General features: G+C 39.4%; 1 protein-coding gene, 1 long non-coding RNA gene and 1 pseudogene across 4 annotated transcripts; 1 reads left to right on the top strand and 2 right to left on the bottom strand.

Moving 5' to 3' along the window:
* Positions 1-8,493: 8,493 nt before the first annotated feature.
* LOC146306786 (uncharacterized) lies at positions 8,494-30,376 on the bottom strand. 2 transcript variants are annotated; one of them, XM_084711230.1, is made up of 23 exons: positions 29,772-30,376; positions 27,073-27,275; positions 26,728-26,832; positions 25,617-25,712; positions 24,181-24,291; positions 22,185-22,308; positions 18,287-18,758; positions 17,059-17,126; positions 16,723-16,969; positions 16,399-16,577; positions 15,859-16,081; positions 15,621-15,769; positions 14,707-14,798; positions 14,144-14,301; positions 13,910-14,055; positions 13,396-13,648; positions 12,961-13,308; positions 11,850-11,986; positions 11,487-11,736; positions 11,196-11,326; positions 9,820-10,069; positions 9,550-9,656; positions 8,494-9,323 (listed from the first exon to the last, which is right to left on the bottom strand). In XM_084711230.1, exons 1-23 carry the CDS (start codon positions 29,809-29,811, stop codon positions 9,316-9,318), a joined length of 3,897 nt encoding a protein of 1,298 aa, XP_084567356.1. In that variant the 5' UTR covers positions 29,812-30,376; the 3' UTR covers positions 8,494-9,315. The 2 variants fall into 2 exon arrangements, with proteins under 2 accessions (XP_084567356.1, XP_084567357.1); XM_084711231.1 differs by lacking the exons at positions 22,185-22,308; positions 24,181-24,291; positions 25,617-25,712; ... (1 more) ...; positions 27,073-27,275; positions 29,772-30,376 and adding an exon at positions 18,863-18,879.
* LOC146306785 (uncharacterized) lies at positions 29,987-34,284 on the top strand (annotated as a pseudogene). Its single transcript, XR_014769018.1, has 7 exons — positions 29,987-30,085; positions 31,825-31,905; positions 32,036-32,131; positions 32,227-32,337; positions 32,455-32,572; positions 32,838-33,059; positions 33,314-34,284. The product of XR_014769018.1 is annotated as an uncharacterized LOC146306785 (transcript).
* A 17,129-nt stretch (positions 34,285-51,413) lies between these two features.
* On the bottom strand, positions 51,414-117,402 carry LOC146306784 (uncharacterized). The gene is made up of 4 exons (XR_014769003.1): positions 117,211-117,402; positions 105,074-105,131; positions 76,352-76,419; positions 51,414-52,181 (listed from the first exon to the last, which is right to left on the bottom strand). It is a non-coding gene; the product is annotated as an uncharacterized LOC146306784 (long non-coding RNA).
* Positions 117,403-118,032: the final 630 nt, after the last annotated feature.

Raw genomic sequence — 118,032 nt, 5'->3', positions numbered from 1 at the left:
TCCTCATCTGTTTTGAGTTAAAACCTTTTAAATTAAACAAGAGTCTCTGGATTTGGCCCTCGAGCCGCCAATTGAATAGGTCTGCTGTAATGTGCATTGATTCCCTTTTAAATGTGGCCTATATTAGTGATGGCTGTTTCAAGCATTATGTTTTGCATGAGATTATAAAACTGCATTGTTCATTCATAATCGACTCATCTGTCATATGCTTTCTGTAAGCACAATGAACAAAAAACTGCAGTTGGCGACTGCAGATTGTGGTGTCTGGAATAAAATGCTGGTTGAGTTCTCAACCACTCAGAAATGTTCAGCACTGTAAGCGCTCCTACGTTCCTGTACTTCTGGAAAGTACTACCCCTAAGCTGGGACATTTGGCGGACTGAAATAATGTTCCCCCAGAACTTGATTTAGATCCTGATCTCTGCAGTGGAAACACACTCCTTCAAAAGTTCCTAGTACCTGAGGAAAGTTCTTGTGGTGGAAACATGGCTTATCTTCTATCTTCCTATCTAACCTTGATTTGTCAAAATATTTCCTTATGATGTAAGTCATCTGTGCATGCACAGTAACTATTACAGTCTAATAGCTTACATTACAATATATCTGGCAGCCATTAAAGCTTTATATTTGAATACAATTTCTATATGGTGCGTGGGAGTTTGCACATCAAGCTTTCATCAACCCATTTTCTCATAATTAACCTCTGATCCAAACCCTTTCCTGACTACATCTTACTTTTGTGTATAACTTCACAAAAATACTCTATTGTTGCTTATATTTAAACATTTAATATTTTTTTTTAACTTACAGCAGATAATGGTGGTCCCTTTCAGTTAAATCAGTGATGCATTTCTGTAATGTCACAACATTTCTGTTATGTAAGAGGTCCAGGTGGCATTCGGTCTAATTCCTCCAACTGTTTTCAGTGGCAGTGGGAGTCACGTATACAATCACATATGGAATCCACTGACCTCCTGCACTGTCTACCAACATGCATGTCCACTGTGTGCTCCTATCAGGACATCAGGAGGGACGAGAGAGAACAGGTTCAAGTAATCTTCTCCATGGTTTTCATCTAGATAGATAGATAGATAGATAGATAGATAGATAGATAGATAGATAGATAGATAGATAGATAGATAGATAGATAGATGAGGGGCAGATTATGTGAAACCCAGATTGAAGAAGCAGCTAACAGCCAACAGATTAATGGGTCAGATACATAATCTGGATTAAGATACAACCAGAAATAGACACAAACAAATTTATCATGAAACATCTCCACTAATGGCCACACGTATACATAACTCAATCAGCCGTGCCATACGGTCACAGATTATATGTGTTACATAACTTTGGTATCCAGTTAATCTAAATTTAATGCAACTGACAATCTGGTGAGAAGAGATGGAGAGAAGAAGAGAGGAGAACAAATGGTAAATTGGTATTCTGGAGAGTTTTCAGGGGACTCAATAGACACTTATGCATGATTAACTGTCTTCCAATAAGCACACACAGGGAAAGAAGGGGAATCGAGTGACTTTGTTTTCCTTTCGTTCTACCAGAGACAACAAACAAACCCATCTATTCAGTGTGAGGCAGAGTGAGAAGGAGCAGCGACGCTGTCACTGAGCCAACAGTCTTTCACACACAAACTGCTTTTTGTTGCTCTTCTCTTTAAACTTATTTGCTTGTTATCCTCAGTAAATATTTAATGTTTTCTTTGCTTTCTTCCTTCCCCGTCCCCTTTCTGTTTTTCTGTCCTCTTCTTCATTTTGCAGACACGAGAGACACAGTTGACTTTCATGTGCGATAACAGAGCCATGCCTTTGTAATTGTTTATCTCCTCTCCTCTCCTCTCCTCTCCTCTCCTCTCCTCTCCTCTCCTCTCCTCTCCAAAATAAAGTACAAGATGCAGTCTGGGTAACACATTATTTAAAGGGGTGTGCATAAAACTCTCATTACTGGGCCATAACCATGTCCTGACATGTTTTAGTCTTTAATTAATGTTCATGACTGACATTTAAAAAAACAAACAAAAACAAAATAAGCAACAAACAAAGAAACAAAAAATGACTGTATCCAGCATCATTACATTTAATGACATCTTTATGACAAGTCCAAAATGTAACACTTTACTTTAAGTTCAGGAAATTATTCATGACACGCTTATAATGGTCTTGCGATGGCCAGTGTCAAAACCAACCACAAATCACAGTTTAATGTGATATTAAAACATAAAACTAAGTAGTTTCTTTAAGTTTGGTCATGTCAAGTTGTTATAACAAAGACATCTCAAACAATGTCAGCTTTGCATTAATAGTGACATAGCCAACAGAATGACGATGACAACAGTAATAAGTAAGCGATAATGTACAGTGAGCAGCAAATAAACCCTGACATGGTGATGCAGGATCATGAATCATCCTGAAGCAGTTTATTTACAATAATGACCTGCTTACTGTCCATTATCCAATAAGAGAACACTTCCAGTTCAGTGTGTATATTCATATTTTGGATATTTGTCAACATAAGGAATAAAGAAAACAAATTCATACTGTACATAAGTATTTCCAATTATCATTAATCAGTTTATCTCTTTGAATTAGTCTATATTTACATATTTATTTACTTTCCTCACAGCGAAAATCTTTTTTGTTGTTGTTCTTGATGTTGTAAGTGTTTCAACACATCTTTCAGCGAGGTTAAGTGGGCTGGTGAGTTTTCTGTTTTCAATTTGCCAAACTAAGTCTTCGGCTAACATTAACACAAAGGGCATCATATTATATTGGTTCATAATAGAAGAGGGAAGTGCTGCGCGGCCCTGATGGCTGATCCGACAGGTGCTCTTTACTGAGGCAGGTGACAGAGCAAAAAATACAACAAGGTCCAGGAAGTCCTGTTTTATATGAGGTTGTGCAGACAGCAGTGGAAAAAAAAAAAAAACGAAGGCACTCCATCCTCTGGTGAAATAATCTTCACGCAGTGGCAAATATTATGTTGGTTGTTTAACAGCTCTGCTTTCACTCCAAACACTGCCAGAATTGGGTCTGGATTGAGTTGTTTCTGTAAAACATCAGCTGAGCCAAGAGTGTGAAATATTTTGGGCAGTTGCAAAACATGTGCGTCAACTAACTTATCAATCATTTGGTCTGTAAAATGTTCTAAAATTGTAAAAAAAAAAACAAAAAAAACCCAGAGGTGACTCATTCAGATGTCGTGTTTTGTCCAGTCAACTCTCCAAAACTCAAAGACAATTAGGGATTCAAGATCATTTATTACCATAATACAACAAAATCAGGGTTCTAGATTCTTAATAATCCACATAAAACACAACATATATACAGATAATTAATTCAATTCAAAATGGAAAAGGGTAAAAATACACACGTATACACCCAGGAAACACATATAAGAAGCTAAAACCGGGGAGTTTTGCTTCATATTTGCCTGAAAACATTGTTTAGTAATGTTATTTCCGTGCAAACAGAACAAGGACCTGGCATTTTTTATGTTATATTTTTGTGTTGTTATTTTCAGGTCTAACTAGCTGTCTTTATCATATGTGCGTTTATCTGCTGTGTCTGTGGCTGAATCATTATGCGTGTCTGTGTCTGAGATGAGATTTGTTTCTTTCTTGCACAGTTCAGTGGAAACAGGTCAAGCAGACAGAAGGGATGAACACACACCAAAGAGGACTCCACTTTACCCTCTCCTCTGTGAGTGTGTGTGTGTGTGTGTTATGGTTGCGTGGGGAATAATATTTTAAGTAAGTCCGTCCTCCCCCTTCTCTCTGTCACTTCCTTTTCTCAGCACTGGTTCTGGTTTCTCTGTACTGTATCTGACCCTGACCTCTGACCTCTCTGTGGAGAAGAAACACGACAGGGATCAATTACATCTCATGTTAATATTCCCCGTTTTTCTTCTCTCCCTCCGTGTCCATCCTCCTTTTCTGCCCCCCCCCCCCCACTTTCTCTTTCTCTCCTCTCCTCTTTTCTCTCACTCCATTCTTTCATCTCCCTCATTTTCTTTTTCTATCTCTCTGTTTCTGGAATGTGCCGCTCAGAAGCAGCTGAGTGGAGGAATGTTGCTGTAACAAGCCCATACACAACCCCCAGGGAGGGAGGCTCCCTGCACAGACACATACACATGCATACGCACTGTCCTTCCCTTCGTGACGTTCGTTGGTTGACTTTATTCCTCGCCGTTAAATGATAAACTCCATCCGTCCGCTCCCTCGTTTCAAGCGCGTGTGGTGTTCGTGCAGCAGAGGGCAGAGCATGAAGCTGCATGTTTGAGAACATAGCAGGATGAGTTTATCTGCTCAGGACACACACACACACACACACACACACACACACACACACACACACACACACAGGGATAGAACGTGAGCCTGCCTGTTGCAGTAATGAAGTAGGGTGAAAATGTCTGCCCTCAGGGTAGAGGAATGACTCAGTGGTATGTTACACAACCCCACCATGCCTCCCTCTGTTAAAGGCTCCAGAATTCAGTCATTTACTCAGAGAAATCGGAGAATAAAGGAGTGGGGAAGCAGAAGTAATGCAGATGTGTCCATACATGTGACATTAACGTCCCATCATGCTTTGTGACATGTGACAACCTCCATCCACAGGCCACTAAAAGGTTTGATAAGTATGAAATTTATGCAAACCATACACTGTGGCCTTTGCAATCAACAGATATCAACCTAATTGAGCACATAATGAGGGAATATATGAGGGAATTTTAATACCATCCCTTGGAAAACTAATGTTGTGCTTTATCAAGACAAGACAGCCCAGAAAAAAAAAATTTCTCACAATTTTCTTTGTCTTATGAAGGCTCAGCTGTTGCTCCTAACCCCTCAACCCCCCCAGACCCACCTCTTTAGGAGAAAAAATTAGCAAAAGAAAAGAAAAGCAGGATTTTTTGCTGAGCTAATGGGTGTCTCAGACGTTTCTCCTTGACGACCATATGAAACAACAAGACTTTAATTTGACCGCTGATTCAAATTTAAGATCTCATCTCAATTTTTCTTATAGATCTCACTGTTATTTCAAGAGCTGATTATTTAAGACGGAGTTAAGATCAGTGCAGTCAGACAAAAAAAAAATTTTAAAACAACATTGTCTTATGACACATAATAGATGCATTATATATATATATATATATATATATATATATATATATATATATATATATATATATATATATATATATATATATATAAAATCTGTAGAAATAAAAATCTTAAGAGTTTGATGTCACTTCCTGTCTCCTCCAAGTGGCACTACTGATGTGTGTGTGTTGGCAAGTTTCAAGCAGATTTGACCATGTACACCGAAACATCAAAGTTTCGCTGTGCCACCAGTGCAACACCACAATCTTAAACAATACAGCATTTTCAAGATCTTAAGGCTTTTCAGATCATTTGAGTCATTTCATTTGAGTTGTATGCGGTCAACCTGCTAGGAGGAGCATGTCAAAGTCTAAAAGATGTTATTTTCTGTTGCCAGTAGGTGGCGCTGCGACTGTGACTAAATATTGTCAAGTAGATGCGTTCAGGGTGGGACTCGTATGAAACCTGTGAAGTTTAGTGCAGTTTGGATCATTTACAATAAAGGTCTAACAATTATCTGATTCATGGCTAGACATCAAAACTCAGTGCCAGTTTGCCACACCCATGGACAAATGCCAAATCATATGTTCAGGCCTGTACTGTTATCGAAGATGTGAAGTTCCATGCAGAAACGTATGTACACTGAAGTTAGAGCAACTTCCTGTGCAATGGCGAAACATCAAAGGCTGATTGGCTGAAAGCTGAAATCAGAGGTTTTTTTTATTTAAAAATGACTAAATGATTAATTGATTATTAAAATAGATGCAGATTAATTCAACAGCCCACGAATAATAGATTAATCATTGCAGCTCTAAGTATTTTATGTTTGTTAAGTTTATTAGTTTGTCGAGCTGTAAATATTTTTACCTTGGCGACCCTGCATTTCATAAAGTTAGTGAAACAAAGAAACCAAAAAAAGTCAGTATAACTGGAGTTACACATCATTGTATCACACATAATCTATGAATCTGGACCTTTTTGTCTGTGCGATATGATTCATGTGAGGGTGAGAATGTGTGTTAAGTGGACTGAGTGGTGAGGTGGGTGATGTGGCACTGCTGCTCGGCCTTCTTCTGAGTGTGTTCTTGAGTGCAGCAACACCCTCAGTATAACCCTGCCCTCAACAGATTCCAGCCAGCCTGTCTCTGTCTTCACCAATGTCACACACACTCACACACACACACACACACACACACACACACACACACACACACACACACACACACACACACACACACACACACTGGCAGGCAGCCAGACATTGGCGGTTGGACGCTCTGTCAGATTTAGACATGTAATTACTGTCCTAGCTTTTCGGAGTTGTGTATGTGTGTTTGTCTCTGTGTCTGTGTCTATTTCAGTGTGTTTTACACAGTATGTGTTTATGTCAGTGACAGTGCTGCACAGTCTGTCTGCTTGCATATTGACTATTGATTATTGCAAATAGACAACAGCACCTGATATACAGTCCAAAGAGACCGTGGACAACAGCTTCCCATGAGACAAGGCTGCACATCACACAGGAACTTTGAAAAAAGACAGAGAGAGAGAGAATTATTTTGGTGTGAGTATCTTTTTCCTAAAATTAGACCATCATTGCTTCAAATCACTGCTTTACAGTGAGTCCATTCACTGTGAAGAAAAATTGTTATTCACTGGCGCCACCAAGTGGGCAACAATTGCAAGTTGCACTGCAAGCAACACTTGTTTCAATTAAGGAAATGTGAGGATGCAGAAAGGAAATCAGTTCAGAGACATAAAAGCATAACTGCCTTGTATTATAATGGTTGAACATTTTTCCTTGAATGAACCACAGTTACAGGATCTGACCCAACGTGATAAAATCGTCACACCATGGTTGATAAGATGTGTTTTCTTACCTCTGTTCTCTCAGATTTTTCTTTTTCTTTTAATTTTCTTTTCATCACTGCCTTTGCTCTCAGCAGTTACATTAACGCCTGGAGCATCAAAAAAATGGGCAGCTATTTTGTGGATGCCAGTGGGGATCAATTTTGAGAATAATAAATTGTAGATTATTGTTTCATAGATGATTTATCTACAGTTGTGAGGAAGCACTAACTCACTACTTGCTGAACCCCTTTTGTTAAGAACAGTCTCTCACACAATTTCTTTGTTTTAGTCAGTTTATAGTTTAATTGATTACAACACTGTAACCCCCTCTATATTTAATTTACTCTCTGGAACACACTTAAAATACCTTTCTATCAATGTACCTTTTATTTTGTTTTGTTTCTTTATCATTATTCTGTTTCATCATTGCTTTTTGTTTCAAGTTAAAATTAGGTTTCCAAGAATGTTTTTGCCAGAAATGCCTCATTTAAGACCAATCTGACATGCTTCTTTCCAAATAGTATCTTACATTAACTTTCCTTGTATTAGTCATTAATCCAGTATATTAATGACTTTATCTCACAGCAGTGATACTTGTCTTAATACTCCTAGATTAACTCAGCAACAATCAATTCAAAGATTCAGCCCTCTAGTGGTGAAAGTAATTATGACTCATGTAGAAGCAAAGACACACACAGCAGTGTGATGTTGTTACAGAACCACAAAAGACACCCAAAGTGGCTAAAAAAAAAAATCAGTTATTGTTGTTAAATAGCAAACCACAATGTAAGTCAAATTTAAAGTTTCTTTCACTCAAGTGAAGGCACCTAGAAGTTAGACTAGTAACATCTTCTGCAATAAAATGAATGAAAAGTTTAATTCACAAGCATTAGAACTAACCTTTGCTTAGCTCAGGTTTTGCTGCTACAGCCTCACTTAGTTTGGTATGATTGGCCATTGTTAGTTTGACAGTCTGCAGAATGTTGTTGTATGTATATTATTGATGTATTGTCGACACATTTATGTGTAAACAGCATTTTAACTTTATATGTAGTGCAGATGGAGATAATTTTGAGTATTTTATGCATGTTGGTGTTTCATCGTATGACAGTGTAGCACTTTTTTTTCTGTCAAAGCACCATGATTGCACTGCTATCACACTTGTATTGCTTTGGTTTTATCTCACTTCTTAGATCACTGTTAAGATTCAATATACTTTTAGATCATTTTAAGGATTTTTGTGCAGATTTGTACGACTCACCTGTTCTGCAGGAATTATCATATGCTACATTGGTCTGCTTCTGTGATCTTATCAAGCCCTGAAGATGCTGTCACTTTGCACTGAACTGTTATATGGTTATTATACTTTTATTTCACAATGTGTTGTTATCTTGTTCAATTACTAGTATGATTGTAAATTTGTTTCCATTATGGCTTGAGTGTGAAGTCCACAATCTTTAATATTCTTATGCATTAACTAAATAAACACACAAATAACAACAACAACAACAAAAAAAATCCTCAAACATTTCAATTTCCTTTAATTAGGTGTGACAAACCTTCTACATCTCTGGAAAAATGAGCCTCAGTGAAGTTTGAAATGTAACTTATTTAAAGTAAATTGTAAACAATAATTTAAATAAATAAAATTCTGGACAAGATCAACTTATATTGTGTAAAAATAAGACTTACCCTTATGAAATAGACTTTGAACACTCAGATTTTTAACATTATAAACAAGTGCAAAGACAAGATTCAACAAGTGAGACCTGATGTAAGACCAAAAAAAGCAAACGTACGCTGTGGTTACAGAACTAGAGGCCTTGCGTGTATTTCTTTTTGCCTGTGCTTTGAATCACTCTTGTTTTTTTTTTTAGTTCAAGTAGAAAATAATTAAATATTAAGTATAAACATGTTTTCTGGAGGAGAACAGCAGTTTGTGACTCCCACCAGGCGGAGATCAGAGAGCCCTGAGCTTCCTGGTTTTATTGTCATGGCTCTATTGTACACAGTCATCACAAAGACACTCTGGTGGAGGGATGAAAACACACGCGCACGCACACACATACACTCTCTCACACACACTCACAGCACTACAGCCTGCAGCAGGTCTGTGCGTCTGAAGAATGTAAAAGTATCTGAAGTATATACAGAGGCAAACGTTGATCTGAGTGAGCCTGGACAGGCCGCTTCCTTCTGGTTTTCTGTAATTGGCTGCAAACTACAGCCTTTAATCAAACAGTTTCTATGTGAATGTCCTGTTTTTTTCTCCTCTGGATGCTGCTCTGTCGGTCTGCAGCTGTTGTGTCCTCTTGATTTCACTCTATGATGATGGGACAGTTTCAGGTCTCTGGATCAGACAAAGTAAACATTAAATAAGGTAAAACAGAAAAGCTAACAAAGCAATAGTAATTTCAATGACGAGTTGTGAAGGAAGGAATCATATATTAACTACATTAACCAGCGCACTTGCAGAAAAAAGAAAGGAAATCTGTCATCAGTGAAGCAATATCAAGTTAATATCCACTGCATAAGGTTAACAGGATGGAGACCAGTGAGGCAATGTGAGTTCTTACCTACACCGTCAGCTGTTTCATCGGCCAGGGGGTCTGAGTTTATTACGTACTTGCTGCCAAATATCTGCACCAACTGGTCGAAGAACTTGCATTCCTGTTTCTCTCCTCTGGAAACATGAAACAGAATTTCAGAGCTTGTTATAAAGGAAAACAAAGTTTTGCCACAAAGCAATGTGTATAACAGCAGTGGATCAAATGTTATGAGGTTTGAAAAATGTTTAAAAAAAAAAACCTACAGTGTGATCATCCCCCAGTAACAGTGGTACTTACTTTCTACCCTCCAGGAAGTGTCTGAAGTTGGCCCTGAGCCTCTTGATCCTGGTCTGACACTGTTCAGGGGTGCGCAGGTAGCCCTGGCTGGCCATGACCTCAGAGATCTGGATGAAGATGTGTTTGTTCTTGGTGCAGCTCTTCAAGTTCTCCTGGATCTCCTCGCTCCCCCAAATGTCGAGGAGGGCTTCGGTCTCACCGTCGCCCCAGGCTAGCTTAGAGCTGTCGGCCACCCACTGGGTAACCGAGGCTACAAACAGAGTGCAGTGTTACAACACTGAGAAAAGCTATACAGACAGTTGTATATCCTTATAGTTCCATCTGATTGACAGAATCACACAATTATCTAATATGGTATAATCTTTAAAGAAAAGCAAAAACAGTAGATAGCATTAAAGAGGGATTTGTTTACGTGAATTTATGATATGACTGTTCGTGAACTCATTTTATAGGAAACAGGATGACAAGCATGTGGATTCCTCACAAAGATTCAAAGATCCGAGAGCGATTTTAGTGGAGATTTTCACTCCTTCAAGACGGTTGTCAGAGATGCCTATCAAACTGTAGAGAGGATTTCTTTCTAGCGAAGCTCTTATCTGTCTCTTATTGTAAAGTTCTTACCTTCTTCTATGGTTTGTAAACCTGCATCAGTGACGTGTTTTAATTTTGATCTAGAAATTTCTTTTTTTTTTTTTGGTAATATTTTCTGTTTCGATTCAACTTTTTATACTAAAAATGAAGTAAATTGAAGGGATACTTCAGATTTTCCACTGTGGGGTTGCATGAGGTACTCAATATCCGTTTGAATGTACACTATGTTCAGCAGTATTCACAGCTTTATCTTGCCGCCAGACAGCATTTTCTGACGGGAAACTGCTGTTATACAAGTCAGAAATCACTCTCTCCAAACTAAGCAGACTTCATGCAGTAATTTTGTCTTGACAGAGCACAAGAGTTGCTGGTCTACAGCTGCCTTGATCAGTCTGTGTTACTGTGTGAGGGATAGTTCGGATTCACCGAAGTCACATAAAAATAAACTAACAGATTGAGGCAGCTGCAGACCAGCAACTCCCATGTTTTGCAAGGTAAAATCTTAGTTTTTGCCTGAGGAGTGTGATTGGTTTATAGAGGGTGCTATTTGACTCGCATTACAGCAGTTTCCAGTTAAAAAAGGCTGACTGACGCCAAGGTAAAGCAGTGAAAATAGTCAAAATATCGCGTAAACTGATACTGAAAGCTGGACAATCCAGCCACATACACATACAGTATATATGAAATGGAGTGCAGTAAAAGCGTATGTAAAAGTATCCGATGGTGTCAATTTCACATTTTGAAAATACATCGCAACCTTGATATAAATCATCTTTATTTTTCACCTTTCTTTGGAGCAGGCACTGGTGTGTAGTCATCCGGCTCGTCTCTGACCGACAGGTCTGGGACTGAGTCGTCCACCTTCAGCTCCTTCCTGAAAATCTCATCCATCTCGCTGAAAAACTTAAAATCCTCCCTGAATTCAAAGGAGAAAAAAACTGTCACGTTATCACCAGACACATTTCCTCATTTAAAAATGTAGCCTCTTATTAGCCACATGCTGGCAGTTAACAACAATAACAATAATATAAATCAGAAGTGAGTTTAGAAGGAAAAAGAATCAGCGTTTCACTGACTTTTCATGGAGGAAGCCATATTTAAGGCGCTTAATGCGAGAGTAGCACTGCTCTGTGGTCCTTAGGAATCCTCGGTCACTCATCTTGTCAGAGATGTAGTCGAACACGTGGCGGTTCTTCAAGCAGCCCCTCAGGGTGAGCTGGACGCTGTCCTCGCCCCAGATCTCCAGCAGGGTGCGAGTTTCCTGGTCCGACCAGGGCATCTTTCTGCTCAGGTCGGTCAGCAGGTGGCTGCCTGAAGGCTGCTCGTCTGAGAACAGATTATTACAGGGTTGTAGTCTTTGAAATGTACATAGCATCTGCACAGTTACACTGTGTGCAATTGTGCAAAGGCGTGATGACTTGTTACAGATTTAAACCTACAAATTTCAGGATCTTTATCCATAAGAGGTTGGAAGGTTGCATCAGCAGCAGTACTGTCCACATCGGCGTAAACAAAGTCACCGAGCACCGGAGCCAGGAGGTGGAAGTATCGAAACACTGTGGGTCGTCCTCCACTTCTGGAAAACACAAATCAAAGGCAAGCTGGGAAACATGTCTGCTGTGATGGAAGTGGTGGTTTTACTTTGAATGAAAAACGTTTCGGATGATGTTTTTGCATCGAGGCCCTGAGAGAGGAGTTAGACAAAACAAATTCTTGTGGTGCATTTTCCAAATCTGGTCTAAATTGTTTTCTCTCCTGTGTTTATGACTGAGAGGTAGAATGAGGCCAAAATGAGTATTATAACAATGAACACCTAAAACTTAACCTGATCAAAACAAAATAAATTAAAACAAAACAACAACACACACACACACACAAAACATCTGTGAAAAGGTTTGAAAGGGGATTTTTCTGTCAGAAGTTTTTTTTTTTTTTTAAAGGTTATTTTTTTGGCATTTTTGCCTTTATTGACAGTGACAGCTGAAGGTATGACAGGAAAGGGGGGTGAAGAGACAGGGGATGACATGCAGCAAATGAGCCGCAGGCGGGATTCGAACCAGCGGCCGCTGCAGAGGACTAACAGCCTCAATACATGGTGCGCACGCCCTACCGACTGAGCTATAGGGGCGCCCCCAGAAGTTTTTTTTAAGGGTTTATTAACACTACCACTACTAATACTATTTATACTATAAGCAGATTAATATAAAAAGTATAAAAAAGCAGGAAAAAGTTAAGTTAAAAATGTGGGTAAAACACACAAAAACATAAAGAGAGATAAATAATTGTAATACTCATTGAATGAATGCTTTAGTCCTTTTTAGAACATGCAGTACTGGTGCAAAAAAAAGTTACTTATCCTGGCAAAACCTTTTTGTTCACCAGTTCTTAAGTCAGGGACAAAGGACAGAAAATAATTCAGGTCAGACTTCATCATCATTTTCTCACTTGCGTCTCTCGGCTTCTGTATTTTTTGACAACCAATTCGGGAAATTTTTACTAATATATGAAATAATAATGTCGATATAACAATCACTTGTCCGTTTTATTTACCTCCGGGTGTTGCAGTAACGCCTGTAAGTCTTCTTCAGCCTCTTGATGCGGGACTGGCACTGCTCCGCCGTCCTCAGGTATCCCATGGAGGCCATTTTCTCAGAAATGTCTGCGAATATGTGCCCGTTGCGAACGCAGGTTTTCAGACTGTGCTGCACGTCGTCCGCAGCCCACAGCTCAACGAGAGCGGCCGTCTCCTGCTCCGTCCATGCTGTGTTCACCCCGTCAGCACCTGGATCCTGGTCTGCTTTCTCATCCCTTTCATCATACTCATCAAGAGAAACCGCCTCCTGTCCGAGTATTTGTTCCAGCGGCTTGTAGAATCTATAATCGACTTTTCTTCCAGATCTAGAAGGCGTGAAAAGACATAAGATATGAACCATTATCGTCATACAACAGATAAAACGGAAAAAGTAACAGAAAAATTGATCTTACTTCTTCTTGTCGTAGCACTGTCGAAAGTTGTTCCTCAGTGACTTGACCTTCCAGCGGCACTGCTCTGAGGTTTTTGAGAAGCCGAGGTCTTGCATTCTTTCTGAAATTTCGGCGTAAACGTGTCCGTTGTGGACAAAACCCCTCAGTGCCCTCTGAACGTCCTCGTCGCCCCAGACCTCGATAAGAGCCAGGGTCTCCTCGTCCGACCACGAGCTGGGTGCTGATTTTTCTGCTGACATGCTGATTTCTCCGTCTGACAGAACAGACACAGCACTCATCACTGTCTGCGCTAGTTTTGGTTTTAATGCACAATTTTACAAGTTACTGCAGTTTCAGCCAAGAAATTGATTCATCTATACAATTACATGTCCAATGATGCAGAACATTTCAATTCCAATACAGTATTTCGGGTCTCACGTGCATTTAGTCATTAATATACTGCACAAGTTTCATTTAATCATTAATTGTAACTGTACTGAATATAGCATGTGACATAATTAATGCATATTCTTACCCGTTTCCGTCACTGATTCACTGTTGGAGTCTTCTGATATCTCGATGGAGTCTGTTACCACCGTGGATGATGTTGACGGCTGCTTGTCCAGGATTTGTTCCAGCAGATCGTAGAATTTAAAGTCGACTCTGTCGGTCCCTGATGAGCTACACACAGCGAATGCAGTTGTTTTAAGACACACACGTCCTGCCAGCAGTACAGTACACAAGCTGAATATTCGTGTGCGGCTCGTACCTCATGTTCTCCTGACACTGCCGATAGTTGGCTTTCAGTCGTTTGATCCTGGTGTGGCACTGCTCGGGGCTGCGCAAGTAGCCGTTGGCGCTGAGTTTCTCTGATATTTCAGTGAAAATGTGGCCGTTGTGTGGGTAACGTCTCATATTGTGCTGGACCTAAATGTAGGTGAAATTATTGGTAAAGGTGGCAATATAAAAAACATTTAAAATAATTTTTTTACAGGATATCGTGCACCTGCATCCTCCATTTTGGACACACATGACAACTTCTTTCTTTCTTTTTTAATTTTTTTTTTAATTATTTGTTGCCTCAGGCTAGAAATCTATCACTACAAAGACGATTAACTGGTTCTTGTGCTCCTGAGCTTTCTGTTTCTGCAGAAAGTCAAAACTTCAAGTCATATCTAAAGGACATGCACAGTTGAGATTAGCAGGACAGCTCTCTGACTTGCTCATTACGTGAAGTAAGGTGGTTGTTAAACCTGATTATCAGGATATTTAAAGGTGTAACCAAGTCGTAGTTAAAATACTGATTTCCCATTGCAATTTGTGATCCTCTACCTGTGGGTCTCCCCAGATCTCCAGGAGGATGATGGTCTCTTTGTCTGACCAGGGGACTTTCTTCCTGTCCTCCTGAATGCCCACAGCAGACTCTAAAGAGACACAAACAGAAACACTTCATTTGAAAAGTTTACTGAGCTGATCTTTAGCTGTTATTGATTTGGCTGTTTTTGTTCTGAATATTTTCTGATGTTGAACCAAAAAGTTTTGGTACAAAAAAAGATTAATTTAATTATACTATATATTCCATTAAAGTTACACTGAATCATTAAAACTTTTTTTTATTTTTATGACAATCCATTTGATATTAAAAAGTTGTGGTTCACTGGTCTGACAATCTAGCATTTATCATCTAAAGTAACTTGTAATTGATGTACACATTTTTGGTGGCTATAGCACCTCCCAGAGGGAAAAAGCTCAAAGGGCAAATCCACAGGATTGCATGCTGTGTTTCTTTTTTGTGTAACGTTTCAAGTGTGACATGTCAAAAAAATTAAATACACTACATCGCCATTTAGGTAAAAAAAAAAAATTAAACTTTTGAAAAATGAGGGGAGGGAGATGATATTCTGAGAAAAAAACTTTAAGTCTTAAATTTGCAAGAAAAGACTGACAGCTTTACAAGAAAAAAAAGAACTTGAATATTCTCAGACAATATAAAGTCCTAAACTTGCGAGAAAAAAAAAGGTTAACTTTTTTTCATTAAAGGCTCGATTTACAATTTTAGACCGTGTCAGGAAACCTTTTCTTTTCTATGCATTTCCACATATTTGAGTTTCAACAGAATATTTCTGAATGAATTTCTTGCCACCAGATGTCAGGGGCACACAGTGTCAGGGTGTCATAATGTGATTACAAACACCTCGGCTGGTTATCTGAACTCCCCGCGGTCAGTAGAGAACATCTGAGTTTACCGATATTCTGATGGGTGAAGGACGGAAAGTCGCTGTCTTCAGCCTCTCCTGAGAGTTCATCCAGCTGCGGCACTGAGGGGAAGTCCTTCACTAAAATTCGTCCTAGTTCATTGTAGAACTTGCACACAACTGGCTCCTGTCCCTTCATGCTACATCGAGGGGTAAGAAGAGAGCAGACGGAAACTGTAAAACAACAACATCCTGAACTTTGTCTTGCTGAAAGCATTATAACACTTACTTGTTTTGGTAGCACTGCCTGAAACTTGATCTCAGCCTCTTCAGCCTTGTTTGGCATTGCTCTGGTGTTCGGGAGAAGCCCTGGGTGGCCATCTTGTTGGATATGATGGAGAAAATGTGTCCGGTTCGGTGCATTCCTCTCAGCTCCTGCTGTATCTTGTCTTCACCCCACGTGTTGATGAGGGCCAGCGTCTCCAGGTCTGTCCATGGAACACTTCGAGTTCCTTAAAAAGAAATTTAAAGCACGTTTGTAACAAATAATAGTTTATTTAATTATCATATGGTCTCTCCCATATTAAGGCAATAAAGAAAAGATGTGATGAATCATATGTGTCATAGGATGTAGTTTATTGCACTTTTAAGTATTTTAAATACAGTAATTCAGATAATTTTTCATTAAAAACAGGATAAAATTTTCTGAAACACATTTAAAAAAATCTAATGTCTCTGATTTAAAATTGCAATTTAATTTAAGTTATCAAACATCTAACATCCCTGTTGCAGCAGCGATGTACAAAAGTATAAAAATGTGACATTGTACCGATTTCCAGTCGGCTTGTCTGGCCAAGAAACTGCAAGTCCTCGTCTCCGTCTTGGGACTCGTCTTCATCCATGACTTCCTCAACGTCATAGGTGACTTCAGGAACAGCTGAGGGAGCCGAGGAGCCGAGTATCCTCTCCAGCTGCTCGTAAAATTTACACTCCAGCCTGGAGTTCCCTCTGGTGGAAGATCAGGGAGAAGGCAATTTTGCATCAGTTACTTTTTTCTCTGCTGTTTCACAAATCACAGGGATGACATCTAAGGTATGAGGGAAATGCTATTTATCTGACAGTCAGACAAGCAGAGAGGACGGATAAAACCCACTTGTTATTCTGGCGGAAGCATTTCTTCAGTCGTTTGATCCTGGTTTGGCACTGTTCCACTGTTCTCATGTAGCCTCTCTCTGCCATCTTCTGAGCGATCTGTGTGAATATGTGGCGGTTTTTCAGGCAGCCCTTCAAAGCCCGCTGCACCGAGTCCTTCCCCCAGATGTCGAGCAGATTGAGGGTCTCCTCGTCCGACCACGGGACCTTTGTGTCTGTCACAACTGGGAAAGAACCTTCCTGAGAGTCTGAAATGAAACCAGAAGAGTCAGTCAAAGCTTTAAGTTTGGGCTGATACACGCAAGTATCTGCTGATCCACTCATAAACTGTACAAACCTGTGTATTCTCCCCATATTGAAATTAGAGGAGATTCAACTGAATTCTCATCATCCACAGACGAATCCCTGCGAAGATGGAAAAACACGCACAGTAATGCATGCATCTGTCTGACACAACATGCATTTTCTGTTGTTAATTGTTCTCATCATGTGGTAGGATGTCCTGTGGTAAGACGTTTGCTGTTTGCTAGTTTGTTTGTTGTCTTTATGGGAATAGTTATAATGATCGCAGGTGGTGTGATACGTAGGCGTGGTGTGATTATTGATTTAGGACAGGTGAACAGCTGATCAGGGGGAGAGAAAGGGCAAACAATTTTCAATAGTACAGCTATGAACCCACCGAATATGAGTCGGTTGTTTCAAGTTTATTACTTTAATTATTGTCTGATGTCCTGCAAAGTGCGTTCATTTACTGACGGCTCCTGAAGAAATCGAAAAATTGTCCATCTCAGTGCCAAGAACAGAGCGCAAGCCACGTCAAAAGGAATTTATCATTTTGAAATGAACTTGATCACATGAGAAACATTTTGGATTTTCAAAAAAAATTATATAAAAAGTGTATAGTCACAGTACAGAACATATCGTATACTGTATGTACTGCAAGCAATACAGACGAGGGATTCATTCTGCCTCAGGATCGTGTCTTTTTGCTTCATTTAGGCCAGAGGACTTTGTCCACATCACAGAAAATATCCTACCTTGCTCCACGCCTCATAACACATCTCTTACTTTGCTCTACTATTGCAGTGATGGTGTTAATTTCTATTAGACAGACTCGGTCTCAATGGGGTTCTGGGTGGGTAACTGCTCTAATGGATATGCAGAGAGGCGTGTAGGACTGCAGCTCTGCCTCCTGCTCTTCACTCTGGGTTGTCACGGTTTTGATTCACTAATAAACTCAGTCGGATCTTTAGATATGAGAGCCGTCTCTCCTAATCAGACCAGGTCTTCCCAGAAGGTCCACAAATTATCTACAAAGCCCACAGCACTTGCTGGACACCACCTCGACAGCCAGAGGTTGAATGATGACATGCGTCTGTACATGTCATCGCTGGTCAGATTTGGCGCAGTCCCAGAGAAAGCTACGGCTTTCGACACTGTTTTTGCAAATGTACACACCGTATCAATTTTTGCAGCAATCCATTCAGTAATTGTTAAGATAATGGTGTAAGAATGTTGTGTGTTTGTGTTTAACAGAGGAGTAAAAACATTTCTGGTGATCTTACAAGAAAGCCGTCGCCTCTGCAGGCTGTTTCGCAGGGACGTCCACACCTCCGCTCAGCTTCCTCTTCCTGAGAACACGCCCTCCCCTCAAGCTTTGGCTGTCGTCATCAGCTGTTAAATCTGTGTCTGCGGTCTCGTGAGATGTGGTGAGGTCTATGGTTTCATCACACGGCCGTGCACTAATTGTGTTTTGCGCGTTGCTCTCCTGAGAAATGCTCCTGCCCCCAACCTGGAGCTGCCAACTGCCCGAGTCTCTTGTGTCCTTCGGTCTTTGTCTCGCCGTCTCTGAGCTCCTCCTGCTCAGCCTCTCCAGGCTGCTTGTGTTGAAGGGAGCGTCAAGACGTCCTTTGTGCTCTGCAGTGTTTGAATCTGAGAGAGCGGGTGAGCAGGACGTGGTGTTCATGACAGGTTTGGACCCAGGAGGCAGAGACAGGGAGGAGAGGATGCAGTCATCCATCGGTAATAATCTAGGATCTACAAATGAGAAAAAAAACATGATAAATTAGACCCCAGTTTGGTTCAAACACAAGAAAAACTGTCAAACTCAAATTTAGCAAGACGAACATGACTGTGGTCACCTTCTCTTCAAAAGCTTCCACTTTATTAGTCGTCTCTGCTGTGAGATGAAACAACCTGTTGTAAATCTTTGCTTGGGGAATCTTCACTTAGGAAATATGGGAAATTAAGGATAAAAAACATGAAAAGAAAACAATAAACACAAAATGGAGATGTAGAGAATAAGCAGCAGCAAAAGAATCTTTTTATTTTCTCCCCCACATGTCAAAAACAGAGCTAAGGCAACTACGGCAACTCTAAGGGAACACAATATCTCAAACACAGAAGACTTTTAAATCACAATGTTACGATGGCAGAGGGCTTGTGGTCCATCATTGTAAGCCATCACGATGGAAGATGACATCATCCATCAGCCCAACCCAAAATTAGTCAATAATTAAAAACATATCAATGCTATGCTAATTAATTTTCCTAATTAAAATAGAAGAAGAGCTGGTCTGTTGACTCGAGCGTTACTTCTGTGATTCCGTCACTCTCAAATGTGAAACTTTAATGCAAGGAAGAGTTTAGAAATGCTTGTTTCACCAGCACCATTTGAAAAGCAGAGGATAGAGCTCAGTGTGTTTTATGTGGGGATGTGCTCTGTAAATTGGACAGACATGTCCAAACAATGGATTCTCAGCCTCGGGGCAAATCGAAAGAATTTTTCCTGTACAAAGAAGAGACTTTCAAGAAACTTTAGAAATGTAACTCAGTTGTGTGTTTGTTTATGTAGCATTTGAGTTGCTTGCTTTTTCTATCTATTAGTTGTTGACTGTGTTTCTATCTAACTAACACTACTTGTCAGTAGACAGTTTTCAGAGTAGACATCATAAGTTTGTAGTTTTTTAGTTTGGTAGACATCGCACAACCCTAATGCAAGTGTTGATGTGATTGTCTCCAGCCTCATCTGCTGATTCCGGTCTGTCAGGAAGTTTGTGAGGCAAGCTCCGTGAGCTGGGTGATTTTTAGAGCGGAGAACTTCCAGGATGATGCCGTTAAACATCGGGCTGAAGAAACAGAATCCTTGCACGTGTCCCTGGGGAACTGAAGTGTTGCAGGATGAGCACAGTACCATGTTGATTGCATCATCCACTGACCTGTTTAGGCAAAGAGCAGGGGGCCCAGCAGGGGGCTCAAAACCAGACTTTCAAAGGATTTCATGACCACAGACGTGGATGACAGGCCTGTGGTCGTTTAATCTGGCGATAGAGGGTTTTTATGGGGATGATTGTGGAGTGTTTGAAGCGGGAGGGAACTTCACACAGCTCCAGTGATCTGTTGAAGATCTGTGTGATCGGTGGTTTCCTGGTCTTCTGTCTCTGAAAGAGCTGGCACACATCCTCTTCACAGAACCTGAGTGCAGGTGGGGGATCTGTGGAGAGTGGGAGGGGGTGGCAGGGGATGCAGATGGTTGTTTGATGTCTGAGTCGGAGTGGGTGAGGGGTGCGAGTGTTGGCTTATCAAACCTGAAATAAAATACATTCAGGTTGTTGGCTGGTTGATGAGTCACAACAGTGTTGGGGGAAGGTTCTCTGTAGCTGGTGATGTCCTGCAGGCCTCTCTACAATGACACAGGGTCCTTGGTTGTTTTTCAACTTTTCAGTGAAGCTCCTCTCTGCTACTCTGATCTCTTTTGTTTGCGTGTTTCTGGCCGAGGTGTGCAGGTCTCCTCCTTGGCCTGACAACCCTGAATTTTTCTATAAACCAGGGTTTATTGATGTTGCGTGTGCAGAAGGTTTTAGTCGGCACACACATGACCTAAGAAAAACTGATGGGTGAGTCCAGGTCTGTAGCAAAATCCTCAAAAACGCTCCAATCAGTGCATTCAAAGCAGGCCTGTAATTCCAGCTTCACCTCACTGGTCCATCTCCTCACAGTTTTGACCGCAGTCTTAGCAGAATTTAGTTTCTGCTAGTAGGTCAGGAGAAGATGAACTAGACGGTGAACAGAGAGCCCCAAAGCTGCAGGAGGAACAGAGCAATAGGTGTTTGCTTTATTATGGTGTGCAGCAATGGTCCAAGATTGTTTGCTCTGCTAAAATCCTCAAGAAGACTGAGCAAAGAGTCAAGGTGTTTACTCTCCAAGTTTTTTATTTTGTTGAGAGCTGCTGATTAATTGAATAATTGCCAACTGACACATTAAATGCCAAATTGTTCTTCAAAATGATTAGTCGTTTTTTTTAAGAAAAAATGTCCAAATTCTCTGATTTTAGCTTCTCAAACGTGAATATTTTCTTGTGTCTTTAGTCCTCTATGACAGTAAACTGAATATCTTTAAGATGTGGACAAAACACGATATTTACCATACAACTAATTGATTAATTGAGAAAATGATCAACAGATTAATAGCTATTGAAAAGAATTGCATGGAGCAGCATGGAGGCCAGTGACCCTGTTACAGTGGTTGCTTGTTTATATCTTTAACTTCAGCCTTTCCAACTGAAGGCCGACTAATTTGGACCAATTTTGGATCACTGCATAAATGGAGATGAATGGTATCTGTAGCCGAGATGACAAACAGCTGCAGTCGCACCGGAAAAGGGGCGGAAATCAGCGTGTCCAGCTGGGTGTCATGTTTCCATCACTGCCGATTGGAGCTGGAGCCAATAAATACTTGTGACTACTGCCGAGACTGCACACTTTGCCACTGAAGATAAAAGCCAGATGTTAGTGGATTTTTTCTTTCAGTGCAAAAGGGGCTTAAGTAAGAGCTTCATTAATTTAGAAGCAGATTCTGCCTCCCCTTGTTTTCCCTGATATCTTATTACACGATCCACTCGGAGGAGTTGGAATCCCAGCAGGTGTAGTGTACCAGCTGGGATGTGCTCACAAAGCCAGGCTTCGACAAAGCACAGAGTGGCAGATCTGCAAGAGCCCATGTTTGCTCTGTAGAGGAGCAGCAGTTCATCCATCCTGTTGGTCAGAGAGCGGACATTCACCATATGGAATTGACGGGAGGGCCGCAAGAAATCCTCGCCGTCTCAGTTTAACGAGCACTCCGGCTCACTTCCCCCGTCTGCGTGTCCTGCAAATCCCATCGAGAGCTGCTGCCTCCTCCAACTAGAAGCTGGGTAAATCTTTCTGGTTCAGTGAAGAATTGAGAAAAAAATTGACCTGTGGATTTTCTGATGTTGAAAAATCCTCCCCCCTCGGTGTATGTGATCAAAGAGGGAGAGCTGAAAACAGTACAAACAAAACAAAAACAGAAGGAGCACCAGAGAACGGAGAACTTCGGCTGCCATCCAAAGCGCCATCTTTCCTTTCTGTTTCAGTTTAGACCGGTTGACCATTTTTATGACTCGCTGTTATAATTTAACGGTACATAACCATGGGTCTACGGTACCTTTCTCTTTAAAATGGCCGAGGTCTCTGTGGTGTTCAATCACAGCCTTCATGTCCTCTGGCGGGAAAAAGGATTGTAAACAGTCGTCTAGGAATGACGGCGCGTCTCCCAGCAAAGCTGCCAACTGAGAAGAGAGATCAAATTACTGGCTTTAGTAAATGACCTAAAGTGAGTTCAAATGAAAAATAAGTTAATTTAATGAGGGGTCAGGGATTTTCCTTGACATGCAGACATAACTTTATGTCAATGCCAGAAATATGAGGAATGTCACATTAAAAGAGGGTTTCTGCAGGGTTCAACAAGTCAAATTTAAGACTCTGTAAGGTGGTCCGCAATTCAGACCTCATGCAATCTTACTGACTCACATAAGAAATAACTGTAATAATTACAACACAATAAAGAAGCAAAGTGAAACTATAGCTGTGCGAGGAAATGAAAGCTTTCTGGCTTGATAAGGATGTTTTTTTATAATATGTGAGAATCTGACTTTGTTATTTTGCTGCTGCTGCTTTGTACAGAACAGCGAGTGACAGTCCACTGGGACACTGAGTTGCACCTGTGCCCAGTTAACCCTCCTCCATATCTGTCTCTGGGTCAGTGGTGCAGACAGATGAGCCCCCTCCACGAGCCTATGGGCCACACTCAGCATGAAAACAGCAATTCATTCTGAAAGAACGCCAGAGCTATTTCCTGGCGACTCACTTGTCTGTGTTGAATTTGATTTATTGTGATGGTGAGGTAAAAGACAGAGGCAAAACAAGTAGTGCAGACCTCCCACAGGGCCTGATAACCTCCCCAGGTAGCAGTTCATTTCACATCAACACCGCAGTGGGCAGGTAACAAAATAGGGACGGAGCAGGAGCCAAAATATGACTGTTATATAAGCAGCAATGTGGCATGGAAAGGACATCTGCTCATTTGAAATGGTCTTGACAGTAGCAGTAGGGAAAGCTCAAAGGGTATGCAACATGTTTCATTCCATTTAGCTTGCGTTTCACTTTCTATCTTATTTAACATTAAAAGGACAGGTTGGGTTACTCGCAGTATGGTTGTATGAGATACTTATGCATAGTCAGTGTATTACCTACAGGGTCAGCAACAAAAGGTATATTAGCAACTTAAGTTGTGCGCAGTATTTAGAATATTTTCAGAGCTTTAAATTGTCATTAAACAGCCTTTTCAGAGAAAAACGCTGTTATTAAAGCCAAATATCATTCACTCAGACCAAACTCCATGGGTAAAATCAATAATTTTACCATGCAGAAAACTGGAGCTGGTGGTCTACTGCTGCCTTGATCTGTTATTTTATTTGTGTTACTGTGTTTTAAAAGGACAGCTGTCGATTCACCGAAGTGTTCTGTGAGGTAACATTACTGATTTTGCCTATGGTCAATGGTTGGTTTGGAAAGAGTGGAATTTGGCTTCATAATGGCCTTTTCTGTTGGAAAAGGTGTCTCACGACAAGCCGAGATGGTGAAAATGTTGTAAATATAGCATACACTTAAACTGATACTGACTTGTTTTTTAGGCTGCCCTTTTTTCAGTGGCTAAAATACCTTTTGTTGCTGACCCTTTCCACAGTAGGACATTGCTTAACTGCCACACTAGTACTCCTTTCTGCCTCTCCAAACTCGGGGAATGCCAGCTGACTATCCCTTTAATTATGGCATTCTATCCCTGTTTTCATGTTTATTCAATCTCTATTTTCATGTGAAGTATTTGTTGCATCTAACTTTTTTGTGAATCACCCTGAGCTGCATTTCTTGTATGAAAGGTGCTGTTCAAATAAAGTTTATTATTATTAGCTTATCAGATATGTTGGTGATATTCAAACAAATAACTTGATACAGTTAAGAGCAAATAGGATATCTGAGTGAACACAAGTTGATTTAAGAAACTGCTACACAAATTAAAACAGGGAGGTATATTATTGTTATTATAATTATGCAATTGGCTGATAATGCATGCCAAGCTAGAGCTCAAAGAAAAGTAACACCTGTGTGAAGTCTGGAACTGGCAGCAGCTCCTCCAGTCTTGATATGAACTCCCACACCAGCATCTCAAGTGCTGCATCGTACTTTGAGCCAAAATATACGGGGAAGATTTCCTGCAGACGAGAAATACAGACAGACAGATTCAGAAAGGGAGAGAGACATTTAGGATGGTTTGTTGTTGGGAAACTGTGTCCTGACCCAGTTGCAGCTGCAGTGTATGTTTCTGGAGGAGTTGTTTGATTTTCACTGATGTACAGCACAACTCTCCTCACTGTACTTATATTGTGTTTGGCACAAAACTCGTCTTCCAGACACTGAACTTCTGAAAAGATACAACAGCCTGAGGATGTTTTTTTTTTTTTTACTGTGGTTGTTATTCTGTCACGCCTGTTTTAGTGATTCGATTATCCCACCATCTCTTGTGAATGATATGATGGTTAAGAGTGACAGGTCTGTTCAGTAGCCATTATTTTTTATTTATAGAATTATAACTAGTATAAAACAAAGACAAAGACACCTGTGGCAATATTAAACAGTTGAATTACAGTGCAGTCCAGTCCATAATTTACAAAACACTTTAAGTACCATCACTTCCATGACTCCTTGTTGTTCTTTATGCTGAAGATAGTTCAAAATGACATTGGCTGTATGTTTGGAGTCGTTGTCCTGCTGCAGAATAAATTTGGGGTCAATCAGACGCCTCCCTGACGGCACTGCATGATGGATATGTATCTGCCTGTATTTCTTAGCATTGAGGACACCATTAATCCTGACCAAATCCACAATTCCATCAGAAATCCAGCCCAAAACTTGCAAGGAACCTCCACCATGCTTCACTGTTGCCTGCAGACACTCATTATTGTACCGCTCTCCAGCCCTTCGGCGAACAAACTGCCTTCTTCTACAGCCAAATAATTCAAATTTTGACTCATCGGTCCGGTGCACCTGCTGCCATTTTTCTGCACCACAGTTCCCACGTTTTCATGCATAGTTGAGTCACTTGGCCTTGTTTCCATGTTGGAGGTATGGCTGCCACAATTCCTCCATGAAGACCACTTCTGGCCAGACTTCTCTGGACAGTAGATGAGTGTACCTGGGTCCCACTGGTTTCTGCTGGTTCTGAGCTCATGGCACTGCTGGACATCTTCAAATTTCAACCTACATATGAAAGACCCCTGATGTATAATGAGCCTTTTATATCTACAGAGGGCACGGGCTCTCTTCCACAGAAGCTGCCATATTGCACCACCAACTTTCTACAGTAGCCCAGAACAGACAAACCAAAAACTGGCACTAGATATGGCCTTTCATGTTTTTTTTGCAAGTTTCACAGCCACCATAGGTTCTTCTACATCCTTGGAAGGGAAGGGTCAGGAAAGGTGCAAGGTCATCCCTAGAAGCCACTAAATCCTACACAGTGGAGTGACTGTCATCTTACCTGGAAGAAGTATTTTCTCTCAGAAGGATCCTCCAGTAACGAATGCACCAACTCCACAAAATTCACCTCAGATTCCTCCACCTGGTCGATGGTTACCTGGTGAGTGAGATGCCTTTCTTCAGTGTCAGTAATCACTTTGTTGTCACAAATGATACATTTCTAAGAATCAAAAGCTCTTCGTTGGTTAAAACTTGCAGTATGTCACATCACCGCATATGATCTCATAGAGGACAAAAGTGAACGGACGACACATCACCTGTTTAGCATGCAGACACACACTGCCTATTTTTGTGTCTGATGGAAAATACACCTCCACTTTCAACTAACAGTTAGGAACGGCCGGCAGAGGAAGTGAAACCACAAACTCTTATCAGTACAAAATTAACACCGTCAACATTTTGACAGTATGCAAATTTCAGAAGTCTCTGATGGTGCACTTGGATTTTATGAGCAGGTTTTACTTTATTTGGAAATCTGATGTTTATCTGGTGCCGGTGGTTGCCACTGTGCTCGACTATCTGGTGCATTATCCTAAATGCACACATCCATGTAAAGAAGATGTAGTGACATTATAATATCAAAAATATTAACCATAACATTTTCCAAATGTTTAAATTTTTCATGTTTAATTGATTTGTTCAATCATATTTTTTTAAGTATGTAAGTCGCTGCAATAATGTGCAAGGCATTTATGACATTCATTTTTTAAAAAAAGTGCACACTTTTAACTTGTTAACTCTGTGTTTTGATTCCGTGTGAAGTCACAGTGATTGATGATTGCATTCACTTGGCAACTTACCTGAGACCCTTAAGTAATGATTCTATACTATAACAGAAGAGTAGAAGGAAAACTGGCAAGCTGAAAAGAGTATAAAGCAGTGGCACACTGTGCAACTTCATCAACATGCCCGTTCGCTCTGGACACTGAGCTGCTCTATTTACACATGTGGCTCACATGCACTTTGGACTAGGGGATCTCCCGGGGTTAAATTTGTTTTACTGTCCGGTGTAACAAATTTGTACATTGGCATTCTCACATACAACTCCTGCCGGAGATGTCTGAATAAGTATGGTGCATGTGTGAAAGAAACATGGTGCCATGGTTACTTACATGATGATCCTTGGCAGTGCTGACAGGAGCTTTAATTCTGTCCAGATGTGGTTGAATGGTCTGCAGGTCCACTGGATGCTCACCTCGACACATCTCCAGAACCAGCTGAAAGTGCGTAAACACAAAATCAAATACATCACATTCAAACAGTCATTTAGGTGTAACACTGGACTACAGCTCCTGACAAACTTTGTTTTAATCTCTGCTCTCTTTTGTTACTTGAATTGTGTTTTACATTAATTATTTAGTAATTTGAAAGTTGCCTCTTTAACTTAGTTTTTATTAAAACAGAGAAACAGCTTAAAATAAGCACAAGTGTCACCTCAAACAGAGATTATTACTGACCCTGGCCCTGAGTCCCAGGATGAGCTGAGCCCTCTGACTGTAGCTCATCAGCTCTGGGACCAGCTCGGTCACCATGGTAACAAACTCTTCCAGCATCCCATAGTGGTCCACAAGTCCCTGCTGCACTACTTGCCACACTGCAGCTGAGAGAAGCTGCAAGGGCGGGGCCAGGAGGCGCAGATAGTGGACTGGAAGATCATTACCTGAAAACAAACAGCAAAAATGTATTTAAATATTTTAATGTAACTGACAAGTAAATTTATTTTATACAGCTTTTTTTTCTAAAGAGAATTACTGAGCATCAACAGGCAATATTGACTATTTTAAATGACAGACAACCTGATAGAAAACAAGAGCAGGAATAAAAAACCCAAAGGCTGTCAACCTTATAATCAGGTTACAAGACACACCTGCACACATCTCTAATGGTTTGACTGCATTTTAGTTTTATTAGTTAAGTTTTTTCCTTACCAGTTGAGAGAAGATATAAATGTCTACTGATTTTGCAGTATAATTTATAGCTTTTCTGTTATAAATCTGGTTGCATTAGACATTTGGGGGAAATCTGCACATCAATGAGCAGGACTGCTTTATGGAAAACTGGTAATATTGTATTTTAATATAACTTTCGCAACTGTGTGAAACAGAACTTTTGGTACGCATAGGCAAGCAAGCACAAAACAGACATGAGCATCTGGTTATTTTATATAGTAACAATTTTTATTCATAAAACTCCATCCCTGTGGCTCAGTCGGCAAAGCATGTGCCCTATGTACCGAAGCTCCTGTGGCCCTTTTCTGTGTCATCCCCTCACTCTCTCTTCCAAGTTTCCTCTCTTTTCTACAGCTGCTCTATCATAATAAAAGCCCAAAGAAAATACATTTAAAAAAAACTAAAAGACTGTGTGATAAGATCGAAAGCCCTGGAAAAGCTACTACATGCACTTTGTAGGGAGGCACTGATTTATGCACCCAACATTGGTCTCAGTCAGCAGCCTACCAGCAAATGAAATCACATTCACTGATGGCAGCGGCTGATGTTTATCTATTCTCTCCCAACAATTTTGTGCTCACCAAATGTAGTTTTGGTTACTTGCGTTCAGACTTGGACAACAGTAGCTAGCAAACCGAGCTGTAAGAGGGCAACAGGTGCCATGCTTTTTATAAAGAAGATTTCTTTGTTTCCTTGGCACAAAAAGGGAAAAATAACAACATATCATTATTTCCAATATCATTATTTACAGTCTAATTATATCAATATACAGTAATGAAGGATTTGATCTAGATTGCCCACTCTCACTGTGAAAGACAAATATTTCAATGTCAAAAAATTAAATACATCCACAAAAATATTAACTCCAATGGTTCTCACATAAAGGGTGATAAATAAATAATAAAACCTCTCTTATTTGTAATACAGAGTTGTCAGATTTTTTTTAACAAGAATGGACCTGCTTTGAAAATTGTCTTGTTTATTGTTTTGGTACAGTAATTAGCTCAGATTATTGTTATTCCTTATGTGTTTGTTGGCTCAGTTTAAAATGATTCTTCACCACGCTCTGTGTGGGAAGAGACTGGCTGGTGTAGTTTTTACAACCACTAAGCTGAATTTTGTTGTTTGGACAAGGAAAAATTAGGGATGGCTTGATTCCACTTTTTCATGATTCCAGTAATGCAAAACTTTTGATCTGACACCAGCTTTTTCACTTTTTTAAACCAATGGTTCTCGGCTTTCTTGAGTCACAACCCCTAAGAATAATCATGTTGGTGTTCGCCCCCCAGAGTACTTGTCCCTTATGTCGAATGTCCTTTAGGACCTGATGTTGCAGAGAGAAGCTTCCTGGCTCTCATTCTGTTTGCCACAATATTTTATTTTATTTTATTTCCTACAACCATCTGGGGCCCCCTAGGAATTATCTGACCCCCTTGAAGGTACTGACACCCAGGTTATGAGCCACTGTCTCAGACAACTCATCTGTTAATAATACATTTGTATGGAGGCACTTTGCTCAAACTGAAACAAATATTCAGTATTATTATAAAATCTCTCTTTATGGCATGTCACTCAACGTTTGTTTACACATTGAGGTGACAGATTAGGCAAATGAATTGTATCAGATTATAGTTTTTTTTCCCCCCACAGTTTTCAGTATTGGACCAATATTGATGCTGAGTATCGGATCAGCACATCCCTAGGCAAAATGCGATCCAAAGCTGACTTCAGTGGAGGTTTACTTAATAAATTGTTCAATCTGAACAAAATCCAGCTGCCACTTTACATGCTGCCAACAGGACCTTGTGCATTAGTGAGCTTGATTTATGGAAGCAAAGTGCCGGCTGTAATGATGGCATGATGACAGTGCTGCTCTCAAGTGCTCTGACAAAAGCATCCATCAAACTCAGAACAAACTCACATCTACATCCCAGCAGCCTATTGATCGCCTGACAGTCTGAAGGTATAGGAAGCTATAATAATGTGCTCATCAATACTAAAAGGAAACTATTCCACCACATCAACTAGTCCTTGATGGAGTGATGGGAAAAAGGGAGCACTTGAGATGCTGAGAAGCTCATTGTGGTCAAGTTAGTCCTAACAGAAACACTGTAGGAATATAATGCAGAATATAAGCAGTTAATTTCCAGCATCTGTGTAAAACTAATTTATCAATATAAACTCATTTATCATTGGAGTTCACGCACCTCGACTGCTTCCACTTTCAGCGCCGCGATTTATTTCCATTTAGTAGCTGACAGGGAAAAAAAAACGTCCAGATGTCTTTCTCGGGTTGAAGCGATCAGGGGGAAAAAAAGATGAAGCCTAATGATGAATAAATTCCGCTAATTTCTGATTAATAAAGCATCCATCGGCGGTCGCCAACCCACGCAGTGCGGACGCGGTTTTGCAGGACGCATTGATGGTCTCTGTTTTTTATTCTCGCATCGGGAGAAGAGACAGAACAAAGGTTTCTGGTCTCATCCGCCTCAGTCCAGATCACGGCAAGCCCTCTTTCCTGGTTGGCTGACGAAGACCGGATCAGCCAGCAGGCAATTCAGAGCTCACAACACGAGGTGGCGCCGTCAGCTTTATGTTCAGTAAAGGTCCGACCAGTTCAAGGACAGGTCTCTGTGTATATACTAAGATACATACTGTATACTGTGGTAAAACGAGTATTCAGATATTTTACCGTAGTAACAGTAGAAATAGTACAATTTAAAAATGCTCCATAATAAGTATATGACCTGCATTCAAAATTTAACTTTTACAGGTACAGGTGGCTTCAAACCTTACTACTACAACAACTACTACTACTACTTAATACTACTACTTAAGTTAATCGGAAAAGGGAAAGAAAAATGGATGGGCGGGAAAAAGTAAAAGAAGAAAATTGTCCTTGGGACATTACATTAATGACAGAGAGTAATTCTAATCTAATCTCTCCTTTTTAAGGTTCAGTTGGAGGCATTCTTAAATTGTTAAAATATGAGATTAGAGGCTGCCATCTCGTGTTGATTCTCTCGGTTGAGTCTCTGAATGTGAACTTGAATCTTTTTGTTTGAGAAAGGGCATCAGGTTCTCCAACCAGGAGGATGCTGATTGTGGGTTAGATTCGAAACGTAACTTAAGTAAAATTACTTAAACAATAATAATAAAAAAAAACTATTAAGTGTAACTACTTGCCAGGCAAATCCCTTGCTCTCCATTCTCCTCAAGACAGGACAACAAGATGTGAACTTGTGTGTGATTAACTCACTTGAGTCGGCCTCTTATTTTGAAAACAGGGAACCGGAAGTGCTAGCTGAATACTTTATTTTTTTTTTTATCTCCATTCTTTGCCAAAAACGTGAACTATGATTCACTATACTCACAGCAATTTTGGTGTGATGTCTAGGTAGTTTCATTAGATAAAACGTGCTATTTCACTGACAGTCGCTCAACTCCGCTACTAGTTAAATACCTGGCTGCAACAGCTAGCAAAGCTAAGCTAGCTAACGCGCTCTTGGAAGTGGCAAAAAGTCCAGCAGCAGCAGGTATGTATCGGATGTGCTTTTAACTAGTTACGCCTTTGAGAGATGTAATATTTTACATTTAGTGACGTTAAATTGGTGTTATAAATTCAGCCTTGCCGCAGTAGTGCTCCATGTAATCAAAATGTACCGCTAAATTCAGTTCAGGAGTTGCGGCTGCTGTCCCAAAGCGGCGTCTCTTCAGCACACAGCACCCCCTGCTGGGCGGGAAGATACAGGGTTTGTAACCAGCGTGTTCGGCTCATTGACGCCACCTGCTGTTCCGGAGTACAACTACGCTACAGGAAGCTGCAGTTTCAGGACCGCAGTTGTAGGACCGCGTTTCATTTTACTATCACGGTGGATGAAGAGGGACGACAAGCAAGTGTGAGTACTTACGGTGAACAAGCAAACGCACCTACAGCCAGACTGACGCTTCTGGCAAGACGCCCTTTCTTAGCGTGTATTATGGCGATTTCACAATGAATACAAGTTAATTATACAGGTGGTTAGTCACCTATAATTAACCCCAACTGTGTATATTAATAGTGTATAATAGTTCATAAGACGTCCATGTGACAAATTATATTAAAAAGTCTAATTGGACAATCATCCAAGTCTTTATTTGTTTTTTTTTTTTTGTTTTTTTTAATCTTATAACATCATTAAGGATCCAGAGCCATATTTCAAGGTCTAATTGTGATTTGAGCACGTTTCTTTTAAAAAAAATGTTTAACGTTAATGAAAGGTGGAGTCCATTGATTGTAATGCTGTGGAGGAACACCTCAACATTTTCCAAAAGAGTACAATAAAGTGTAAGGAGGAAGAGGTAGGAAATATTAAATAAAATATGTTTTTATTGTTAAACATATATACACAATATTAATATCCCACATGTTTAGTAAGGGGGACACTTGAATGGAAAACTAATGATGCTGCTCTCCTGGGCTTCATGGCAGGATCAATATGGAGAAGTGGAGATATCAAAGTCAGCATTTGTGATGCTGGTTCAGACATTACTCACTGACAAATATGAAAAGGATACATTTCTCAAGGTGAGTTCTGCTCCAACATTTGACATTTTTCAGTTTGTGTCCATCTATATTTGTTTAATAAGGATGTAACACCATGCATTTACTCTACATCCAAGAACGTGTTCCCTGCGCTGTATGGAGCCCGTTATGATACAGCGTTGCAGATCCTAGTGTGGGAGTTCTTCTACCGATTGGAAGAGTTTCTGCCTGTACCAAGTTTCTCAAAGGTTAGCGGCATCGAGTCGTGCAAAGTGTTTGATGTTGATGTTGATTGCCACAGGTTTATGTTATAGACCCACACTGTCAAGAATGATCTTTGAAGTTGAATCTGAATATTTTTCCAGGTGTCCTCCTTGTTTGACCTGTCCTCCTTTGACTTCCAATTTGAGCAGTTTGTGTCTGATCACAACGATCTGAGGAAGATTCTGCAGGATCAAAAGCACCGACAAAAGCTGACTAAAAGTAAAGTCTGTTTGCATTTGTCCTTTTGCAATGGGCTGTGGTGATAATGTGAAGATCACCCTTTTCATATTGATGGGTGTGTTGAAATTGTGTTCATTTTTAAAGTTCAGTGTGGAGTATTTGACCTCTAGTAAGCACAATGGAGCTTTTTATAGAGACTTAGTCACTGCACACACGTTTGATTTGTTTCTATCTGTTCTGTATTTGGAAATCAGCACCACTATACATGATTTTTTAGCCCTAACATGAATTTTTTATGTTTTAGGTGAGTTCTCCTTCATGTCGGACACCATCCTGTGCACACTTGCATCTAAACAGACATCAGTGGGAGATCACATTGTAGATGGAAAAGGTGGAGATAGCAGTGATGAAGCGACTGACGACAGTTCCATTGAACTTGATCCGTCTCACTTGCAGTTGATGGAGAGAAAGCTGCTGAACCTCACCTCCTCTCCATGTTCTGAAGAAGCTGGTGTGGCAGATGAGAGTGGTGAGCATCCTTCATATATGAGATGTCTCACACATACTGTGAGAAAGTAATTGCTACTGCCTTTAATAAAGTTTAATGTTAGTGCTTTCATTGAAAACTATAAACACATGCATGTACAACTGTGTCCAGTTACACTGTCCAAGAATTCTCAGTGGCCATAGTACAGGTTCTTAGTGCCTTATAGAGACATTTTTCAATAATATCAACTGTTACTCAACCTTAACCACTTTTGTTGTGCTTTTTTCCTTCAGATCATGCCGGCTGCTTAGTCTCTCAGAGCACGTATTGTCCCTTACCAGGTGTTTATGAGACACAAGTGACGCTTTGTGAGCAAACCTCAGAGGAGCCTGCAGTAAACAGTAGTAGAGTCCAGGAGAATTGTAGCACAGACTTGACTTTCAGTGCAAAGGAAACTGAAAAGCTCACCTGTCCTGCGTGTCCAAAGAGCTTTTGGAAACCATCAGCATTAAAACGTCATCTAAGAGCCGAACACCCAACATTCAGGCAGCTGCACCGCTGTGATGAATGCGACAAGACTTTCCAGACGAAGCGCCGTCTGGAGCAGCACATGCAAGCTCATGCTGACGTGAAGCCGTATGTTTGTTCCTATTGCGGCAAAGGGCTTCCATGCCTGCAAATACTGTGATAAGAAGTTTGACCAGCCAACTGGACTGACACAGCACATCAGATTGCACAAAGGGGAGAGACCATTCCTCTGTAGTGAGTGTGGGAAAGGCTTCTGCAGTTCAGGTGCTTTTCTGATTCATTCACGGCAGCACACAGGTGAAAGACCATATCACTGCAAGGACTGTGGGAAAAGTTTCATCACGCTGCAAAGACTTAAAGCCCATCAACGAATTCACACAGGCGAGCGTCCGTTTTCCTGCCCTGAGTGTGGCAAGTGTTTCCGTCTGCACTCGGGGCTGGCTAAACACAAGCGAGTTCACACTGGAGAAAGACCTTATAAATGTGTTGTGTGTGACAAAAGATTTCACACCTCATGCAACCAGAAAATTCATATGCGAAGTCACAAGACGACAAGACCAGACCAGGCATCCACAGAGTGATCTTTTCGGTGTGGGCTCTGGACTTTATCTGCTCTCTACAGTCCCATCATCTTTAAGTCTACAGGATCTGCACATTGAAGTCCCTGCAACCCTTTACCCCATCTACTGCACACAGATTGCACATTAAGGTTTCACATCTGGATATTTATACGACTTCATACTTAGTATGATTTTATTTGAAAGCAGTACAGTACACATGCATGTGCTGACAACAGAGTCCAATAATAATTTCTCTTTTTTTTTTTTTGTCTTGTCCATATGAATATTTCTTGTATACCTTGTGAAATTTTGCTCTCTAGACTTTGCAAGTGAACTTTGAACAGTGCTGAATAAATAATAAGTGTATAATTGAGTAATTGTAATAAGACTCATGTTAAGGCCTATTTAAGTGTAATTTCTGTCTCACTTATTTTCCTCTCAGCTTTCATTGAACGAACTAATATGTACTCAGTGCTCTTTATTCTTAAGGTCCAAGCTGTACATACATTTAAGATAGAATCATATAACTACAAGCTGGATTTTGGATCAACATCAGCACCCGTTTTCATGCACAAATCACCTAAGAAACAATGTTTAAATATATTTAATAGCCCCAAAATAAGACATCTTCCTTTCACTTTCTTCCTTTCAGCAAGTTTATAGATGTGTGGAAACTATGAATGTTTGTATGGTGTGTCAGCTAAAATACTGTTAAATGTAAAAGAGAAGGAAAAAATGTCAGCAGGTTATTGAATTCCCCCAGTTTAAGCCATTAAAGCAGATTATTCTGTTCTGTGTTTTTACTTCTTCTGCCTCCAAATATGTGCATTTATACTCTGTCAGAGACATAAAATGATCTATCCCACCAAGACCAAACTCACTGCTGTACTATAATCATTATTAGACTCAACTGTTGAGTTACCTTGTGATTATATACCAACTGTATCATTTTGAGCATAAACGTATCAGCATCCATTTGAGGGTTAACATCCTTGTGCGTACAGTATGAGATTAATGTAAGAAAATATGTTTTGTTTAATTCTAACACTTGCACACACTTACACGTGAAGATCAAATCATTGTATATAGATATATGATACATGAGAACAAATACAGGACTGAGAAATCACTGCAGAGAAATAAAGAGCAGGAGACCAAAGTGTGGAAACAACTGTACTGTAGACGACAGCTGTGAGGATGATGATGGAGGGACTGGTGCCAGCTCCAATGAAACTGCACCATCACTTTCTCTGCTACAGGAGAGCGTGCTGTCACCTCTTATTTCGGGTGATGGTGGGGCGAATCTCTTCCATTCCACATGGTTTTCTGGAAAACAACATAATATTAATCACACTGACAATATTAATCACAAACATTAATACTCACTAACTTCTTTTTTAATGCAGCGTGCTGCTGTTTCATTTCCTCTCTCTAATTGAAAGCAGAATACATTGGTTATGTGACAAACTGACTGAAAACATAACTTTTGATGATAATAATAAATTAATTCATGAACAGTAACAATATTATTGTACTTCATATAACGCAAAAAGTTTTGACTAACTTGGTCAACTGCAACAAGCCTCGACAGTATGTCCCCATACACACATGCATGAAGGTGGAAAGACAGAAGTACATACAAGACCAAACAGACAAAAAGTAATTATATTGTACTGTTGCAACAGGTTTCTGGATATATAGATTTGATAGCCAAAGATATTCTCTCAGCAGAATACATTAGATTTATTTCATATCAAAGTTGTACTAAGTGACTGGATGTGTTCGCATAACTAAGGGATTTTTTATGTATTCTAATGTCCAATGTATTTAAAAACCAGCCCAACTCACATTAAACCGGCTCAGATCTGTCCACCTGCCCAGGCCCATTTTAATCTGCACAATGCCACCCAAAACAGCCCAGTTGGGTGGAAAACTGCCCAATCTGGCAATCCAGCAAAGCCCCCATTTTGAAAATCATGAGCTTATCAAACGTGGCCAGCTGTATGTTCTCGTCTCTGAGGATACTAGAGCAGGATGCTGTTAACACTGTTCACCAAGGCCTCTAATGCTGCATTCACATCATATAGGAGTGATAGTAACAGATGTGAAAAAAAATCATGTTTACAATTCGCAAGGGTTCACATGTAATCAGATAATGTAAGACAGTTGTATGGCTGCAGGGTTGAACATTCCCCTGCCTTTTGATTACCTTTTGATGAACCAACCGGTCAGTTTTTTTTGTCTAAGGTTATTTCTAATGTCTTCGAATTATTGGTTTTGTCAAATAATTTTCAAAACCTGCCAGAGAAAGGCAGAAAATCCTCATATTTGAGAAGTTGAAAATGAAGAACCCGTTAAGTGTCCATTTCAAAGCAGGAACTTTGCCTCTCAGTCAGGAGAGAAACCACACCAATGTCTCTATTGTCACATTTTTTTCCCTCCAAAATTCAACATGAAAATACAGAAAAGCTGTCTGACAGAAAAGTAAAGCGGTGAAAATATTCTAAATGTAGCACACACTGAAATTGACATTGATTTTTTTTAGGTGCACTTTGTTTATTGGCTAAAATACCTTTCTACTGTAAGTGATACACTTATTATTGATAAAGACCTCACACAACCCAGCTTCAAATCATTTGAACTATCCCCATAAAAATCACAACAAACTATGAAAATGGCTTCTTGTGTTTATTATCAGTGTTTCACTATTGTCACAGCTGGTCAGGTGTCATTTTTTAATTGCGCGTTCAATCTGTCCTCTTCACCACCAGAGGGAGACACATACCGTGTCATATTCCAACAGAACGTGGACAAACTCGCCGATGAGGGGACCTGCAAGAAATTCACTTGCTTAAACTTCCCTAATGGCATCCCTCCCAGGAAACAGAGCTCAATAATTCATAACAGGCACTCATAAATTTCAATGAGTTTCTAATTAGGAGGAGCCCGGAGTAATTGTCTCTGAGGCGGTTCTAACAGGAGGAGGATCACACTGACAGATTGACAGAGTCCTTGTGGCAGATTGCTGCAAATCACCTAATTATAAGTAAAAGTCAAACTTTGGGCTTTTAATGATGATTATTTTGGCTTTATTGGATAATTTCACGATCGACAGAGAAAGGCAGGGCGAGAGAGGATGATGCGTGACAAATGGACAAGACATGAAGATGACGTTTTTATCTTTACTTGAATTTTTAATACTTTGTAGTTGTTGAAGGTGATGTTGATATTCGGGCCTTTTGTGAGGTCTTTAATGAAAAACATCTATAACTTATAAATGTTTGGTTTAAAGTTCAAATGTTACAGTAAGATAGTGATACATTAGGTCTTACTGATTGCTTGCATATTCTTAAATATATATTAAAGAAGCACTTTGTGAAATTAAGGTTTGTATTTTCTTCTGTGCAACACATTATATAGACCCAAAACAAACCAGTGCAATTCAAGTTAGCCTGTAGCTGGAAACTGCAAACAGGGCCATATACTATGTAGTTACCATTGAAGACATTGAGGTAATGTTCTTGGCATTTCTTCTGGGATTTTTTTTTTTTTTTTTTTTTTTTTTTTAACAGCATTTCAGAGTCAGGATATTGAAATTAGATTGCTTTTAGGCCACAAAAATAAATAAATAAAGGATTCAGTACTTCCCCAACAGAATTTTAAGTATGTTTGGGAATAAGACACTTTATCTTATACAGACCCGTTAATTTCCTATGAATTTATCTGGCAAAAAGTTTAAAATTAGAACTATGTACTAATTACTGGACAAATTTATTTTAACAGTTATCTTAATAGTGTGGTTAGTTGAATTAGATGAGCAGCTGTTGATTTCCTGTTGGGACTTAAATATAATATTTATAAATCCTGGCTCTGGAAACACTTTTACATTTGGGTGTGGACTTCACTTTAAAAGATGGAGAGGATATGCATTCCTATGCCTCTATCCTGATTGGATCTGAGAACTGGTAATGACTTGTCAATCAAATGGTATCCACACCTTAAAGGATTTCCTACTCTATTGTCCATTTTATTTTAAATAAGACCATGATTTACTAAATGTGATCGGGCTAGTTATTGAGGGCATAAACTCATTAAGGAACTGTTTACTGAGGTCACAAATCAAGTGAGAAGTAGGGTCATTTTCTCTTAAGACTTCATACAGCTGGACTTCTTGGAGTCGCCCCCTGCTGGCTTTTAGAAAGACTACAAGTTTAAGCACTTCTACTTCACTTTTCAAACCTGGAAGCTACTTATTTGCAGCATTACACAGTCTATGGATCAATATGAGGCTGGAGCCAGGTGAGAGTTAGCTTATCTCAGCACTAAAACTGGAAACTGTGGAGTAAGAGTTAGCCTGGCTCTGTCCAAAGCTAAGTACAAATAGAATGAACAAATATGAATAGATGTTTTTTGTTGTTGTTGTTGTTGTTGTTGTTGTTTGTTTGTTTGTAAAGGCAACAACAATATTCAGAATACCACTGATTTAAAGTATAACAGAAATGGAATACAGTTACTCATTTTTTGTATTTTAAATATGTATTCTAAAAACTTGTATTCAGAATACCTCCCAGCTTTAGTTAGATACTTTAGCTTCACCAACCACAAAAACATGAACTTCCATGGCCTACACAGTTTCTGAAAATGTCAGCAAACACGTCACAACTCGTGAACTCAGAGCTTTCAGAAAATTTCCTCACTGGGGGTCATGAATGTGAAACACAACTCTATGTGAGGGCAGAATATTTTCCCATCTAATTCCCCGCAAGAAAGTGAATAAATGTATTTCCCAGACGGCCGAACTGTTCCGTCAAAAACTGGTGGGAATAAGTTGCCCTGTGATGATGTAAAGACGTGTTATTTTCATACAGACATCCCGGAATATTGACATTAGCTGGCCAAGTACATTTGCTTGACTGAATTACAGCTAATACTTGAGGGAGATGAATAACATCCAAGTGCAGTAAAGCGGACGGTGTAATAACAGCAATCACTTAGTGGAGTTCATTTACAGCAGTAAAATAAAGGTCGCTGACACCCCCGCTCGGGACATCTCATGGATATTAGGCCCTATTTACTGATGGAGGATAATTTAGTGAGCTAACCCTTAAGGACGGTGGCTGGTGGCTGTGGAGGGACGTCCAGAGGTATTTTGTATGTGTGTGAGCACATGAGCTTTGGCTTGGCAGGAGACACCGGACAGGTGGATGCTCAGCCAGCCAAAGTCCCATTACTTGCTCAGGGGGCAAGCAAGTGTATGTGTGTCTGTGAGTGTGTGTGCGCGTGCATGCATGTGGTAATTACTTTTTCTGTGTGTGTGTGTGTGTGTGTGTGCAGACGGGGGTGATTAGAGATGGGTGGCGGGTGGAGGGCTTGTCAGAAGTTATCTTCCCATCTCATCTCATCATAGGCAGTCTGGCGGATTCCCTCGATGGCTCAACAGCCCGACGCCGCGGTGCTGCTGTCAATCGGGCCGTCAACGCCTGCAGAAATCGATGCCAATCTCCCTCGGTTTCTATTTTTAACCGAGGCTCAGCACCCAGGCCTTTGATAAGGATGCTGCCTCCTTTTGGCTCTCTTCTTCGCCTCGGATGAGCAGCCTCCACCCCCCCACCCACCACCCTCCAACCTCTTTCTCCTCCCCTGCTGATGAGAGGTGATAACAGACAGACGAGATGGAGCTAAAAGCACAGACCTGCCTGACACTCTGAAAGAGGCTTTCATGCTGGAGAAAATGATGATTGTTAGCACTATTACAAGTAGTAAGAGCCATACGGGTTGTAATATTATTAGTCAAAGACATGATTAGATTTAAATTGTCACTTTTATCAGTGCAAGGACTATTACCTCTGTTACTTTTGCTGCTACAACTACCAATATTATACCACTACTACCTTTACTTAAGTCTTTCATTGACAAAAAATACAGCAACACGACTACCAGATTTTTCATGTTTATGCATTAACTGGTGTTCAAGAAATTTTCACATTTTCAAGACATCAACCTGTGCAAACTCCTTCTGCTGAAGAAGATCATGTGATATTATGTAAAGAAAGAACAGCTACTACATGGACACTGAGGTGAATTTTTTTCTGTCAACAATTTTGATATTGCAGGCGATTCAACTGTAATTTCCCATCATTAAAGCTAACGAATCATATTTTAATTTGAATTAGTTACTTCCACCCCTGCATTTGAGTACGAACAGGTGAGACCAGTTGGTAATTACATTGTGGCATTTTGAAAGCCAGTGTTTTGTAAGATGATAAAGTGTGTTAAATGATGGGGTTTGTGTTTAGCCATCTGTAAAAATGTGATCTGGAATTCCTATTTTAAAAGTGAGTTTAGCTGTCTGTAGTCTTGCTGATAGATACGCTTCAAGTTTTCAGAGTTTTGTGTGTACGTAGAGGAGAAAGACAGGAACTGGGCCAAGCTGGCAACTGCCCCAAAAGTCCCTGGCTCATTGTGTGGCAGTTAATTTTTGGCAATTTGATTACGTGCACATTTGTTTAGGAATTTTGCACCACCAAAGTACAATATGACCTCTGGGTCTCGGCTCATTAATTCTCAAAATCTGTAGTCATATTATTTTGTTATTATTACATGGTGTCTTCTCCAGAATAAAAGTGTGTTTCAACAAATTACCTCAAGCTAACTGACATACAGAAAAGCTGGGGCCAGGTAGTGCTTCAGACCAGTGGACCTATAGTGATATAATGAAGCTTCCATCTATAGTGCGCTGCGTTTACTGTATATGGGAACTTTGTTGTTTTACAACACTGAGTCACAGGCAAAGTATCATCAATCAGGGGAACAGGAAAATAGTCAGGCAGACAGAAAACAAAGGCTGGAAAGCTGGAGCGGACGCAAACTAGACAGTCTAGGGGAGTGAGAGTGGAGATGGACTGGTTAATATACTGTTAGGCTCTCATTACAGAAAAATTTCTTAAGTGGTTGTCCTATCTTAACTTAAGTTTCCAAGGAAAAAGCATATCATGGAAAAACACTGATAAGACACTTAAAATGATGATAACACATCTGTCACCTGTGCGTAATGCTTCATGTATCTTGTAAACAGTCAGACCAAAGTACCTGATATCATCTTCAGAATATGTAACTGATCCTCATAATATTTCTAACAAAATATTAGAATAATCCTTCTGACATGACACGTGGTCATGATCCTACCATTCCCTTCTGGTAGAATCTGGAATGACAGGGAGAGCTGGCTGGATTTGGGACAAGGTCCAGTGTTAGGTGAGACACCATGAAGACAAAGAACCAAAGAAACTCTGCAGATCAGCAGTGTAATCCAGCCCTGTGTGAATCATGGCCTTTGCAGATGCCAGATCTCAACCGCAGGAACACCTACGGGAGATTTTGTACCGACACCAGCGTCATCAAAACAGCATATGAGGGAATAATATCCTGCAGGAGAATCCTGTTTTATTCCTCCAGCAAAGTTTGAAGCTGTTGTGGAGCCACTTTATGTTGGGTTTTCCTTTAATTTATCACCCATCTGTATATAGTGGAGCATAAAATACCCAAGTAGTATACCCAAGAGTCACCAACTCAGAACTGTGATTAAGCTCAGTACAAGACAAAATGTACTTATCTCCACCTGACAATTGTCTCTCCTCCTCCTCCTCCTCCTCCTCCTCCTCCTCCTCCTCCTCCTCCTCCTCCTCCTCCTCCTCCTCCTCCTTCACTGCTTGTTCTTCAGTTCCCTGTGTGTTCTCTAGACAGGATGGGATCTCCTCTCCTCCATGGATTCGACAGCGTTCACTCAGTGCGTGTTGCAAAAGGAGCTCCTGGAAAATAAATTCCCCCCTCATGAGCTTGACTTCAGATGTTGCACATTAATAATCACTATTGCCCTGTGAGTTGCTGCGTCGACAGCAATCATGTGCTGACGAGAGTGATGTTGTGCTGGGAGTTGTTGGAAATGTGTCACAGATTAATCGTATTTGACACAACGGTAATGGCATGGAGTGAAAAATGTTTTTTTTTAAAGTGTTTTTCAAAACGACTGCTATGAAATTCAGGTCATTAGTTTGTAGAAAGTGTAGAGGACATCGCTGCTTTGATCAGAGCTTTCCTCTGTCAAGAGTCATCTTGGTAATTTGACTATTGTGTTGAGAGCCTTTTCACAGTTTTAGGGAGAACAAAAAAATGATGTGGGCTTAATTAGCGTAGGTTAGATGTTTTAACAGCGTCTCTGTCTCTGACTTTGATGCAGACGGAGCAGCAGTGAGTAGGAAGGGCAGCCTGCTGCTCAGACAGAGCGTTATGTAACAGAGAGGTCACAGGTTTGGCCCTCATGACACCCAGTGTTCATCAACAGCTGTGCATTCTGGCACTGTGCCCTTGAGCAAAGTAACCCTAACTTATCTGAAGTCATGCTGCAGTAAAGCACCATTACATCTGAATAAAATATAAAATTTAGTCAGAAATACAACAGTAAGACACGAATTTGTCATTTTAGATTCTGAACTCAGGTTTACAGGCTATTTAAATTAACTGATCAAAACTGACTCTTATCATTTGCACATTATAGTAAAGGTTAGACCTGTAGGCCCACTGTAAAGCTTGTTCATGCTTTTGTTCTGTATAATGACCTACCAAAAGCAGTCAATGCAAAACTACAGCCATTCAGGTGAAAAGAGGCTGGACTTAGGATGGGTCAATTGCATTTAATGCCAAAAAAGGCACGGATGACTAAGGAGTTGCCGTAACCATTTTGCAAAGTTTATTAAGTTTCCCCTCAATCAACAACTTTCAAAATTGTGTTATTTTCTGAAGAGAGTCAAGGATATTGCAGGTTACTAGTTCATTGGTGAAATCAGTTGAAACAGACAGCGTGCTCACAAACATCTGCTGCTTATCTTGGCAGGTAAGAGAACCTAAACATGTAATTTGCATTACAGTGAAACAAATGGAAATCAGACAGCTGTTTCATGTGCAGGACGCCAGTTGGGCACACTGCTGAAGGAATATGGTCACATGCCGCCCAAACTACTGGATCACCTCGGACACTCAAGAAAGTTTAAACAGCTTCTAAGTTTTTCAGGCATTACATGTTCTCTACCCTTTCATTATCACAGACTCCCTATTGTTTTATTATCCACCAGGAACTCTGAGATCTACTCTTTTAACTATTCCCAGGGTCACCACAAAAACTTGAGGGATGTCATACTTTTAGCCAAAATGCCCTTAAAACATTGGACACTGCTGCCTTTAAATATGACTACAACTCAAAACTTAAGTCTTTTAAGTTGAGCTGATAACTAGCAGCTGTCTGTTTTAATCTTTAACTGTTTTCAATGCTATTTTCTAAATAGTAACACTCATTTCTTGCTCTTCCTCTTTGTGTATATGGTTTTAAACTTTTGTTTGTGGTGTCTGTGCTGCTGAATTGTAAAGCACTTTGAGCTGTATGATATGAATGGGATATGAAAGGTGCTATATTTACATACAGTTCTGTTTTCAGTGTAAAACAGAAATAAATTAAAGCAAAAGCTTCAGCTATCATCTCCATTTACTGTACTTTGTAGAAAATATCTTCTGGCGTCTCTTTTATTGCATGTCCATTTTGCTCTTAAGTTGTTGACAGAACTCGATTCAAACATTTTCCCTCTAATTGGGTGTTTTTGTGGACGCCGGATTAATCAGCCGCAGGGTATTTAATGTTGTTTGGGCAGCTGAGAGGTAATACAGCCAAGCCATTAACATATCATTAAAGAGTCCTAAGCACTGTAATTGCAGCCAGAACGCTGACGCTACACTCTCATTAAGTGGACTCTGTGAGAGGAGACGTCTCGTTGTGATGGGTTTTAGTGAGATGTGGAGGAAAAATCTGTGTAACTCAGCACTCTGTTGTCACAGTGGGACGTCCACAGGTCACACTGTGAGATCGCACAGATCGTTTCCAAAATGCCTTGTAGGCTTCTGTCGAGGCATCTGAACTTTCACCAATCAGAGGCTGCAAAAACAAAAAACTCGGGTTAACAGGTTTTTTTTTTTAGCCATGTTAGCAGCATGGTTCTTTGGATGGTAATGTTCTGTCCATCACTTTTGGCCAGAATGAAATATCTCAACAGCTACTGGGGAGGAATGAAATTTTACAGACATTGTGGACCTCAGAGGATGATCCTACTGCCAATCTGCTGACTTTCCCTCTATCAACATCAGTCTGGTAACATTTGTTTTTTTGTGACATGCAAACACTCAGGTGTCTCCCAGATTTAAAGGTTATCTCCCAGACAGTGAACAATCCTCATACACAGATCTATATGTTTATCTGATGTCACTCAAGTTGCCAGTTTGTCTATGAAATACAATCTACACGCAAGTCACACACTGTAAGCTGGCAACCCACAACCAAATATGACCAAATACCTGCAAGGCCTTGGCCATATTTTGGTTTTAGTGCTTATTAGCAAATGTTAGTATGCCAGTATGCTAAAAGAAAATGGTGAACAAGTGCTAAATGTCGGCTTTGGCATAAACACCACTGTGTCTAAGTAGCTACAGCCCATTGACATAAATGAAAAACCGAAGCTAAATTTCCCAGATATTCTGCCATCTTGTGCTGGTGCTGTCATTTAGAGCCAGACTCTACACTTTCAAGTTTCTACCCACACAGCTGGTCAACTTAATTGTGAACAGTTGCTCGGCCGTCAATCATGAAACCTGATTTTTATAGTATCAAATAACTAATTAAAACTAAGATGCTCTCGTGATCGCTCTCATGTGTGATATACCAACACTACAGCCTCACAGAGCAGGTAGGATCACTGTAAATTCTTAAGGCTCATTTATGCTAAACCTCAGATACAGATACAGATGGCGCCTTCTACTCTGCATTCAATGGTCATTAATAGTCTCAGAGACCACTGTTGTTTACAACGCTGCCTCTGATTCTTCATTTTTTTCATGAGGTTCTTTATTACAACCTCCTCCAGTGTTGCCATGTTGGTTTTTTTCAGAGACTCACTCTTCTTCTTGAGGGTAACGTTTGACTCTGAGCACTGCCCTCTATAGGATGTACTGCTTCATATCCATGCTAATGTAAAGTATGCATGGACATATGTGGGCAGGTTCCATTGGTTTCTATAAGGACGCATCTTTTTTCATACGTTAAGGGGGGCATAAATGAGCTTTAGTCTTATTAGATCCGTTTCTATTGTGGTTATATTGCTTTTCTAGGAGCAGCTGTCACTTTTGTCCATTGTGGAAATGTCATAATGGAATAACATCTGTCATCTGCAGATGCAGACTGTGACACACCTTGAAACACCTGCTTTTTCCTGAAACACATAAACACATCGGCCTGGCGAGTCTGTCTGAAAGCTAAGCCTCCCTCACTGAGTTCGCTTAGTAAATCCACTGTGCTCATAAAAGCAGACCTCAATGAACATGAGGAGTCAAGTTAAAGGTGGATTTAAAGCTAATTAAACAAAGGGATTACTGTATGCAAAAGGATGTTCGTATTCCTATTAGGATGGATGTGGTTTTTCATCTATTTTAAAGCTAAGCTAAACTTTTTGACAAAAATGTCATGATTTCCCCTTGTGCATAAAACTTTGTAATATTTTAAAAACCTTGTTTTGTTGACTCATCCTCTATATCTATACTTTGCAGGACTCATCTGTGTCAATATTTGACAGACTTTCTGGTTTAATTACAGATTCCCTTTTGTGCACTCGCCCAAATTTCAGGGATTATCCAATTACCGCTTGCGTGCCGACAAACAAGGGGGCCTCTTTGCCTTTCACTAATTGGAGTGAGGAGTGGTGCCAGTGCTCAAAGGAGAAGCCTATCACTGAGAATTATTGAATAGAGAAGGAGTAAAAAAAAAAAAAAAAGAAGGATATGTGGTCTGCCTTGGGCTGCTTGTGGATTTCCTCTGATTTCATCAGAAAAAAGATGGCTGAGGCGATTCCCCCAGACAACAGCCAGCTGGTGTGTGTAGGCGAGCTTTGCTGCCCAAAATCTCTGAGAAAAGAAAGTGAAAGACTCACGCTGTGCCTCTGCAATTCATCATCTGCATCAGAGTTAGCCCTAAACAATCCGTCAGCTCACCCGCTGTTAGGCAATTTTGTGGGATAACATGGTGCAGCAAGTATGACATCTTTATTCTTTAATGAATCACTGTGCAATTGTGCTGTTATGTATGGCAATTTCATGGTTTATAGATGATTTAACATGAGCTATTACATCAGTGATAGACAGTTTGAATTGCATATATTGGGTTTTTCAGTACCTTATGTATTACTGATTTACTTATAAACCAATTACTTTAGTAATGATAGTGAAAATAAATCAGGCATTTAGTGGAATCGACCAATCCTTTTTATTTATCTGAGCATAAATATTAGAGCTGTAATGATTAATTGATTAATTGCTAGCAATTAAATTAATCACTATCTATCACTAACTACTTTAGTAATCGATTTTCAAAAGTGCTGGAAACCCCCAACAGGAGCAGCTGCAGCTGGAAGTTCTTTCTGTGAAATGAAGAACTGGCTTTTCAAACTGAGGGGGAAAAAAACTGTAGTTTTGAATATGACTGAGGAGTTGTTGGTTTTACTAAATATTTCAAGCTTGTTGAACACCCTTTCTCCAGTACTTAGTTAAAGAAACAAAGAAACAAAAAACAATCCAGTACACTGTAAAAATAAACAATTTGTTTTACTTAAAAAAGTTGGTATCCACACTGCTTCAAAATTTTAAGTTGACTGAATTTAAAAATACAAGTTGTAATGATTCAAAACAAATACACTTTTCTAGTCAATTAAACATTAAATATGAATTTAGTTGCACTTGTTGAACCATATTCAATAAGCTTAGGATATTAAGTTTAAGGAAAAACTCTGCAAACTTCATTTCAAATGAAAAGACTTTGTTTGAAAACAAATACTGAAATTTTAAATTGAATTAACTTGAGTAAAGGCTTGTATATTTATGTTATGTTGATGGGAAAAGATTAGTTGATTCCACCAGATTCGTGTATGATTTTTTACAGAGTGAGAGATTTGAGTAAAACAGCTTGGCTTACAAACTGGAAACCAGAGCTGTCGTTCATGTATCTGTGTGTACAGTTTGAGTGTGCTCGTGTGTGGTATTTGACAAACAAACAAACAAAAAATTTGACAGACAAATGAAACAAGAGATATGCGGCAGGTTGAACAGGCGTGATCCATAATTTATTGAGCAGCACTGACGTTACAACAGGGAACAAATGAAGCAGGGAACACAAAAGAGCATTATTTATTACAGGAAAAAAGTGTTGCCTGAGGGGGGTGGATACAGTAGCACAACACTCATACATTAAACCTACTGTACACAAACACATTATTGCTGCTGTCAGATGAAAATCCCATTACTCCAATTCTGATGATTTTCATGTTTTTACCTGAACTTGAGGATTACGTGACCTTGTACAAGTTTACCCGAGGCCCTGTGAAAAGCCATTGCATAATTTAAAGAAATGCACGGCTGTCAAAGTGGAAATGAGGCTGTGCTCTGTTATTTCAGCGAATATTTTGACATTTTGGAAATGTGAGGTTTACGGCACAGTCAGATCATAACTGAGGAACGCAGGAAAACGGGCGAAGCAAAGGATGGCGGCAATCCATTCAAACACATACACCAGTGCTGTTTTAAATAATGCAAGCACTTTCTCATAGATGCCACGATGGTTGATTCACACCTTTAGATTCCCATGGACCCCCGCTGGTCCGGGATCGAATCCTCTCTCAGCCTCCTCTAATGTTTTCTCCTCTGCTCTACTATTCTCTCAGACCTCCTCATGTCTCTATAAAGAAGAAAAAACTCTACGTAGGAGTGGGAACCTGAAAAATAAATTAAACCGATAATGCAAGCAAAAGAAACTTCCCATCCCACCCACTGAATATTAGATCATAACAACTTACAGCCTTGAATAAATCATTAAACCTCAGTAGACCATATCTATTGCAATTTCATCTTGAATAATTATCCAGCTCATATCGGCACAGAAGTAATGTCACACAATTGCAAGCATGTGTCAAATTCTTGTAATATCCAGGGATTAATAATTCACTTTTTGGTTTTACGACAACAACCCGTTTAGGCTTTTTCCTCCAGTTGTGATTGGGAGGAGAAAGTGAGCCGCTTATTTCACAGAAAATACAAACAGAAGGTTGACATTTAAAACCAAACCCCCTGGCGCCCAACTGGACCCTACAGGAGCAGGATAATTTGAATTTTTTGCTTAATTGGTTGACACTGAGTTCAGTTCAGGCAGAAAGTTACCATTATTAGCTATTTTGAGCTGGCCAAAATGTCCTGGACCCAATTTGTGAGTGGACAGGAGCTTAAGGGCTTTGCACTGAGTTGAATTATAGTTTTCAGACGGGTGCTAAAAGCTTTAAAGTAACAGTGTTTTGTCTGATCTGAAGAAAAAAAAGCATTTGAAAACCACACATACCCAAATTTCTTGATTTTGAATTCTTGAGACAAACAGATAACAGATCAAATGACAATATGGACGTGAAAGAAGTTGCTCAAAGCAACTAACCCAAAAAATAATTATCATCTGTTACTCTCAGCTCTATGGAGAATTTTAACATCTTTCAGCTCATTGTTTTGGTTTTCTGGCGCACAGCCTTACTGATTTTATACATGTCATTTCCAGCTGTTGCAGATGTGTTCAGCCAAAAAAAACTGACAGCAAACTACCTGTACCTGCCCAGCACCAAACCATATTTAATATACTGGAGCATTTAGCAGCTAAAGAACTAAATATTTCTCTCAGGAGTTCATGGAGACCAAAATCAGAGCTAAAAGGTGAGTAAATATTGAATTTACATTGTCAGTGTGGATAAAAACAAACTTAAAACGAATTCTTATGTTGGTCTCTAACTGCTGGATGTGTTTGCAAACAAGTTCACCAAATCAGCTGTATAAGGTTATATTATGTCAGCGTTTTCTACCAGCTTTTTTCTGCTGTTCCCAGCTGGGTGAAAATCAGTTAATAAATGTTAAAGCCAATTAAACCAACGATATGACAGCTCCCCAAAAGAGAAGCCAAACCATCTTTATTGCCAGCTGGAGGCTGGCTGCAGTGTAGGTCGACACCCATTCCTTATAGTCACCAAGCTGAAAACGGGCAGTTTTTCTTTGCTGATGAAAAGCTGTCATATTGGAGACGCATGGTTTTCACAGGACAGCAACAGGATGTGAAATCTTTCACACATGAATCGTTCACACTCTCATAGTATTTTTTTCAACAGATTCTGTACATTATTAAACAACATTGATGACCTACCTCTGCACGTTGTTTCATTTCATTTCCTCCTGATCTCTATTTTGGGAATTTTCCAGCTCCAGTTTTGTGCGACGACCCCGGGGCAGAGCAGCGCTGGAATGGGTTTGAAATTCAGGGCACGTGCAGCCAGCATGCAGGTGAAAAGTAGGCCTGTTCACAAGTTTGCTCAGATTGATTTGTCTGCCCAAACTCACAGCACATTCTGCTTTATTTTCCTGAAAGCCTCGATAACTATTTAATTAACCCATTTTGAAAGATTTTTCACATTACAGATCTGTGTAAAAAGATTACCCACTCTCTGCAGTGATTCTATTTTTACTGCCTGCACATTCTTGATAATGGGCAGGACACTGATGTGAACATGGCAGCTGTCATATCCACAGGAAGCTCGCTGTGTGTGTTGGCCAGCGCGTTGAGCACTCACCGCGTGTTTAGTGGCTTCTACTCCTACATGAACCCATCTACCATCACGTAGGAATAAAAAGCCATAAGACACAACAGCAATCTCACAGGAGGGAGGAAAGAGGAGGAAGGAGGAAGGAATATTAACAGAGGACTCCACGCCGCCAACATAAAGGAGGAGGTTGTGCTCTCATCAGGGAAGAAAAGAGGGAAAGTGTAGAAAAAGTGATCTCCGAAAAGGGCAGGGAGCTGGGGATAGCATGGTGGAGGAGAAAAAGTGGATTTGAGGAGGAAGGGAACAAGGGAAGGAGCTGATTTCACAGTCATTCAGAGGTAACCCACAGGTGATACGAGTATTTACAAGACCATGCTCTCTGTTTGTCTTCCCCTCTGTTTGATTATGTGCCTCTGTGTGCAGCAGATGAATATGTATTGCAGGCATTGCTCGACTCTGAAATTCCTCTGTGTAAACTATATTTGATATGCTCGAAGCAAACTGCTCTGATGAACCTAACCAAACTCCATCTGCTCCGTCTCCAAATACACCCTTTTTTTAGTTTTACAGGCACATGTTGTAATTCAAGCTTCAGATGCTGCACAAATAAATATCCACCCCGTCCTCTAGTAATATCCACTTCATATTCTCCTGCAGTCGAAGGCCAGGCAGTCATGCCGGTGTGCGTAAAGGGTTTACAGTACGAGTGTGCACGCACAAGTCAGGCACGTCCAGATAAATATGTATGACTCCACCGCGGTAGGTTTCCTGCTTTGTATGCTAATGATCTTATACAAGTTTAATAATGCAACTGTGGTGCACTAAGGGTAGGGAGGTACAGGAGGAGGTGGAGGTGGAGGAGGCGGTGGTGGTAGTGGTGGGGGGGGGGGGCTGACACACCGAAGAACGGACCTGCAGATCCTCACAAATCCTCCGTTAGGCCTCAAGAGACGAGGCGTGAGTGGTGAGGTAACAGATTACATTTAATCTCACTAATTAGGCTGAAAAAGGGGGTTGGATTCAATGCACTTGGTGTAAATTACTGTTGATAAAATAAACCATTTTGTTATGTATGATATGGTGGTGGTGTTGCATGAACCTATAACCAAGAATTCAATGCAATTAATAACAATAATAATATATATTCTGTGTATGTTTATTAGATTTTAGTGGGAAAATGAAACTTCAGTTAACTAAAGAAACAGATTATGATGCCAAAATAGTGTAATCCATCAGTGATGGAGAGTAACTAAGTAGATTCATTTAAGTAATGTACTTCAACATAGAAAAATATAATCATCTTATAAAATATGTTTCTCTCTTCTACACTAATTTAATAGTAGAAGCTCACTTTAATGCTGCATAAATGATGCATTATTGTACATTAAACTACCTACCAGTATATATAATGTGGTTAAAGTCAGCTCCACCTCAACCAACATTAAAATATAAATATGTTAAATCATCAGTTGCAAAAATCTAATCATATGTCTCATAACAATAACACAAGTAAATGGGTAAAGAATACTTTTACTGGTGATACTTAAGAACATTTTGCTGATGTACTTCATATTTTTCTTGTAATGGAGTACTTGAATTGCTACTATTTCTTGAATAATGGATGTGAATACTTCTCCCACCACTTAATTGCTTTACATATAATATTTACATGTGTATTTTGTGATCTAACCTGCAAATAACTGCAACTGCAGTAGACTTAGAAGTTCTTTAGTCTACATGGTTCAGGGTTGGGCAGTAACTGATTTCATGTAAGAAGGATTATATAATGAAGTCACAAACATAAGTAACTAGCCCAGATTACATTTGAAAACACGTCTCCACTTTGTGGACCTCTATGCAAAAATGCATTTTACTTCCATTGAAATGTTGAGACGAGAAGTTTAAAGAGAGAAAAAGAACATCTGTAGAACTTTTCTGTGTCCATTTTTCTGGTATAAAGTGTAATATTTTCAATGTTTGTTTTTGAAGTAATCCAAAAGTATTCAGATTAGATTACATTTTTTTGTAATGAATGATGAATGATAATGAATTATGCAACAGATTACAAAAATTGCCATACTTTGAATTCAGTAACTGAACATTTCAAAGTGATATGACCCCACCCTGCTGGTGATACTATGACTAAGCACTCATCAGAGGGTTGTCAAAAATAACCGCGATGGAATTTTCATTAGTTTGCTTAAACAGAAGGAAGCATGATGAGGGAGTGTTTGTGTTAGTGCGTGTGTGGGATCGTGTGGGATGTTTTGTCTGCACAGTGTTATCTGAAACACATCCTCGTGTCAGGTGAGGCGGGTGTTCAGGCTCCTGGCGTCGCAGATCTCTGCATCAACTCCTGAAGGACCCTGCGACAAACACAGAAGAGATGACAGAGGAGACGTGAGGTGCGTTAACAGAAGAATAATAATTCAAACCTGAAGACTCAAAACTTTATTACTCTACTGCGGCTGTTTGGTTATTTAACAAGTAAATCTTATGGCTTCACTATTGAATTAAGGGTCATTATCAGCTGTTTGCTGAGTACTTTGTATAACAAGCACAACCTGGAAGAAAATTTCTGACGGTAGCTGTGTTAAAGTTTGAGCTGTCAATCTTTAATAAACTTTTTTCCTTCTTCCTGCGAAAGTATGAAGTCTTAAAGAGCTCATACTGTGGTTTTACAGACACACCCACAACTTACAGTGTCAAACAGCCATTAACCACAAACCAATTATGTCCCTTATTGAGCAGCAACTACTTCTTGATGACTGGTGTGGTTTACAATGCCTAATGAAAAGTTAATAGTGAGCACATTCCTGCACCTGCGAACGTCTCTGCTGAGGTGAAAATTGTTGACAGTAGGTGGATTTAGGATTAAACCATGAAGCATATGGGTAAAATTCTCCATACGGTGTGCAGGTTTGAGTCTTGCCCTCACTCCCCGCCGCCTTTCCTGTCTTTGTCTACCAGCTCCATCAAAATAAAGCAGATATACCAAAACGTACTGTAAAAAAACGAATTTAGTGGAATTAACTAATCTTTTCTCATTAACTAAATGATGAGTTGAGTGAACATACTGTAAAGAGTTCAATCAACTCAATCAATTAGGTTTGCACAGTTGTTAGTTCAACTTAATATCTTTTGTGAACATGTTTTCTCAAGTACAGATGATTTTATATCAAGCAAATTACTAGAAAAGTTTATTTGTTTGGAATCATTACAAAAATACCACAACTTGTCTTTTAAAATTCAGTCAACTTTAAGTTTTAAAGCAGCCTGGACATTGCACAGGAATTTAGTGGAATCAACTCATCTTTTCACATTAGCTTAATATAAACATACATTTTATTTATCTTAACTAAATTAAAACGAAAATTTTCTAGTATTTGTTTTCAGAACACTTGAGAACTTATAAACACAAGTTCTTGAATCATTACACAATATAAAATACATTATGACCTCAACTTGCATTTTCAAATTAAAATTTTAAGGCAGCCTGGACACTAACTTTTTTTTAAGTTAAAACAAATATCTTTACGTACACTGTCTGTAAGAATACTGTACCTATTTTGCTCCTATTTTGAACTGATTGTCCTCATAAACAACAAAAAAAAAGTTCAGCTTTTAATTTATCATCTAAAAGGCAGTGGAAATTGTTTGGGATAACACTCCACACAATGAGCTGTGACATCTTCATTGAAAAATGATTGATTGGGCTGCCAGGGAGAGAGGCTGTTTGAGAGACAGATCACTCAAACAGTCAAGCTGTAAAAGCCCAATAATATGATGAATGGTCTATTTACCCAACAGATGAGGAGAGACTTGCATAGAGATTAAACGTGTGGTTTTTGGACGTGTCCTGGTCACGGAATAGATTGGAAATTTGAATAATATGTCTGTGTTCTCTGTCAGGGAGCAAGTTGGAAATGAATTTAAGTTGTGAGTGATTTTTAGGCTGCGAATAATGCCGCTTTGGCTCATTTATTACCTCGGATTGTCTTGCAGCCAAGGGGGGAAAAAAATGGGTTTATTGATTAAGAGGCTTCACACCTGTGTGGATATCCACACAACACAAGCCACTGAGGGTCCTCAAAGATCTTGAATAAGTGTAGATATTTGTGATTAATTCCCTCTACTTTGATATCATTTCTGTGCGCACAAAGAAAAAGTTTGAGCCACATTATCATTATGGCAAAACCATTATTAGTTACCCATTATTCTCCTTGGCTGGGGGCCCTTGTTTCTATATACTCATGTATCATAAATGGACCATTTAACACTTATAACAGGCACAAACTGTATCTAAAGTTAAGCCACTAATCACTTAACTAAACAATGTCTCTGAGGAGTGTGAGCGCGTGTTGATATAGTGACCCAATTTTTTACACATAGCATCTATAATTGATGTGCAATAGATGTAGCAGCCTCAGATCTGATAAGGGCCCGGCTCTGATGAATCTCCAGATAGGCTTTCGTGGGGGGAACAGATGTAGAGTCGTGCATCAGAGAGGGATGGGGTTGCCTGTGATCGTTTCCACCCTGCAGCGAACAAAATAGCCCTCATATATCCCTGTAATCTGCATTAGCGCCGGAGCACAAGCCAGGAGACAGCACAGAGGGGGATGAGTAATGGGGCTACCGCTGATTTGGCAGGCCTATATTACACCTCAAAACTGAGGCATGCCCAACTGGCGCAAATATGAAATGAGGATGTCACAAATGAACATCGTCCCCCCGGAACGCACAAGTATTTATCAGCCAATATCACGCCCAAAAAACGTTTTTGAGCAGGTCGTGTTTGCCCCTTTTGTTCTTCCATTGGCTGAAGTAACTGAAATAGTTTGCAATTTTAATTATACTTCAGTTCAGTTTTGAGGTACTTAAGTTCAGAGGGAAATTATGTATTTTTTACTTAATTACATTTATCTGATAGGTGTAACTATTATTTTACGTAAAGCAAACTGCGGTCAGAGAGCGCAGACGTCCAGTGAGGAAAAAAACAGTATGTAAAAAACAGTAACGATAATTTAGATGTTGCATTGTTTACAGTCCAACCAGCAATTTAAGGTGCAAGAATAATGGGGCTGGACACTAATCTCTATAAACAGTTGTGATGCACATATTTAAACACTAGCTGATTGGTTCTGAGATTGCATTTCGGCCTCTTTGCTTTCCACCTGCATGCAACCAAAATCCCATCATTGGTCAGCGCTGCTTGAAACACAAACGGACTACAGAGGGAAACCAAAGCACTTCTGATACGCTTATATTTCCTATTTGTATTTTATATTTATATTCATTCTTTCTACATGACTTTCGCACACTGAATCTCAACATGTAAAATCACAGTAAAGGTATTTGTATTTATAAATAATAATATAGGGGCAGTAACAGTCACACTTTTCCATTTTTTTTTTTTAAACTTTGAGTACATTAGCTGGTAACACTTGTGTGCTGATTTAGCTGAATGTTTCCATATTTTGGTATCATTAATAGAGTGTGAGTACTTCTTCCACCTCTGGCTTCTCTTTACTGGCACATTTCAGCTCGCTCTCTTTTCTCAGCAGGCTGTGGGATGAGTAACGACCTCACATCGGTTTGGCATCTCCTGTCTGTATTACAACCAAAAAACCCGAGCCACGAGCAAGTCTCTGACTGGCTCCGAGAGCATGAACACGAGCCCGGTGCCAGCAGGGCAAGAAACAAATGTTTCTGTCCAGCAGCAGCAGCCACAGTGTATAGCACTCCAGACCCTGAAGGAAAAAGCAATTAGTTACATCTTCTTTATTTTTACTTCTGAATCAGCCTAATAACAGAGGAGAAGCTATTTTTAACACAATATTTTTTAATTATGTGAGTGAATTTTGCAACACAAGAAACTCTAGCTGTAACCCACATAGCAGAAATCTCTTCATCTCATCTCAAACAGAGTTAAATCCTAAGAAGTGAGGATATAAAATGAGAGCATAACAAACACAGCGCCTGGCATTAAACTCTTGTAATGGCTTGTAACAGGATATGCTTACTTGCTATCTGAAATTAAAGCGTAGATATTACATCCCTTGAGGCCAATCAAGTAGTTATGTGTATATTCTGCTGGGACATTAATGTACTCCTACGAAGCAGCGGCGTGTTTGTGTGCTCAGTCAGTGTGTTTGTGTAGAAGTAGTTTAATTTCCTCTCATAATTCATGCTTTCCCACATTAATAGATGGATTCTGGTGCCCTCGTGTTTCTATTTACAATTAAAATATCTCATAAAGAAAACACACAGCTCAGGGAAAGAAGAATACAGTATCCGCACTCCTGCTAACGTTGTTATTTTTGCTCCACTTTGAATAGAAATGTGATTATCAGGAGGAGACGAGATAGCACGCCGCCGCGACATAACAAATGGTGCAAAACTTTTCACTTCTTCATCAGATACCACCAAATCATTTAATCAACACTGGTGCCTGAAAACATCAGCATATGGTGGCATTAAATTTACATTATGGAGTGACATGCAGCAGGAGCGTCTGTACTTCAAACCATCAGTTTTCTCCTCAGCCTTTATACAGGATGTGTATGCTGCTGCTGTTGCGTGGCTTTTTCATTATCTGAGCGACAAATCAGCAAAATGGAAATGTGTTGAAAAAGCTGAGAATAAGACTGGAAATGAGTCCAAACAATAACAGCAGACGTGCTGTACCTCGCATATTAAGTCCAGGAGGATGAATAGATGTAAGATCGTGTCCATTTATAATCCATTATTGTGCCTTTGATGTTTCCGTTACAAGGACTTTCATTAGACAACCTGCTTCCACAGGCTTTATTCAGATTCATATGCACAACATACAGCAATTACAGGTTCCAGTGCCATTAATAGTCCACAGGACTTTCAAAAGGTTATTGTTTAGTAGTTTCTAAAGTCTCAGCTGCAGCTGTCTTTCCACTACACGGATATGAGAAGATTGCTTTTTCCATTTCACGCGTCTCTACAATAAAAAGTGCTGGTGGAAGCATTTTGCGACCGAGTCGAAGATTAACTCCAGACTCGCCGTTCAAGTGCAACATCTGACTGACCTGAGAAGGTGAGAAGGTGTCGTTAACAACACCAGTATGGAAACCTAATGCGTTCATTTTAGAAAGAGTGTTTGACCTGTTTTTCGATTTTGTATCTCAGAATTTTATTTACTTTAGTTGATTTGTTTATTTAATAGGGACCAAGCCAGTTAAAGAGCATCAGTATAAACATAAAAGATGTAAAAACAAGACCACTAATTTACATCTGTAGTCTCTAGGCAGGTAACAAAAACAGAAATATTAGAAGTTACAATATACAAATACAAATATACAATATATAAGTTAAACAGTGGCGATACACGGTGGGATATGTAGGAAACTCCCAAGAACACTTCTGAGAAAAGTCTGCATGAATAAAGAAAAGGCTGCTCATTTTTCTGACAGGATTATTACCTCAGAATTCCGAGAAAAGTTTCCACAATAAAAAATCCAGCTCTTGTTTTTCTGAATTATTATGCCAGAATCCTGAGAAAAGTTTCCACAATAAAAAAATCTGCTCTGTTTCACTGAATTAATGAGATTATTACCTCAAAATTCTGAGAATGTTTTCACAAAAAAAAAAAAAACAAACTGTGCTGTTTTTTTTAATTAAAGACTATTATATCTATATATATCAGGAATCTGATTAAAGTTTTCATGAATAAAAAAAAGTTTTCTGATTTATTGATATTATCATTTTAGAATTCTTAGAAAGGTTTCCATGCAAAAAAGAATCCACTCTTGCTTTTTGAATTAATGAAGAAAAAAAAATCCCAAGAGAAGCTCTTGCATTGACCCTACGTGAAAATACATACTTAGTTGCACAGTTGGCATTTCAGGCTGATTATCAGCAGCAACTGTACCTCATTAATTCAGAAAACATAATTTTTCCCCCAATGAAAACATTTCTCTTCTGAGATAATAATCTCGTTAATTTAGAAACAGGTCAGAATTTTTTTTCCAGCCGTTGCCCACCAGAAAAACGTGCATACAGGTCATCTGTACAAGCAACTTGTTTCAACTCATATTTACGTATATTGTGAGGTGGCAGCATCTAGTGGCGGTAGTAATTATGACTGGAGAAGTATTAACAGTGTGGCAGTGTCTTTTTGGTTAAAGCTGTCTTTTTGTTTTTTAACCTTTTAACCCAAACCGCGATCTTTACCTGAACTTAACCAAGTAGCTTTGGTGCCTTAATCTGACCAAACTGCTCCTGTTTCACAACATGAACTATGTGTGTAAGGCCCGGCACGCCTGTCGCTGGTACCCAGCAGTCATTGGGATACATTAACAATAGACCTACTCTGTTGTTTAGGTAAGGACATGTTGCTTTTGTGAATGTATTAAGTTTCTGTACATATATTTTGGTAATAGGTTGCACTACTTCCCATGCCCTTTTTTGAGAATGATGGTGTTCGACTGAGCTGCTCAAATCAAGCCTTTTGGCATCGTCTGTGTCCAAAATAAATGAAATACATTCATCGAGTGTGAATGAAAAACATGTTTTTCTGTAGCAGCTGAGGGATACAGGCTGTTTTTAAAGCTAATTGTAACTTAAACTTTAGCTTCTGATGTTATGGAATTCATGAGATAACATGTTCATTGCTGCGTGTTCTTTGCACTTGACTCGTTGAACTTACGTTCTGCAGCTGACGTCTTTCTAAATGCTGCATTACACAGACTACATGATATAGACTATAAGGCATCCTTGAGCTCATGCTCTTGTCTCCCAGCAAGATAAAGTCTCACTTGTTCCTCGCCAGTGTTTGTGCTTTGCTGTAAAGAAAAGATGTTTATGTAGGGCAGCTAAAGAAAGAAATTATTAATTGTCTAAATATTGAAACCGTCCCTCCCAAGTATGCAACAAATCACCCTTATCTCCTCTGTCCTTTTTCCTCTTCCTCTCCCCCCTCTCCCTCCCTGCTTTCATTACTCATTGAAGGTTTTCTCTCTCCCGTTGACTCCAAAGTGAGAACATTTTCATGAAGGCAATAAAATGCTCATCAGCAAAGGCCTGAAATTATTTTTTAATATGACGACATTTTAATGAGGACTGAAGGAGATGGCTGGTTTGGCTGATGGCAGCGCCTCTTTATCAATGAGTGGCAGGGAGGAACTAATGGCACTAAAACAGACAGCCTGCTATAGTCTCGCTCTCTCTCTCACACACACATACTTTATATTCTTTATTTGAGGGAACTAAATTAAGTTTTGCCAGGATTCAAGTATTAGAAAGATATAAAACCATTGTTTCCTGTGACAGCAGGGCTGTAGCTTCTACTGAGGACACTGAGGTCATGTCCTCCGTGTCTTTTTCTGGGAATATCTGGGATTATAACAATATATATAGTTATTTATGTTACACATTTACACAAATTATCAAACACTGTGGTCAGTATATTTCAATCTGACACTCTTTCACTGCAAAAGTCCTGTTTTCTTAAAACAGCTAGTTTAACTGAGCCTCGGTTAAGCCCCACCCTCCTTAGTTACTGTTGCTAAGCCTGCCAAACTTTCCGTTCTCACACAGCATTTATGCAGTTTACAGTGATAACAGTGGCAGATTTAACATTGAAACTGGGAGTAACTGTTGAAACACGAGGTCTTCGAATCCTTGGAGATGTAAACAAAAGCAGCTTCTCGTTTCTAGCTGACGACGGTGGATTTTGTCGGTTAAAATAATGACTCAGATTTCATAAGTGTAGCTGGCTGATGTAAATTACTCTGAGTTGGCCACGAAGACCGTCTCCAGCTGACGTTTTAAAACAAGAACCATGTGAAAGTGTAAATGTAAAGTTACTTGACAGCTGCATGCATGATATAATGTTAATGCTAAAAGACCAAGGCTAAAGTTAACTTACATCTCAGCACACATTGGTCGGATGGTGAAATATTGGCAGGTATGTCTACGTGACTTTGAGACAAGTCACCCGGCTGAATCAGCTGGACCGGCTGTGAAAGGACAGGGTTAGGTAATTTTATAATGATTCAAAACAAACAATGTGTTCAATGAGCTTAAAATATACAAAATTTGGTTCAACTTAAAAAAATTAAGTTGAATTATAAGCAACAAGCTGATGTACTTTGAAATGATTCAAAACAAATTGTTCAGTATTCTTAAAATATACAAAAAAAGTATTTGTTTTTAACTTTTCTAATCAAATTAACTTCATTTCACACAAAGAACTTACAGCTGATCCTGCTGTAGCTACTTTGTTCCTGCATCAGTCCCCTTTACAAATGCAAAAAGGGGTTAAACAAAGCATGCTGGGAAGTCTGCTTGTATGATGATCGTTTTTCTTTTGAAACTTAATTTCATGAGTTGACTGAACTATGCACAGTACATTCATACTTCCAGTTAGAAGAACTTACAAGTTCTGATAGTTCTGAAGATTAATACTGGAATTTTTAAGTTTAATTAGCTTGAATAAATTGAATTTGTATATTTACACTGAGTTAATGAGAAAAGATTCCACTGAACTCCTGTATGATTTTTTTTCTCAGTGTATTTGACCTTTTTTGGACACAAACGCACACTCCAGACTCCTCTCCGTCCGTCCGTCCTTTCTCTACGTCCAAGTGTTTACGTGTTCTTCCATTGATTGGAATTTAATCTGAGGACTTTTCAGTTTAGCTGCTTGAGAAAAACCTGTCAGATGTGAACGCTAAGATGGAGTGCGCTGCCAAAAGGTCGTGTTATTGGACTGGAGAGGTTATGATGAAATTACAGATAGAGCCAGCCAGAGTTCAGCATTTGAAATACACAAGTCATGAGGACTGCACATCTACTAACCGAGTCTTCTGTATCATGTGCATTGATATTCAGGGTTTATATTGTAGCTTTTCATGTTCAGTGAAAATTACATGCCCTTTCTAAGGATGACCCGAGCCTCAAACCATAACACAGCTGAGACATGTTGTAAATTAATGTCACAGGAGGTGAAAGTATATATATTACTGCCAAGATGTGCTAAATTACTGTCAGAATGAGTTTTGAATGTGACTTAAGTTTGAAGCCTTGAACCTAATGAGTTGTCGAGCAAAAGAACAATGTTTGATATTGTAGTAAAGTTATGATAAGCAGCAAATTAATGTCAGAATAATGTCACTCACTAAGATGCCTTGCTCATTACATGCTGTTATATAACAGAGTGATAAGTGAAGTGCTTACTACGTGCATGTATATCACACACTGCGTTGATTTATTTTTTTTTTAATGAGACTTTATGATCTTACTACAGTGAGTGGTCAGACTTGGCTGACTTTGCTGCCCCAAGGTTAGGACAAAAGTGGTTTGTGGAGGAGAGCCCCCTGCCCGCCAGACACTAGACAAAACCACTTCTGCTGCCTCCTTCCTCTTTTACCATACAAGGTCGTCTCATGCTGGCTACGCCTCCGCAATTAGCATGCAGCCTGTGGTGTGGCCTGTCTGGCGGCGAACACACGAGCGCGGCGCCCTGCTCTCCTAATGAGATGCCAGTCAGTGAGGGTGCCTGCGGGACTGTGAAAGTGAAAAAAATAAAATAAAAAAAAAAAAGAGCCTCCTGGGGTGTTCATGCACCACCTCATGGGTGGTAGAGGAGACTATTGAAGTGCACACAGCCGGTCTGGGCAGGGCAGGCTACTAATTTTACATAACACACACACGGTGGACGCTTTCATCCAAATCGTGGCACTCTACCATGAATGCATGCATTTTTAGCATGGGCAGCCCCAGAGGGTATTGTAGCCGCAGCACTTTAGCTTTAGCTACACAAGACCTCACTGGAGGGGGGACTCACATATTCAGTGAATGGTCAGAATAGAAGTGGATGCAGCAGCTGTAATCACAGAAAAACAGCCTATAGAACTGCAGCTTGTGAAGAGCTGCAGGTTTTTCCCAACACCGACGTTTTCTTTAAAAAATATCTTCAATGTAATTCAAAACTCAAACACAGGAGGCTCCCAGAAAATATAATAATCATGTAGGTTTCTGCTGTGGCCATCTGTTTTCATTATTTCAGTGCTGTTACAGAGAAATCATGGTGTTTGCATCAGTTTGGCACGATGACGGCTCTTAATACTACAACACCCATGAGCCTCGGTTGATGTTATTACAGAAAAGAAGCTAGAGTCTGAGCAGAAGTGAATTCAAAGGGCTTTTTTTGTTGGATTTGTCAACAAAATCCAAAAGTAAATTGATTTTAGCCATCGATTGTAAAATATGTTTTCTTGACTGTGTCATCTCATCTTTTCACCCGCTGTTTGCATCATTTTGGCACAACAGACAGCTGCCACAATACCCATGAGCCTCGGCTGCTGTTGTTTCGGAGAAGCTGGCAGAGTCAGAATCTGATCAGAAGTGAGTTCAGTAAGTTTTGTTGCTGGATTTGTGAACAGAATCCAAAAGTGAATTGATTTTAGCCATGGATTGCAAAAAGCTGTCTCAACAGTGTTGTCTTTAGTTTTCGCCCAGCGTTAGATGCATGGCACCAGAATTTTGAGCTCTGTGATTGCTGTTTCTTTCCAAAATGCGCTGTAGGAGTCAGTGTTAACTTTTGTCTGCTTTAAGTGCCGTATATTTGTTAATGAAATAAATCTTTTATACTGATAATTCAGCTGGAAGAATGTCATGCCAAATGCTTCAACTGTGAGTTATGTAATGTTGTCTATGGGAAAACTTTACATCTGGAATTAGCTAGCATTTGATAACTTAAGATGTGAGTATATGTCACTTGTCCATGTCCTTCAGCAACATCTTTTAACCATCTTCAAAATTTGCTTTTCTTTTCAACGTAGACAAGCCTAGTACATAGCATAGCCTATCTCAGCACAGGGAACAAAAGGAGAAATTCTGCAGAAGTTCTGCTCAGTATCATGCTCGCTCAACATGAGGGGGGGGGGTGTTGGGAAGGGTCGATTCCTCCTCTTAACCCAGGTGATTTGTGGGGCTACACCACCCAATTTGTGACTTTTAATATGGACTATATGTCCATGTAGTTCATAGCGTTCTGTAGTATTTATATAATATCATAGAAGAGGAGCATCAGTGTGGACCTGCTATGACAACGTTAAAATGTGATAATGGTGTGGTTAAGATCTGTTTAGGTTTAGGTACAAAAAAAACTTTTCTGGGTTTAGGGAAAGATCACGGTTTGGGTTAAAATAATAAATTCTTTAAAGATCTTTTGTGGGTCTGAGATTATCTAGACACAACCACCTGTGGTGGCAAGAAGCTCTGAGGGAATTTCACAGATTCATGTTCACCTGCTTCCTCAAGGTATGAACTCAGCATGTAAAATACAGCGTGTCAGATGTGTGCAGATGCAAACCGAGGCTGAGAAGGATTTTTCCCCATTCATTCTGGTGATGCAGTGAAGCACAAACCAGAGCTGAATTCACAATCAGATCCTATTTATACTGCAAAATGTTTTCAACATAAAATCCCACCAGTATTCCAGGAAGGTGCTTCTACTTTAGCAGTTTGCTAATTGTCTAATTAGTGATTTCATTCACAGCCAAGCTATCTGTGAATAGATGCTGGTAATTATTTCAGTTATCAAGCACAATATTGTTTTTATAATTAAATACAACTACAGTAGAGGTGATTAGTAAATCTGTGAGAATAAGAAATGATTATCCGCTGCAGTCGACAGTATCAACAGGCTTCTCTGACCACTTAGTAAAAATCTGTTGACCACAGGGCTTTTTGTGCACTGGTTTCAGTGTAAAAACATCTAGATGGCATTTGACAGCCTTTTCACCCACCAATAAAAAGAGATATGGAGGAAACATCAATGCACCCTGCGCTGATAAAATATTCATCCCACCAGTGGTTAAGTTAGCTTTTTACTGCATATTAATAGCGTTTCTGTGCAGACCTAGCTACTTACATACAGTGTGTACCATTTCTCAACACTGCATGAGGCATAGAAATCACAAAGCACATTTTCCAAGTCATTATAATGCAGCTCTGGTCTCTGGTGCTGCCTACAGCAAAACGAAGCTTTTAGGATGTGTGTGTATCTCTTTAAAATCTTAATCGCATGGCAAAAAAAATGGTCTAAATAGCTGCTATTAGCTGCTATTAAACCATAATATGAACAACATGACCTCTGTATGTGAAATTGAAAGAGCAGGCTGAAATTCTTCGTTCATAAAGGCAAACAGAGAGGTTTTGTTTCTGCATCAGATCTGGGTCTGATCCTCTGAGGCGTCGTGTATACACAGTGTGCCATGTTTTGACCCAAATTGCTTCTTTTTTGCAAAGGGGATTGATGTAACTAGGCCTTTGGAGGCATCTGTACTAGATGTTTTACCCCTGTTTCATGAAAATCTTTCTTTAAGTGCTAGAATTTGTTGCAGTTGGATGAAAAAGTCATGTTTCTTAAATACCAACACTCCATGACATCTGTCTATATCTGTCTATTCTTCTCTCTCTCTCTCTCTCTCTCTCTCTCTCTCTCTCTCTCTCTCTCTCTCTCTCTCTCTCTCTCTATCTATCTATCTATCTATCTATGTTAAGAGGTTTACTTTAAGAATGTATTACAATACAAATACTGATTACCTGTTAAAAATGCAGTTGGTAACTTAATCCAAGTATCACAATATTAAAGTATATTATTATAAAAAAGTAATGTACTTTTGGATTTATCAATTGTTTGTCCAGCTAGTTCTTCCCTTGTTGCGCAAAAATACATGTTTAGATTAGTAACTGTAATTATATGCCTTTAAATATGTTTTTATTGTGTTTTTACTCACACAACACAGTGGTCACCATCAACATATAGAGTCCTGAAATACTTTTTAGTAGTAGTAGTAGTAGTAGTAGTAGTAGTAGTACAGGTTAGCTAACTGTATTTCTGTGCAGCTAATGTTAGCGGTTGGTCCTACTTGTAATTTTAACATTAAATGTTTCTTTAGGATCAAATCATGTTTGGGGTTACCATTACTATGTTATGTTTGGTACATCAAGTGACGTCACTGAAGCAAATCAGCATGAAAGTCACTGTCACGTTACTCAAGCAAAACCAAAAGTCATGTGACAAAGTCATGTGACACATGTAACATTATGTGGCTTTCAAGTTGAACACAAACTTGATCAGTGATGGCTGTTTAAAAGTGAAGAAAACAACTCCCATGATATTTCATGACTTCAGCAAACTACATCTTCGAATCAAACCAGCGACTGCTGCAGAGGACCAACAGCCTCAGCACATGGGACCAATGCTCTACCAACTGAGCTATGAGAGCACCCTGTCATATATTGTTTTAATGTGAGAGACAACCATAGCATGAGAATGCCAAGTCCTTGTATGATGACAGCATATTCACAACTGGAAGGTATAACTCGCACTGTACTGTGATGTCGCTCCTTTTTTCAGATTTAAATACAAAATAACAATGAAATTTCCACCCAGTGAAAGTAAATTTTCACAACAGGACATGATCATGATTTGACAACTGTAAGATTTTGGTATCTGTCTGAATGAAAAGCTCATGTTTATCTATCTATCTGAACACACAGGATGAGCAGTATACAGCTGATCATACATATCTTAAAACAGCCCTGGGGGTTAAAGACATGAAGCAGCGACATGCCTCACAAAGCCTCAGTGCCTGCTAATGGCCCCCTGTTTGTAATGGCATCCGTATAGCACCGCTTGACGAGCTGCCAAAGGGGGTGTTCTGTTATTGCGGAGCCAATCACCCACTAAGTATTTGCTGGCTCCTATTTCCTTTCTGCTAATGTGCGAGCCTCCCCAATGCCGCAGCTAAATCGACTCTTTACGCCTGACTTGTCACCCTGCAGCGACGCGCAGAGAATCCCAAAGATGCATCGGCGGAGGGCAGCCCAACGTCCCCTGTTGCCATGGATACGTTTATGGGCAGGGATGTGGTTGGGCGGGTTATGATGCTTTTACTGCAACCCTAAATCATGGAAAGTGATGGTGTTCGATGATTAGGGTGATGAAGCTGACGTGACCTTTGCAAGGGTGTTGTTAGGCGGTGATTGCTCACTTTAATGTGTCTTTGGATCCTTGGTGTCAGATGGTGTGTAGGACGTGGGTGTGTGTTTGTACACTGCTCCAGTAAAAGCTAGAATCAGACGATCTGAAAGAAAGAGGTGGAAAGGGGACCAACATTTTTATCTCAAGTGGTAAACAGGCATTGTGGCAACCAGTGTAAATTCTGCACAAATGTGCCTGTGGATGTACAGATTACATGTTGTCTCACTCTCTCTGCTGCAGCTGAGTCCCTTTTCCCCCATGTAGCCTGCTTTTTAGTTGTTTTTGGTCAGTTTAAAGTGAAGAAATATTCTATTTCATGTTATTTTCTGTACCATTATTTTGCTATGGCTTAGTCTTGTAAAATTTTAGCTGAGAGGATACCATCAGGATACCAAATACTTATCATGTTTATCATTCAAATTTATGTTTCCCATACTAGAGCAACACTACAGCATGTGAATGTATGAACACCAAGAGATGTTTTTTAAAGGTAAAATACTGTATAGTGAATATTTTGGGTTTGGATCCTTGGTTGGACAAAAACAAGCAATCTGGAGATGTCACTTTTACAATTAATGTTCATTTTCACTGTTTTCTGAAATGTTGTAACAGCAACTACAAAATAAAACTGCAGATTCATCGATAATGAGAGAAATCACTAGTTGCAACCCTACTTTAATTACATTGTATTTGCCTGAAATTAGCTGGCCTACTTGTGTAAAACTTGGCTTTAATACAAGCTAAGTAAAATATTATTACAGCTAGCTAACATATGAAGAAATAAGCTGTAAATAAAAATTATTGCTGCTGTTAGAAGGTTGTTAAAAGACTTTCCAAATACTGTTTCCTCCCTGCATTTTAAGTGCAGGGAAATCTGTTTACCATTGTTTTTGAAAAAGAAAAATTTGGCAAAGGCAAACAAAGGCTAACACTGAACAGCTAAAAACAAACACAAAAAACATTAGCCTATTAGTATAGATGCAAAGATGGCAAAGTAAAAATTGGTTTAAAAACTATTACTTACAAACTAACTCTCCACCTCTGTAAAAAGCCATTATATTTCATGCAGCTTGAATATCAAAACCTTGACAAAAGCTTAACAGAACAGTATAATGACAATATTTTTTACTGACCCACACAGTCTCTGATAGATCCAGCAGATATCCAATAAGACAAAAGCACTGATGAGGATAACAAAGAAATGAAACCCAATTAAATAAAATTACATTCTACACTGTCACCTTGTCAAAAGTTATTGGCCAGTTCTGGATAACTTTGTGAGAAAGTTTTACTATAAGTAAAGAGTAGCCTAAAGTAGCCCAAAGCCCTCATGATAGCTACAGTTATTATAACTCTGTGATGATTAACTATTGTGCCAGCAATCATTTTTCAAATGGGAAATATCATATAATACTGGAGGGAAGGTTTCTATAGATTTTTCTAGGTAGCAATGTCAAACTTAAAGGTGCACCTGCACGGTAAACAGAAAGGTGTCCTGCTGATAAGAGCAGCAAAAAGCAAAGCTATGAAAGTGAGAGGCAAATAAACTCAGAAAGATGCGAGTCCTCAAGAGGTCTGTGAGGGAATGAGTAATATGTGAAAGCGAGTCGACGGCTAGAAAGCCCAGACATACTTTGCCCCCCGTTATCGGCCCGCGCAGATGTGCCTCAGCCTTCTCTGCAGCGCTCCCATTCGCCACATCCATCACAGAAGTGCACCTTGGGAGATTGAGAGGATGGTGCAAGCGCCAAGCCCACCATCTGCCGTCGTTTAGAAATAAATGACAGGCCCAAACCTAGTGGGAGCCCGTCTCATTCCACTGCCAGCGTCGGTGTGGTGACGGGTCCGCCCAACCTTCCCTTTTTCCCTGAAATCTATGTGTGAGACCCCTGCCAGTCATGCTGGAGTGTGCCTCAGAGAGAGACTTGGAGTGGATTTGGTCGGTGAAGCACAGCCCTTTACTCAGGGGAGCGGGCAGGTGGAACAGCGTGGTGAAACCAGCTGTCTCCCCACTGATTACAGCAGCCAACATGGAGAGCTGGAGAGCTCGTAGACTCGAGGTGGATCCGGCTGGAAAGCAGCTCAGGCTCCACTTTATTTGATTAGAGGTTTATTGATGATCTACAGATAAAGAAACTATCACTTGTAACAAGCTGGGAGTTTTATGGACTGCCTGCAGGTAGAGCTCTTACACTGTAAAAATCATACAGGAATTTAGTGGAATCAACTTGTCTTTTGTCATGAACTAACTTTTATTAATTCAAGTTAATTAAACTTAAAATTTCTAGTATTCATTTTCAGAAAGATGATCAGCATGTTAGATTTTTTTTCAACATGCATTATTTGAGTGGTAAAACTCCCCTGAGACCCTTCTTTTTTATAGCCTGAAGACAGCTGCCTTGATTTTTTTTTACAGTGAAGCACAACTGAATTAGTATCAAGTCTAATTGAATAAAAGAAAAAAAAAAGTTTGTTTTGAATCATCAGAAACTTAAAATTTTAAGGCAGTCTAGACATACATTTTTAAAAGTTAAAACAAATGGTTTATTTTTACAGTGTGGTCCAACATATTCCTGCTAATTTATATTTCACACACATGCAAAGTAATGTGCATCAAGTCCACTGCAGCTGGAAACAAAACTGTGCAATTTAGCTGTTCTCCCAAGGTGGAGATTAAGAAAAATTAAGTAGTTAACTGCACCGATCCAGCCACTGTGCGAATGATAAACGACGCCAGAGGAATCATAAAACTAACACACAGACATAACCCTCATCAGGGTAAGAACCGCAGCCCAAATAATTTGCCTAAAACACAAAAAAAAAAACCCTTCCCCTCCTTGTCTTCAATCTCCTAGAGGCTGATTTCCGGAGCTTTTCTTTGCCAACTGTAAGAACAGGCAAAGTATTACTTCACTGAGTTCTCGTACGTGACAGCTAATATAAGTTTGGCCCCAGAACTGAGACGGGAGGTAGACTTTATTAATTTCATGGATTTGGAAATGAGCCGTGGTGATAAGGCTATCACTCTCTTATCTGGGGATGGCGGGGGCGTAATTAAGCCGATAGCCAGCGATGATGAGGAAGTGGTGTGAAAAAAAAAAAGCCTTGGGGATACGAGGGCGGAATCTTCAGGGCTCGTTTACCAGAGGGATGATTAGATTGGCACTTAATTGCCACCTTTTCTATTTTTAGGGGTGGGAGGTTTTCTTATGAGCCTCCCTCCCCCCGCTTCTTCGATTTTTTTTTTTTTTTTGTGGTCAAGGTCAGTTTAAAGATTGTTCGATTGTCAGATGGGCTGAGCCAAAGGGGTATGTGGCGGCAGGTTAGATCGAGGAGGGGACTGTGTGGATATTTGGGAGATTGGGGTCAAGAGTAGGTGGACTGCAGTGTAATAGCACAAGACAGAATGTTTGCTGGAAATGGCTAAGTTTCATCTCTTGAACTTTACCAAGAGTCGCAAACTCTGATAATTGTTTTTCAGGGATGAAACAGGCTTACCAATCAGTTTTTATTGATTCCTCGCCTCACTGTCTCGCTGTGCCAAACTCTCAAAGCCTGGACATCCTCTGAATCCTCTGAATCCTATTTCACGTCTGATAATAACCAGGCAGGAGCGTCTGCTACTGAGAACAGTTTCAATATTCTCTCTGCGGTGGCTGAGGTCTAACATATCAAACACACTTCATTCCAATCACAATCCGCAGCACACAGAGTGAGTATTTAAACTGCTCCACTCTTCACTAACAATTACTGTCAGGGTAATCAAGACAGAGGCAGAGGAGCTGCCCACAGGCCAGAGAAGCTGGACAGATCTCAGATGTGAAAATGTTGAACTATTTCAAAGTGAGAAACCACAACTGAGAGGCTGAAGAGTCCTAACTGGACTGGATGTTAATCTGAGCCAGGAGTGAATTCCTGCTGCAACTCCAAATTCCAGTGAAGTCCAGTCACCTTTTAACATTTACAGTTAGATTTTAATCATGTTTCTAATTGAAATGGAGGCTTGGCTGGTCCAGATTGGCTTGATTAGGCCTTTCATTCAAAATCTTATGTATAAAATGTACCCATTTAGACACAAAGTTCACACTGAACAGCACTGCAACTGTATTTACTAGGGATCTAACAATATACTGAAAATGTCTTGATACTGTACTGGTCCGTGGCTCCGAACATGGCTCTGAAATATCTGCAGCCTCTCTGCAGTGTGCATTGATAAATCCATGGCGCTGTCTGTGGTGCTGAAGTAGCAGACAGGCTTGTATTTGCAACTTTTTCCTGGCCGTCTGTCATCAACTGAAGCAGGTTGATCTCCGCTGATAAAAATAAACAAATTGCATACTGTTTGCTTACATCTCCACTATAGGTGTTCACTCCTAAACAAAGACAACATTTCTATTTAAATGCAGCATGGTTTTACCTGCTCAGTGCCATTGCAGAAAGTAGTATTTGCACCAAGGCAGAAGGTTTAGGGTGTGGAGATCTGGGTGATGAATGAGCCTTTTTATTAATGACCTTTCCTTAACATCAGCAAAAGTATTTAAGTTTCCTAACCCTAATCATACTTTAGTAATGGTTTATTTGCCATTATAATGACCCTTACTTAACCTTTCTCATAATGTAGTTGCAGATATTCGAGACAGCAAAAATTTAAATGTGTATGTAATAAACATTTTTGCTAAATTTTTGCCGACTGGTCCAATGTAAGCATTTTTGTCAGGCAATAACGTTGTGATTTTTTTGTGAGCCGACTGCTGATACTGTGAAAGATGTTTAAATGATACAGCTGGTAATGTTCTATATATACTGTATTATTAGCAACAAACCCCCATAAAAAGTCCAAAACCAGCAATTCATTAGTCCCTCTCTTTGAAAACTTTCAGACTCCCTACTGTGTCTGTGGCACTCAGGCCCAAAGCCCATTAGTTTCTACTGAAGATGTAAATCTCTATGAGAATGAATCACAAATTTATACTTTCCTTTAAGTGGCATCTAGCAGTGAGCTTGCAGATAGTTTGCAAATAACTTAACTCAACCTTCCCTTCTAACCGTGTAGGGGACGAAAAAACTTGCCAGTGGGCTGTAGGAAACATTCCCATATTCCCGTGGCAATAACACAGTTACTTCAACGAGACGCAGTAGACAAGGCCAGTCTTGGGAAATGCATGGACTCTGGGAATGTGAAATACATGAATACATCGGGGATGTGCAGTATACTCAGTATTTTAGTTAGTAAACAGTAATTTAAATGCACTGTAAAGCCTGTTTGGACTGTGATGATATTCATGATGGCTGCTACAGATGATCTTGTCATATTGTTGTTTCAGTCTGATGTGTTTTTAATGTGTCTATATGTTAAACATGTCCATATGCTCTGTGCTGTACAACAAATTGCCTTCTCAGAGGACATTAATTCTTTTTTTTATATATATATTGGCATCGCAGCATGTAGGAATCAGTGGAAGAGACCCTATGTAGGTAACAAAAATATGATTCTTATTTTCAGATGATTATCCGAATGATGACATACTTATAACTTTTATATCCAATTTCTGCCATATTCTGCCATAGATTCCCGTGATAGCTTTAATTAAAGGCTAAATAATTTCCCATAACAAACATATTCCCATACTCAAACATGAGTAAATAGTGACTTTTTGGGGACTATTTTCAGCTGCGGATTGATACATATTTGGCATTATAGTGAGTATTTACAGTGTGAATCAAGAACACTGTGGCTCCAATAGTTTTTGGACAACCATGAATCTCTGTGGCACAGAACAATAAGCTATATTGGACAATACTAGTTGGATAAATGCATTGTTGGTCGTTTTGTTTCATGGGATTTGTTGACACCACGAAAAATATAGAATTTCCACCAGTCTTATCCTTTAAATGTCACAGCACTAACAGCACTGAAGCAAATTCCAATAGAGGTATTGGATTTGAAGATTATAGTGTTTCTAAAGTTGCGCACCATCTTTGAGTCAATGGACAAAACAAATTATGACTACAGCCTTAAATCCAGTGACGTTACTTTAGCAATTTAAGTGAACTTTGATAGGGTGACTTTAAATTACCTGTCCACTAAGATATGAGGCAATGCTCAAAGACAGAGACAGATGTGAGAATATTCCTCCGGTGCCCCTTGACACCCCTGATACCTTCCAGTGTAAACATCCCAGCCTGCAGAAGGGGGCTGCAAATCGGCAAAGCCTGTCTGTAAAACCATAATCCCTGCTCCTCCGACAGATGCACACGAGAATAGAGTGTTATCACCCTGCTTGACACACTCCTGTGTTTTCTCCCAGCATCCTCAGGGGTTTATCATTCCAGCATTCATTCCATTATCCCGAGCACACCGGGGCTGTCCTCGGAGCAGGGGAACGAGACGACTTGTCAGGGTCGCAGAACAAAGAGGGAGCATGTTGAGGAGCGGATTAGACTGGGAGAGGAAGTGCGGGGCTCCGGGGGAGGGAAATCAAGGAAAAAAAAATGGGATGCAGGAGAAGAGGGAACGTCAGGGATGTAAGGAGGGAGACAGAGGGACAACTTGTTCCCTTTTTCACAGCAATAATGCTCATTTCTCCTTTGTTCTTGTTTCCTCTAAACCTTTACATGTTACATACCAAACCCCATGAGGAAAAGTGGTATTTTTCTTCTAATTCTGTGTCTACAGTGGACACCGTTTGTTTTGATTTGTGCACCACAAGAGGACGGCTGACACTTTGCACAGGAAGAGGATGTACTGAAATATAAAAGGAGGACTTACAGAATAACAAGAGACAGTTTTATGTAGTTAGATGGGAAACGTTTAGCCTTCTATTGTGCATAATTTAAATGGTTTCTCTCCTCTTTGTGATCTACCTCATGTCTCATCTAAAATGTCTGCTGGGTTTTTATTTTGGTGTTTATTAAACTTAAATAATCCACAGAAACAAAAACTCTTTCATTATAGTTGTCTAAAGGTGTCACAATTCTCCAGATCAATTCAATTCAATTCGATTAAAGATATATGGTATCAAGTGTGATATAACGGCTGCAAATGGCTACGCTGTCGTCACTGATGTGCTGGTTACTTTGGACACATGCCGGATGCTGCAAATAGATGGGGGAGGAGTAAAAAACAAAAAAAACATATGGGAGAATCAACAAAGTCGTGACTCCCTCATTACCAACTAATCATTTGATCTAAAAAATGTTAGAAAATAGCAAAAATGTCCAACGCAGTTTTCCAAAATCAAACGTGACATTGTCCCAAAGATATTCAGTTTATCACCGTGGAAAATTAAGATAAATAGCAAATATTTACATCTTAAACCAGGACAGAAGGTGTAGCCAGTTAATTATTTTAGCATTTTAACTTAAAAAAATGACTTGAATCATTTCATGTTAATTGATTTTCAGTTGCAGTAATATTTACTACCTGTAACACTATACTATAATGCTGCCAACTCATAACCGTGATCTTATTCAACTCTTTCTCTGACTATAATTGGCCAAAATGGCTACAATCTGATGTAATTCAGTTGTGGGCAAATAGATACTGATTACATATTCAGAAATTCCTTTTAATGTTGAACCTGACAAAAAAAAAAAAAAAAAAAGATTTGCTGCCTGATACTGATTAAATGTTCGATCTGGGGGGGGTTTACTTTTTAATGTGCATCAGATTTTAAAATGTTCTTTGAAGCTTAGATACACGAGCAGGTTACAAAACTGTTATGAATATGAACATAATTATAAGGTTATAGTGGGTTTAAATACTGTAATGCAGCTGTAGGTTGGTTTTGTAATTTCAGATTTTCTTTCACTAATATTTCTTGTATGTTTCTTTTAGTCACATTCAAGTAAAGCATCCTGGAGACAAAGACCTAGTTTTGTGCACCAGATTACACCTTGCTATATGCATGTAGCACACACACACACACACACACACAGATATACACACACACACACACACACACACACACACACACACAGGTGACACATCATCCCACAATACATCCAAAAAGCTATAAGGCGCAGACAAGCGCACGCGGACACCCCCAGATCCCACACTTCATTACGCGTCCAGCCATCCCTGACTGGAGTAAATCGATGCAGGATAATAGCCAGCGCCCTCACCCCTCCATCACTCCATCTCCCCCTCCTCCATCCCACCATCCCTCCATCCATTGCCACACCATCCCTCCATTCGTCTTGCTGTTTATACATCCACTCATTTCCCTCTTTTTCTTCCACCTTTCCTTTTCTTTGTCCTGCCTTTCTACTATCCTCACATCACCCCTCTGTCCTCCAACCCCTGGCATCCTCTACCCCTCTTTTCTCTTCCATCCATCCCCTGTTTTCTCTCCATCTCACCTGTCTGTTTTAATCACTGCTGTGGATCATCCCTCTTATCAGACGCGGCCCCTGTAATACCGCCGTCGTATATAACATGTCTGTTGTGATCACTGACAGCTTGGCCATGCTGCATTGACAGTAACAGGGATAATAAGCTCATTTTGCATGCGCTTGTGTGTCACTTCTGTCTGTCTCCGCTGCTTCCTATAATTTAGGTCTGCTGCATCTCTGGGGAAGGAGGCGTTATTAGTCCGCCGAGGATTGGCCAAGGTGTTTAAAAATTCCATTTCGTTAAAGGTGTCGGTTTACATGCAAGCTGCTGCTGTTACACTTTGTAATGGCTACATTACTTTCATTTACCAAACCAAATTGATAATGGCTGCCAGCGGAGGGATATAAAAGCCGCTGGAACGGTCAAAGTTTTCGCAGTTCTTCCAACTAGCTTTGGAAATAATTTATTGTGGTTAATGGCCCACTGCAGGCTTGTTGCATACAATTAAAGGCGTGATCCATTATCGCTAAGAAACAACAAAATGGCCTGTCATGCTTCCTTTATTCGCATTCATGAGGTGAAGAAACATTTGAACTGAGCAACCTTATCACTACACTTTTTGTTTTTTTTGTCATTTTTTTGTATTTTTAAGCAACTTTGCAACATGTTTCAACGGCCCAAGTGCAATGCTTTTACATTAAAATGCATGTAAACTCACATTTCAGGTGTTAAAACCACAAAATGTGGTGTTTTCAATGTGACAGCAGTATTATATATGCTCTATAAACTATTACAAAATATGAAAGCGCCCACTTCATGTCTACATCATTTACAGCAGGCAAGCAACAACTTCACTTTTCTCTGCCAGTCAAACCGAGTGCTCAAAAATACTGAATAATTAATAATTAAGCTTTAAACAAGGGCTTGATTTGTGATTTGCAAGATTTTCTGGTGCCTAAACAATAAAAGTGGTTTGAAAGAGGGGGTGAAAGAAAAGACAGGATGCATGAAATATTCAAGGGAGCTGTGATAAAGTGAAGCTCGAGCAATAGGAGGAAGACAGCTCTCTGAGAAAAATCTGAGATCAAAGAGCCTCGAACCTCCCCTGCAATATTTCACACATTCAGGCTGCAACACACACACAACAGGGAAAGGATAGATCACCCAATTGAAAAATTTGATACGTTAGCAAATATCTGAAAACCTGAAAGTAAATGTCAGTCTTCAGTTATTAATGACCTTTCCTCAGTGATAATTATGTGGTTAGAATCTATATTATGAACTAATGAGAGAAGATATACTTGTGGTGGTGGAGAGGCGAAGAGGTTTTTCTTCTTCTATTTCCACTAGAGCTGCAACAATTAGCCGATTAATCGATCAAAAGAAAATTGGTCGCTTACTATTGTGATAATTGATAAATGGTTTCAGTCATAGCTTCTTAAATTTGAGGATTTGCTTCTTTTCTGTCATTCACGACAGTATATGAAGAGTCTCTGGGTTTTACACTGTTGGTTGGGCAAAGCAAACAAACTGAAGACATCACTTTGGTCTCTGGATTAATTGTGATGAGCATTTTTCAGAATTTGTTGGCATTTTATAAACGATTAATTTATTAATCATGAAATAATTTGAGGGGAAGCCTTGACAATAGCTATTTAGTAGTAAAAAGTTGAGGCTTGTGACATTTAATTCCTTTCTTTTGCTATTTAATTCACAGTTGGCCTATTTTACAGCAGATTGTCATAGTAGAAAAAACACAGGTGTGTTACTAATAAGATTAACAATGTCTCCATTGTATTCAAGTGTCCCAGATAGTCATGACAGTGTGACAGTGAACCAGCATGCAAAATATCAGCACCCTGAAACTAAAGCAAATCATATTCAATTCTCTTTTTGCTCCGTTTTTGGTCTCTACCAACTCTTAAAGGAGGTATCGGACTGTTTTGCTGCTAAATGCTCCACTCTGCTCTGTAGCTACTCGCTAACTTTGTTTGTTCGGTGTTGTGCTGGTTGTATGCAGTCAATCCTGTCCCCTAGAAATTATGTTTGTATATGACTATTTCTTTTTTTCATGATTCCGTTGTGGTGACCATGTAATTCCTGCCTAGATTATGTTCACAAACAACCTTTCTTTGAGTGAATAGATTAAAATAATGTGCAGGACTCACGGGGATGGAGGGCGGGTGTACGAAGTGCAGCACTATGACACCGGAGGTCAGGGTTCGTGTCCAGGCTCCTGCAACAAAAGCACAGTGATTTTGGTTAGGTTTAGTTAAAAAAAAATATTAAAAAATATTATTGCTGCTTTTGAAATCACAAACACCCAAAATTTGTCCTGTTGTTCAACATTTTCTCTTCAGACAAACTCTTCAGCTCGTATCACATCACTTCCTGAGAGCCTCCTCAGTGTTTGGAGATGCATACCATAGTTAACCATGGCAACAAGGAACTAATTTACAAATATATTACGTCTAACAAAGTGAAAACCTACTTGTATTTAAATTGAAGCGTTACTGATGAAACACAGAGCTGCCTTGGTCGCTGTCTGCCTTTGTATGTTTATGTTGCTGGTGTTGCAGTCACTACTGCAATGCATTGTGGGATATTTATGCCTGTCTAGTGTCTAGTGCTGGTTTCAGAAATACTAAATAATCTCACATTCTGTTTTTCTGAATATCATGTTAGTATGGAATTTGGTTTGCAGCCCATGTTTCTCAAGTCACTGTTGACTTTATGGGTTATGGGTCAGATGTGATGTTTGATGTGTTAAATGTAACTGGAAAAGAATATTTTGTATTTTAAATACTATTTCAAGTACTTGTATTCTGAATACTCCCCAGCTTTGCACATAAATGTAATTTCTAGGAGACAGTTGTGAATGAGTGATGAACCAAAACAGTAAAATTGCTAAACGAGATTAAAACTCAGCAGAAAGCCCCATAAACGCAAGGGGGGCTCCCAGTGAACCATATGGTAATGACTGATTGGCTGATTAAGGTTATATTAGAAATAATATAACACTTAGTTAAACAGTATTACATCCACATACAGATTTGCCAGAGCTGAGTCTAAACGAGTACAAATTTTCATCCCAAGTACCAACAGTCAAATATTTACTTACTTACTCCCTGGGGCTGTGTACGCCTGAACTTAAACCATCTGTTCACACAGCACACAGCTCATGCTATCACACACTGGGTCTCTGTGTGCTGTTGATACTATCAGAAACTAAGTGTTGCTGTACCAGCCACTGCAGGCAGCATCAGCAAGGTTTTCTATCTGAAAAGTTGATTTCCTGCAGCCTGGACTACATCATGGATTTTACAAGTGTTATCACAAGTAGAAATCATCGTTGGAGAGGAAAAGTTGTCTGCAGCTGAACTTATTGAGCAACATTTCCCATCAGTCCATCATGTAATGAGCCGCACACATGTATTACCTCATTTACCGCCTGGAGTCTGCAGCAACACTGACTTCTACAGCTGGCAGCTATCAGCTACCTCAAATCAGCCAGAGTGTTATATAACAATGTGAACACCGAGGCTGTCTGCAGGAGAGGAAACATTCGAGCTTACAGTGGAAGTCTGTAAAGAATAAAGTGATGAGAACGCTTCTGTAGGCAGATATGGATGCACAAATCAAATGTGGATTAAATGCACACACTCAGCGCTCAACAGCATATATTTTATGATTTATTTGAATCTCGTCTCGTCTTGTCTCTTGTCTTGAAGCGCATTTTCCAAAGCAAACAGACTGCGTGATGTCCACTTTTTCAAAATCTGTGTCTGAATAATGAATAATGTCTTCTTGTAAAGACTCAGTGTTGAGTCTTCAGTTCAGGACTTCATCTGACCAAATGAGAAAGTGGGAAATGCCTTGTAGTGTTACTGAGAAGTGATAGATAACGTACAGTTCATGCCACTGTCTTGCAACACTCTGTCGGGTTTAATGTAAAGAATAATATACAATGGCCGAGTCATTACTGCAAAGTAAACCAGACGAGGTGGTGCAAAACCCTGAAACGGTTCATTTCACAACAATGAACTGCTTACTATACATAATCCCACTTATTACACAGCTACTTGCTTAAAAAAACAATTTGACCCAAAATAATAATTTAAAAATGAATTTATATACTTAAGACAGATTTTATTGCTCCTCCAGAACCTATGATCATGAAAAGCAATAGTCTGTTCCTCACTGCAATCATCAGAAATAAGAATGCAATGATGACGTCTCACCGCACATTATCCCACTTATTAGAGAGATACTGACTAACAATCAATACTTTGACACAATATATTGATTTAAAAATTATTTACAGGCCATAAATATGAATAACAGAAGGTAGAACACTATAATTGACCAATCAGAATTGAGTGTTCAACAAAGCTGTAAAAATAGGACAATAACAATCCAAATGGCCATTTTTAAAGGGAAATTGCCATTGTTGTTTACTGACTGGTTAGTTTTTATGCTCATTGTATGTTCCTTGTTGTTAGTTCTATTTTTTTCTATTGTTTGGGGTTTTTCTCCTAAAGGGAGGGGTGGTCCATTGACTAAACTCTCCAATCGCGCCGGCATGACCAAATCATGTGAGCGACTTGAAACTCCATTCTAGTCTTTGTTTGATGTTGATAGATCAAGTAAAAGTAGAGATTTGATCATATAGGTTTGATAAATTTAAGTGTAATTTATGTGTTTTGTGTGTTTTTGGGTCAAGTATGTTGAAACAAAGAAAATATTGTGAAGTCATATCGATGAATAAAAGATGTGGTAAAATAAAAAATAAAAAAACGTTAGCACATGTTTTCCAGACCTCTCCTGACACATTATTTTTAATTATCTGGATTTCATACAGTCTTATATGTGTGCAAATAAAATAAAAATGAAATAAAAGTTGTCAGTTCTTACAACAGAAACTTACTCCAAATCAAAATTAACTTTTGTGGAGTCGACCTGCAGCGCGCTGAGAATCAAATATTCATAATCCCACCATAAGAGCAGCCCATGGATCAGTCACATTGATGCTAACAAGGGGGATATGAAGTGGATGTAACAGACGGAGGGTGAGGCAGAGCAAACACTGCGGCAGCAGCTGCTCTCCGCAGTACAACCATTAAGACGGGAGGAGGCGACGCTCCTAGGAGGAGGCACGTAATGAATGTGCATTGGTGGCGCGCCTCAACATCTGTGCACCCCAAAGCCCCGCCATACCTTCACCTTCTTTCAGATACACCCATCGCTCAATACATTCATTATTTTAATAACCTTCCCTGCTCTCTTTATTTGTTCTTTCATTTTTTATTCAATTTGTTTTAGCTGCATTCTTAGGAGCGATTTGAAAAAGGTGAAGTTGGTAGAAAGTTAAAGGTTGAATAAGTAGAATTTGTGAGTTGCTCTTTTTGGATGAACCAGAAAGATAGTTCAGGCCATCAAATACAGATATTTTGGGTAGATGCATCCAAATTTTATCCGAGAAAGCGCAAATAATGCAGTTAATGCATTTCTTCTATCTAAAGTTGCTCATACTTATTTGGAAAAGTCAGCTCCATGATTACCTCAGCATAGTTTAAAAAAGGCTTCATCTACCTTAATCAATCAATCACTGATTCAATACAACAAGATAATTCCCTTCAGCTGAATGATACATCTATACTTGTATATCTTCACTGTAGAGTTTCTATTTCCAATGCAAAAACGATTTATAAAACATTTTTTCAGTTCCTGATTTTTCAGCCAGAGCATCTCTGCAGCCCTACAGTACCTCATTATACTGCTGTTTAGTCACACATTTTTCCTTCTGCTTCTGCAATTCGAATATTCCACCTGGCTATAGTGGGATTTAGGAAATATTTTGATTATTTGTGCAGCACCCAGAGACTACAAGTTGTGTTTTGGAAAAATCTTGCATAGCTTTCCTTTAAGAAATGACAAAAATGACTATGAAGAAACAAATGTTTGTCTTTCTTTACTTAAAGGTAGATTATGCAGGAAATATCAGTTGCTGTTTATAAATGAACCAGATTAGAGGTGACAAGATAAAAACAGCTGAAATTTGGAACAGGGAGTTGGGGGTGGGCGTGTCACGTCAGAGGGATTAAAATAGACACGTTTAGAGTAACATCATTTGTTATTAATATTATTATATATAAGGATGATATGAAGCACTGTTTCCTGGCGCAGATGACAGGTGTATTACAGTCATTTTAAATGCCTTTTCAGCAGCTAAGGTTGTCATTAAGCTGTAGAAACTTGCAAACAAATATTTTTAGATTTAGATTTTTAAATGTTTAACACAAATTTCTCCTGCAGTGGTGGCTGTGCTCTCCATAAACTGGTTGAATGACATCTACAAACCAATAATACATGTAACTTATTATCAAAAACAAACTGGGCATTCTTTAATAACTAAAAGCATGAATTATAGTCTACATAACAGATCAGAATATTTTCCAAATTCTGGTATTGTTGTATTACTGTTATGGTTAATTTTTGAGACAAATAGGGCAGGAACGGGGACAACTGCTCGTAGCTTGGGACTGGTTAGTTCAGTAGTTGAGCGGTTGTAGTTCAGTCTCATTCTTTGTTGAAGCATCCAGAGCACAGCAAAATAATGAGAAAATAAGAGGGTACGGGCGGAGGGTGCTGTCTCTGCTGATGCAGCCGCTGCCACACTCTTCTGGCGGGTCGTGGGTGATGATTGAGAGGAATTATTTTCGTACGAGTCTGTGCATTGTTTGGGGGAAAATCCTGCATATTTTGCCTTTAAAACTCTAAAAGAGATAGAGACAGAGAAGTGGGAGTGGGAGAAGGAAGAGCATCCCCATCCTTCCTGCCTCCCCCCCCCCCCCATACACCTCCTCCCCCCCTAGCCCTCCACCCCCTTACAACTTTTCTTTGGGGGCTTCTTATAAACCAACCATCTATCTCCATTATGCCCCCGAAATTGCTATTTGTCGCTTTGCGGGGAAGAAATAATCAATATGTCTTGTGGGGGCAGCGAGCGCATTAGAGGAAGCAAATTGATGTCTCTCGCCCCAGCGCTCCTCACCCAGCACACTGCACCACAGCTAATGGGAAGCCTCGCTGGCTGGCAGACAGGGAGCCAGCGTGTGTGTGTGTGTGTGTGTGTGTGTGTGTGTGTCACTGCACATGAGTGAATGAATGAGCGAGTGGTCAGGCAATGGGGAATTTGTAAATGCAAAGTGAATGCCAGTGTTTGGCTTGTGTGTTTGTGTGTGTGTGCGTGCAGGCAAGCACACCAGCATCCAGCGTGCGTGTGTGTGTGTGTGTGTCCTAGCTGTTTGTGTGTGTCCAGTGCCGACAGAGCCTTATCTCTCCCAGCCATCCGGTTTTAGGTCTTTGGGCTGTCAGAGGCAGATAGCCCTGTCACTACCGCAGCATCCCCTTTCCCCGAGAGCCTTGAAGGCTTCCTATACCGACTGACACTTCCAGAAAATCCCCACCTGATAAGTGCATTGCAGATGGACGGACGTGTCTTGCCCACTAGTCTATCTCCTCTGCCTGTCTTTTATTTCATTACACTTCTCTATCATTCTCCATCACGGGCCACAGAACATAAACATCCTTTTCTTGATTTTTCTTTCTTTGCAAACAGTCGTTTTTATCCAACAACTGCAAACTGTTAAATCTGTTGTTTCTGCTTTGTTGCTTTGGCTCTGATCAATGCTGTAGAGGAATTTTGTTTTATTCTACACTTTCTTGCAATTTATAGGTAGACAAATGCATAAAAAGACGGATGCACCAGAGACATTTTTAGATTTAGATGTTTAAATGTATAGCATATTCTATTTAATTGCATTCAAAAAACAACATTTATTAGTCCCTGGATTACAGATAAAGCACCTTTTTCAAATCAATGACAGCAGAATGTAACAAGCGTTATCCCATTTGATACTTTCTCTTCAGCTCTGAAGGACAATCTTTTCTTATTTTATCCTAGTTTGGTGTCCACATGGGTACTGAGAAGGCATAAAAACTGATTTCCAGACTGAGTGATCTAGCTTGGATCTGTAGAAGTCACTGTATCTTGTTATTGACAAAACTGTGATCCTACTGTTTATACTAGAAGTGCACAGATAAAATATTATTTGTATCCATATCTGTATCTGTTCACCCAACAAAATTATCTGCCTCTGTATCTGCATTTGGATAGAAGACTAGATGTGGGGATGGTTTATGCCAGATGTCAGGTCAAATCAAGCAAATGTTGTATTTTCTAACCTAATATTCATTGGTTGTGCCTACAACAAATCCTCTTAATTTAACTATAGAGCACAAAAAAGTATCTGTAGAGATACTAGAGAGACAGAAACTACAAGTCAACCTTAGCTTTTCCTTTTTAGACTTAGCTGACTTATTATTTTCATGTTGTTGTTTTTTATTTTTTAGTTGCAGTTTCATTTTGTTCGTTAATCATGTGGCTATTAACACCACAAGTGCAAACAGCATTGTTGACTACTGACACCTGCCTCTTTAAATGCTCAACAGATTAATCAGAAATAAACAATCATTAGTTGCAGACCAATTCAAGTTCGTCCCTCTCAACATATCAATTTATTCCTGGATGTATAAAAGAGAGTGGAGACGACAAAATGTGAAGGGTTTTAAAGTTAGATTGATGACGCACATCCCTGCCTGCTCTTTAGCCATCCACAATAAATGCAAAAAGCACAAATGCAAAACTGACATCACGGAGGCAGCAACAGAATAACATCACTGTCACTGCATTATAATATGAGGAATGAATATGTAAATAGTGTGACTGATACTATGAAAGTCAGAGAATAAATTCATCTTTCTGTCATTCTGTCGCATGCGCACACAAACACACACACAAAATCAATCTCTGGCTGTGTCATTGGAGTGCTCAGATGGCTATGTGTCTCATCTCAGACACAGGACGGGGGGCGTCACAACAGGATTCTCGATTATCCATTTATTCGCTGCAGAGGGCATTAGGGGCCTGTCAATCCTCATTTACCCAGGCTGCACTTGCACAAAACTAGAGCCATGACCACACACACATTTGGCGTTGGCCACTTTTAGCACAAAAACCCCCCCTGAGAAACACATCTTTCAAATGTGCCGGTTTGAGATTCCTTCATGGTGTTCTGTTTAAATCTAGAAGAAGATATTCACCACTGATTGAAAGACTTAAAGGATGAGATAGGTATTATTCTATATTTTTCTTACTGTCAGCAAATCCCATTAAAACACTAAAGCCAACAATGTGTTAGTCCGTCTTTGAACACTTTCTGACCCAAGCACATTAATTCCTACTTAAAAATTTGGATTACTGTATATGTTATCTTTTAAAAAGTCGAATTAATTTCCTTTAACAACTGGGCACTATAGATTTTAGGACATGTTACTCAGACTGGAGGAAAAAGTGCAATTATTTGGGAAGTATTTTAGCTACGGATTAATACACATTGTAAATACATCATGACGATATATGTGGGATTGATTTAAGGCCGAGGGCTATATTACAGAAATGTCCTAACTTGCAGAGCTTATCTCAATCGTTTGGTAAACCTGGTAATTAGGAGTAGGAAAAAAGTCGTCACAGATCAACAGTTATTAAGTCAATGTTCCTATCCTAACTGAAAAATGTATTAAACAAGCATCCTAACTTCCCAAAATCTTCCATAATCTCTCCTAACTTTAGGTTAAACTGTCTTATTTTTCTTTTTAAACCAGGTAGTAGTTACTAACTTACTATCTAGCTAACAGCAGCTAATGGTACTGTTCACTAATGTTGGTTGGAACAAGCCTATGCACGTACATGTCCTACGATTTATAGGAAGAAAACAGGACAGAATTGATTTTTTGAATGTTTTTGGGCATATAATGCTGAATAGGAGCACAACATAATTGGGCATGTGATCTAAAAGGGTTAAAAAGGTATTTTTCATTTAATCTCGACTTTAGACTGCAGTGCCAGTGTTCCTTGTAATGAAGGAACACCCAGTGCAACAATGTGACTTCAGCTATTGATGTGTTTTTAGACTTCTTTGGATCTTGTCAGTAGGATCACTTCACTGTTGGTTTTGGTCTTTTCATGAGATTTGTTGACGTCACCGGATCAACCCTTCATGAGACAACTACTGAACACATTTTCTGGCATTAGAAAATTTTACTGCCATGTATTTCTGGGACCATTACCTTAGCAAAACCCAGCATTTTTCTTTGTGGTAATATCTTTGTTGTGGTGTCTTTTCACTGCACTTCCCAGAGAGCACCTGCCAGTCACAGAGTGCCTCCACCGCTGTGCTTTGGATTTCCCTTTGATGAACTTTCTGTGCAGAGTTTGCCTGCTAGGTTTTTCTCCTTGTGCTTGTTTCTTTCCAACAGTCCAAAGACACGCAGGTTAGTTTAATTGGGGACTCTAAATTGCCTCTAGGTGTGAATGTTTGTGTGAAAAGGTCTTTTTAACTGCAGACATTTTGACCAAGAGCGCAGATCTCAGTACAACTTAGGTGGTACTGAGAAAGACAGACATCCCTGGACTGTTCTGCTGTGACTGGTTGGAGGTCGAGGCAGTGAGTCTGCTGGCTTTGAAGACAGCGATATCACAGCTGTTTCTCATTAAATAAAAAAAGGATCATACTCTTTAACATAAAGGGTCTGTCTCTGGTGGGATCCTTTCCTTAATGTTGTCAGACACTTAGAATAACAATCTCAGCCTGTCAATGACAAAACAAGCACTTTGAGTAGATGTAGTTTAATGGCTGCAGTTGCCCTTGAGGATTACATTGGAGCAATTGCAGCCCATTTTGCAGATGCCAACTGAGGCGATCTACTTGAACAATTCCATATTTTATGTACCTATTAATAATGAAAACACCTAAATATGTTAAAAATAGGTATACCAGGATTATCCTCAAAAGTATCAGGATGGCATAAATTATAAACTTCTCAAATTCCCATTTAGTTTAGATCATTTAGATATAATGTATTGACTTATTTTGCACTCAAGATTTTGACTTGTCATTGCAGGAATACCAGGACCTTGAAACTAAAGCAGCAGAATGGAATCCAGCCATCATTAGTTATTATTTACACCAATGCTTTTTCCTTACTAATGTCAAAATGTCTTCAGTGAAAGGGCCTGTGGTTGCTTGTCTATACACGTCAGTCCTGTGATAGACTGGTGACAAGGTGTATAAGGTATTAAATAATGAATAGATGTTAAATTTGATGTGTCTGTGTGGGTGGCACTGTTTTTTACAAGACCTGTGTTGCATGTTATTCCCCTTCTCCCTCATCTCCTGTCATCCCCCCACTGACTGCTGTTTAATAAAGGCATAAAACACAAATCCAAGACAAAATACAAATCATCGCCTCCTTCACTCATCCTCTATTCCCTGCGTAATAAACGCTGTACCGAGCAATAAACTCATCATCCTTGTGTGTCAGCATTGACAGGTGCAGTGTCACATTATGATATTTACACATCTATCAAAAGTGCAGCATTGCATTGTAGAATCTCTAGAAAAAAGAAGTGGGCGCTTCATTTTTTTCATTCCATCATGGAAGTCTCTTAGGAAAGTACACCTACAGTATGTAGTGCATGAATTTCCCTGTAAAAATGGTGGATGGTAAAAGTAGTGAATTAGGTAGCAAATTTACGACTTCTGAATATTGTAATGTATTTTGGCACTGTAACTACGGCGTGAATAATGCAACACGTCATGTACAAATTTATAAGAGTTATAGGAGACGGTTAAAGTTATAAGAGAGGGTAAGCTGAATGAGTACAAGTCATTAATCTGTGCTATATAGTCAGTGTTGGGGAGTTGTGAAGTACATGTGATTAAACTAAACTACATTTTGCAGTAGCTTGCTGGTAGTTCTACTACATTCATATTTGCATCTCACCGTCCTCTTCGAAGTGCATAAGAGAAACTTCAGTGGACGCGAAACTTGTGGAAAATGTGAAAGCCATATCTAGAGTCTGTGCCTTCTGTGTCATTCTAAGGTAACAAAAACACAACAGTCATTATTTTTAGGTGATTATACACTAATGAAAACATACATATGAATATCATATTCCAGTTCTATCTGACACTCTGAACCTTTAAGTTACTTTTTTAAAACTTTTACTTGGCAAGTGATTGTTTTTTTGTACTATATTTTATGATTTCATATCAATTGTACATTGTCAATTATGTCATTTTATTTTAAAAAGTAGTTTGAACTACTTTTTCTGAGTGGCTTTAGCTAACCAAGCTAGATTTCCTCCTGATTTTGCTGTAGTTCAACTTCTAATTGGTAGTTTGCTTGCTTTCAAAGTTGCTTTGACAATAGTCTACAGCTATGCTAGCAACTCTGTGAGGCTGCATGTTGGAACAGTGCTGCAATGAGCTAAATGTTAAAATATCTGAGTGTAGCATGCTAATATTGTCTGACCAAAATGGTGGACACATACATATAGAAACATAGATACCTCTGTACCTGTGCCTGCTGTATATTTCTGCTATGCATCTGCGTGGTTGCCATATTGGTCACGATCCACTAGTACACAATACAATGTGACAGGTGCAAATTTCATTATAAAATTAACTCCCAAAAGCTGATTAGATCAACCTCAATAAGAAAGCATATCATGTTTAATTTTTCAGGTTTATAGCAAAACAAATTTAATGAAAACGGGTTCAGGATTAAACAGGTTACTGTCAGTATTGTAGTGAAATCTGCATCTCTAGTGAATCCTGAACTCTCCAGTATAAGGGATGGGCAAACACACATCAAATGTCAAATGTATCTATGGGTGGATGGACCAACACAGTGTTTCATGCTGCTACAAGCACAACTAAAATTCAGAAACCACCTCTGAAAAAGCATTTTGAAGGTAGCAAAAATAAACAGCCGTGTTGTGCTCGTACCTATTGCTGAGGGGAACCTGCTCACGGTCCAGAAATTCTCTCTCCTACCTGAAAATAGTAAAACTCTCCGCAGCGTCTCCCTCAATATAACACAACAGTGTTAGAGTAAGAATTCCACTACCAGCTGCATGTGACAAACAGAACAATCGTGCAGTGCCGCAGGTTAATTCATGGTTTTGATGGATGCAGAATCAAGGCTGTCGCTGCGAGCACACAAGAAACCATGGCAATTAGAAAAGCCCTGTGTGTGAGAGTTGGCCGCTGCATGCACCGCTGGGCATAAATGAGTCTAGCAGCCCGGGCAACGTAGGCAGGGCTTTAACACAACACCGCAGACACGCCTAAGACTCCCATTGTGCCTCTCACTAATCCATTTCCACCCTAACAAGCTGCTGCCTTCGAACCCAGCCATCCAACCGCAAGCCTGTCCACCGTCTGCTGAGCTTGGTTCAGCTCCAGTATTCTGACTTTCAGCAGCCATTTTAAGCTCTCTCTGGCAACAACTCGCCCTCCTCTGTGTGTCGAAACAAAGCTGTAATGTTTTACCATCGATGTGCTGCTACTGTACTTGTTTGAATGCGTGTGCTGAAAATGGCTGGCTGTGGTCTTTAGAGTTTGTCAATGAATCTGGTTGTTTTTAGTCTAAGTTTATAGTTTTGATGGTGCAATTTAGTGTCACGTTTGCAAAAGAGCCTCGTAGAAATTTGCAGTTTGAGATTTGGCCGTGATGTAGGAGAGAAGAAAAAGACAAAGATCAGGTCAGAAAAGGCAGACAACAATGTGAGGCTGCACACTCTTAGAAAAAAAGGGTTCCAAAAGGGTTCCTCCTGAAGGGTGGAGGTTTTACCCACAGCCAGGTGCTTCTGAAGAGCCCCTTTTTGAAGAAAGGGTTTGTCAAGGGTTCTTCGAAGACTGTTGAAATTCTTGAAAACCTCTTTAGCCAAGGGTTCTTCGTACCATAATATAAAAGGGTTCTCATTGGAACCCACCCAAAACCCTTGGAATATAAAAGCGTTCTTGGGAGAACCCCCTGCGTGGGTTCTAGATAAAACCCCTGAAACATAAAAAAACATTCTCAGTAGAACCCCCAGGTCAGTTCTTATTAAAGCATTTGGAATATAAAGGAACTTTTGGCAGAATCCTGAGTCAGTTCTAGATAAGACCCTTAGAATATAAAAGGGATTGTAGTAGAACCCCCTGGATAGATTCTAAATAAAACCCTTTTATTATAAAAAGGTTCTCGGCAGAACCGCCTGAGTGGATTCTAAATAAAACCCTTGGAACTCTCTGGGTGGCTTATTGTTAGCACCAATAGAAGGTGGAATGGTTCTAGTTAGGAACCCTACAGAGGGTTCTGGGTGGAATCATTGTACCACAGAAGGATCGTCCTTTAGAACTTCTCATAGGGGGTTCTAGGTAAAAAACCTTTCACAGATGGTGTAACCCTTCAAGTTCAAGGTAGACCTCTCTGGAAGGGTTTCAAGTGGAACCTTTACAAAAGGTTCGACCAGGAACCAAACAGGGTTCCCCTATGAGGTCAAGCTGAAGAACTGTTTATGGTTCTAGTAAGCACCTTTATTTCTAAGAGTTTACTGTCAAACCAGAATAGAAAGTCGTCCTCAGCATCACCTTAAAGTTTTGTTATTTTTCTTCCTTCTGGACTGAATGTTGATTACTTCTGTAACCTCCAGACATTCATACTCAGCGTGCAGCTCAGGAGAGCTGTGTGTTTTTTTCTTTTCGCCGACAGAGGTATAAACAGGAGGGAAAAATGCTCCTTTAGTTCTGTGCTAATAAAGCAGCCGAGACACCACAGAGAAATCAACTGTGCATTTTCTCTATTGAGCTGAAAATTGTGGAGGCACTTGAACAGCACTATTTATTGTCCTCACAGCCAAGAACGTCACCTCAGGTGAAAAGAGCCGAGTAGCCGACAAATAAACAAAACTAATAAGAGCATCGGAACCTGTTCTGCGTGCGCGTGTGTTTAAATAACGATTTTATTGAAACCTCGGTAGAAATGAAGGAGTCTTTTGTTTAATTTCTTTTTTTTAAACTTTGCGGTTTAGTTGCTGTTTTGTGTCTTTGTCTGTCTACACGTTTATTCCACCTGTTATCAAAGTGACAAACTTCCCCGTGGGCCCGAGCAGCGACACACAGAAACACTGGGTGTGATGAGATAAAATGAGATGGCAGCGATATGATTTCACAGGCATGCAGGGGGAAGCTGCTTACTGAGGCGTCTACTATGTAAATGCCTTAAAGTCTTAAGAGCAGAACTTTTGTGTCGTTACATCTGCTCTTCCTCTCATCCTTTCACTGTGTAATCTGTAATAAAGCACAAATGCCAACAAAATAATCTATAAAGGTTTCCTAGAAATGTTAATGTTTAAAGGATTTAGGTTCCCCTGGGGATAGTTTTGCAAATGTATGCTTATTTTTCTGATCCCCTTACTAATTAATCTTTATCTCTTTATGTATATGGAATTTACATAAGTAACAAACGTAAGAAATTTACATGTTTAACAGGATGCATTGTTAAACCAGACAGTTTTACTGAGTTTCTTAAAAATTTATTTCTTTAAAAAAGTTTTAGGGGACATTTTTGCCTTCATTTAGATGGATAGATGCATCAAGACAGGAAGAAGATGGATGGGAAACAACAAAGGACATTGCACACATGGTTAGCATCTTAAACCACTAATACACCAGGATGCCCAAAGTTCTTAAGAGGAACTTCCTTTTCTTTTTTTATTTAGATAGATGACTGCACAGTATAAAGGTGAAATGAGGAAGAGAGTGTATTTTAAGCATATTTCTAGTCTAAAAGTTAGAAAACATTTTTTAAAAAACTTCAAATTGAGGTTAAGGGTTAAGGTTAAACATCAAATTAACTAGCAGTTATTACTCTTTGCAGTTTCTCTGCACAAATGGTTTAAAAGAAAGAAGAGAGTTCTATGAATTCATGGAGAGGATGTGAAAATGTCTGTCAGATTCTCACATCTGACCAATTTAAGGTGTAAAAAAGTGATAAAGATGTGAGCTGGTGTTTGATAAAGTTAAAATTGGTTCTACAAAAGTCCTTCGGAGTGGTTTTGTGTCCCTTTTCACTTGAAGCCGTTGCCAGTTTTTCAGCCTGAAAATACCAGTTTTGTGTCCTTGTTCATGCTCACTTCACTAAAAAATGAAAAATGAGCGCACAAACTTTTGAGGCAGTTGAAGGATCTGTGTGCTAAACAGATATCAGAGCATTAATGGGATCTCTACAACATATTTTTGCCTCAAATTCCACAGCTGCTCTTGTGTGTCTGAGCCCTTCGGTGTCAGTCTGTTTAAAGTAACAGCGTCTCGGCACAAAGAGCAGACACAGTGAATATGAACTGAATAAACTCCAGACAATAAAAAAGGCAGCACATCAATAACTGCTAGGCTGGGCTTAGCAGGGGGGCTTATTGGTTTAATTCTCAAAATACAGCGAGATGGGAGACTGCATAAGAACAAACAACTGAGGGGGGTGTTTGTGCGTGTTTGTGTGTGTAAGCGTGTGCTCGAAATCCAATCTACCATCTTTTTCAACACGTACAGCAGGCCTAGTGCAAATATTAGCACTGCATCTATTGGGAGGCAATCTGGCTGTCACCATATTGTTGTTGTTGTTCTTTTTTTTTTTTGCAAAAGCATCAGTAAACAGAGCTGAACAGACACTGAATGTCGCCTCTGTTGTTTTGCTGCTCGAGGAGAGGTTGTACTGGTTAATGAGCAGTAAGTTCAATGGCTTCCATCCTTACTGCTGTCGTGCCTCGGTCGGCTTGTGCGGCGAACTGGAACAATAGCGTCGTTTGTGTGTTGTTTCCGTTGAATGTCATTTTGTTCGGAGGGTTAGCACAATGAGCAGAACGGCGCGCAGGGTGGCATGTCGGAGTAATCCCATTACTTCTGTGTGGCAGCTAATCGCCATCTATGCTCGTTTTTTTAATTCCTGCAATCTGTTTTTAGTTACATTTTTAAATTGGAAGGCAATTGTTTCAGTTTTCCCCATATTATCAAACAAAAATCATTATTAAAAGAGCTTTGATTCAGTATTTTGTTTAGATAACAAAACATAACATAACAGATAACAGATAACAGCGTGTGAAGAGGTTCATTGGTAGAAAAGAACCAGAGAAATTATGTGTCATACAAAGATGTTACTACTCGAAAAGTCCTAACTTAAATTAATCAGTAATATTTATTTAGATTTTCAGCAAGACAAAGGTAGGGATGTAACAAACCACTGAGGACAGCAACATCATGTCCTCTGTAATATTTCTGGAAATTCTGGGAGTTTATATTGACATGAATAGGAGTTTACATTTGTATATCTTGGATCCTTAAGGCTACTGATAACTGTAATAACTGTACTTATAATAATTTTTGAATTGACTGTTTTCAGGTGCAAAGTTAATTGAGCACCAGACCACAATGTGAAAGGATACAATTGTAAGAAACCATAATCGAACAGTTAAATAAACTAATAAAATGTAATACTGTGTGATTTGTGTAAATGAGTTTGGTTGGTGGCCAAAATTCTTTTGGGCGAATCTGGACGGCCATAATATTTCTAAAATCTTGTCTGTGATCCTGCACAGTGGGCAGCACAAGGCTACAACAACCTGTTATTAAATATTCAGTTGCTGTCAAATTGGCCCTGCAGAGACTAATGGCCAACAGGAAGGCAAACAGTTTTGTGCTAAACTGCAAAAATAGATTTTTTTTTTGTGGCAGCAGAACAACCTGTAAACACATTTTTTGACCAGGAATCCTTCAATCATCCTTTTTGTTGGCTATGATTGTGATTACAGTTGTCTATGAGCCACACCGGCTGGTGCCAATTGTTTTTTTTTTTTTTTTTTTTTTTGTATTGTTACAGCAGCTGCATAGCATACTTTATAGTTTGCAGCAGCTGCATGGTGTAGTTCGACTATCTGAATGCTTTGCAGTGTACTGGGATTTACACCAAGCAGCAATGTAAATGCTGTATGACTGTACAGCTCCAGGCCAGTGAATAAGGTGGGAGGTGAAACTACAGTACACACATAAGCGGCTGTTTGCCTTAAAAGCTCTCTATCAGATATGATTTCATTAGCAAGGGTTTTTGGATTTATTGAGCATATTACTAAATAAATTATACTTGAATTATCTGTGCGAGACTTTATAGTTTAGTATATAGTATACAGTTTGGCTATTTTAAAAACAGCAGCACCATCAGCTTCAATAAGTCTGGATAAGTTTGGACACGAGGCAAGACAGGGTCCGTTAGTGATATACAAAACCTTTTGGTGTTAAGTACTACTTAGGTTAGTTAGCGTGGCTCAGTGACACCAACTCAGCTGAAAACTGGCACAAGTTTTTTGTGGCACTGATCATTTTTTGTGATCATTGTCTAGACAGAGTTAATCTCAAACTCCTGATCACATATTTGTGCTGAATATCAGCCAATAAAGATTGGTGGCTGATTGATCTGGGCTTTTTGCTCACATGATGAATGCAAGTGAAATATTCACTGTCCTGCTTGCACTGATTTGCTCTCCACCAACTCCTGCGGGAAAATATTTGTCTCGTTAGCTGCTAGTTAGCTTGTTGCTAGCGTGTTTGGTCCAGTAGGGTTGGGAAGGTAGTTTACAGTCTGCTTATAAGAGCTTTATTCTGGAAATGACAGTGATACGAGTCGTGAGAGTGAACTAAAACAGTAAAGTTGCAGCCATTGTGTCATAATTCTTTGTTGGTTCGTCTCAGGCTTTACCTTCCACATATTCATTTGACCCTGTGTTAATGCAGAAATACAGATTACTGCTTTAAAGATTGGTGGTCTAACAAAACTTTCGTCATTAATTACTTTTAAGAGCAACTTTCCCCAACGCTGAGGCAAAATATAAAGAATCAGAATAATTAGTAGCTGTAATTCCAGCACACGCACATACTGATTTGTTGGTGGCATGCACCTAAGAATCAGCACGCACACACACAAACACACACACACAGACAGGGACATCTTGGTATAGTTGTCTCCGTATTCTTGCCCTGTTGAACGGATGACTTTCCCTCAGTGATAATGTGAAGCCTCTATCTGAGGCGGGAGCGCTGACGTCTATTAGATCTATAAATCATGTTAGGCGAGGGGTGGGGGGGGTGAGGAGGGGAGGGAGGGGGTGCAGCGAGAGCTCAGGGTCGTAAATCTCATTACCTGAGACTGCTGCCGACCCCCCCGCCGCCTCACCCTGTCCTCAATCTCTCCCATTATCAGCTGACCTTGACCGCCAACGCAGACACTTACACTCAATCAGGGCTGCAGAGGGTGTGTGTGTATGTGTGTGTGTTACTGAGCAAGTGTGTGTGTGTTTACCTGTCATATTTGTGCCATGATATTTGGAGCCCCCCCCCCTTTCCCCCTCCCTATCTTAAATGAGGCACAGGGATTTTTTAATGAAAATATCAGTTTATTCTTGCTCCTGTCATCTTGTCATTGGCTTGTTTCCATTGAGCTTGTCTGTCACCAGCTCTTAAAGCTGAACACACACACACACACACACCTCACTTTCTACTATTTGCATGCTATTTTTTTGTACTTCTGTTAAACTGTGCCTCATCCTCTCAATACAGAATTAGTTGGACAAAATAAATTAGACCGCCTTTAAAGGCCAGCAGCGTGTGATTGATAAAATGATAATTTATAAACACAAACGACCCATTCGGTGAACTTCAGGTAATGAGTTTATAGATTAAATCTCTCACAAAAGCACAAAAACAGAGCTACGGCCCAGACTTATTTTGTCTGATGTTCTAATTGTTCTTTTTGCTCTGGTTACCGAACAGATTGCTTCTGTCCTCAGTTCTGGTTAGCGGTCTGGCTGAGTCACTTTCCAAGCTGCTGTAAAACGGCTAATAAACGCACACCTGTAAGCACATCATGGTTCATTTAAAGTCTAATGATGTCATGTTGAATCACAGACCTGACTCTGTAACACCCATGATTTAACCACTACCTGTCTGTCAGAGAAGTACGGCACAATATGGGAATGTTCTTGTAACAAACCATGCATTTATTAATGCTATATTATTTATCATTTCCTCTTTAATATGTCTAAAAACACTAAATATATGTAATATCTATAGCTGAGTTGTTTACTTACATTATTGTAAATGTTGCCAAAAACAATGACCGCTTTGGTGGCTGTTTAAGAAAATAACTCCCATGCATTCGTCCGGGTTTAAATGTTAATTTACTTTTTTTTCAGCCTTGCCAGCAGTGTTGCTTTGTGGATGGCGATGTTGGTCTGTTGGTCCACCACACTGGTCCAGACTGACTGTTACAGGATTTTGTACAGACGTTCATGGTCCCCAGAGGATGATTCCATCATTCCATCCAGTTAAGACACGTCCAATCCCACTTGCAAGCTAAATGGCGCATAATCTGGGTGCAAAGTATGGCTTAAGCTGCAATGGGGCTGTGTTCAGTCTCTTAATTAATCTAGGTGTGTTTTGTGTGTAACGTGAATTAAAGCAGAATGTCATCTTCCATTCCCTTAAAGAGCCAGATGTGCTCGCCTCCGGTGAATTGCTATTTATATGATGGATTCAGCAAATTGGTGAAGCGAACGGTTTTCTGCTGAGGAAACAGATCAGCTCACGCGCGAACTCAGGGGATGTTGGTATGACCCAGTTGCAAAGAAACGCAGCACAGACTTTGACACCGCGTATGGACAGCTGGCATCAGTTTCCAAATCATCTGACAGGAGATAACAGGTGTCTGTTACAGCCTGGTGGGACAGGAGAAGTTTACGGCGGCATTCGTCTTCACTGAGGGACAGGTATGTGGTCCTTGGCCAGTGTCCTCTGTTCCATCAACACCTCCATTAATGCTGCATATGACCAAATGCACTGATATATGCTGCTGCACATCTCTGTCTGTAACAAGCAGAGTAAAGCTCATGTGTCTCTTACTATCTGAATAATGTACCCTTTAAAGCTTCTACAAGAAACCTCCATAATGTGTTGATTTTAGAGGCCCCTTTGGACAAATGCAGTAGTTCCACCACCATAACCACAAAATATAACATCAAAAATAAAAACATATAAATTAAAATCTCCTCCTGCTTCATTTTAACTGGGTAAAGTACTACCCACTGTAACTTTGGCTGGGGAACACAGGCTTGTTTCATCTGATCTCAAGGAGAATCCTTCCTGGTGGCAGCCATTAAGAACAACTACAAAGAAATAGTCAGTCTTCTCACAGATGGTCTTGTCTGCTTATGTAGGTCATATAGAGGCATGAATATTAAATTAAGACGGTTTCACAACCGCTTAAAACTCCTTGCAGTAGCTTTAAATAGCAGGAAATTTGACTGTGTATCAGTTTTTGTTTTTGTTAATGGTGAAATGTGCACAGATGGTTGCAGGTACATTTGCTACTTATACAACATGGGCATAAAAATGAAAACTACCCCCATGACATTTCCTCAGTGGGCATGCAGCTGCATGCCATACCAATCGATTGGATGGATTGCTATTAAGTCTGGTAGATTCATGTCTCCCTCAGAATGAAATGTATTAACTCCCATCATCCTAACACGCCAAACTAAGATGGTGCTTGTGAACATAAACATTATACCTGCTAAACATCAGCATGTTAGCATTGTTATTGTGAGCATTATATCAAAGCACTGCTGTTACTAAGACCAGCATCACAGAGCTTTTTGCATCGCTGTAGCTTAAATTCATTAATTACATCAAATCAGGTGGCAAAATTGCTATTACATGAGCAGTATTGTTGTATTCCTGACTGTAACACTCAAAGCTTGTCTGTTATGCATCTAATTGCGCAGTATGTACAGTATAGTATGATGTACATTCTTGTAGTTGTCTTTTTTTAAATATATATATTTATAAATTATTATATTTACATTTTAAATGTTGCACAACCTGCTTTAATAATGCTGTATTTACATAATTGTTGAGGCAAAAAAGCTAATTTGAATTTCAATTGAAGAACAGAAAAAGAGAAAGGAGCTACATTCAAATGAGGAATATTGTAATTACACGGCAAGTGCTTTGCCAGCTGCATGCTGCTGTTCTGTCTTTTATAACAAAGTGGTGTATTATTATTGTTTATAAAAGCAATTATTCAGTTCAGCTTTCTGCTTTGCACCAAGTATCACAATATGTCAGACCTCTGCCTGTCAGTATAACTTAAGTTAAGTCATGACTTCACAAATGTTGACATTGCAAGGTGGAGCTCCAATCAGCACTGATGCAACCAGTGTAGACGGAGGTAGAGGGAACACAGTGGCCAACGATCTGAGCTCGCACTACAGTAATGTTTCCTTTTGGCTTCAGCAGCAACATAAACTTGGCAAAACTTCGACAAACAGAAAGAAGTCCCGTCCGGGTCACATGCGGTGAAATGTCTTTTTGTTGTGTAAATCAAGCCTCTGGCAGTACCCTTGGATTCTGTGCTGACTGGCTGAGATCTCCTACTGCGTTCTGACTACAGCACCACTGAAACAGACATAATGAATGTTAGACTTCCACACAGAGCCTGGCGCTGCTTGCAGTCTCCGTATTTCTCCCACTTTCTGTCTGTTGTCCGTTTCTCTGCTTCCTCCTCCTTTCTTACTTTCTCTTCTTATTACCTCCACCAAGGAAGTTATATTTCAAGAGCTGTTTGCTTGTCTGTCAGCAGGATTACAGGTAAAACTACTGGCCCGATTTTCATGAAACTTGGTTCAGCACGGACCAAGGAAGAACCCATTTCATTTTGGAGTGGATCTGAATCGCAGGGCAGATAACTAAATTATTTTTCACTTTGGTTAAAGCCTCCGGAAATTTGGCTTGAAATAGTAATTTCTCAAGACTGCATGGGCGTAGCAGATCATGTTTTCATTGACATCTCCCTCAAGAGTGCCGGCACAGAAGCTAAATAATATACCGTTGTGGACAGGGTCAGCAGCAAAATGCATTTTAGCCACCTAAAAATATCAGTTTAAGTGTATGATATATTTAGAAAATGTTTAATGCTTTAATTTGTCATCAGACAGCCCTTTCTGACAGGGAACTGAAGCTGCCATCTGTGCTCTCTTCAAATCCACCAAACATCAAAACAGTAATTTTACCTCATAGAACATGAGAGTTGCTGGTCTTCCTCTTCTTTAATAGGTTAGTTAGTTAGGTGTGTTATTGTGTTTTAACATGTTTGTTCAGAACTGAACTAACTTTACTTGGTGTGGATTGAACCAACAGCAGACAAGGTAATACCATTTTTGTTAAAGGAGTCTGGAGCGATATAACCACTTTAGTACCTGCTCAGGAGGAGCAGAGAGATTCTGTTGCCCCCATTTGGTTCGTAGAATTAAATTTGTTTTTCTAAATTACTTAATTTATGATAAATAAGTAATTTGGCACAGTAATGCAAAGTGGTGAATCTACAGATCCAGCTGGCAACAGTCTGAAGAAGCTGGCTGCTGGGTGATAGTCATAGTTACACAACCACGCAACTGAATTCCTACAGTTTGACCATTTCATATGAAGCCATATGGTTACCCTCAGGTCATGACTGTCAAGTAAATTTACATACAGCAGGAACACAAACACACACACCAGTGACGAGGATCACAGAGCAGAAGGCAGCACACCCCCAACCACTTGGGGCAACACTGTAAGTGGCACCCCTTTCCTCTGACATCCAGAGCAGAGTGACAACATGTACATTTCCCCAGAAGGGATTAATAAAGTTTAACTCCTCTACTTCTTTATTTAGTTGGCTTTAAATGAGCTTCTCTCGACACAGTTGCTCTTGTATTACTGTATTGTACTGGCAGCAGCCTCATTAGCTGCACAGCATGCTAACGCCAAATTCAACAGATTAACCTACGAAATAAACTCTGAAACAACATAAAACATGGCAAAAAAAACCTACAGCTTTCAAGTTTGAAACTGGGTGACGGACGGCCAACAAAAGGAAACAAAAAGAAAAAAGCTGCGGTTGTATTGTCAGTTTTACAGCCCTATAACAACATTTTGTAATTGGATTTAAACTAATTTCTAGTATTTTTTAGTTGCTTACTAATACGTACACAAGACCCCAAATTACTTAGTAATAGGACGATTGTGCATTTGGGTTTTCAGTGGCTTCAACATTGTGAGGCAGGGCATTTGGCCTTGGTGGAGTGCCTTTCTATTTTCTTTTGTTTCCTTGCTCTTGTTTTTCTGTCTCTCTCTTGCTCTCGTATTACTGCACAGGACATTTTCGTGCCATTCAAAAAAAAAAAAATCATTCCACACAATTTCCTCTGTCACCTCGGGAACATAGCAGCATGTCCTTATGTAATCAACTGTAGACTTTTAAAGAAAATGAAATGAATCGACTGCTGACACAGAAATCATTTAATTAGAATTAATCAAATTAAAAGTAGCCTGGTGTAGGAGTGGTGATAATTCTGTCTGCACCAGCCTCTTCCTCCTTACATCATTTCTTCTAGTCTGCCGCTTCCTCCAATGCATCTTAATGGGTTTTCATGCCTGGAGCAGATTCAAGGCCGGAGCGGGGAATATGCTGCATTGTGGTATATCTGGCTGGTTCAATAATAACTCATATGACAACACTCTCGGCTATCACACAACCCCCAAACTGTCACTGTTCCACCACTGTGCCTTTGGGTAGACAAGTTCACCCTGAATAATTTAGCCACAGTAGTCAGTGAGCAAGTTTGCCCAGAGGAAGCTCTTGAAAAGTACATCATGTCTACCTTGAGGCGCGATTCATAGCATGGTGACAGCTTCAGTCATGTCTGATGGCTGCGGATGTGCTCAGCACTAATCACTCGTAAATCCAGGTATATCACACTGTAATAGAGGACATGACCCGGGGCGTGACAGTCTCTGTGCGTTCACCAACACTAACAAGGAAGTCGACTCTGAAATAATCACTTTACCTGGACGGAAAAGTCTCAATACAGCAGCTTATGACACATTCAAGGCTCTTTAGGGCGGAATTATTATAGTTGAGTCAACTCTTACACCTCCCAAAGTGACACTAACACGTCCTCTTTGTCAATGCAGTTTGACTGTGTTTGGTACGTGATTTTCAAAAATGTTCTCCTTGATCTATTGAGCTGCTGCTACACGTCCCTCGATCAAAACAACGACAAACATGCTGCTACCTGGCATTCACTGTAAAATCACACTATGTTGTAGAAGTGTTTGTATTTGGTTTATTGATTGCAATTTAAAGCCCCTGCGGATGAAAATTGACTTGGGTGCCCCTGGTGTTAGACACCGCAGGAGACATGATTTAACTGAATCCAAACCAATTTTCAGCCGAGTTGCTTCTGAAAACAAAATCTCATCTTATTCGAATAATTTGAAATATGAAAAATCATAAAAATTCCACCCATGTTGGCTTTAAAACTTGTTTGCACCTCTAATGAAATTACACAATAGGAAAAAAAAGCACAATTTCCTGTGTGACACAGCAATTTCGGACCACTGTAGCATCCTGTATGCAGAAGATCAAAACAGACTGAATCACTGTGACGAGGTGCTAACAAAACAGCCACATCTGATGAGACAACTGACAGTTGATTTGAATTGTGGAGATATTAAAGTTGTTTATTTCCGTTTCATTTTCACCCGTAACTGTAACATTTGGTCTGATCTATGTGATGTTCCTGCAATGCTATTGTTTGCTTTGCTATAAATCACCTAACAGCGACAAGTGGCACAACAGATAAATTCTCCAACCTAACACTGGTGAAAGTGCTGTTATTAATGTGATATTAAAGCATAAAACATGCATTTTAGATGAATAAGATGTATATACTTTGAACAGCCACAACACACATGTTGCTGCTATTTAAATGTGTGTACATATGCATCGATTTTTCTTCCCAGAGGTTATTGCAAATAAATATTGTGACTGGTTCTATGGTCAATTCTCAAGTGTCATAAGGCTCTAAAGGCTTTGAGTCAACTACAACATTGGTTAAAAACTGAAAACAAATATTTTACTATTAGAATTTTTTTGTTTCTTAGCCTGTTTTGTCTACAGCACCTGTACATTACATCATTCTCATGCAGTTCTATGTGAAAATATGCATACTGATCAATACATTTAGTTGACTTTTCCATTAGTTCATACATTCATGCCAATCATTACTAATGATAATGATAACATAAACGTAGTGACAATGTTATCTCCTTTTTGTCTACTCTCTCTGTCACACTCTCATACACACAAACACACATGTACACGCACGCACACATGCGCGCACACACATTCCACCAGTGTCCTGTTCCGCTCTGCCGGGCTCTCAGGACCACCTGAGGGTACCGCATCACAGGTTTGTTTTTCCTGTATCTGCTCCATCAGAGAGGAGCAGGCCTCATTAGTGTGTGGCCCCTGTAGGGTCCTGGGGCAACTCAACCCACACAGCCAACCTCCAGTGGCCCCTTGGGCCCCGAGCCCCAAACACAACAAATCACTGAAACAAAAACGCGTGCTAGCATCCCTAATGCCCGAATCTTTACACTTCAAAAACACAATTATGCTAATGCCAGGAATCATTTGCCATTCCAACTCTGATTTAATGCGGCCTTTTAGTGGGGAAAGCTAATTAGAGGCTTTAATTAACATGTGCGACACAAACTGAAGAGAAGTGCGAAGGAGCCTGTCGATCACGGAGGAGCACAGCGAGAGCGGTGAAAGAGGGAGAGCGAGAAAGGGAAGTCTGAAAGCTATGCAAATGAGGCGAGGGAGCGCCACAGGGAGGCGTGGATCTCTGCCGCTACAACGGTTTCTGTAAATATCACCGTGACCCGTAGACAGAGTGGAGTCATCTCATTAACACAGATTGGAAGGTGTCACCAGAACTCAGCCCACAAGGGTCAGCGCTGATACGGTGCAACCTGAGCGTAGTGTAGCAAGGGTACCATCATTAAAACTGTGACAAAACGCAGGATTTAAGCTCCTGTTCTGTAATGCAAATATTCTATTCTGGTCACATCAACCTTTCCTGTATAACTACTGCAGGGCAGATGGCCCAGTGCTCTGCTGGACACTCACTAGACCTCTATAGCTGCAGACCTATATATGCTGCCTGAATGAATGCACACTGCGATTGCATTTATAGGCTTCACAGAGCCGGCATGCAGGTTTCTGTAAATTAAACGGCAACACTCGGCCGTAGGAGTCATCTCATTAACACAGACTGGAAGGTAATCTCTGCATTATTGTTGCACAACTTGAGCTCAGGATATCATCATCATTACAACAAGCAGATATAAACAGATAGAAAAAGTAATCACCTTGGGTTTTTGCAGCGCTGCAGTTCTACCCCAGAAGATAAACTGGGCCACAGAAGACAGAAAATTAAAAGAGAGGGGTCACACTTTATTTTGCAGCACACTAATTAGACAAAACAAGCTGTACTTTGTATCAAATTAGACCAAAACTAGAAATAATATGATCTTTATTAGACAGTATTAGACCATTTATCAGAGCGTACTTGGGGACACATTGCAACAGAACTGTACTGTAAACTAAAGTGAAATGTGGAAGTAGCAGATTTTCACTTTAGTTTACAGTTCAGTTCAAGAAAATCTTAAGGGGTCTGCAACCTTTACTATCACAAGGAAAAGATGCTGAGCTGTAAACAGGCTATGATGCACATTTTAGTTAACAAAATATTTGTTAAAAATTGCAGTGTATGAGCTACACATTTTCACAACTGGAGAATTTCCCCATTCATCTCATGTCATTTCTATTTTACCACTATTATTATTAATTAAATGTATTATCCTTGATGCTTTGGCGATATTGTCTATGTGACATCTACGCCAATAAAGCCTGTTGAATTAAACTGAATGTAAGAAGCACTTAAGGTCCACAACAATAGCAAATAAAAATTGGATTGCTAAAAAAAACATTATTCATTTCCATATAATTTTTTTGTCAAAGCCACAGGGGCAAAAGAAGACGGACAGAAGAGCCACAGGTTGCTGATTCCTGGTCTAACTCTGGGAAACAACACACTTCAGTTTACAGTACAATCCTGTTATGATGCATCCCAAATTATAGGGGTTAAACACTATGTAATAAAGAACATATTATTTCTAGTTTTTGTCTAATTTCATACAAAGTACATGTAACATCTTATCGGTGTACTGGAAAATAAAGTGCAACCAAAAAAAAAGATAAGAGCTGAAAATAAGAAGGAAATGTACCTATTAACATCTAAGCTTTTATTCTGTTTTCACAAAGTTCTGCTGCAGAGGGAATGCATTTTAATATCTAATATAAAGACATTTCAGGGCTTTATTCATTTCTCATTTTTATTGGTTAAAGTACCCTTTGTGCCACCGGTTTAAAGTGGTTCTTTTCGGAGTTTCATTAAACCCCATTAGGCAGCTGGGTAGGATGTAATTTCCATACTTGATCTATGTGAAAATAGCTCTGCTTAAACTATTACCTCCTGATTAGTAGATTATATATTGCTCAGCAATAGCATGAGCAGTTGTAACCATTTTCTATATAATCTTTTCCATTTTTTATAACTATGCAAGGTCATTATGGTGTGTTTAATTTCTTTTTGTACATTTGATGAAGTCAAGGTTTCCTTTTTATTGCAGTTTATATAAAAGACTCATTATTGCTTAGATGTTTCTGTATTCATTTCATTCAATGCTCATTTTGTTATATGCTTTCAATAAAAATGTACATATTTTACCCTGTTTGTAAAGGCTGTGCACTATAGGAACCAGTCATTTTTGCTCCAGTCTGTGAGTCTCTGCAGGCAGAAGTCATTTTGCTTCTACTCTGCTGAAGCTCTCTGTAGAAATCTGACAACATGGCTTCAATCCTGTATGGGCACTACAGGTCTTCCTCTTGGGGATCAATGCAGCAGCAGGGGAGTAAAAGCAGGAAGTGAAATGTGCAGCTTCTCTGATGGTTACATGTGTTCCACTTTAAAATTCATAGAAAGAGCGGTCCAGCTAAGTCCAGGGCGAGGATGACAGTTTTGGAGTATTGATCGTCAGTTTCTGAGTTTCTGACCTTTTTCACTTGGACGGTGTACTTTTGCCCAAGAATCTACACACCGGAGGATGTCAAGTAAATGAATAGTAAATGCATTATTCATATTTAAAATTATACGTCTCATGAAGTCAAACCCTGTGTCTGACATTGTCAGTGTTCTGCATATTTTTAGCAAAGCCAAAGTCTTCATTGAGTTCACCATTTTTCTACAAATTTTCTACCTAGAAAATAGTGCAGCATGTAATCCAGCAGATTGTTTTTAAGAAACAGTCTCAGTGTTTACTGTTCGCTCTCCTATCTGTTTCAGAGATGCATTGAGTTACTGCTAATACAAATGTAATGGAGCATATACTGATTAAAGTGTTCACCTGGCGAAACACATGATGGCGATGGCTTTTATTGTGAAGCAGTCACACGAAATCCTGTGTTTGTCACCGCTCTTAGACTTTGTTCAGACTGCAGATCAGATCTTTAAAGGCCCAGTGTGTAAGATTAAAGGGGATTTATTGACAGAATAAGTCAGAAATTTAATATATCTTTTCATTAGTGTATAATCGCCTATCTTTGTGTTTTTGTTACCTTAGAATGAGGTGTTAACATCTAGAGGGTGTGGATCCACTTTGACGGAGTCCGCCATGTTTCTTTTCTGCAATAGCGTTTTCACGGCCACCGAAGGTTCTCCTGCGCGCTTTGAAGGAGAGGGTGAGGCGACTTGTTTGCAACCCTCAAGCACGTCGCTAAATCCTACACACCGGCCCTTTGAGATAGACTGTCCACACTGGATTTTGTGATTGGCTTTGTGCGTCCAGACATGACAAACCTACCTGCATGGGTTGCTGTGGTAACGACATAGGTGTCAGTAACTACATACGCCAGCGACACGACTTTCAACAGTGCGGAAGCATGAGAAATTGAGAGACCTTATACAGAAACTTCCTCCCAAAGTGCCAGCAGACTATTTATTTCCACGTCTGTTCACAGACTGTTCTCTTTTTTGTCGTCTGTACCGCTCTGCTACTAGCAGCATGATTCTACTCTGACGCTCTTCAGTCTCTCTGGACTCGACGGTGTCACTGAGTGTTGCATTGCAAGTGATGAAAAAGACAATGTGAAATCAGATTCTGGGCGTCCAGAGCCGAACTGTGACAGATCTGTAGAAATACGATTGGTATCACATGTCAAATCACCTGCTGATGTTGCTTGGATCTGATTTTTCATTTTCAGGCCTTGGTGCTAGCTGCTAACATAAATCAAAAATGCATATCTACAAAACAAGGCCACAGGGATTTCTTTACTTTTTTGAGAGCAGGTCAGTTTTATATATTTCAGAGCAGCCACAGGGACCTGTGACGGGCTGCACACCTCCATCTCCTCAGCAAGGTAAGCAAGTTTGTACTATGTCCTGCTGTTGTGCTGAGAAGTAAACCCACCATGTGTAGCATGAAATCAGATTGTGGTTGTAGCTTTTATTGACTGGTCTCTTTATCAAAACAACATGAGTTTGTTTGGCTGCGCTGTAAAGAGATACACCAGCTGCTCTTTTGTTTTTCTGACAAAGTAGCTGCTCAACAAGAGTCTGCTGTGGTGTTAAACCACACTCGCTGTCATTAAATCAACTGAAATCTTCTTGGATTGCAACTTCACTTCACTTCGACATTTCATTCTGTTTTTTTCTGCAGTGTATCATATAAGTGAGTGCTGAACTGAACCCTTGAAACCATGACCACAGCACTCCTGTTATAAAACGCCATAAATATACTGAGGCATCACTTATCTTGTCATTCCTACCACATCAAGCTCTGCTCACAGTTCATAATGGCTGATCTACACTTTGGGCTACCATCCATCATTTCAAGGATCTTTGTTATTAATCTTTGACAGGAGACAGTAAGAATAGTAGTGAGGCTCACCTCCATGTTCAGTCCTCTGACAGCTGGCAGTCTATGTGGTACATCATGTCCTCTTGACCTGCAGACAAGATTTACAGAAGAGAACAGCAAGTATTTCAGTGTTAACTTGTAAAATATATTTATTTGATTCCAGGAAAACTAAATGATGACATGTTTTAGCCACAAGGTAGAAATCTTTGCCAGGCTAGAGTTCAGTCATCTTTAGGAAAACAATCTTCAGAACATTTATGCCTGATGCTATTTCTGCAGACCACATACAAGTCGTGCAAACACAGTGTATAACCCAGCTTTTTAGTGAATGACATCTGCTTTGAACCATCCAAACAAAAGCACACATGACATGAACTTAGACACAGTTAGCCACCAGCTATTGAAGTGAACATAGTAGATTTGATATTAAGTGGCTAAAGAGTCTTTTTTTAGTCAGTGGAGTCCAAAGACTGAGCTAAAAGGAGTGAGGATATTGGACTTAAAATTGCAGCTGGTCAAGAAACACGACTTCAAATGAAAGATAATGTCTCGTGAACTTAAATGTGATGTTGTTTTTAAAGCTTGTGTGGCCAAAAAATTAGATAGTGAAGGTTTAAGTGGTAAATATATAAATATTTATAAATGAAAAAAAAAGTGAGACAGAAATATGTCTAGTCATCCAGCTGATATTTTGTATCATCCTAGAACAATGCTTCCTCATGCTATATTAAAGCATTTTACTACACTTTACATATTGTTTTTTATTTTTATTTTAGTCTTTACTTTTATCAAGGTTAAAATATTCAAAAAGCTTTCTCAGACAGCTCTGGTCTGTCATAAAAAATTAAATGATTGCCGCTCTCTGTTTCAGGATTTAGAAAACTGCACTAAGTCTACTGATGGGGCCGCTAAAATCTATAATTTGAAAGCCACAGCTGCCAGACTTTTAATCTGAGAGACGCATCTTGTTACTGATTGGCTCAAATTGTATTTGCATCATTTGCAATAGACAACTGATTTTAAATATAAAAATATATAATGAACAAAAAATTTGTCACATGTACTTTAAAGGGTCGCTGCAGGGTTGTTAGCATCAGTACATGTCCACTCTGCAGTCACGATGTACAAAACAAGGTGCTCTTGTTTAAACACTCTGCGAATTATCAATGCAGCAGAGCAACATTCATATCCACTTCAGAGCATCACTCTCAAGGTCAGTGACTATTAAGTGGATATAAAATACGTCCCTCACTAATATGATACAGCAGAAACTTATTTGCCTGAGGACATCAGGGATGGATGGCAGTGCAGGAGGTGAGCTCATACTGAGCCTGAAAAATATTCCCCAAAAACATGCAAATCCCACCTGTCTTAAAAAAGACAAGGTTTAAACTCAAGTACTGTACATGAAGTAAGTATACTTTCATTTTAAAACTACTTTATATTACTTCAGTATTTCAGTGGTTACTTTATAGATTAAGAATTTACATTGCCAACCTTTCAGGGTTGTGACTCATCACAAAAAATCTGTGTCTAGTCAGAGTCCCTTGTCAGATATCTACGAGGTGTTAGCAATTATATCAAAGAATGATTTCACATCAGATTTTTTAATAACACTTCAACATCCAAAATTAACTAGTATTTCTTTAAAAAATTAATAAAAGTCTAAAAACAATGAAAGCTTTTTTAAAAGCAGGACTTTCTTCCTTCACTTATTTTAATCAGGGAGTCCTGAGACACTCAGAACTCTGATGCTATTTTAGCATTTTGAGAAAGACATAATCAATCAGCAAAAAGTTTAGACAAAAACTTTCTTCTGTGTTCTTCTGTGGATGACCAGGAGAGAAATACAGAGGTAACTAATTTGAATAAATATGATTATATGTAGGGGAAATACCCCAAAAAAAGAGTTGATAATAGTGTAATGTTAACCTTTATTTCACTAAAAGTCATCTTGAATAATTTTTTTTTATCAGATGCTCCCCCAGTTATTGTTAATGATTGATAAAAAGTCGTGGTGGTGAGGGGGGTGGGAGGGTGTGTGAACTGTTTTTGGCCTCTGAAGGAAGGCAAACCAGAAAAGGTTTGGGAACCACAGGGCCATGAGAAGTTAGTTAGTTGCTGCACTAATACTGCAAAACTACTTATTGTACCTATAATGGAGTATATGCAACAGCATTTTTATTAAGTAAAGATCCAATTATTTCTTCACCACTGGGCTGAAGGAACATAGAAAACCATGCTCATACTGGGGCCATGGACCTGTGGTGCAGTAACACCACTTCTGTTTAAAAAGTGTTTGTTGCCCTGTAGTAGATATTTGAAAAATGAGGCCTCCACTTAAAAGCGCACCTATATTTGTATCTGTCCTGAAAGAGCAATAAACTCAAAGAGAATTCTCATTATGTCAGTAAACAGTATTTCATAGTGCTCATGAAGAAATCAATATAATGTAGAGAGAGATGGAGCTGAAAAAACAAAATGGTAGTGTTGCTGAGGTTGGCATCAGAGGGGCCTTTATAGTGAACTTGATTAAAAGAAAATTGCTTTCAAGTGCTCTCAGCAGGCTGGGAGGTTGAGTGGGAGTACTCTTGTGTGCAGCGCTGGTGGAGTTTCACAAACTAGGCTTTCAGCGTGAGGAAACAAGATGAAGAAATGCTTTGAAACTGCCTGAAGACAAAGGACGTGGCGGCACTGGTGACATGGTGGCGCAATATTACTGCCATTATCATTTTCAATACATTTTCATTTACATACCACTTCTGAGAGTGGCGAGATGAAATTCATTTCTGCCGCAAATATTACTTATTTTCCCACAACCTCGCTGTGATGAAAGGAGTTTATGTTGCTATGCAAAATAACTTATTTTTATTGGACTTACTTTAAAATTGTTTGATTTTGTCCACTGCTGTAGCTGAGGACATCAAGGTCATGTCCTCAGTGTTGTTTCTGGGATTTTTGGGGGATTTTAACAACATAAATACATTACATTATTACACAGCAAGTATCTGAAACTGTTTCAAATAAAAACTAAGAATTGTTTAAAATCAAACTACATGTTCCTTGACTCAAGCACATCATCCTCCCTTTGTTTAATAAAAAGAATTTTTGATATGTTCTTGAGAAAAGTTGATTTCCAAAGGAAACGAGGAAGAAATATTATTCAAGCACTGGTAGATTTTTGCTTTTTCCCAAGAACAGGTTAGTTTTACAGCTCAACTTATAAGTAAATGACTTAATAATGTTGAGCTTTTCTGCACTGTAGAACAAAACTAAAACAAAATAATTTGAGATGATTTGATTTAAAGGTTAAGATGATTTAAAGGTTTTCAAAGTACAAAAAGAACCAAAAAATGAAGATAGATAAACAAAAAAAAAAGAGAAAACTGCAATTGGAAGCAAACTTGAACGCTTGTGGACAGATTTCATTAATTTACTTTAGATGAGAATAGTAGAGAAATGATTTTGCCTGTTTACACCGCAAAGAAAAGAAAGATGCATTTAAAGAAAAGTAGGATAGCATTTTGTAATTGAAAACACTGCAACTTTACGTACCATAAACTGGCATAAATTGTTGCTTCTCACTGTTACTACAGTACAAGAAAATGAAAGAGTGTGTGTGTGTGTGTGTGTGGGTGTGCATGCGTGCGTGTGCATGTGTAAAATAACCCAAAGGAAAAGTGAAAACTAAATGAAAAAATAAACTCGCATAATTGTGGATTTTAGCTTGTTAAGTATTCACCTGACAGGAGTGTCACATCGGTGGGGTCTTTAATTTTGGAGCTGTCAAATTTGTGTAATTTATTCCCTCTTGAATTCAAAATGACATCAGGAGATCAAATCCTGTCCCTGATTTCCATGAAACGTTCACCTAATTGGCTTTTAAAGGGTGGAGTGAACGCTGGTGAATAATTTAAATACTTGGTTTTTAAAGTAGTCTTACTTTGGTGGGAATACTATTGGAAATCCATTACAGTGCAGGGTTAAACTTCTTTTTTAGAGCCACTATCCAGAAATTAAATTTGCATTTGATTTGATTTGAATTTAGTTTCTCATTAAAAGATATTGTCAGTCTAGTCATGTATGGACCCACCAGCAACAGGACAAGAAAAAAGAAAATACACATACAACAATAGCTTCGATAATGTAGCAGCACCTTTTAAAACAACGAACTCTGTGAATAACATCACCGCACCATTGCGTTTTAAGTTTTCTTTAAGCATATTTGTCTTTGTGTATTTGCTTTACAGGTCAAATGGATCAAAGAATCTGCCGATAAATTATTCAGTGTTTCACCTCTCTGCATTGGGTCTACTTTGATTCACACTAATGTTTCAGCACACTGTGTAAACACATTCACTGGTATCTGAACATCATCTGAAACTCATTTGCATATGCACTGTAGTGTAGCATAGTAAACAACAGGCCCAGGGAGATTAAACTACATGTAGTCTTCTAATTGAATAGTTTTATGTATTAATGAGTCTGTTACCACAAGCTGCTGTTGTGTGTGAGCATTTTTTTTTTTTTGCTATTGTGCTCATTTTGTTGGAATTACAGACATGTAAAATATTCACTTTTACTAAACTATAATGTACTTAAAGGTCCAGTTTATCAAATTTAGGGTGGTTTATTAGAAGAATATGGCAGAAATTAAATAAAATATTCATCATCAGTGTATAATCACCTGGAAATAAGAATTGTTGTGTTTTTATTACCTTGAGGCCACCAAGTTGCACTGCCATGTTTCTACAGTAGCCCAGTAGGGACAAATTGACTACTGTAGGTTTGCATACACGCTTGGAAGGGAAGGGTGAGGTGAGCAGTATTCAGCTGATTACAACCGGAAACCTCATCGCTAGATGCCACTAAATCCTTCACACTGGTCCTTTAAACTGATTGAAATGAGTTCCTGTGATGCTCTCACTAGAGATCATTTGGATATTTTGGAAATATTTTGCTTTCTTGCCGTGCCCTGTTAAATGATAAGATTGATACCACTCCCAATCTGCTTGGTAAATATGAAGCTACAGCCAGCAGTTTCCCACCGTTTCCAGGCTTAATGCTAAGCTAAGCTAACCCACTGTTGGTTGTAGCTTAAGCTCAAGATGGTGTCAATCTTCTCATCTCGTGTTTTCCCAAAATGTCCAAGAATTAATTAAAATGTTCAATACTTCTATATCAAAAGAACACTTAGCACTTCAGTTTGAGGTGGAGAGGAGGACAACTGGACCAAAAAGTTGCAAAAGAACTCCTGCACATTGTCTAACTTGCAATATTACATTAATTTGCTATGTTTTGATAGTAGACTTTTACCAGGTATTAAAGGTCTATCACTGAAACATCACAAATAAATGTAATATTGCAAGTCAGACTGTGTGGAAGTTCTTTTGCATCATTTCTATATCAACTCACTTCTGCTCAGTGCCATTTGGGTCTGGAACCAATCCCAGAATGCAGTGGACGATGCTTCAGCAGTCTACTGCAGTTCTAACAGATACAAGTCATTAAATTTAAAGGATCTAGTCTATAAAATGTTATAATTTTATCACCCAGACAGCCTACAACATTTCTTTTTAAGTTTGTGAATCGCTTACTTGGAATGGCGGAGATTTTATTTTGGAAAGAAACTGTTGAGATGCAGCTGACAGCAGCTTGTAGTGACTTGGCATTAGACAGAACATGTAGCCCACAGACAGACACCGAGACAAGATGGGACACTTCAGTGACCACGCTCAGATGGGTGAAATCCCCCGGTCTGACAAACTCATCCCACACGATCGATAGCTCCTATGACAACAGCCCCTCTCGTCACAGGCTGGAGAACAAGCTGTTGTGAAGGTCTGAGAATGGAAGATAGGCCCCAGAGGGGAGGCTTGATTTACGAGCCCAAGTCAAGATAGAGGCACAGTCGCCCACACGCTGTAGACGGCCTTCCTGCTGCATCAGTCTCCCTCTCTCTGCCTGCCTGCCTGCCTGCCTGTCGCTGTACTTGTCCTCCTTCCAGTGTCTATTTGCCTGCCTGTTGACAGCAGGAATGGGCTGAAATGACATACCACCCCGAGAAGCATTTCATTGCGTTCGTTACTTTCAGTCCTAAATGTCACCTTTAGCTTGTTTTAGTTATTTTTACAAACTTTTAGCCAGAGGAGGGATGGCGCTTGTCGATGTTTAGATAGATAATGTAAAAGAAAGAGGTAATTCTAACATGTCATGTAGCCGTCGACCACTGTGAGAAACAAACTGGAGGTTAGCTGTGCTTCTATAGACAGCACAGCAACCCTGAGGTAAGAAACACAATACATTATTTTCTGGGGAACATCGTACACTCGGTGGCACCTGTCGTAGCAGTCGTTAGGCAGAGGACAAGACAAATATTGAATCGGCTTCATTAAAATGGTACAGATTCAGCTCACTTTGTCGGCCGGTTGCAGAAGGATTGACTAAAAACATGGTTGTTTTTAAAAGGGCGGCCATGGGATGTTTAGATGTGGATTTTGTCCTCTTATTTCAGCTGTTTTTAGGTAAAAAAGAGTAATTTTCATAGTAAAGATAGAAAAGAGGTGCTTTTGTATATAAGTCTTTTAGTTGCAGGCTTGCATAATAAAATCAAGTAGAAAAATTAGTCTTACTTTGGGATGCAATGTGGATAATGTTCATTATTAATTAGTTGTTAATTATGTAATCAACTGGTTTATTAAATCAGAAAATCTGCCCTATTAATCAAAATACTATCCAAAGTGTAAAACAGAGAAAGGCAGCAAATCATCACAATTTAAAGGCCCTCAAAACCCCTTTTTCCTCCAGTCAGTCTTCTTACTATTAGCAATGAGGTGCAAAATGAAAACTACATTTCGGTTAACAGTGCAACTTATTATTATATTTATTTAGTCTTGTATTCTGTATTCTTCTTTGCGCTCTTCTGACTGGTTTGAAGAGGGCGGGGCTCAGCTGGAAAAAGATGATGTCACATATTTGCCTGCACCACTCAGGATTTAGGAACATTTGAATCAGAATCTGTTGACAGTTGTTGGTTGTTTAGTTAAACTTTTCAAACCACGCCAATATTGGGCATTATATGGATTGAAAATTGACAGTTATAAACAGCTGATCAACTTACAGTGGAAGACTCGTCGTCCCTTGTCATTCTCAATAATGTTGCGCAAGATTTAATGTCCGTGCAGCCAGGCATCCTGCCACAGCTTTGAGTCAGGGGAGGAGGGGGTCGGGGGAAACAACTCACTTCAACCATATTAATTAGGGATTCGATCTATTTGATATACTGTCTATGGCTTCAACTCATTATCTGGACTGCAATACTCATTTTTGGACACTGGGGTCTTACATGTTGCTGCTTTAAGGGGAGACACTGCAGATTAATATGATTAAAAAAAAAGTTTAACTAATAGATATCATCATGAAACTTTCCCAGCTGATTGCTTACTTTGAGATGATTATTTTTTGTATTACAATTTTATGTTTAAACATGCAAATGAGGCATTATCTAATCCTAACGTTTGATGAATTTAGAAAGAAATCTGATACAAATAGATAACGTATCTTAAATGTGTACTTTCATAGTCACGTTTCATATTCAATACGTTATGGATGTAAAATAAACACATATCTGAACTATGTATTTGACTGTACTTCTTTGCCTTAAAAAAATAATAGTTGGCAATTGATTTTCTGTCATTTGACGACTTGGATAATCGATTAATCATCCATCAAGGCCTCTATATATCAGTTTTTTGCAGTTTGCACTCACTGTACTGTCAGTTATGTCAGTAATGTTGGCAGCTACAGCATTTACAGCATCTTAATGTGAAATGTATTATAGAAAGAGGCTAAATCGGTTTTAAACACCTTCATAAATCTAGATTAAATCTGTCCTCAGCTTGTTTAGCACTTGTCCACACATTCTGGCTACATTTTAAACCCTAAAGTCTTTCCGATATACGGTTGCACCCCCTCCCCCTCTTTAATTTCATCGGGCTGCTGTGTAGCGAGTGAAGACACCCTGCCTCCATCTCTCTCCTGAGCCGTATCAATATTCATGGGTCTGCTGGGTGCGTTTGTGCGATGGCTGTCTCATTAGCCTTTGATCCCCTTGCGCGAGGCCTGTCGGAGCGTTGATGCGCCAACAACAGAGCCGCGTTTGAAGTGTAGAGAGAACAGCTGCTTGCATTGATCTCCATATACTTTCTTCGCCATCCACACGCACGACGTCCACACATACACAGATGCTGCCCACGGGCACATGAATACATGCATCTACTGTAGGACTGCACTCAGTACAGTGTGACCTCAACACTGCAACAACTGCAGGGGCATCGTGCTTATAAAGGCTTTATAGTAGGCTATGTGCAATGTAGAGCTGCAATAAGATGTAGTGGCTGTCAAACTGGGGTACAAGGACCAACCGGGGTCCTCGAGTGGGTTTTAGGGGGTCACCAGCAAAATGAGGAAAAAAGTATTCTATTTTTTAATCACATTTTTTGGAAGTTGGAACAGCAAGGGAGGAAATAAGATTGGCCATTTTGATTGACTGAAATGTATAGTTTGATAAATGATTGACTAAGGATTTTATTATCTTCAAACCTAAAAGTAATGATAAAAAAAAAAGCTCAGAGGGGATTCCTCAGGATAAAATCCTCTCAAATTAGGGGTCTATGGTCTAATGAGCAACTGCTGTGGGGTTAAGGATGTTAGTGATTAATCATTTTTGATTCATCACCATAATGATTACTTGATAATTAATTGATAGTCTAGAAATGTTAAGTAATTAAACCTCTTTTTACATTGTTTTTTCTGCCACAGGCATTTGTTAAATAAGGAAACTTAAAGTTACAGTAAAAAAAGGAAAATTAGAGAGAAAAATATTGTTTATTATCTTATTATTATAATATAATGATTAATAAATTAATCGATTGTTAGCATTTTCACTATTAGTTAAGGAAAATGCACAAAATTTGCAACCTGAGTGAGGGTCTATGACATGAAAATGTCTGAGAACCCCTGGAGTAATCTATTAGTCCATCTGCAGGAAATTAATCAGCAAATACTTTGATAATTTATTAATTACATTCTATAAGGTGTAGTTGGAGGCATCAAGATCAACTACATAGGAATAGCCTCATGGTCTTATATGCTTATGATGCTCATATGGAGGCATCAGTATTATGCTGATACTGTTTTATACCCAGTTTAAAACTCCTTGTAGTAGCTTTAATTACAAAAACAACTGGCAGGTTAATTAATAATGAAAATAAACATAAGTAGCAGCCCTAGTAATGAATAAAATTTACTTGGCGGTATGTGTTAATCCTCAATCATACGAATAATGACTTGCTGCATAATGAGTAAAATCTGTAAAATGACGAGCTGAATATTACAATTATATGTTGTCTCAATCAAGATATATATTAGGAAAGTCTTGTATTTGATGGTCTTATCAACAGGTATTATGCAAAACACACCATCCCTGAAATTTTCATAGAGGAAATAAGCCAATAAACACTGTTTGAGCTGAGATTAGACAAAGAATAGGCTCCAATTCACACTGAAAATTAATAATGAGGCACTTTCTCTAACGAGATAGAAATGCTAAGCCACTAAATTACAGTGCAACCTGGAACAAAGCAGTAAAAAGCTCTGAAAAAAAGGCTCTTTTTTGTTACCATGGGGCTGTGGAAATTATGCAGATTGCAGAATTACTTATTTTATAGCATAATCCACCCTCTCTTTGTGAATTATAAACAGTAATTTGCTGTAAAAACCAGAGACAGCAGCCAAAAATGACATGACATCATATGTTATGCAACCATACCACGATGCCACTGAAAAACACAGGCACAGCTCAGTTTTTACATGAAAAGCACTTAGAATCACATATCATGCTCATCCACAAGCCTTTTAAGAAACACTGGAATTATCACGCTCGATCACCAAATTACCACCACACTTCAGTCTTTTTCTGCATTCTTTGTCATTACAGAAGTGTTCACCTCCTCTCTAACATTTTCCACCGTGCAGCCGAGAATCAGAGGGTCCAGTTTGGTATGACATCATGACATCTGCACAAAGACAGTCCCTGCGCTAGTCCACTCAATAATTCTCCACTCTGCTCTCAAATAGTAGGCTGTAGAGCCACAGTTAAAAATTAAGACTTAGCAGCGTGTCTGGGGCTATTGCCCCCCTGGGAACAGGTTAGCAGATCGATATGGCCGATGTGCCTGATAACATTAGACCATCCTTAATGGCACTAATGAAGAGAGTGGTTGACAGATAGTCAGGGAGACTCGGGTCAGAGAAACAGGCTGTTAGCCGCAGGGCCAGTTAAGCACATAAAATGTGGTTTTGGATCATTATCACCTTTTAAAATGTCTTTTAATGACTGCAGTTGCATTGAAACCTGTATTTAACACTTTGGTAGGGCTGCAACTGACAATTATTTTCATTGTTGATTAATCTGTTGATCATTTTCTCAATTAACTGATTAGTTGTTTGGTCCATAGAATGTCAGAAAATGGGATCAGTCATTTTTAAAGCAGAGATGTCAAATATTTGTGGGTTCCACTTTTTTAAATGTGTGACTCTGCTGCTTTCCTTCATCATATATGGTGGTAAACTGAAAATCTTTGGGTGTTGCACTGTTGGTTGGATAAAACAAGCCATATGAATATGTCACGTTGCACACGATGGAAATTATGACGTGCATTTTTTCTGACCTTTTTCTTGACAAAAAATCGATTGATTGATTGATTGATTGATTGATTGATTGATTGATTGATTGAAAAAAAAACAATCAGGTAATGAAGTGAGGGCTACAAATAAAGATTATTTTTGTTATCGATTCAGCTGACTATCATTTTCTGGATTCATCAGCTAGTAGGTTGCGCCAAAAAATGTGAAAAAACATGGTGAAAAATGTTGATCACTGTTTCCCAAAGCCCAAGATGACGTCATCAAATTATCGTCATTTTATCCACAACCCAAAAATATTCAGTTTATTGTCAGAGAAAACTAAAGAAACCAGAAAAATTCACATTTGAGAAGCTGAAATCAGAGAGTTAGATATATTTTCTTTAAAAATGCCGATTATCAATATAGCTGGTGATTAATTTGATAGGTGACAGCTAATCGATTAATTGACTAATCGTTGCAGCTCTACTCTTGAGGAATGGTACAAGACATTTTAAAAGATATAGTGCATTTACTACAAAAGATCAAGATCCCACAAGCAGATTCATGAAGTAAACGGGGAGAAAGTCATGAAAATACAAGCAGATAACTGTACATTTATGCAAAAACAATGCCAATATATGTACAAATATCAATGTGACCATTTTGAAACATTTATTTGCTGTAAAACCTCACACCAAACAAAATATGGGAATTATGACAAGCTTTTGCCATTTTTAAAGGTCTCAGTTGTATATTCTGTTCTGCACACCAGCTGCGTAACTATGAGCATTTACTACTGAAAACCAAGATCACAAGAGCAGACTGATGAAGCAAAGGGGGAGAAAACCATGAAAATGTAGAGAAATTATCAGAAATAAGTGAGTATTTGTGCAAAATCAACGCAAACATATGTACAAATATCAAACTGTAACCATTTCAAACTAATTCTTTGCTGTGAAATCTCAACAACAAACTAAATATAGGAGTTACAACAAGCTTTTGTCATTTCTGAGGTCTGTTTTGTACTCTGTTCTGCACACCAGCTGTCTAACTGTGAGCAAAATGATGGAAAGAATAGAAAACAACATGTGGTAAGTTTTCAAGCTCTTTTCAGTGTCCTTTGTAGCATCAGGTCACACTGTGCTGAGAATGACTCTGATTGCAGGAAATGTTATCAGTCTTCAAATGTCAAAGAAACTACATTTCAGCAGAATCGCTGCTGACATTTTGATAAATCATACCCTATTTTGCTCCATCTACTCACTCACACACACACACACACACACACACACACACACACACACACACACACACACACAGAGCAACCTGCTGCTGGAAAGCCATTATACTTGTTAGGACCTTTGCACACACACACACAGCACACTTAACACTGCTGCTGCTGGTCCACACAGTCCTGATAAAGATGAGGAGGGAGATGAAAGGAGGAGAGGCACAAAGGAGACAGTGAGACGTGAACGTACCTCACAGCAGATGTCTTGGTTTTAACTTCAGCAGCTGCTGGGATGCACTGGTGAGGCAGGAGACAGTCTTCTCCCCGTCTTCTTCTTCTTCTTCTGCTCTCTCTGTCTTCTCTGGGATGGAGACTCAGGAGGAGAGCTGCTGCTCCTCCGCCGCCTCCTCCCTGCCTCTGGCTCGCTCTGCCACTGTCTCAGCCCCTCTCACTATCATACCTCCCTCCCAGGCTGCTCCCCCCACCCCTCTTTTCCCCCCTCCTCTTTTTACTCCTCCCCCTTTTTCTATAACCTGCTCCCTCCTGAGTCTCTTTCCTCCTACACTGCTGTACTCCTCAAACTCAAGGGTGACAAAGGAAGTCAAAGCTTTTATCATTAGTTTTCACAAATATAATCAAAAACTCATTGTTTAACATCTGGAAAGGTCAGTTTTCTCTATTCCATGGTTCAGAAAAACCCTACATCTGTACAGTTACAGTACATAATGTCGACTAAGGCAAGAATCAATTAATGTTTTGTCTATAAAAAGGTCACCTGTGTTGATAATCAATATAATTACAGTCATTTTCTAAGCAAAACTGTCTAAAAGTCAATAGTTCCAGTTCCGCAAATATGAATATTTGCTGTTTTATTAGTCTAAAAAAATAAAACCAGAAAAAAAATAGAACCAGCAAATATTTGACATCTCTGTCTAAAAAATTACTAAAACAGTTAACTAAAGGAAACCTGTACTGCAGTGCAAATAGTGAGTTGGAGCCATCAATGGTTCCTATTCGCTATGGACTGAGACCTTAAAAATTAAAAAGTTGTTGTAACTGTTATAACACATTT

This window comes from Lutjanus erythropterus, chromosome 22, assembly GCF_056507025.1.
Source record: "Lutjanus erythropterus isolate fLutEry1 chromosome 22, fLutEry1.hap2, whole genome shotgun sequence".
NCBI lineage: Eukaryota > Metazoa > Chordata > Actinopteri > Lutjaniformes > Lutjanidae > Lutjanus > Lutjanus erythropterus.
Note: the sequence above shows the minus strand (reverse complement) of the source record. Positions and strands in the feature narration are given on the sequence as shown.

Bases quoted from the DNA above. Each gene is read 5' to 3' on its own strand.
- LOC146306786 (XM_084711230.1), bottom strand. From the start codon at position 29,811: ATGGAAATAAATCGCGGCGCTGAAAGTGGAAGCAGTCGAG. The intron at 22,309-24,180 runs GTGTTACTTTTC...CTCTCTTCTCAG, and splicing joins CAGTTCCAGACTTCACACAG to TTGGCAGCTTTGCTGGGAGA. The intron at 14,056-14,143 runs GTACGAGCCGCA...CGCTGTGTGTAG, and splicing joins CAGTGTCAGGAGAACATGAG to CTCATCAGGGACCGACAGAG.